General features: G+C 42.5%; 10 protein-coding genes, 1 long non-coding RNA gene and 2 other non-coding genes across 19 annotated transcripts in view; 5 read left to right on the top strand and 8 right to left on the bottom strand.

Moving 5' to 3' along the window:
* galnt18b (UDP-N-acetyl-alpha-D-galactosamine:polypeptide N-acetylgalactosaminyltransferase 18b) overlaps positions 1 to 32,973 on the top strand; it is a 94,216-nt gene extending 61,243 nt beyond the window's left edge. Inside the window, exons 6-11 of the mRNA XM_061814154.1 lie at positions 1,115 to 1,229; positions 22,593 to 22,778; positions 24,961 to 25,098; positions 30,230 to 30,325; positions 32,346 to 32,510; positions 32,657 to 32,973. Of these exons, the coding sequence (XP_061670138.1) occupies positions 1,115 to 1,229; positions 22,593 to 22,778; positions 24,961 to 25,098; positions 30,230 to 30,325; positions 32,346 to 32,510; positions 32,657 to 32,803 (847 nt within the window). The 3' untranslated portion in view covers positions 32,804 to 32,973. The remainder of the gene's footprint in view (positions 1 to 1,114; positions 1,230 to 22,592; positions 22,779 to 24,960; positions 25,099 to 30,229; positions 30,326 to 32,345; positions 32,511 to 32,656) is intronic.
* The window catches only part of LOC133497900 (uncharacterized), a 56,080-nt gene extending 16,359 nt beyond the window's left edge, over positions 1 to 39,721 (bottom strand). Inside the window, exons 1-4 of one of the 3 annotated variants that reach the window (XR_009794137.1) lie at positions 39,590 to 39,721; positions 35,875 to 35,944; positions 10,223 to 10,268; positions 9,263 to 9,515 (exon numbers count right to left, since the gene is read on the bottom strand). This is a non-coding gene — a long non-coding RNA (uncharacterized LOC133497900). Of the gene's footprint in view, positions 1 to 9,262; positions 9,516 to 10,222; positions 10,269 to 35,874; positions 35,945 to 39,052; positions 39,196 to 39,589 lie in introns of those variants that run through there. The other 2 variants (XR_009794135.1, XR_009794136.1) reach the window with 2 other exon arrangements.
* Positions 39,230 to 46,028, top strand: LOC133497899 (CD209 antigen-like protein C). 3 transcript variants are annotated; one of them, XM_061814155.1, is made up of 3 exons: positions 39,230 to 39,405; positions 39,638 to 39,685; positions 42,783 to 46,027. In XM_061814155.1, the coding sequence occupies exons 1-3, from the start codon at positions 39,362 to 39,364 to the stop codon at positions 43,780 to 43,782; spliced, it is 1,092 nt and encodes a 363-aa protein (XP_061670139.1). In that variant the 5' UTR covers positions 39,230 to 39,361; the 3' UTR covers positions 43,783 to 46,027. The 3 variants fall into 3 exon arrangements, with proteins under 3 accessions (XP_061670139.1, XP_061670140.1, XP_061670141.1); XM_061814156.1 differs by lacking the exons at positions 39,230 to 39,405; positions 39,638 to 39,685 and adding an exon at positions 39,910 to 40,000 and having other exon boundaries at positions 42,783 to 46,028; XM_061814157.1 differs by lacking the exons at positions 39,230 to 39,405; positions 39,638 to 39,685 and adding an exon at positions 40,112 to 40,289 and having other exon boundaries at positions 42,783 to 46,028.
* Positions 46,029 to 49,567: 3,539 nt separating this feature from the next.
* On the top strand, positions 49,568 to 64,203 carry LOC133497954 (eukaryotic translation initiation factor 4 gamma 2-like). 2 transcript variants are annotated; one of them, XM_061814250.1, is made up of 20 exons: positions 49,568 to 49,673; positions 49,810 to 49,866; positions 50,169 to 50,294; positions 51,750 to 51,852; positions 51,980 to 52,111; positions 52,206 to 52,272; positions 52,378 to 52,529; positions 52,661 to 52,771; positions 54,290 to 54,472; positions 54,552 to 54,705; positions 54,795 to 54,955; positions 56,134 to 56,241; positions 56,363 to 56,470; positions 56,543 to 56,647; positions 56,739 to 56,954; positions 58,735 to 58,993; positions 61,058 to 61,262; positions 61,339 to 61,547; positions 61,631 to 61,752; positions 63,386 to 64,203. In XM_061814250.1, the coding sequence occupies exons 7-20, from the start codon at positions 52,446 to 52,448 to the stop codon at positions 63,449 to 63,451; spliced, it is 2,091 nt and encodes a 696-aa protein (XP_061670234.1). In that variant the 5' UTR covers positions 49,568 to 49,673; positions 49,810 to 49,866; positions 50,169 to 50,294; positions 51,750 to 51,852; positions 51,980 to 52,111; positions 52,206 to 52,272; positions 52,378 to 52,445; the 3' UTR covers positions 63,452 to 64,203. The 2 variants fall into 2 exon arrangements, with proteins under 2 accessions (XP_061670234.1, XP_061670235.1); XM_061814251.1 differs by lacking the exon at positions 49,810 to 49,866.
* Positions 64,204 to 66,339: 2,136 nt separating this feature from the next.
* On the bottom strand, positions 66,340 to 89,122 carry ctr9 (CTR9 homolog, Paf1/RNA polymerase II complex component). Its single transcript, XM_061814539.1, has 24 exons — positions 88,991 to 89,122; positions 88,520 to 88,745; positions 87,546 to 87,644; positions 85,708 to 85,947; positions 85,510 to 85,627; positions 84,014 to 84,103; positions 83,684 to 83,940; positions 83,498 to 83,605; positions 81,358 to 81,594; positions 79,715 to 79,933; positions 78,410 to 78,593; positions 78,252 to 78,340; positions 76,610 to 76,795; positions 75,167 to 75,254; positions 74,930 to 75,078; positions 74,751 to 74,867; positions 72,681 to 72,826; positions 72,413 to 72,484; positions 70,364 to 70,499; positions 70,142 to 70,288; positions 69,001 to 69,149; positions 68,775 to 68,859; positions 67,304 to 67,413; positions 66,340 to 67,214 (listed from the first exon to the last, which is right to left on the bottom strand). Exons 2-24 carry the CDS (start codon positions 88,562 to 88,564, stop codon positions 66,812 to 66,814), a joined length of 3,474 nt encoding a protein of 1,157 aa, XP_061670523.1. The 5' UTR covers positions 88,565 to 88,745; positions 88,991 to 89,122; the 3' UTR covers positions 66,340 to 66,811.
* A 1,183-nt stretch (positions 89,123 to 90,305) lies between these two features.
* trnat-agu (transfer RNA threonine (anticodon AGU)) lies at positions 90,306 to 90,378 on the top strand. Its single transcript has one exon. It is a non-coding gene; the product is annotated as a tRNA-Thr (tRNA).
* A 443-nt stretch (positions 90,379 to 90,821) lies between these two features.
* trnat-agu (transfer RNA threonine (anticodon AGU)) lies at positions 90,822 to 90,894 on the top strand. Its single transcript has one exon. It is a non-coding gene; the product is annotated as a tRNA-Thr (tRNA).
* Positions 90,828 to 96,590, bottom strand: LOC133497767 (gastrula zinc finger protein XlCGF26.1-like). Its single transcript, XM_061813927.1, has 3 exons — positions 96,462 to 96,590; positions 96,192 to 96,309; positions 90,828 to 94,752 (listed from the first exon to the last, which is right to left on the bottom strand). The coding sequence occupies exon 3, from the start codon at positions 94,689 to 94,691 to the stop codon at positions 93,072 to 93,074; it is 1,620 nt and encodes a 539-aa protein (XP_061669911.1). The 5' UTR covers positions 94,692 to 94,752; positions 96,192 to 96,309; positions 96,462 to 96,590; the 3' UTR covers positions 90,828 to 93,071.
* A 1,839-nt stretch (positions 96,591 to 98,429) lies between these two features.
* On the bottom strand, positions 98,430 to 103,527 carry LOC133497766 (zinc finger protein 25-like). Its single transcript, XM_061813926.1, has 2 exons — positions 103,128 to 103,527; positions 98,430 to 100,908 (listed from the first exon to the last, which is right to left on the bottom strand). Exons 1-2 carry the CDS (start codon positions 103,240 to 103,242, stop codon positions 99,122 to 99,124), a joined length of 1,902 nt encoding a protein of 633 aa, XP_061669910.1. The 5' UTR covers positions 103,243 to 103,527; the 3' UTR covers positions 98,430 to 99,121.
* Positions 103,528 to 103,741: 214 nt separating this feature from the next.
* On the bottom strand, positions 103,742 to 107,730 carry LOC133497771 (gastrula zinc finger protein XlCGF57.1-like). Its single transcript, XM_061813932.1, has 2 exons — positions 107,327 to 107,730; positions 103,742 to 106,795 (listed from the first exon to the last, which is right to left on the bottom strand). The coding sequence occupies exons 1-2, from the start codon at positions 107,433 to 107,435 to the stop codon at positions 105,507 to 105,509; spliced, it is 1,398 nt and encodes a 465-aa protein (XP_061669916.1). The 5' UTR covers positions 107,436 to 107,730; the 3' UTR covers positions 103,742 to 105,506.
* A 426-nt stretch (positions 107,731 to 108,156) lies between these two features.
* LOC133497768 (adhesion G protein-coupled receptor G3-like) lies at positions 108,157 to 124,454 on the bottom strand. The gene is made up of 13 exons (XM_061813928.1): positions 123,980 to 124,454; positions 123,018 to 123,098; positions 122,875 to 122,923; positions 121,420 to 121,510; positions 117,888 to 118,016; positions 116,987 to 117,142; positions 116,862 to 116,916; positions 116,694 to 116,785; positions 114,381 to 114,499; positions 112,906 to 113,186; positions 111,676 to 111,778; positions 110,755 to 111,068; positions 108,157 to 108,875 (listed from the first exon to the last, which is right to left on the bottom strand). Exons 1-13 carry the CDS (start codon positions 124,029 to 124,031, stop codon positions 108,760 to 108,762), a joined length of 1,638 nt encoding a protein of 545 aa, XP_061669912.1. The 5' UTR covers positions 124,032 to 124,454; the 3' UTR covers positions 108,157 to 108,759.
* A 1,491-nt stretch (positions 124,455 to 125,945) lies between these two features.
* On the bottom strand, positions 125,946 to 130,797 carry LOC133497772 (oocyte zinc finger protein XlCOF6.1-like). Of its 2 annotated transcripts, XM_061813933.1 has the most exons (4): positions 130,464 to 130,797; positions 130,123 to 130,367; positions 129,646 to 129,906; positions 125,946 to 128,860 (listed from the first exon to the last, which is right to left on the bottom strand). In XM_061813933.1, exons 3-4 carry the CDS (start codon positions 129,755 to 129,757, stop codon positions 127,884 to 127,886), a joined length of 1,089 nt encoding a protein of 362 aa, XP_061669917.1. In that variant the 5' UTR covers positions 129,758 to 129,906; positions 130,123 to 130,367; positions 130,464 to 130,797; the 3' UTR covers positions 125,946 to 127,883. The 2 variants fall into 2 exon arrangements, with proteins under 2 accessions (XP_061669917.1, XP_061669918.1); XM_061813934.1 differs by lacking the exon at positions 129,646 to 129,906 and having other exon boundaries at positions 130,123 to 130,797.
* Positions 130,798 to 135,960: 5,163 nt separating this feature from the next.
* Positions 135,961 to 140,477, bottom strand: LOC133497774 (zinc finger and SCAN domain-containing protein 2-like). The gene is made up of 2 exons (XM_061813938.1): positions 140,169 to 140,477; positions 135,961 to 136,844 (listed from the first exon to the last, which is right to left on the bottom strand). The coding sequence occupies exons 1-2, from the start codon at positions 140,359 to 140,361 to the stop codon at positions 136,123 to 136,125; spliced, it is 915 nt and encodes a 304-aa protein (XP_061669922.1). The 5' UTR covers positions 140,362 to 140,477; the 3' UTR covers positions 135,961 to 136,122.
* Between the last annotated feature and the right edge of the window lie 354 nt (positions 140,478 to 140,831).

The following is a 140,831-nucleotide window of genomic DNA, read 5'->3' as shown; positions in this document are numbered from 1 at the left end:
TATGCGGTGATGCGGTTAATTTGTTCCGCAACGGGGCACTTGAGCGGAAAAGGTAAGCGTGAGACCGAATATATGTGGCGAGGATATGACTTTTACCTGTCCGGCCCTGTTAGCGCTGCACTAGCGTGTTACTCCCGTGTCTCAGTGATTTTTACCAGTATGTTTTTTTTGTTTTTTTTTAACCGGCCCTGTTGACGTGGCGCTAATGTTAGCGTTAGCACGGTGGCGCTAGCGTTAGCGCGGCGACGCTAACGTTAGCATTAGTGCAGCAATGCTAGTGTTAGAGTTAGCGTTAGTGTTAGCGTGGCGACGCTAGCGTTAGTGTTACCGCGTCGGCGCTGGCGTTAAACTCTCTGTGCACCGTCTTTGTAAATATCTCGTGTTTCAATGTCGGTTTCAATTTGGGCACTTGCGGCTTTTACACGGCTGCGGCCTACGAATGTATTTTGAGGCTTATAACCAGGTGGGCTCTGTAGGCCGAGAATTACAGTACGTCTGTGATTTTCTATATTGTCTGTCTTCGTGTATTACTGTATTCAAATATCCATCGCTTTAGGGTTATGACACTGTAACAAAGGCCATTCATCAGCCCTTGTATGACACATTGTATTGTTTGCTAAGGCAAAGCAATGAGGTTGTTTTAAATACAAATTTAATCATCTCTGTTTTATGTTTGACAGCAAAATTAATACGTAAATGGCGTTAAACGGCTTGAAACCTCTTTTTGAATTAGTGTTTACTATCTACCAAACTGCAATTTGCTGAGAAACGAGTTGCGTGTACTGCCACCTTACAGCATTTGTCATGTTTTTGCTCTCAAGTCAAAGCAAAATATCAACTGAACGTCAACTCATAACCCAGAAAAAGATAAAAACAATTTGGGTCCTTCCTATTTCAAGGCGCCGCTGTATTCCAGTAACATTGAGGAGTTGAATGAGTTACTTTGTGATTCTCGACCTGAACATGCATTATTCATGCATACATTTTCCGTCTTTATCGCCAAGGTTACATGCCTCCTCGTGTTTTTGTCTCCGTGGTTACCGCGGTTACAGTACCAAGCCAACAATAATGACCCGCAATCCCCCCCCCCACCCCCACCCCGTTCCACCTTCAGGAGCCCCGCCCTGATCGGCTGCTTTGTGGTGGACAGGCTGTACTTTGAGGAGATCGGCCTGCTGGATGAAGGCATGGAGGTGTACGGGGGAGAGAATGTGGAGTTGGGCATCCGGGTGAGTCATGTTGTCACATTGAACATTGTTCATCCGAGAAATACTTTGTGTGCAAAATTACAAAATGTTACGACAACTTTTTGGATGTTTGTGGGGCGAGGTCAAAGCGGGACTCGAGTTTTTACTTTCAGTCTCCAAAGAAATATTAATCAAGTGAGTGCTTTTTTTTTTTTTTTTTTTTTTTAGCCGTTGTCAGAAAGACTGACCCATTGTGGTTAGCTTCTGCGGTTTACAGTTCAGATTATTAGTTCATCAGGATGGCCTGATGAAGGATTTGCATCGTGCATCTTTATATGATATATCTATACATAAAGTAGTTGACTCGGTATGCGTCACATATAATCGAGTTTTCCCGTGTAGTCGCTATCGGACTCCATCAGTCATCTTTTTTTCTCAATCTTTTATTTTCACGTCAGCAAACAATTTTGGTCATGCGCCTTGCATCTGTGTCCGTTGAAAAACATACTTTTTAGCTATATACTGCATTTATTCTGTATTCTACAGTGGATATAACAAGTCTACACACCCAAGTTCAAAGGCCAAGGTTTTGGAATAGAGAAAATGAAACCTACATCAATCTTTTTTTCAAAATTGCAACCATTAATGTGATTTATAATCTGTTAATTCAAGTGGACATCTGATCATGACCCCTGCAGGCTGTGAAAATTGTGATGAAAAAGTGATTAGCGTTAATCCAATTAGCGATATAAGCAATTCATCATTTTTTTCGTTGTTTTTGTAATCCATATCAATTTCTATGTGACAGCAGCGAATGAAATGAAAATTTGGAGTTGCAGAAAGTTTTGTTCCCATAAGGTTAGAAGTATATAATCCACACTTTTCCATCCATTTTCTTTGCCGCTTATCCTCACGAGGGTCGCGGGAAGTCCTGGAGCCCATCCCAGCTGTCAACGGGCAAGGAGGGCGGGGTTCACCCTGAACTGGTCGCCAGCCAATCGCAGACAAACAGCCGCACTCACAATCACACCTAGGGGCAATTTAGAGTGTTCAATTAATGTTGCGTGTTTTTTGGGATGTGGGAGGAAACCGGAGTGGCCGGAGAAAACCCACGCAGGCACGGCGAGAAGATGCAAATTCCCGGGACCCGGGACCTCAGAACTGTGATGCCACCGTGCCGCCCAAGTATATCATTTTCCATGTAATTTTTGATGCTATAATCCAAACCCCGATTGACAGAGATGTGTTCTCAGACTCGCTGTTCTTGTTTCACATCCCCTCATTAAATTGGTGGTGCTTATTTTTCCCATTTCATCATTTTCCATACAAGCAGACGGAACCCATCAATGCCAATGCATTACCCCATTATCTGTTGAATGTGACTTCTTAAGTGTTCTGGCTCGATGATGTGTCCTCGGTTACGACCGTGCACTGCAGAACAGGTTGATGGCCGTGATAACAGTTTTCTTTTCAAAAGACTGCTGCTCTCCGCTCACCGTGCGAACCATCACAAATGCACTAAACAGCTATTGTACATGTGTGGTTAAAAAAAAAAAAACAGTTCAGGGTGATTGCACAGTTCAACTCTTTTATAACAGTGTCCAGGTTCATTGTTGTTTGGGACCCTTTGGAATGAAAACAACAATTTACAGTTAAAGTATTAGAGTATGGGATTTTTATTTTTTATTTTTTTTTTGAACACTCAATGCTGTACCTTGTTTTCGCCGTGGGTGTAAACCCTGCTCAAAAAAATTCTGTCGAAATTCTATGGAAATCTATACAGTTCTATAGAATTTGTACGAAACAACTTGTTCTATAGAACTTTGGCTGTGATTGTCTATAGAATTTGTACAGAACAATAGAATTTCTAAAAAGAAATTCTATAGGACTTGGGTCCTAACGTTCTATAGTTCTTTAGAAATGTTCAACAGAAAATTTTTAGCAGGGAAATGTGTGCCGCACCTGTGTATAAGCCGCAACTGCCCACATTGAAACACGAGATATTTACAAAGAAAGACGGTACACAGAAAGAGTTTAACGCAAGCACGGCGCTAACGCTAGTGCTAATGCTAGCGCCGAGCTAAATCGAGCACTAGCGCCGAGTTAACGCGACCACTAACGCTAACAAGGGCTGGTTAAAATAAAACTTACCGTTAAATACATGCTAGCAGAGTGCTAACACTAGCGCAGCACTAACAGGGCCGGTAAAAGTCACTTCCTCGGCACATATATGCCACCGGTCTCATTCTTACCTTTTTCCCCTCGAGTCCCCCCTTGCACAACTTAGCCGCATCACCACATAAACCGCAGGGTTGAAAGCGTGTGAAAAAATTCACGGCTTGTAGGCCAGAAATTACGGTAGTTGCAATGTCATCCGCGTAGACGAGGTCCTCGAGTTGTTCTGTCGGACGACATAGACGCTAGTCTTTTTTTGTGGGTTGTTTGTTTCATGGTCAGTGATGCCGGTAATGCGTTGAAAGTGACTCCAAAATTGCCGCCATTTTGCACAACAGGCATTGCAACGCCTTACCGTATCCGTGAAAGTAATTCGATCACTTCCTCAAAACAATATTACTGTAGTTACTTTTAAGACCGCAATATCTCTTAGCATTGTCCGTGATTTGAAGAGATGCCCATCTGTTCAAAAGCATTTTTCGACATACTCGGCTGAAAAATGTGTACGTAACCAAGTAATGCTTGTTTTGTACTGTGGACAAGTGATATTCGCGCCAATTGGCAGCTGCTGAAAATAACAGAACATGTACTTGTAATCTAATTTAGTTACTTTTAAACTCAAGTAATAGGTTAAGTCACTCAGTTACAAGGTAACTGTTGCATACGCGATCCAGTCGATGCTTCGGAGGAAGAGGACAGGGGAAAGTTGGAAGCCTTGTTTTACTCCAGTGAGTACGTGGATTTTCCTCTTGTGCAGACTCCTCATTGAGTACCTTGCAATTGCATATCCTGCTAGCGTATGAGCTCCGGATGATTTTGAAGTATTTGAGGGTGGTAATCCATTCAGATACAGGCAGTTGAAGCGAGTGTCTTCCGCAGGTTGTCTGGGCTCTGCCTTCGAGATAGGGCAAGAAGCTCGGTTATCTGGGAGGAAGCTTGTGTACTTGGGAAGAGTCTCTGAGAAAGATCCGGGACATGCTTGTAGGGACAGTTTTCTACTGGCCTGGGACCAACTCAGGATTGCCCTTGAAAATCTGGACAAAGTTGCTCCTAGCCCGACATGAACCCTGAATAAGTGGAAGAAGAATAACTCACAGTGGGTTGTAGATACACAAGAAGTAATTATGACAGCTCAGTGTATCTGTCATAGTTTGGGGCAATGTTCCCTCTAATTTTTTTCGTGTCTGAGTAAACACACTAAGGGAACATCAGACGTATGCACTGTGGTCCATCAGTGTCATACATGGCTCATTAAAAAGTTCCCATCAGAACATTTTTAACAACAATTTTGTGTTTTTGCAATCTTACACTCTAAATGTCAACAAACAAAAAAAAAAAAAATACATTACAATACAAATAGATACCAAGCCAACTATTAACTTTAAATTTTAAATGTTGCTTCTAACTTTGTTCCATTTTAGTTTTTAACCCACAATGATATCCCCGTCTGTTTTTCTTGGTGCAAAACTGAATTATTGCTTGCAGAATATCTTTCGCAGTGCATGTTGAAAACTGAACGATGCTCCCAAACGGTTTTTGGGGTAACATTATTTTGCCTCCTATATTTAAAATAGACAATTAGCTTTTTGGCCAACGTATTGTCTGTGATTTCATCCTCGATCAGGCTGCGCCAAGGTGAAATTTTAACATTATACACCATCTCATCCTGCACTTTCTACTTTGGCTTCAGACCAGACCTTTTTTTACTCGAAAAAGAGAAAATTTCGTCCAGTTTCACCACTTTTTCTTCTATTATTCACATACCCCGGTGTTTGTAAATATGATGTACCCTTTTAAAATGGGGGGGGGGGCGGTGTCAGGTAAACTAGAAAGTAGAGTGTCTGGCCCGGTGTGGTGCCGAGTCCACTGCGCTGGATCTCTTTTCCTCTGCGCTGAGAGTGTGCGACAAATGCGCAAACGCGCAGTTGCGCAGCTTAGAGGGAACATTGGTTTGGGGTATTCGCCTGCTTTTTGCATTTGAGCATCTTGATTATCGCCGAAGCACATTTGGAATACAGCGTGCATGCAATATTTTTGTGGCGCACAGAAGAGACAATTTCAACGTGACTCTCCGAATTCACGTGATGAGCTTCCTCGTTTTTGTTCGACTGTGCCGACACAGCGCCGGATTTTATGAAAGGATGCAGGATGGGGAAAGGTCACTCCTGACAAAGATGGCCAGAAGAGGTGAGGTTCACGCTGAGTGCTTTTTTTTTTTTTTTTTTTTTCCAGGAATGACATTGTCCCTCATGTTGTTTACTCGCGCAGTTTGAGACCGGCTCTCGCTCGCCTCCGGGCTGACAGTTCAGCCCTTCTTTGGAACCGCGGAGCCCGCGGAAGGCCGGCTTGCCTGCCGTGTGCCGGTCGTGCCTTCGCAGCGGCTGCTGGCGTGACTGGCAGCTGAAGGATCCTCAGGGACAAACTAGGCCGACAGCGACAGGCTTTGGCGCAGGCTTTAAAGTGGTATCCTGGGTAAAATGAAGGGAAAAATCTGCCTGCGCTGCCTGTTGTCAATCAGTCACTGCACTCTAATTAGGTTCACTGACACAAATGTTTATTTTATGTGACTTGTCTCGTGAGATAAGAATAGAAGATGCCCTAAATCATGCACATCAAGTCTATTATAGTTATCGTGAAGTTTCTTTGTATATTCTTCCCCAAAAACAGCGGAAGTAAATATTTTTACAGCCGTAAGAGAGCTTTATCGAAAATTTATAAAGATCGCCGTGGTCTAGTTTGATTAACGCCGTTGGGTATTAATTGAACAATATCTTTATCACGTACTGCGGTTGTATGGGTATTTCGCGGCGTTTTAGATCTCCAGTACGTCGAACTGAGAGCTGGTAATAATATTTGGACTCTTATTATCTACACAGCAGAGGGAAATATGATATATGGATATGACAGTATTACTAAAAGGAATTGGATTGAGGAATTATGCGAGGGACATCCTTTTTGTTCCCCCCGTTCTACACTTTAATTTAATCTAAATGTAAATGCCATCATAGTCTCTGGAAATTGTGGCTCACTTTATTGCACTTGGCTAAGTGGGACCTTTTACAGCGCTTTAGCCGTACTGCGGGGGCTCAGTCCAGTTCGCTCGGGGAGAAAGGATCTCCGGGTTTTAATCCCTCTGCAAACTGAAACGTGGAAATTGGGAGCGTTTGTAATTTTCCTTGAGCAAGGCAGGTACTGCCCCAAAAATGCTCACCTTTGCTGTTAAAGCTCTCCCCATTCGGCATGGGGAGGTCATGTGATTTTTTTTTTTTAACTACAAAGAGCTGACACACAGAATAAGTTTCCAAAACACCCCCCCCCCTCCCCAAGAATAGCAAATTTGTGCCAGTGCGGCTTGCGTGGTGGAACAAAGGACCAAAGCAGCCATCATCGCCGGTCGCCACAATTCCCTGGAAATGTGTACTAACAAATGAAGATGTTGAGCGCGCCGAAAAAAAAAAAAGTGGAAGTGCAATAAAACACCACAATTGGCGTAAAGATCGTAATCACAATGTGAAAAGTGCAGATAACGCAAACGGCAATTTCAAATCAGTTATCGCTCTCGCAGTAACACATTTCGAAATGAGTGCATAAGTTTGAACAAAAATACTTAACCTTGCGCTGCCACAAAATAGAAACGTCTCTACACCACCACAAACACTGTAATTAACATAATAAATTCGTTAATACTGCTCTAATTGAGTCAATCAAAATTGACCTTATTTACAAATATATTTATATAGATATTGGTTGATGATTCATTCTCCAAAATGAAACTTTTCTTTGTTTTTCAATACAAACCTATTCATAAATTAGGCGGCACGGTGGGTCAGCTGGAAAGCGTTGGCCTCACAGTTCTGAGGTCCCGGGTTCGATCCCGGACCCGCCTGTGTGGAGTTTGCATGTTCTCCCCGTGCCTGGGTGGGTTTTCTCTGGGCATCCCTCCCACATCCCAAAAACATGCAACATTAATTGGACACTCTAAATTGCCCCTAGGTGTGATTGTGAGTGCAACTGTTTGTCTCCATGTGCCATGCGACTGGCTGGTAACCAGTTCAGGGTGTACCCCGCCTCCTGCCCGTTGGCAGCTGCGACCCTCGTGAGGATAAGCAGCAAAGAAAATGGATGGGTGGATATCCATTTGTCCCTGCGTGGAGTTTTCTCCGGGCACTCCGGTTTCCTCCCACATTCCAAAAACGTGCAACATTAATCTGAAACTCTAAATTGCCCCTAGGTGTGACTGTGAGTGCAGCTGTTTGTCTCAATGTGGCCTGCGATTGGCTGGCAACCAGTTCAAGGTGTACCCCGCCTCCTGCCCGTTGACAGCTGGGATAGGCTCCAACACTCCCCGCGACCCTGGTGAGGATAAGCGGCAAAGAAAATGAATGGATGGATATATATACTGTATATACACATGCACACATATATATATAGAGCGAGAGAGGCGGAGAGACACCTCTCATCCAGGCAGTTTGAGTGCAGAATTGCACGTTGGTGGAAGCTACAGTGCTCTTGAACACACCTGCTGGGAGGATTGAGTACCACAGAGAGAATACCAAAGCCTAATCGCGGAATCCCCGCGGAGAAGGACGCACAGACAGAAAAGCAACGGCGTCTGCTTTGCAACGTTTCCTCTCAAGCTCCATTTTCTGTCCAGTATCTGTGACACAATCAAACAAGCTTCCTGCAGTGATCTTTTCCTCAGGCCCTGCTGGATGTCTCGCAGGGTTGTGTTTTAAATCCCAAATTAATGTTTTGACGTGGTTTTTTGTAAATAATTTCAGTATTTTTGCATTCACTTCAAACAGCGTTTCTTGTCAGCTGCCCGGGAGACAAAAATATCACCTAGAGCTTCTCATAACGGGCATAATTGTGGTAAACGTCCTCAAGGAAAGTAATACATGTGTAAAGCCCTTAAAATTCACACACCACATGTCCATCCATCCATCCATTTTCTTTGCCGCTTATCCTCACGAGGGTCAAGGGGCGTGCTGGAGCCTATCCCAGTTGTCAATGGGCAGGAGGCGGGGTACACCCTGAACTGGTTGCCAGCCAATCACAGGGCACATCGAGAAAAAGAGCCGCACTCACAATCACACATACAGGCAATTTAGAGTGTCCAATTCATGTTGCATGTTTTTGGGATGTGAGAGGAATCCATTGTGCCCGAGAAAACTTACTTAGGGTTTCCCTCAGAGGGGCATTATGACTGTGAAACATTAAAAATCTTGAAAACTGCCTCATCATTTACACATGAAATTCATGAAGTAGTTTTGGAATCAGAAATCAAGGGTAATGGATTTTCCAACTACTGTTGTTTGGTAACACAAAAATGCTTGTAATAGCTCACACGTTATCATGTATGGCATGACAATTTGAAATTTTGGTACATATCATGGAAATTGATACATATGATTTGCCTCCGCGGGCCACATAAATTCATGCGGCTGGCCGGATCTGGCCCCCGGGCCTTGAGTTTGACACCAGTGCTCCATATAAAAGTCCATCTCAATTTTGTGGCGTTTGTTCTATCTCGGCCCATCGCATTCTCACGTTTCTCACGTTCTGTCAACACTTTCCACAAATGAAACATAGACGCTGGGCGACTCTGGCGCAAGCAGTTAAATTCAGCCGCCCTGATGGGTCCGACTGCCCATTCGAAGTCAGCGAGTTTTTTTTTTTTTTTTTTTTTTTGGGGGGGGGGCAGCAAACCGTCGCTTGAAAATATCATCAGGTAAAAAATGGCCATCACAGCTGCGCTGATCTACGACCATCCCGTTTTGTTCCCGGTGGCCTGAAAAGATTTTAGCCACTGGATTGGACAACATAGATAAAAAAATAAAAATTAAAAAAAAAGTAACATCTGTATTTACTCTTGAAGGAAAGTGAATCAAAGATTTGATGAAAATAAAATACGATAAAGGAGTTTTTTTTTCTTCTTTCTATTACAGCCGATGGGAGTGAGCACTCCATAATGGAAAATGCATTTTCTGCATAAGCATAAAGAGTCCAAATATGTGTTTCTGCTTCTAAAGAGGCAGCTGGGCTCAAGTTGTCATCTCTCAACTGGAAAGTGGCAGCTTCAATTCCTGCCGCCTGTGCAGCCCTGATGAAGTATCGCTGAGGCAGATATTCGAGTCAATCCTTGAAGGTTGCCTGAATAGGCACAACGAAATATATTGTATATTAAATCCCATTTTACAAGACATTGTTACAGGTATATTGACGGCCTCTGAAGGAGAGAGCAGCGCTGATTTTATTTTTTTTTTTTCTTCCCAGTCATACGCTAGATCTGCAAATTGCGTTTGGCGGCTCTTTGGCTTGCTTTACCATAAAAGTCGAAAAATGGACACGCTCCAAATTTCATGGTGGGGTGGTTTGATTACACCGTCGTGCACAATGACCTACTTAACTTGATGTGACGTCGTACTGACACTATGTTTAGAAATCATCTGCCGTGCACCTCAAAGGCTTTTTTTTTCCGTGAGTCAAAAGCTAGTCAGAGGTCATTCGTTTCTCTTCATTTGCTCATTTTTAGCGTACGCATTAGCTAAGCGGTAAAGTAGCACCATGGTTTGGGCCCTCGTTTTTCCGCATCTCAGGTTTACTCACTTAGGATTGGTGCTGCAACTGGCTACTAGTGTAGGCTGAATAGTTGGCAGCAATGCCAACAAAGTGTTTTGAGGCTGATAGCCTTCAGCAACTTAGTAAGAAAAAGAAAATCATTTTTGTAATGGTAAACTGAACTTTGAACTAATTTGCTTAGAAAATGAAATTTGCAAAACTGGCGACACTTATCAGAAGTCAATACTGTTAGTGAGTGTTACTCTGTATGCAGCATGACCTGATGCAGTTCTGCTTACCTTTTCACTTTTCACTGATGTGACGGGCGCGTACGCACTCGCAAATCTGCAGTCGAGCACAAAAAAAATCACGCATTTAAAATTTGTTACGAGAAGAAATACATAGATATTGAAAGACGTCGCTTATTTTGTGTAGTTTTGACCAAAGTTCCCTCTAAGCTGCGCCACTGCGCAACTGCGCACTTGCCGTACAGTCTCAGCGCACAGTGAACCACAGCCTGACGTCTTTTTTTTTTAACACGGAAGCACACGTTCTATGACAACGTGCTGGTGTTCAGCCCACTGATCTAAAAAAAATAAAAGACTGGATAGCTCATGGGCCACCAAAACTGAAGTCGGCGAAAGCAGATATCCGCCATCTTGATACTCCCAAAACAACCATGCCGACCTGTGCGTTGATCGCTAGTTTCGTGGCTGTGAGAAAATGTTCCACAGGTAAGTTACAAAGATTAACTTTGACACTGTTGTTTTTTTTGTCAAGATTTTTTTAATTTTATTTTCTGATGAGCTTAACTCACTTGAACAAAGTTTTGTTTACGGTTCTTGTTGTTCACTCTTCACGCTCTGCTTCACCTTTATAGGTTGACGGTTTTTCGCGAAAAAGCGATGTGAATATTTTCCCAAACTTCATCAGTGGATAAGCAAGAAAACAAATTTTATGTGAAATTTTTCATGAATTTCAGAATACAGAACTCTCCAAATTGAATTTGATTTTCCAATGCGAGGAAACAAGTTTACATTTTCTGTCTGAAATAGGACGTTGCAGAGATAACAAATGAACAATGCGTTTAGCATGTATTTTCCCATTGCGAGTCCTTATTTACAAACGTATATCTGATTGACTTGAACTTTCATGTTTTCATGACAAAAAATGCTTACTTTTTTGCTATGTTATGATGGTAGAAAGTCACAGCGTATTTTGGGAAAAGTTAACATGTCACGGAAATCGGGCCCCAGGTAATATGCAAGGTTTCTTGGTAGTCACGGTGTTCTCTGTCTTTCCTTTGCACTTCTCCTTTTTTATCTTACCAAGTCAGATTAAAAATCCTTCATGTTACCAGAACTGAAAAAATGTCAAGCTCACACGATCAGTTTTACTTCCACATGCCAAACTTTGATGAAAAACCCCACCATAATGTAACGTGTAAGACGTGTCCCCCACACGTTTTGGGAGTACCAAGATGGCGACCAACTAGCTTCAACCAATCGACACACCGCTACATATGTATGCTATCCTGTCTCTTTTTTTTGTTTTTTTTTTTTTTTTTTAGGTCAGTGGCTCAGCCTACTTCTACTTCCTAGTTTACCTGACACCGCCCCCCGCCCCCTCTGCTCTTAAAGGTGTACACTCATAATTACAAACGACACACACCCACAACTTTATATCTGCGGGCATGACTGATGGACCACAACCCGTAACTTTATATCTGCGGGCATGACTGACCACACCCGTACATTTTTCAAATGTGAGTGACTGGGTTTTGACACGAGATCTATGAGACCTTCTCTTGGAACTGGTGGATGTTTTCCCAGACGAGCTGCCTAGTTATGAGTAGAGAAACCTGTGTCGGGTGGTTATTATGTAAATGACTTGGCACAGTTTTATTGAATAGGTTAGTTTTTTAACTGTACTTATAAACGTTTCTCTGCGTACAAGAAATACAACCAAATGGTTGCGTACACTACGAGCTACGATTTTTGGTGGCTGCTGTGGGATCACTTCCCACTCATTGTCCTCAAAGTCAGCTGAGATAGGCTGCGGCTCCTGTCGTGACGCGGCGCGGGATAAACTGTGTAGTAAAATGGATGAATGGATAAAATAAAAACACAACCCCAGTTCCATCTGGGGCGACGACACGCACGCCCGCTGTGCCAAAGCCTTTTATTCCGTTGAACAAGATGTATAAACTTTTGCGCATTCTAACCTCCTTTGAGGACGCGACAGCAGCGGCGGCAGCAGTAACTTAAATTTAACTTCCCCAGTGCTCACATTAGAGGGAAAAAAAAAAACTTTGCATATGCAGTTAAGCGTGGTTTGTAACAAGATTGGCGGGATACACTTTTGTGTGTATGTGTGCGGATGTGTGTTTGTATGAGTGTGATGCCGAGCTTGCAGCAAGCAGTTAGTATTATGGTTGATGATTAATTATCCAAAATGAAACTTTCCTTTGTTTTTCTACTACAATAACTTGGGCGGCACGGTGAATCAGCTGTTAAAGCGTTGGGCTCACAGTTCTGAGGACCCAGGTTTGATCCCGGCCCCGCTTGTGTGGAGTTTGCACATTAATTGGACACTCTAAATAGCCCCTAGGAGTGAGTGTGAGTGCGGTTGTTTGTCTCCATGTGCCCTGCAATTGGCTGGCAACCAGTTCAGGGTGTACCCTGCCCCCTGCCCGTTGAGAGCTGGGACAGGCTCCAGCACTCCCTGCGACCCTTGTGAGGATAAGCGGCAAAGAAAATGGATGGCTGGATAATATTACTGCAGCTTACTGAGTAATTTTGACCATTTCTTCATGTTTGCCTCTATGTCTGTATTGTACTGACCCCTGGCTGCCCAGGCACGCACCAGAATGAGTGGATGAGGGCGCGACCCTTGTGAGGATAAGCGGCAATGAAAGTGGACGGATGGATATTCATAAATTAAGTAACATGCAGTAGAGTAAATTCATCCACTTCAATCCTTTAGTTTGAGAGAAAGTGACATCAGATAGAAGCAGTGATGCTTTTTGGCATGTGTGTGGTGCACAGGGCGGGTTTTGATGGAGGGGGGGGGTGCCCAAGGTTTTACAGGCGACCTTGTGACACCCCAAAAATATATGCAGGGAGTCCTCGTGTGAAAACGGTCTCGACCCAAGACGTTTCGTCCCCCGTCCGCCATTTTGTCTGGATAACGTGCATAGTGTGTATACAGCTACTTAAAAAAAATAATAGTTTGGGGGGGAGGGGGGTAATCCTTTCAAAATGTAACAAAAGATCCGTGCACGTAAGTCAGGGGGGCTAAATGTGTCGATGTACCCGTTGGCGCCAAGCTTCGGCCGGGCTGGCTGGCTCATTCATACTGTTGGGAGTCTGTTGTTAGTTAGAAGTGATCCGCATATCATCTAAATGTGGTTTAAAATGATAGGGTAATATTGCCCTGGTCATTTCACTTGCTTGTGAGCTTCCGTGTTCCATAATAGGTGGCACAGCGTGTTTTCAATGGCGAATGTCCCGGTGTGACGCAATGAACAGAGGATGCAGGCAATATGGCTACCACCTGCATGTCAAATGAGACTTCCGGAACTTTGCGCACGGATGACGCACACTCCACTCACTTATTTCTTCATATGGACATTGAAGTAAATAATGTTATATGTATTTTTCATTACAATATCTATTTTAGAATGTTTATAGGCATGACACTTGGGCTTTAAATCAACCAATGATTACCAGAGGGGAAAAAAAATAGAAACACGCTTCGGGTGAAGAAATGAGAGTTTTCCATCTTTGGGTCTTGAAATATCAGTTAAAATTCTCAAAAATGGCCGTCAATATAGGGGACTTTATGCTTATCAAAACATTGCATTGTCAGCAGTGATTGGTGTGATGTCATTGAACTGCAGCGACATTTCATCACACGTTAGTGAGCATCGATGCATTGACGTCTAACACTCCGACGACTAACCTGTGCAACTCTAAAATGACGTGCTTTTTTTACGAGAGCACCGAAGGACGGTGGTACAATGTGAAAACGGAGCGGGGCGGCTGGTAAGCGTAGCGATAGCAGACGGCGGGGAGATGACGCATACGAGTGGAAAGTGGACGCCAATTATTTGCTTCGCTCTGGGCAGCAGAGGACGAGAAGCAGTTTACCTTGGACGGGCTTTGATGTGAAGAGTTATCAACGGCTTGCCGAAGAAATGCGAAATGATTGCAGCGGGAAAACATTTTTGTCATTTTTTTTTTTTTCTTCTCTCTTTTCCTATTTTTTTGGAGAGCCCGTCTTGGTGCGTTGAAGGGTGGGAAGATTGGCTGCAGTGAGATGAAAGCCGTGCGTTTCAGAGAGACATAAGTATGAAATGGAAAATTAAATTTCTAAAGAAATGTTCTCAATCGCGTGCGCGTTGCAGCGTTTGTCAAGAGGCCGTTTATACTCTCCGAGTGGCCTTCTTTCAGGGTTACGCGAAAAGTACTGGAACGTTTGCAAACGAGTGGCGAATATTGTATAGCGGATCAAAAGTCTACACACCCCTTTTCAAATATGTTTTTTGGTATTGAAAAAAAGACCAAGATAAATTATTACACCATTAATGTGGCCTGAAATCTATACAACTCAACTGAATTTCTTTATTTTTTTGTCTTTTAAAATTAAAACAAAAACAACAGATATACCGTGGTTTCACAACTGTGCACACCCTCATGTAATTGTGACGTGGTTGTGTTCAGAATTACCGTAATTTCCGGCCTACAAGTTCCTAAAATAATATATTTAACATTATTGTAAACCATTATTAATTAATTATCTTAAATATGGGAAAAGAAAAAAAGTTGGAAAATTTGACTTTGATTAACTGAAAAAGGTGTTTTGGGCGTGTTGTTTTTTTATGAAATCTTCTATAAAGTCCGTCTAGGCTGTAAACAGAGTTGGGACGAGGGCTGCTAGCTAATTAGAAAAATAGATTACCGTAATTTCTGGCCTGTCCGCGACTTTTTTTCACACGCTTTCAACCCTGCGGTTTATGCTGTGATGCGGCTAATTTGTGTATATATTCCTAACAGCCGCAAGGGGGCACTCAAGCGGAAAAGGTAAGAACAAGACCGGTGGAATATATGTGCCGAGGAACTGACTTTTAGCCCTGTGCCCTGTTAGCGCTGCGCTAGCGTTAGCGCTGTGCTAGCATGTTGCTGCCATGTTACTGGTGTGTCTCAGTGATATTTACCGGTAAGTTTTATTTTAACCGGCCCTGTTACCGTTAGCTCTAGCGCGGTGCTAGCCTTAGCGCTAGCTTTACGGCGGAGCTAGCATTAGCGCCACCGTTAAATACTTTCTGTGTACCGTCTTTGTAAATATTTCGTGTTTCAATGTAGCTTTCAGTGTGGGCACTTGCGGCTTTTACACAGCTGCTGCGTATGTATGTACCAAATGGTATTTCCTTTACAAATGTACTCGGTGAGGCTTGTAACCAGGTGCGCTCTGTAGGCCGGGAATTACGGTAACCAGCCAAATCCAAACTCATATTAAATGGGAGTCAGTACACACCTGGTACCGCTGGTATCCCTAGAAAATGTCAGTTTCTTGTATTGAGTTCTCCTGTCATTTTATTTTTCATTTTTCGAGAAAGACTGAATTTTTTTGTGTTTCTTTACCTTCTTTAGTATCCATCATAATCCCAATTCTTCCCCATTTGGCCGGCAAATACTTTAAAATGTATTTCCTCTCCATACATGACTGAAGAGGAACAGTATGGCCCAGTTGCCATTTTGACTTTACCTGAGATCGTTTGGGTGCCATATTTTGTTGTCAAACCACCAATTTGTTTTAAATTCAGAATATTTTTTCTTGGTGGGTGTCAGTGTGGGAGTGAATTCTAAGGGTGGTAAAACTTTTATATGAATTATGGAGACAATATCACAAACATTTATAATACAATTTTGAATGCCGTCATAGATTAATTGCCGACAGTCAGGTCCAAGGACTTCTGTCTTGGTGCAGACCAGTCCACCAAGTTAGCAATCACCCGCGGTGAGACTTGTGCTTGCACGACAATCACAATATGCTGGCAAACATGCGCCGTGTACAAAAATACCCGTCAGGTTTTTTTTTTCCTGTAAATAAAGGAAAATGTTTCCGAAAACACGCGCTCAGTGCTTTCACTCACTTTCTGTTCTTTGTAGAACGTGGCGTGCGCTCTAAAAAAAGAAAATGTATGATGGATGCGCTTCCATTAAATGATACGTCAGACTGACGATGTTTATCAGCAAAATGCAGCCCACTTCTTCAGCTCGGGCCCTCCGTGGATGACTCACGGCGTGACTGATGGATGAACTTGCGCTTCTCCAGATTTCAGGGTGAGCGAGGCAACGCTATAAAGCACTTGTAGGCCTGTTAAGCTCGAAAGTCGATTTCAAATGACATTTGTCTATAATGAGCTGAAACTTCCACTGTGGCAAAAGGCGTGCAGTGTGTGCAAAGACATCACTAACAATCGCTGAGCACTTTGCGAGTATTGTACTACCTACAAAAATGAGACCTATTGTAGTACTTTCACAAGTGCTGCTTTTGAATGTTCTCCCTATGCCTATGTGGGTTCTCTCCCTCACACAGTTTAAAGTTTAAATGCCACGTCCACTGACGACCGGCGTATATGGATAAGACGCATCAGCAATAGATGCATGTACCATCATGCATATCGTCGTCGCTGTCGGGCGAAAACCTTTTACCGCGTGTCCAAAATTGTCAAGTTAACATCCGACATTCTATTGTCATCACCGCTGACCCGGTTTGGGTCGTGGCCGCCTATCCCAGGTGACTCGGGGCAAAAAGCTGGCTTAACTCTCTAGAAGGGTTGCACAGTCTGGGAGGTGTCATAAAAGTCCGCCTCTTACCTCTTGCCGCGGGTGTCATGGGGACATTATTTCCCCTGGGGATTGAAAGCCTGGATGTTTTTTAGACAGTACCTAAAAATAACTTTGGTTTAGATACATAAAAATAAAATGACAGGAGAACTCAATACAAGGAACAAGTAAGCCTGTTTTGATTAAAAACGGACATCTGCAATGTTTTGGTAAAGAAGGAAGCAGTCGGCGATGAAGGTAAGAATATAGAAATTCATTTCTGCCTATTAAACTGCTTTGTCAACTCATCGTTTTGTTTACTGCTTCACCCACGGTGCTAATGCTGCATTCCAGTAAAGTAAATTAAAAAGATGGATGATCGCGATAAATTTTGTTTTACATGTACAGTAAAGCCTTGGTCTTCGAACGTCTCCGTTTTCGAACAAATCGGTTTTCAAGCGAAAATTTCGAGATCTTTTTTGCTTCTGTTTTCCAACGAAAATCGGTACTCGAACGCCCCCAACAAAACCCGGAAATACCATATTGGGCGCGGCCAGACCAGCTGAACAACGCGCTTTGTTATTGTCAATTCGAACGTCCCCCCCGAAAAAAAACGGAAATGACATAACACAACAACCAGCGAAATGTTGTTATTCTGTATAACGCAGCCTGTGTACACAGATTTGTCCCGATGGTGACTGTTGTTTTTCTTCTTATCAAGAACTACCGTATTAACCCCAAATCATGCCTCCAAAGAAGGCAAGTTGCTTGTTTAAAGTTATTCTGGACTTTTGTCAATAAAAAAAAGTTTACAAGGCTGGGGGCCGAGTTGCTACAGATACGCCAATACACTCCCAGCCTAGCGTACTCTAGTAAGCATACATTTTAAGCAAAAAATAAATATATTTCTTCAATTGTTTTATTATATAAAATATTTAAACTATACATGTATTTCTACTTTGCAGTTTATTATCAGGAAAATCTTAAAAATATCCTTTAAAAAGCTCATTTTTTTTTAGGCTTGGCACACATTATTTGTTTTTCCATTCATTGTAATGGGAAACATTGATTCGGTTTTCGAACAATTCACTTTTCGAACCGTTTTCTGGAATGGATTGTGGTTGAGAACCGAGGAATCACTGTATTTGTAAGCTACTGCATATAGGCCCATATAACAATCATCATCATTTACTTTAATCGTATGAATTTTCCGAAAAGCATTTACCGTAATTTCCAGACTATAAACTGCGACGTTTGTCACACACTTCCAACCCTGCGGTTTATGCAATGATGTGGCTAATTTATGGATTTTTTTCGAACGGCTCGAGGGGCGCTCGATCAGAAACGATAATAGTGACACAGGTGGAATATATGTGTCGAGGAAGACGCAAGTTTAATGTAACGTCACGCTTTGTGCATGAATAAAATTAACATGAACAGACCTTCATGGAAAATGCAAGAAGAAATGCACATGACGCAGCTTTCAAGTTAAAAGCAATCGAGCTGGCCGATAAAGAAGCAAACAGCGCTGCTGCACGTAAACTCGGCACAAATGAATTGATGGTGAGAGGCTGGAAATGCCAGCGGGAAGAACTGGAAAGACAAAAAAAAGCTTTCAGAGGTAATAAAAGCAGGTGGCTTGAACTGCACTGCTAATGTGTTTGACGCGTCACAGGCACTGTTTGGAAAGAAAAAACTCTTTCTGTGTACCGTCTTTCTTTGTAAATATCTCATGTTTCAATGTGGGCACGTGCGGCTTATATACAGGTGCGGCTTATGTCTGTACAAAAATGTTTTTTTCTTTGAAAATGTACTGGGTGAGCCTTAAAATCAGGTGTGGCTTATATTCCAGAAATTAGAGTAATAGATGTGGAACAAATAAATAAAGGCAAATGTACAACCTATTAAATTGATTTATGTTATGCTTGTCCCTTCATGGGGTCGCCATTGTAAGGTGACGTCAAATTTTAGCGACTCGGTATAGTTGGGGTTTTACGTGTCTATTTTTTTTCTCTGACCTAATGATTTAGATCGCCCATTTGGAGTTGTTGCGTTCTAGTGCACATTTCCTGAACGGATGTCTGAAAATTTGAACTTGACACTTTTGTGGAATATAGAAATTTTTAAAAATGACCACCGGCACCATTTTCTTTCATCCATCCATTTTCTTTGCAGCTTATCCTCACAAGGGTCGTGGGGAGTGCTAGAGCCTATCCCAGCTGTCAATGGGCAGGAGGGGGGGGGGTGCACCCTGAACTGGTTGCATTTTCTACCAATCATTTTTTATAACTTGATTGCACATGATTCTCATGTGGTATTTATTAATATTAGTGCATAAGTATATAAGATAGCAATAGAAGGTATAATGACCAATATGACGTTTGAGTGATTTTTGAGAAGCGAGGTATGTGCTCGACATCGATGATATGCAAAAACTTGTTTCGAGGCAACTATAATTCTGTTGCTAGTTGATAGGTCGCTCATCTCACCCGCCATAAAACAAGCTGAAATAATTCATTAGCAGAGCCTAAAAAGTTCACTCTTTTGAATTAACCGTCGCCGTCAGTAAAAATCTTTGTGTGAACGATCTTGATTGCGGTAAAGCATTTTATTCCCTTGGAATCAGAAGGAATTCAGTATCTGGATTGAAAGCTTTATCTCATTTTCGCGTTAAGCACATCAAATTGCAACCTGCTACGAGGTGGTACTATAAAAAAAAAAACAAAACTATAATCTAAATGAAGTGCAGTTAGCGATTGGGCTGTGAAACAGCGGCAGTCAAACCCGCAGCGCTGATTAGAAGAGAGCTCAATATGAAAGCTTGAAATGATTCCGCTACGTGCGGCGCGCACTCACTTTTAAAACCTGAAGAATGTGCCGCAGTCACCTGCAAACGAGTTTTTGGCCACTTTGATCGGCTCCACACAGGGAAGCTGCAGAACCGAACAGACTGCCTGATGTCTGTCTTTTGTTTTCATCCGTTGCATCTCATGTATAATATACTAAACCACGCTGTTACGAACCAACGGTGCGGGGGCAGACCCAAATGCAGGACTCCGAGGCAGAGGCATAATGTTCAATGTGGTTTATTCCGGAAACTGGGTCATACACGGTGTAGCATTCCAACAAGGCAGAGGCACAGCAACGCTAGGCTAGGTGGGATCCTAAAGACATACAGCAAGGTCCGATGACTCCGGGGCAAACTAACAAACTCAACAGGACAGGATAAAACTAAAGGGCACAGAATCGCTGTGGCTAGGGTTACTCTAACTTACACGTAGAAGCGGAGAGTCCCACAGGCGGTGAATGCAACTTGCTAACAAAAGCAACGAACTGGCAAATGCCAGTGACAAAAACTCCAACTTAAATGCTTGTCTAATTACAGTCCCAATGTGACACACGCAGAATGTTGCAACTGAAATTTTTTCACACAGCAGAGCACCTCTGCCAAAGCTGAACAATCATAAACGTGCCATAAATGATCAGTCCTGGATGTATCAGAGGCCATATTGGAAAATTTGTACATGTCCATAAATAATCCATAGGTGGTATAGTTCATATGTATAGTACTACTACTCAGTATTGAATATTGTTATCTCTACGTGTGTTGCTCCACTGTTTGTGTTCAGATACACTTGTTTGTGTATGTAGCTTTAAGGGGTATAACACCGATGCTATTCGTTCGCCGGTGTAGGTCATTTTGCATTGTTTGTTAGTACTAAACAGACTTTAGTAAGGCAAAGGGTTAGTCGGTTGTTTTAATTAGACAGCAAACTTCCACTGGGAGTAGCGATAAACACTTTCACGCTTCTTTTCTGAAGAATCGTTTACTCTGCGCCAAACCGCTGCAAAGTGGGAAATGAGTGGAGCCGAGTGTAGCGCCACCACACGGTGCTCGTACGTAAAATGTTTATTCAAATGACAAAGAAAATTGTTCGAACGGCAGCTCATATGTCGGAAAATTCCCCGAAGCGTGTCAGTCGCATCTCAGAGCATCAATGTGAGAGTCGACCACGCGGAATGGTGCTCCGTCTGCTGGCTCTGATTGGCTAATGGAATGTAACAGTGGCAAGTGAAACTAAATTCCTGACATGAACGATTCTGTTAATATCACCATTTGCAACATCTAGTGGGGCACTGACCCAATTACCCCACATATGAACGTGATTATTTTTTTTACACTTTAATAAACTTTGCATTAATACCACATTAACTGTAGAAAACAACATTCTTGTCTGTACTGGGCCATCACTAATGATTGAATGTCAAGAAAACAACATAGTCATCAAAGTCCCAAACCTCCCTACAATCTTCATTATGTCATAATTTAGAGTCATTAAATTGTAATAAACATGGCGTCTGTGCGCACCCTTTTTGGAAATTTATCATAGGGGGGAGCCTCCTGCTGACAAGGTGATGCCATAGAAGGCGAGAGAATTGACAAAAAAGACGTTGCTTATGAGTCGGGACGTACTGCACTATGTGAAGAGACTCTTTGGCTGCTCTCGCACTTGAAAAATGGCAACGCACCAGCATATTCAATCTTAATGAATTGGTTCCCTCGTCGGCATAGACAAAGCAGCTCTTTTCATTATAATGATAAAAACATCACAGTTGAAAATGTATTATTTGTGAGCGGCGCTTTGCGGTTATCCCATTTTTTGTCTTCTTTTAAAGGTCCACAGACACAAAAAGCATGTTTTTTTTTTTTTTTTTTAGTATGTTTTGGCAGTCGGAATGGACCCATCCGTTTTTTCACCACGCAACATGATTTTGACGTATATGTCTTTTTATAGCCATGAAAATCCTCTCGATGGATTTGTTTTGGAGAAGAAGCAGGAAGTGACGTTACCAGCTCAGTCAGGCAGCCTCGTGCGTTTACACCGGTTTTACCTGCGAGAAGGTAGCTTTTTGTTCCATCGTGTTAGCCAAAATGCCGGCTCGTTGTATTGCTGGAAATTGTTCGTACACTCGAGAGGGTGGATTTACCCTTCATATGTTTACGAAAGACCCAGTTTGTCGTGAAAAATGGATTACACAGGTGCAAAGAACGAGAGATTAGTGGGTTCCAAATGACAGGTAGGTGTGTATAGAGCTACTAAAAAATCTAATAGTTTGGGTGTGGGGGAGAGTAATCCTCTCAGAACGTACAAAGGATAGATTCGTGTACGTAAGTCAGGGGTGCTAAATGTATCGATGTGCGCGTCCCCCGATCACGACTTCGGTGCGCCGGGCCCGCCGAGCTGTCGTGGCGCCACCGGGGTGGCTCGTTGCGGGGCCGGGCCGCTTTACGGCGTTGTCGTCGCTCCCGGCTGAGTACGCTACATCCTGTCGGGGACTCTCTTGTTAGTCAGATGTGATCCGCATATCATCTAATTATGGCACGAAACAAAAGTATAATATTGCCCCTGTCACTTCACTCGATTGTGAGATGTTCTCTTCTTCGAAAAGAGCTTCCGTGTCAGAAGGGGCGTCACTTCTTCGTATCCCATAGCAGGTGGCGCTACGTCTTTTCAATGGCGAAGGTCCCAGTGCGACGCCTGCTGATGACATTGCAGGCAATATGGCTACCACTTGGATGTCGAGTGAGACTTCTGCAACTTTGCGCATGGATGACGGGCTCTCCGCTCATATTTATTTTTCCGTGTAGACATTGAAGTGAATAATGTTATTTGTATTTTTCATTACAATATCTATTTTACAATGTTTATAGTCATTTTGGCTTTAAAATTGGGCTGAAGGCCTGTCACGTCAATACTGCACACTTTCTGTGACTCCTCCAGTGTGACACTCAATTCTTCCTGTTTTTTTTTCTTTTGTGTGTGTTCAAAACCAGGTGTGGCAGTGCGGCGGCAGCGTGGAGGTCCTACCTTGCGCCCGCATCGCCCATATCGAGCGCGCTCATAAACCTTACACGGAGGACCTGACGTCTCACGTGCGACGCAATGCCCTCAGAGTTGCAGAGGTCTGGATGGATGAGTTCAAGAGCCACGTTTACATGGCCTGGAACATTCCTCACGAGGTGAGTGAGTCCCCACACACGGGTGCCTGGCACACCCTGATGCAATAATACAATAAGATCCAAGATGGGGGCAAGCCGTGTGGTCGCCCAGTCACGAGCTTGCTAGTCCTGTATTGTACTGTTTTTGTGCTTTTCGTTCATCTTTTGAGACGTTCAGCGATTTAGGACTCAGTTACAGTGTATTTCTCAAACTGTTCAAAATAGTTCGAGAACCCTCCATCGTTTGGACAGTTGTCACTGTACCAGCCAATTTTTTTGTTTTTCAAAACTTCCAATATGCAATATCCAATTGAGTGAAGTGATAAAAAAAAAAAAAAAAGTGGAACGCAACCGTAAATGTAATCTTCATTCCAGGTTCAGTACTACGCTCATTTGCCACGTTTTATTACTTATTCACATGTTACTATTCTCTTTTTTTTTTTTTTTTTTTTTTTACAAAAACATTTGAACTAAAACAGCCGGCAGGAGCATTGGGCTCATAATTCTGAGGACCGGGGTTCAAATCCCAGCCCCTTCTCTGTGGAGTTTGCATGTTCTCCCTGCGCCTGCATGAGTTTTCTCATGGCACTCCGGTTTACATCCACATGACAAAAACATGCATTAATTGGACACTCTAAATTGCCCCTAGGTGTGATTGTGAATGCGACTGTTGTTTGTCTCTAAGTTCCCTGCGATTGGGTGGAAACCGGTCCAGGGTGTACCCTGCCCTCCTCCACGATGATGTTCTCCTCGTGCTTGTGCGGGTTTCTTCCGGGCACTCCGGTTTCCTCCCACATCCCATAAACACGTAACATTAACTGGACACTTTAAATTTCCCGTAGGTGTGATTGTGAATGCGACTGTTGTTTGTCTCTAAGTTCCCTGCGATTGGGTGGAAACCGCTCCAGGGTGTACCCTGCCCTCCTCCCCGATGCTAGCTGGGATAGGCTCCAGCACTCCTGCGACCCTTGTGAGGATAAGCGGATCAGAAACTGGGATAGGATTGGAACTAAAACATTGTACCAATAAGTAAGGGTTTATGATCAGCGTCTTGGCTTGCTACAGGAAAAATGCGTTTGAGATCTAAATGTGCACATACTGCGGGGGCCTGTGTGATTTGGATCAGGAGTGGCACAGTGCCATCAAGCCTCATAGCCAACATCTTCTTCTGTTTTACTGTATGACGGCACACCACGCGTGCGCTGTGCATGGATAATGGTCACCCGTCAGGGACTTTTTAACCAGCGCAAGATTGTGCAAGGTGGGCACTGAAAAGGCTTTTGGGGCTCCCCCCCCCCCCCCCCCCCCTCTGGTCAGCTGGACCAGATGTTGCCTTTTTTTCCACTCCTCTCCGGTTCTCTCCCTTCTCGCTCAAAGCTCGTTCTGTTTATTGTTGTTCTGCTTGTTTTCCATTTCCAGGAATATAAACAGCCATAGAGGGGAGTATTTTGATTTCCCCCGGTTGCACGGGAAAAACTTGCAGCATAAAAATCCACCATTCTGCATGACGGCACAAAGAAAAAAAAATGTCTATCAGCGTCCAAAAATGCCTTTGACTTTTCACTGAACAGTCTTAGGTCTTATTAAGAAGTTTGGATTGTCTTCACACGTAACTGTTTTCTTCTTTTGAACTGTAGGTGATGAATAATTAGATCAGCACCCCACGTCTCCCGATGTTAATTCTATTATCCCTTAGGGACCTTTGTCTATTCTGTTGAATAGATGAACATCTGCAGGCAATTTATTCAGTCAATAATGAGCCGTTTAGCTCGGGCCGTACTCACTAAGCATGAAATTTTGCCGCGGCCCAAAGAATTAAGCACGCGGGGCAACTGCCACTGTTGGTTTAGCTCGCAGAGACTCAAAAACCAACAGCGTGAGTCACATCGAGATGTTTTCCGGCCACCAGAGAAGAATCTCAGTCACGCTGTGCTTTGAATGCATTTTTGAACGAGACAGAAAAGAGAAGCATCGTTGACGATGACATGACCACGAGCATAAACTGAGACGATAAAAAGCGGAAATGTGATGTGGCACGTTGAACAATTGACGCTTTTAAAGTCTAAATAGGATATGTCCAAGGTTTATGGAGGCTACTCGCAAACACAACAGATGCCTGTGAAATGATTTGCACCCCTCATCAATTGTGGCTGATCAACGTTTAGCCTTGTATGGATTTGTGTATTTTTCTGTGTGAATCCAGGACTCCGGCATTGACATCGGCGACATCTCCGAAAGGAAGGCTCTGAGGAAGAGGCTGCAGTGTAAAACCTTCAGATGGTACCTGGTCAACATCTACCCTGAGATGAGGATGTACAGCGAAACCGTCGCCTATGGAGTAGTAAGCAATTGCGCTTTTTCAAGCTCACCTCACTGACGTTCTGGCTAAAGCCGAAAGCAAATATTGGCGCCTCATGCCACAATCACTTCCCGATCCCATACTCAAATCATCTTTCCGCATAGGAATAAGTGGAAGTACCAAAAACTAAGCGGTCAGTACAATAGAGACATAGAGGCAAACATGAAGAAATGCTCAAAATTACTCAGTAAGCTGCAGTAATATTATCCATCCATCCATTTTCTTTTGCACTTATCCGCACGAGGGTCACTGGGAGTGCTGGAGCCTATCCCAGCTGTCAACGGGCAGGAGGCAGGGTACACCCTGAACTGGTCGCCAGCCAATCGCAGGGCACATAGAGACAAACAGTCGCTCTCACAATCACACCTATGGGCAATTTAGAGTGTCCAAGTAATGTTGCATATTTTTGGGATGTGGGAGGAAACCCGAGTGCCCGGAAGAAACCCGCCCGTAGAAAACCCACGCAAGCACGTGGACAACATGCAAACTCCACACAGGCGGTCTGGGATTGAACACGGGACCTCAGAACTGTGAATCCAACGGTTTTACCACCACCGTGCCACCTGCAGTAATATTGGCAAAGCAAAGCAAATTTATTTGTATAACCCATTTCATGGACAAAGTAACTCAATGTGCTTCACGTGATTAAAGCCATTTGAAAACAAAGAGATAAAACATTTAAAACAGCATAAAAGCAATAAAAATGACAGATAAAATATTTTAAAACCGCATACTGTGCAAGTAATATGATCAAAAAGTAGATATATTCTAAAAAGCATTTATTTTTATTTTTTACTGTGACTATTATTGTACCCTCCTTCTACATATGTGGCTGCACCATTTGTGGTCAAATATCCATTGCTTAAAGGGTCATAACACTGCAACATCAATGATATTCATAAGCCAGCAAACCTTCCTAAGGCAAATTCTTGTGGGTGGTCTAAATGCACAGCAGGTAATTCTCATTTTTATGTTATTGTTGTTAAGGAGTTTGCTGCCACCGTTTTGGATTTGTATCTGTAATTTTTGCTTGCAGGTCAAAGCAATGCTGCGTATTTTGAAAAACTCCTAAGTCAGGTCAACTTGATCGGTTGATTTTATCCCCACCCTTACGGTCGGAGGTGGATAGCTGGAATCACAAACTGTGATCATTTGTTGGTTTGCATTAATAAGCAATATAATACACACTATTTCCCCCCCAAAATGTTGATATGTAGTACAATGCAGATAGTTATGCAGATGGGTTTTTTTTAATTTCAATAGAACATTTTGCCTAAATGCCTCTTTAACTTTCACTCTCCATGAATCAGAAAGTAGCCTATTGTTAACTCGGACTTTTTTTACTTTCTCTAAAGGGAATTTGATTTAAAACGTTTCCATTTTGAAGTTACAGTTGAGTCTCCCCCAACACATCTTTTGTACTTGTCCTATCAGTGGTCACTGGAGCGAGTCACACAAATTATTTGTTTTCCGGTTTTTAGTTATACCAGATGTCCTTCCTGATGCCACACACCCATTATTTTTTTTTTTTTTGCTTTGGAACCGGCACTGTCTGTGCATTGGGACCGCTGGTGGTTATTGTCACGAACCAACGGTGCAGGGCTGGACCCAAATGCAGGACTCCGAGACGAGGGCATGATGTTAGGTGTAGTTTTATTCAAAGCTGCGGTCGTACACGGTGTAACCAGTCCGAGTAGGCAGAGGCACAACAACGCTCGGCTAGGCGGGATCCAAAAGACATGCAGCAAGGTCTGATGACTATGAGGCAAACTTGGAAACATGAAATAAGAGAGGACTAAACTATGGTGGCACAGAAGTGCTGTGACGAGGATAGGTCACACAAGACTTTCTCTCAGTGGTGGAGATTCCTGCTGGCAATGAACGCAACTCACTAACTCAAGACAACAAACTGGCAAATGCCAGTGACAAAAACTCCAATTTAAGTGCCGGTCTAATTACAGTCCTAATGTGAAAAAGCTCTGGGCGGTGACAGGTGTCAGGTTGGCTGCGGCCAGGTCTTGCTCATGACAGTGACGGACGGGATGTATGTCCTCAATTAACCGGGAAGAACAAAAGGACAAAGAAGGTGCTTTTGTTCGCCGTTCAAGCTTGGCGGAGGCCAGTTGAGTGCCGTTGTACTTAAAACTCTCGATAATGCTAATCCAACGTGAGGACTTTGCAGCGGAATGATATTAGTCAGGAGGACACACAGCTACCTCGGCATATGCTGCTACTGTTTTTACTGGCCCAAGACGGAATGTCTCTTTCCTCCCACATCTCATCTGAGACGCTCCCTCAAGCACAGCGACAGTTGGAGCACACTTTTACAGCCTCCTGTTGTTTTGGGTGATTTGTCCTGTACAAACTGACACACGGCAGCTGGAAACCAAGGAAGCGGGCCAGCCTCGTTACATTAGTCCATGTCCGCAGACCTCATTATTCTATATTTGTTGCATGAGTTTGATGCGCTTCTCTGCGGTCACTACGGCGGCACACATTGTCGTCCTTGTTAAGTGCGAGCAGAAATAAAAAACGCAATGCACTCTGCAGTCATGTTTACAGTATTTTTGCTTGGTCTTCGAATTTTCGGTTTTTATTTTTTATCTAAATATACAAACAAGACATCACCCCTGTCGTGGATAATCCTCACAACTCCAAAATTACTACTTTTCAGGAAACAAAACAAAAAAAGTGACTCCGTTACCGTACACCAAAACATTCAAGTTGGTATTATACCTTATCCATCCATTTTCTTAGCCACTTATCCTCACAAGGGTCGCGGGTAGTGCTGGAGCCTATCCCAGCTGTCAACAGGCAGGAAGTGGGGTACACCCTGAACTGGTTGCCAGCCAATCGCAGGGCACATCGAAACGGCTAAGTTGTGCATTTTTAGCGGAAAAGGTAAAAGTGAGACCGGTGGAATATATGTGCCGAGGAAGTGACTTTTACTAGTTTTTTTTTTTAACCGGCCCTGTTAGCGCTGTACTAGCATTAGCATTAGCGCTGTGCTAGCATGTTCTCCTCTGTTACTGCTGTCTCTCACTGATTTTTACTGGTATGTTTTTAATTAAACCAGCCCTGTTCGCGCTGTGCTAATGTGTGCTGCTCTGTTACTGCCGTGTCTCAGTGATTTTTACCAGTATGTTTTTTTTCCCCGGCCCTGTTAGTTTGCATTATTGCCGCACTAGCGTTAGCATCACGCTAGTGTGTTGCTCATGTGTCACTGCTGCGTCTCAGTGATTTAGGTCTGTTTTTTTTAACCGGCCCTGTTAGTGCTGTGCTACAGTGTTGCTACGGTGTAGCTGCCGCGGCTGTTTTTTTTTTGTTTGTTTTTTTACCGGCTTTTATTTTTTTTATTTTTATTTTTTACTAGCCCTGTTCGTGTTACTGTGTTGTTGCTATGTTAAGCTAAGCTAAGGTATTAAAACTTTGAAAACTCCGTGCACCATCTTTCATTGTAACTATCTCGTGTTTCAATGTGGGCAGTTGCGGCTTTTACACAGGTGCCGCTTATGTATGTACCAAATGGTATTTCATTTACAAACGTACCGGGTGAGCCTTATAATCAGGTGCGCTCTGTAGGCCGAAAATTACGATAAATTATCTTTGAAAAAAGTAGGGATTACTACATCAGTGTCAGAGCAAGGACCATTGATTGTGAATCTTTGCAATTGCAAATCAACAATTACGTCGAGGCGTCCCCACTATACAAGTTGTGAAATGTTCCAAGTTTATCTCTACCAGTGTCCCAAACATTGCTGTTATTATAATAATTTTTTTTTCTCACCGTGCAAAACTTGAAAGGTTTACATTTAAGGTCTCATGAAAAACTTAGCGCCGCCTGTGGCTTTACTGATTAGCAAATAAAGTAAATGTCTACAGAGCCAGTGGGGAGTGGAATCATTCCACTGCCGTTCGTGCTGCCCTCACAAAGCACCGTTGTTGGCGTTCCTTGCGGTGCACCAGTCAGGCAGACCATGCTCTAATAACTGGGTGACAAGAGCATAGGTAATGCAGCAGCATTTGCATTTTTATGAAGCATAAATGAAATTCATATTCCTACATTCCGGCTCACATTCTTCTGTCCTCTCGCACATTCCTATTGTAGATTTTTGCTAATTTTATGTTCAAGCTCTGATTAAAAAGATAATTCAAAAGGTCACCTACTGGTAGTTTTTTTCACCACGCATACTAATTTGGTGGATTACCGTCATTTCTCTAGTATAATGCGCCCTGAAGTATAATGCGCACCCCCAAAGTTGACCTAAAAAAAATCAGGAAAACCCTTCTACCAATGTACAATGCGCACCACCAATTTCCCACTACCCATATGCTCAGAATATTAGGAATGATATGTATTTATATTTTGTTAGGTTTGTACTTGTATTGTTTTTACAAAAAAACTGTACAACAATCATTAATAATATTGTGCATGTGCTGATGTAGTCGTAATATAATCTCGGGACAGGCCATAGGACACGCTTGTCCTGGTCCCTGTAATTGTCAGAACAGAATCCCTCAACCAACGAAAATAAATGCTCAATGAAGGCACGACATTTTATTAACTGTTAACACATATTTCAGTCTTAAAAATATAAACTCTTTAACATTGTTTAGCAAACACGGCATTAAATATTTGTGCATAAAACATTTGCCAAACCTTCAAAAGAAACATTATGAAAATAAAGAAATAATGAACGGATAGATAGATAGATATAGATAGATAGATAGATAGATAGATAGATAGATAGATAGATAGATAGATAGATAGATAGATAGATAGATAGATAGATAGATAGATAGATAAAATAAGCATTATACTTATGTCAAATACGAAAAAGATTCATAGTAGCTTTATTTGGTGATTGTATTTTTTATTTTTCAACTATACCTAAGTATAATGCGCTCTATTAACTTTTTGAAAATATTTTGGGAAAAATTTGGAAAAATTACGGTACATTTTAATTGAACTTGAGTCATATGATTGTAATACGCCAGTACAATTTAATCTTTGGCTTCTGCACCCACCTCTGGTGGGAACCGTCATTTTATCGACTTTCCTGACTCGTGCTCGATTCACAAATCGTCGCGCGGCTGCGTCTGTGTCTTTCAGATGAAAAACTCTCTGAAGAACGACCTGTGTCTGGATCAGGGTGCCGACAACGACAACGTTCCCATCATGTACCTCTGCCACGGCTTGACGCCGCAGGTTCGAACTCTTTTCCCATTATTTTACCGCCGCAGTTGCAATTCAAAGCGTGTCGCTCGGCTGGTGCTGCTGCTCAAAAGTTTGAATCTTAATTGGGTTGTTTGTTCTGGACAGGTCAGCCTAAATAACGGCGACTCGAAACGTCCTGAAATGTTAGCTCTCATCTGTTTGCCAGCCTCATCAAGCCGCTATTGATCATCCTTCTTTGTCTGAGCAGAATGTTTTAACCTTGCTGTGATGTTTTGTTTATTTTTTCAATGCATGTATAGGAATTAATTCAATATCCTTGGAGACCCATCTTTAGGTCCGTGTATTATTACATTCGTCATCCTCACTAGCAGCACAATTGTGACATACCAGTAGGACTACTACTTGTTCGTTGGGAAACAAAACTAGTTGACAAATGCGTACTACTAGTTCGAGTAGTGACATTGGAAAACGCTACCATTTCACTCATAGAACTATCCATCCATCCATCCATCCATCCATTTTCTTTGCCACTTATCCTCACGAGGGTCGCAGGAACTCGTAGAACTAGTGGTTCACAAATGCTTGCTCAGTTTTGCCTCACTAGTAGGATGTAATTGTCCAACTAATGTCCAGGGATGTCTTGGAATACTGGGAAAAAAATGTTACTAGTAAGACAGTACGACGCCCGGTCAGCAAATCAGGTTGACGCACACACACCAAATGCATGTATCCATCGATTTTCTGAGCCGCTTATCCTCACGAGGGTCACGGGGACTCGAAGAACTAGTGGTCCACAAATGCCTGCACAGTTTTGCCTCTCTAGTAGGATGTAAATGTCCAACTAGTGTCCAGGGATGTCATGGAATACTGGGAAAAAAAACTTTACTAGTAAGACAGTACGATGCCCGGTCCGCCAATCAGGTTGGCACACACACACAAAATGCATGTATCCAACCATTTTCTTTGCCGCTTGTCCTCACGAGGGTTGCGGGGACTCGAAGGACTAGTGGTTCACAAATGCCTCCACAGTTTTGCCTCACTAGTAGGATGTAATTGTTCAACTAGTGCCCAGGGATGTCATGGAATACTGGCAAAAAAAATGTTACTTGTAAGTAAGGTTTGCACACTCGGACAAAATGCACGTATCCATCTATTTTCTGAGCCGCCTATCCTCACAAGGGTCACGGGAGAGCTGGAGCCAATCCCAACTGTCAACAGGCAGGAGGCAGGGAACACCCTGACCTGGCACATGGAGACAGACAACAGTCGCGCTCACAATCACACCGGTGGGCAATTTAGAGTGTCCACTTAATGTACGTTTTTGCGATGCGGGAAGAAACCGGGGTGACTGGAAAATTCCCACCCAGGCACAGGTAGAACATGCAAACTCCACACAGGCAAGGCCAGGATTGAACCGTGGACCTCAGAACTGCGAGGCCAACGCTTTACGGCTGCCCCACCGTCCCGCCTAAACGCGTGTACGATTGAAAATCCATTTGTAAATCTCCAAACTCCCTCACTCCCTCACTTTAAATGCAAAGCCTCCTTCTTTTTTGAATGGAGATTATTTCTCCAGTAAATTCTCAAATGATCAGTGTCCCTCAGCTAAATATACGAAAGCCTATTCCCTTGGAAAAAAACAAACAAACAAAAAAAAACGCTGTTTGTATTGAATATTCATGCTGCCTCCGAATCCATCATGCATTTGTGTTGTCTGCTGTCTTCATTTTGCTTCACTCAGTGAATTTAAATAAAGTATTTGGGCTTCTTCCAATTACTTGTCGTCGAGATTGAATACATTAGAAATCCTTGTTTAGAATGGGCAAAAATCATATCTGTCAAATATAATTGAAAACTTCCCTGTTGCAGCGGGTGTCGGCTCTGTTCGAGGTCCTCTCCTATTTATCACTTCCAGTACATCCTCCCGCACGTTGAATTCTTCTTTCGAAAGTTCCAGATCCAAATCCGTTGCACCAAAATGAAGTTGATTAGTTTCAACGCCTTCTTTCGCAACGTCAGAGATGAAAACCGAGGTGTTGTGCTCTTCCAGAATGTGTACTACACCAGTACTCAGCAGCTCCTGCTCGGCCTCCTCAGTCCCACTGTTGACGACGACGACAACAAGTGCCTGGTGGACGTGAACGGCAGACCACGCCTCATCGAGTGCAGCTACGCCGCGGCTAAACGCATGAAACTACACTGGCTCTTCACCCAGGTGGCGACAAATCCTCAGTCGGAGATTTAGGCAACGAATTTAAGGGCCTGATTCGCTAAGATCCCAAAGAGCGGGCGCTAAATTGCATGTGCACGCTAACAGATTGTGAGCGCTGTTCTAACCGAGGTGTTTTTAATCTTTTTTAGGGAGGAGCCATTCAGAACAGGAAATCGAGGAGATGCCTGGAGCTTGTAGCGAACAGTGACAAAGAGTTTGGTTACCAACTGGCTCTGCAGAAGTGCACTGGACAGAAGTGGTCCATCACAAACGTGTTGTATAGCAATTCCCCATGAGCAGATCTGACTGACTGCATATGGAGTTCGTGTCCGTATCTGAGTGTCATTCTGTGTTTCAGGCAGCTGGGAAGAAGGAACTCTCTGGCTAGTAAATTTTGCCACCCGACCTCAAAGCGTTCCAATCAACAGTAAACAGCAAACAGCCTAAACAAATGGACGATTAGCATTAGCGCTACAACCTCCAAAACAAACAATCCATGACTCTGGTTGAATTTGAAATTGTTTTCATTTAAAATAGGGAGATTACTAGAGGACATCATGGACATGGAAATAAATGTACAGTGAAGAAAATAAGTATTTGAACACTCTGCTGTATTGCAAGTTCTACCACTTGGAAATCATGGAGGGGTCTGAAATTTTCATCGTAGGTGCAAGTCCACTGTGAGAAGGATAATCTAAAAAGAAGAATCCAGAAATCACAATGTATGATTTTTTTAACGATTTATTTGTGTGATACAGCTGCAAAAAAGTATTCGAACACCTGAGAAAACCAATGTTAATATTTGGTACAGTAGCCTTTGTTTGCAATTACAGAGGTCAAACGTTTCCTGTAGTTGTTCACCAGGTTAGCACCCACCGCAAGAGGGATTTTGGCCCGCTCCTCCACACAGATCTTCTCCAGACCAGACAAGTTTCTGGGCTGTCGCTGAGAAACACGCAGTTTCAGCTCCCTCCAAAGATTTTCTATTGGGTTTAGGTCTGGAGACTAGCTAGGCCACACCAGAACTTTGATATGCTTCTTACGGAGCCACTTCTTGGTTTTCCTGGCTGTGTGATTCGGGTTATGGTCATGTTGAAAGACCCAGCCGTGACCCATCTTCAATGCTCTGACTGAGGGAAAGCGGTTGTTCTCACAATACATGGCCGCCGTCAACCTCTCCTTAATACAGTGCAGTCGTCCTGTCCCATGTGCAGAAAAACACCCCCAAGGCATGATGCTACCACCCCCATGCTTCACAGTAGGGATGGTGTTCTTGGGATGGAACTCATCATTCGTCTTCCTCCAAACACGGTCAGTGGAATTATGACCAAAAAGTTCCATTTTGGCCTCATCTGACCCCAAAACTTTCTCCCATGACTCCTCTGTATCATCCAAATGGTCATTGGCAAACTTAAGACGGGCCTTGACATGTGCTGGTTTAAGCCGAGGAACCTTCCGCGCCATGCATAATTTCAAACCATGACATCTTGGTGTATTACCAACAGTCACTTTGGAAACGGTGGTCCAAGATCTTTTCAGGTCATTGACCAAGTCCTGTCGTGTAGTCCTGGGCTGATTTCCTTTCTAAGGATCATTGAGACCGCACGAGGTGATATCTTGCAATGGGGCTCCACTCCGATTGAGATTGACCGTCATGTTTAGCTTCTTCCATTTTCTAATGATTGTTCCAACAGTGGACCTTTTTTTCCCCACCAAGCTGCTTGGAAATTTCTCCGTAGCCCTTTCCAGCTGTGTGGAGTTCAACAATTTTGTCTCTGGTGTCTTTGGACAGCTCTTTGGTCTTGGCCTTGTTACAGTTTGAGTCTTACTGATTGTATGGGGTGGACGGGTGTCTTTATGCAGCTAACGACCTCACACGGGTGCATCTGATTCCGGATAATACATGGAGGGGAGGTGGACTTTTAAAGGCCGACTAACAGGTCTTTGAGGGTCAGAATTTTAGCTGATAGACAGGTGTTCAAATACTTATTTGCAGAAGTATCACACAAATAAATTGTTACAAAATCATACATTTTAGATTCTCTCTCTCACGTGTACATAAACCTACAATGAAAATTTCAGACCCCTCCATGATTTCCAAGTGGGAGAACTTCCAATATACCAGGGTGTTCAAATACTTTTTTCTTCACTGTAGGGTCAACCTGAGAGAGGTTTTCTTCTGTGGACTGGCCGAATTTTTCATGTATTTCAACTTTAAGCGGTGTTCCGTTGCATTTTTCTTTCAAGGTGACAAATCTCTGACTTCACAGTTTTCTGGAAAGCAGAGAAGAAAAACAGCAAATGGGAGGTGGGGAAAGGATACATTTTATACAGTAGGTGTACCATGATGTCTTTTGATGCTAAATCATATTGTGAATGTTAAAACATTGAAATATACCCACGGAGAGGTGAACCGCTGATATTTTTATGACACGTTAGAATACTTTGTATATTTTATGATAAAAAGGAGGACAGTCATATTTTCATGGACTGGAAAAAGGTATTGGGTTCGAAATTGTCTTGGCTTTTTTTTTTATGGCTACTATGTAGCAATTTTCCTACTGTAAGTAATTTATTTCAAAGTCTCAGGTTTATTTTGTGAATTAGCTGTACATCCGATGGAACAAACGAAAAATGTTGATTATTTTCTGATTGTTACGAACCTCAGTATTTGTAATATATAAATTAAATTTAAAAAAAAAAACTTTAAACCATGAGCTGCACGTGCCTTTTTAACAAAGACAAGAATCTGCTCAATTTCTTTCTACTATTTAAAATACAAAACACGCACTAAAAGCCCCGAAGGTACAGTCATTAGGGATAATAGCTTTTGCAGGACAATGACAAGAATCTAGCAGTCAAAGTCCGCTTTCAGGTATTCCGGAAGTATCGACCTTTTAGGGCTACAAAGGGAAGCCGAGTCATGAAATTCTTGATGAAAACGGCTCCTTTGTACAGTGAAATTGACGTTCGGATAATAAAGCGCTCCTTGCTTCTCGCCCCTGTGAGCATGTACTGTGCCAAATACATGAAATCGTGCGGCATCTCCAAAGTACACCATATGGAAAGCGGTGTCGGTGAGTCATGACGAATGCGGAGGATGGAAAAAAAAAAGGTCCGCACCGCTTCGTGCACCTGAGGAGGCAACTGGTGGCCCAGCCTGTTTTCAAAATGTCAGTCCTCATTAGAAACCGCGTTCGAGCAGCGCTCAACAGACCGTTGCATTAAAAATACATGGGAACCCACTTTCATCAAAAAGACCTCCTTCGCTGGCATTGCTTCATAGAACAACATGAGCCCCCCCCCCCCCCCTGCATACTCAGACCTTGCAGAAAAATAGACAGAAAATTACTCAGCACTTACTTACCCTCAGTCCTTGGGCTTCGCACTCGACGGACCCTTGATTGCGTTTGCTTGCATAATACATTAAAGTCCCTCTAAAATGAAAAGGAAAAAATGTCTTGTGAATTTGACACGACAGAGAAGTGTTTTTTTTGTTTGTTTGTTTTTTTACAACCATGCCAAATTTGAACATCGGAAATAAGTACAGTAACGCCTCGGTTCTCGAACGAAAATTTCGAGATTTTTTTTTGCTTCTGTTTTCGTACGAAAATCGGTACTCGAACGCCCCCGACAAAACCCGGAAATAGCATATTGCACGCGGCCAGACCAGCTTACCCACGACGCATTTTGTTATTGTCTATTTGAGCGCCCCCCCAAAAAACTTGGAAATAAGATCATAAAGCGTACGATGCAACCAGCACACTTTTGTTATTCTGTATAACACAATCTCTGTACACAGACATGTCCCGGTAGTGACTGTAGTTTTTCTCCTTATCGAGGACTACCGTATGAAGCCCCAATCATGGCTCCAAAGAAGGTAAATCGCTTGTTTAAAGTTATTCTGCACTTTTGTTAATAAAAAAAGTTTACAAGGCTGAGGGCTGAGCCGCTACAGATACGGCGATGCACTCCCAGCTTAGTGTACTCTACTACTAAAGCATACATTTTAAGCAAAAAAAAAAATACATTTCTTGAATTATTTAATTATATAAAGTATTTAAACTATACATGTATTTCTATAATGCAGTTTGTTATCAGGAAAAGCTAAAAAAAATATCCTTTTAAAAAGCCCAACTTTTTAGACTTTGGAACGCATTATTTCTTTTTCCATTCATTGTAATGGGAAACATTGATTTGGTTTTCGAAGAAATCACTTCTCGAACCATTTTCTTGAACGGATTGATCCCAAAAATCAACTAAAATAAATCTCAGCAATGTCTTCATGTCACTGTCGCAGCAATATTTCATATAGTGGTTATTGAGTGCACCGCATAATACCTGGCGCTGAAATTATTTTATTATATAAAGTATTTAAACTATACATGTATTTCTACTATGCTGTTTATTATCAGGAAAAAGCTTTTAAAATGCTTTAAAAACCCTAATTTTTTAGGCTTGGAACACATTATTTCTTTTTCCATTCATTCTAATGGGAAACGTCGATTCGGTTTTCGAACAAATCACTTCTCGAACCGTTTTCTTGAACGGATTGATCTAAAAATCACCCAAAATAAATCTCAGCAATGCCTTCATGTCGCTCTCGCTGCAATATTTCATATTGTGGTTATAGAGTGCACCGGATCACGCCAGGCGCCGAATATGCCGTTCGTCTAAAGTCGCCTGATGGACTGATAGGCTTCGGCTCGCCTGCGACCCTTATATTTTTCAGGTGTGAAGACCCAATTCTTGAACCCATCCATCGTTTTCTGCTAACTTTAAAACTCATATTCCATCTATGTAGATTTTCAAAATCTGAGACTAAGTGCTTAAAACCAAACTCCATGTCAGTCAAAAGGAAAAACACCATCCTCAGATCATAAAGCTGTATGAATAATCTATGTTGATCATGATAGGAATGCATTTTGCTGAACGAAACAAAAAGCCTGTTTAGCACTTATTATTTTTTAATTCTGTGCCTTTAGATATAGCGGAGCATTTATGTATTGAACACGGTTTTGTCTTGTCATCATTGCTGGTTTGGGATCATTTCCTCTGGCAGCTTGAGACTAAACATGGGTAACGGGTGACATCTACTGGTCAACTAAAAATGTACACAATAAGAGCAGAGTATCCATCCCTCGGTTATCCAATCCACTTATCCTCACAATGGGTCACGGGAGAGCTGGAGCCAATCCCAGCCAACGTCGGGTAAAAGGCGGACTACACCCTAAACTGGTCGCCAGTCAGTCAGAGCAGATATCACTGAGAGGGAATCGATCCCACACCACCCAAACCCAAGTTAGGCTTGTGCACCACTACACCATCAGTGACTTGGTAAAAAAAAAAGCACAAAAATAATCATCCATTCATTATCCAGGCTGCTTATCCTTACAAGGGTCACAGGAGAGCCGGAGCCTATTCCAGCTAGCTTTGGGGCGAAAGACGGACTACGCCTTGAAGTGGTCGCCAGTCAGTCGCAGGGCAGATATCGACACCATGCATCACTGAGCGGGAATTGATCCCACGGTGCCCACAAATAAGTCGGGCGTATTTACCGCTACACCATCAGTGACCCCAATAATAATCAGCAATTACATATTCAGAAAGTGTCCTCCTACTGTGTACATTACTAAAATGTTTCTTCTGTGTTGACACTTCTAAATATTACTGTTCTATCATGGTATGTGTGCATATTTGTGATTTCTGGGGGGAGGCTGAAAGTAAGTCGAGAACAAAGTGCACCTCGCAGAGGTCATTCAGCAATAATAATAATAATAAAAACTACGTCAGTATGCGATAGTTCTCCAAGACATTTATGTTTTTGATTTGAGCTGCACATCCAACCGAAACGCTGCCTGGAATTGGGAGATAAGTGTAGGAAACTGTAAATTTTGTTCACAGATAAGGCTTCGTGTTGCAGAGATTCATACATTTCTCAACTTGCGTTTCTTTGTATTCATCAATACACGGTGCCAATGAAAAGTCTAAACTAGACAATGAAATGCCAGGTTTCTGTGACTTAAAATGATAAATCAATTTAAAAATAAAAAATAAAACACTCTTAATGTGAACTATCACGATATGACCATAACAACGCAATACTTCACTGTATGTAAGATGTTATTTCGGTGATGAGTTGTTTAATTTATGGCAAACCTTTTGGAATGGGGGATAAAAAATGTTTAACCTTGGTTTCATTTTTCCATGTTTTCTTTTTTATCTTGTGATTGTCACGCAATCCAAAGCCTCGCTTTTACTCATACACGATAAGGAGGCAACATATTAATATCAGGGGGTTTGTTATTGTTTTTGTTGTTGTTCAGCCATGTTTGTTCGTGGGCAGTTAGCACAGTAGCTAACACAGCTAGCATCTTCGCTCGATCAATAGACGTGGGCTAATACTAAAATGTAATCAAAGTATTCAAACAAAAACGGACTTTTATTGTGTGATACGAATGATTTGTTCCGTAATATTTTTTTCAATTTTCAGGAGCGTGAGTGTCTAACCTGAGTTACCCAAATTATGTTTCCTTTGACAGTACCTTTTGGTGTTTTCGTCAAATGCTTTTTTTCCCCGTCAGATTCTCGATGCAATGGCCGTTATGTTTTTTTTTTTTTTGTTTGTTTGTTTTGTTTTTGTTTTTTTGCTTTTCTTCTTTTTTCAGTGAGTAATTGTTCCGTCACTCTATGACGAGACACCTGACGCGCCTGTGGTTTGTTTTGATTTTTCAAAGGCGTCTGAAAATAACGCCTTGCCCCGCAATACGGAAGGTGTGGCACCGCGAAGCCTTATAGACAAGTTTATTTTTTTACTTTTTCTTTATCAATACTTTGACCCAGAAGAGTTCACCATGAAACAAAAATATGCACCCATGCGTGACACCACACAGAATGGGTAATGAAATTATTTTACGATAGAAAGCTTTAAATATTGATTCAATATGCACTGTAATGATAAGGGCAAGTATATTTTAATAGAGACTCCTTGTACTACTCGCTGAGTATTACTGAATGTCACCTGACCTCACTAAGTGATGATTTGAATGCATTTCAAAGTCAAATGTAGCGTTTATACTTACATATTGGGGTGTTGTGTTCCTGAAAAATTCCCGTTTTGTGCATTTCAGTGGCGGTGACCTTATTAACAGTCACAGTGGGGATAACATGAAAATGAGGTGAGATCGTCACAATTCCACATTTGTTACAGTTGGAATACTCAGGCTGTGTTCGGAACAGTGGGAGAGGGCAGCCCTAATTTGGGTGCAATCAAATGAATCTAAAAATCGATGTGTATATTTTGGGGGGGTGTTTGTTGTTATCTCGTGATAGCACACACTTTTATATTGACAAAAAGTAAACTTCGTGAAAATCGGTTGAAAAAAGAGCAATTCATTTCATTTAATGGACCTTTCCAATATGGCCGCCAGGCAGGCACGTCGGTCAGCCTGGGTGATAATGCTTGCTGGCGTTTAGGCTTCATAATTTATCAGGTCAGACCCCTACAAAACGTTTCTGGATGTGTTAACGTTATTTACCAGGTAGTGTTTGATTGAGAACACCGACAGATTCTATGAAACGACATTTGGTCATAAGGCGATGCTTCGGTGTCCTTTCTTGACTTATATGTCGGCACAGACTTGGGAGGGGCTTACTGCGTACTGAGTAGCTGTTAGCTAATATGCTAATTAGGCACTTGGGGATGTCGCTAGTTGATTGAATTGCAATAACTTTTTGGCCTAATGAATCAAATTCGAAGAGAAATATCTCCGTGATCCCAAGGTAGAGTGTTTTTAAGGCCTGTAAAAAAAAAAAAAACTCTTCCCAAGAATATCTCATTTTGAGTCAAAACTAAACGATTTTAGACGCATCTCCGTTTATAACTTATATTGGAAATCAATATTGTAGTGACTGTGTGAATACAAAATAGAATAAAATACAACATGGTCTTTGTTTGAGTGAAAATGACCCAAGATATAGGTATATATGTTAATATTTTTCAACACACGTATATGGTGACTCACTTATGGACCTTTCTGACTGGCGATTTTAAGCTCCGCCCCCCTTAGCTACAGTTGCCATGTCCCACAAGCTTCCAAAATGGCGACCGAACAGAACAGGTTTGAAGTCGATTCTCTATCGCGTATTCCAGATAATATTGCAGTATGTTTTTTTGCCAAATGCGTCAGAGTTGTCCAAGAGAGTTCTAGAAAGAGGTTTCAACTATTTCACGCAAGGATATGTACACGGAATTCAGATTTCGGACGGAGCAGGACGTAATGTCAAGAGTTACAGCGAAATGTTGGCGATCGATGCAAAAAAGTTTGACGCCTCACATACTTCATATTGAAATCCAACAGGATAAAATAGTAGAATTGTACTGCGCGTGTAAAGCAGGGTGAGTACTTTTTACTTGGAAAGATCAAGCGTAATGTTGTAGTCTTTATAAGTGAGTTAGATTTGATTTTCGACAAACAATGGTGATTAACTCTGTCAGTACCGTAGTCACCAGATGAAAAAGATTAATTGACATTTCTCTTGCATGACATCGCACATTTACGTATCCCTAACCCGACTCTTTGGCATAAAACGTGACACACTTCGTTCAGCGGGTCAGTGATACACTAACAAAGTGAAAGTTATTCTCCTGCAAAGTATAAAGCACTGATAATAATTCAATCAAACTCAGAGAAGGTACTCCTCCCTCACTTACCTTCGAACATACAGCCTTGTGTTTGTCAATATTGTTCACATTTAGTTGTACTTGCGCTCTTCCGCGACCCTTAATCCATCGTAGACACTTCGTCAACTGTCTTTTAGGCTTTGGAAATGAATCAAGCTAGCCGGATATCTTTCATTAGAACTGCATGTTCCCCAAGCGCACGTGAGGACCATTTTCTTCGTAACGTTAACTTTTCCAAGCGCACGCTACTGACAACCACTATTGCTTGTGGGACAACATGGCGGCAGGGGCGTGTCAAGCCAACGGTTAAGACAATGCAGCTATCTGATTGGCTATTATTGTACGAGTGATTGACAGGTCAGACAGGTCCATTGCTGACCCATTCCTCATCACTTTATAGTGATTTTTAGAGTGCTAAAAATCCCTCTGAAATGACTCAATGATTGACTCATTTCCTACTAGCTTATTCCCTGGTTACTGTACAAGGATTTTTATATAGTGGACTATATTGTACTGTATATTGTTTTTCAGGCATTTCAAAGAATGTACGTCATAAGTCATTGACTGTATGTGTTTTGTTTCTAAATACTTTAAAATTGGAGATAAGTGTTGTGGCACAACCCCCTCGCTCACCGTCCCACCCCGCATCAAGGATCGCACCACGTGATCTTGGTAATACACACACAAAAAAAAAAAAACCAAGATGAAAACTAAAAGCCAAACTCTTACAACTATCTTAACGTTTACATAGTCACTAATTTGTAGCTCTGGGAGTAAAAAACAACAAATACACAATTGTGGTCACACAAATATGTAGGGATCCATTTACACAATAAACATTACTTTTGCCTCGATCAAGAGGCTTGCGAAGTGGAAAATACTGAACGTTTATTTTGGTCCGTGTCGACTTTTTACTTTTCACTCCTTTCATTGCCTTTAGGACAGTTACTGCGCACACGAAAATAGGAAGTTCTTTCAAAACAAAAGCGTCAAATGCGAAATAGGAAGTTAGAATTAACAGATTACCAAAGCCTGGACAGAGAGCATAAGACTGAAAAGTACACTATTTTCATTTATTTATTCTAGCAACTACACTTCCTCAACTGTGTTTTAGGCTTTGGAAATGGATCAAGGTAGCCGGATATCTTTCATTAGAACTGCATGTTCCCCAAGCGCACATGAGGACCATTTTCTTCGTAACGTTAACTTTTCCAAGCGCACGCTACTGACAACCACTATTGCTTGTGGGACAACATGGCGGCAGGGGCGTGTCAAGCCAGCGGTTAAGACAATGCAGCTATCTGATTGGCTGTTATTGTACAAGTGACTGACAGGTCAGAAAGGTCCATTTCCTGTGCAATTACTCCATTGTGATTAGGGACCAGAGAATGAATCCATTATTCTGAACACAGCCTCAGTGTTTTTGTCATCAAAATATGTGATAGTGCTTGTTTTTTTTTTTTTTTTTTTTTTTTTTTTAATGTGACTTTTCCAGAAAATTATGATTATGAAGGTTGTGTGATATTTTCAAGATGTTATGTTGGAAAAATCATTTGGTTAGAATTTCCCCGTTTCTTTTCTCTTTTTGTCAGCGTAATATACGACGGACAAACTCCAGTGGAGTGGCGCGAATCCAAATGCAGCATGTCGTGCTTGCCGACGAAAGGCGTTTGCTACTTCATTGGGTTCGTGATACTGCTCATTTGCACAGCGGCCAGTTTCTCTCTCAACATGTCCAAGTTCCATCACCTGTGCGCCAACGAAGAAAACATCCGGCTGCACACGAGCACGCTGCTGAACAGGTTCACCACCAGAAACGTGGGGCACATCCACGTGCAGTACCAAAGCCTCCATCTTAGACATCAGTGGCTGCAGCTTGACCAAAAGCAGCTCTTGCGTGACGCCAAATGTTTTGAAGTGCACACGCTCATAAGTATGCAAATGAATCAGTTGGAGCTCAAGTATCTGGAAATCAACCACACGATGAGCACCCTCATAAGAGCGCACAAGCGCTTGCTTCTGAGTCTGAACGCCTCCCTGCAAAAACTCGAGGAGGAACTGGAACAGCAGCAGGATCTGCTGTATAAACAAGTTTGTGAGAAAAAGGAGGAGAATCCCATAAAGTGCTGCCGGCAGGGCTGGGTGAGGCACGCCTCCAATTGCTACCTCCCGTATCGAGTTAAAAGGAAAAACTGGAGGGATGCGCAAAAGCACTGCGTGAGCATGAACAGCTTGCTCGTCAAAATCGAGACCGACGAAGAGCAAGCGTTCCTGACCGATCTCGTGGACGAATATGAATTGCTCCCCTCGGCGTGGATCGGCTTGAACGACATCGTGACGGAAGGCCAGTTCAAGTGGGTGGACGGCACCGACCTCTCGAATCTCACGTTTTGGGAGCCCAACGAGCCGAATAACAACCACGCGGTCTACGGGCAAGACTGCGTGACCATCAAGGCCCGCAGTAGAAAGGACAAGTATAACAAGCGTGACAAAAAGGATGTCAAATGGTACCACTCCTGGGACGATGTCATATGCAACGCGAGACGATATTTTCTGTGTAAAGCTTGCATTTTGTGTGATTATTTAAGCTGATGTGTTTGAGGCCAGGCGGGACGGTGACGCAACTGGTTAGAGCGTTGGCCTCACAGTTCTGAGGACCGGGGTCCAAATCCTGTCCATGTTTGCGATGTCCCCAAATGATTTTCCATTAAATTTTCATCAATTCATCCATTTTCTTAGCCGCTTATCCTCACCAGTGTCGCGGGAGTGCTGGAGCCTATCCCAGCTGTCAATGGGCAGGAGGCGGGGTACACCCGGAACTGGTTGCCAGCCAATCGCAGGGCACATCGAGATCACACCTAGGGGAAATTCAGAGTGTCCAATGAATGTTGGGTGTTTTTTGGGATGTGGGAGGAAACCGGGCGGCACGGTGGATCAGTTGGTAAAGCGTTGGCCTCACAGGTTCAATCCCGGCCCCGCCTGTGTGGAGTTTGCATGTTCTCCCCGTGCCTGCGTGGGTTTTCTCCGGGCACTCCGGTTTCCTTCTACATCCCAAAAACATGCAACATTAATTGTACACTCTAAATTGGCCATAGGTGTGATTGCGAGTGCAACTGTTTGCCTCCATGTGCCCTGCGATTGGCTGGCAACCAGTTCAGGGTGTACTCCGCTTCCTGCCCGTTGACAGCTGGGATAGGCTACGGCACTCCCCGTGACCCTCGTGAGGATAAGCGACTGAGGAAATGGATGGATAGATGACATTTTAGGTCAATCTGAAGTTATTTTCAGACAAAACTTTTTTTCCTACACTCCTTATCCTCAGTAGAACCACAGGTCAATCACATTTGACCACAACACAGTTAATCATTGTGGCTTGATTCTTAATGTTCTATTTCTGTTTTTAAAAAATATGATATGTAGACAATCACAGCTAGGGACAATTTAGAGTCTCCAATTAATAGACTGCTACTTTCCTTATTTAAAAAAAAAACAACAGAACAGAAAAAATTAATTTCAATTGGAACAGGGAAATATTTAGATACATAAATAGATAAATACTTGTGAGGATACGCAGCTAAGGAAATGGATGGATGGGAGGAAACTGGATTGCCCAGAGAAAACCCTCGCATGCATGGGAGGAGCATGCAAACTCCACACAGGGAGGGTTGGGATTGAACCCAGGTCCTCAGAACTGTGAGGCCAACCCTTTCCAGCTGATCCACCGTACTTTAATTAGATCAACTGCAAGCAGACAATGTACATGTAAACAGCAAATTATATCGGCTTGCTGACTAACTATTGTGTTCTTTTATGCATACTTTTACGTTTACTATGTTCTTTTATGCATTGTGACGACTTGAATTGTGCTTTGCGCCTTCTTGGCCAGATCACCCTTGAAAAGGAGACCTCGGTCTCGATGGGTGTTCCGTTTTCGGTCAAACATTTTGATTTATTGGCATGTTATGATTGACATGGTCACTTACCAACACGATTCTTCAGTTAGCAAGCCGACTGTCCTGTTTCACAAATATACTTTGAATTTCTGAAAGGTGTTTATGATACCTGTCCAGATGCCCAGCATTCCAGCTAAAGATAACTAAACCCAAACATGCTTCCACCGCCCCGCTTGACTGTAGGTGTGGTGCTCTTTTTGGCAATGGGTAATTTCGTATTTGTGTGTCAACCACCTTCTGAAGTTAAGGCCGAAAAGCTCAATTTGGTGTTCAGTGGAACTAAAAAAAAAATTAAATCCCAAACGTGTGTGAAATTTGCTTTATTGTGATGAAACCATCTATCTTTTTTCCTCAGGAATTATTAATGATAACATACAGTACATTAAAATGATATCCCACCCTGTTTACATCATTTAAAAATAAATTATTGATTCAAATAGATGTCATTTGTGGTAAATGATTCATTCAGTAATAAATTTACTCGTACCTGACTCTATAACATGTTGTACCAAACAGCAAAATATGGACAAACAAAATACTTTCATAAATATTGTACTGTTGTTGGATGTGTTGGACTCATCAAATCATGTAAAAGGTTTTGGTGCCTAAATTATCCTCCAATTTTGGAAATACAACTCAGATGCTTTACTTTTATACTTTTCCCCAAGTACACACATAAGTACTTCTACTTTTAGCATTCTTTTTAAACAGAGTGTGTACTTTTAAGGTGGCACGGTGGATCAGCTGATAAAGCGTTGGACTCACAGTTCTGAGGACCCGGGTTCGATCCCAGCCCCTCCTGTGTGGAGTTTGGATGTTCTCCCCCCGTGCCTGTGTGGGTTTTCTCCAGGTAGGCACTCGGCATCCTCCCACATCCCAAAAACATGCAAAATTAATTGGACACTCTAAATTGCCCCTAGGTGTGATTGTGTTGTTTGGCTGTTTGTCTTCATGTGCTCTGCGGTTCGCTGGCAACCAGTTCAGGGTGTAACCTGCCTCCTGCCCATTGACAGCTGGGATAGGCTCAAGCACTCCCTGCAACCTTAGTGAGGATAGGTGGCAAAGAAAATGGATGGATGGATGTGTACTTTTGAGTATCAAATCTGAGTTAATACCTGCAAAAGTTGTTTTGGCCAGGGGTACAACAGCTGGAAAGTTTTAGGTGTCCTAGGTGTTAAAGGTGTCGATGGTACGAGCATTTTTGTGTGTTTTTTGCATTTTTTTTTGGGGGGGGGGGGGTAATTTTTTCTGTCATTTGTCCTTTTTGAAGGAACTCGATCTTGGCAACTTTTTTTTTTTTTTTTTTTAATGGTGGGTGTCAAACGCATCCGAAAATAACATCAGCATGGCTGCCCACCCAAAGAGTTAGTCATGTCAGAACCGGCACTGCATGCTGAATAATGAATAATCTCTATTTATGATTTCTGCAGTGGGAGACCCAACAATTTCTATGAGGAGTGATTTGAAATGAGGTGTGATCTTCATAATTCCAAATCTACAGCAGGAATACTCAAGGTCACTACACTATTGTTTCCCAAGTTTTATTGAGTTAAGAAATTTAGACGAGCAGACAGTCGATCGCAAGCATCCACTTTAGAAGGAGGAAACTATTTGAAAATCTGACCTATAAAAAAAAAAAAATCAAGCAACCAATATAATTACATATTCTCCAAGTAACGTGATAGATCACTGCTCGCTCGTCATAATTTTGACCTCAAAATAACTTAGGGTGAGGTCGGATTTACGATACCCGGTAAACAGCGATAGGGTTTTTTCTTTTCCACATAAACATTTGCGGATTCCGGAAACTAAATCAGGTAACTTGCGAAACATTTGGCCAGTTTTCAGATGGCGACGTCACCGGGGCAGGCCGGTGACGCAGGAAAAGAGCCCCCATTCAAAAAGCGACTTCCTGCCTCGTGACGCACACAGCCAGTCAGCAGTCTTCTTCGCAGCAACTGCGAGCCACTACGACTAGGCCGCCCTCTCTTAGATAACGGAGACCGAAGCTTTCTGCTGATAATTCACGATATATTGTCATCCATCCCCACGCCTTCGTCGCCTCCTTTTCTCAATATTTGTCGAAAAGACAACAGTTAAGCTGACGTTCTTTCTGTAAAAGGTAAGCGCTTTGGGTATTTCACGGTTTTGGCTAGCGTTAGCTTCTTGACCTAGTTAGGGGCTTTTCGCGAATGTGGTTGTTTCATGTCGTGACATGACGTCAACACGAACAAAGAAAAACTATCGGAATAGTTTCGAAATGGAACGTAATGGCCTTGCGGTGTCGGCTTCACGGCCCATCTCGAGGAGATATCCACCATTATGTCCCTGTGTGCTAACATCCGGTTTCCCAACAAAGGCTGGAGGAAAAAAAACGGCTTCTGGGATAATTTAAAAAAAAAAAAAAAAAAACTCGCTTTCACTCTACATTTACATTCAAATCCAATCAAATACTACTCTCAAAAGAACATAACAATCCCGGTATCGGCGATTAACATTTAAACGGCTGTCCAGCCTTGGTCAACTGGAACACAAAAACCTATCATCTGTTCAAATCATTTTACAAATTATTCGCGAATGTGAATTATTTGTGTCCGCATGGATGTATATCCATGAGCTCGTCGACAAGTTGTGTGTCGGTCTGATGATCGTTGTGTTTGTCGTAGGAAATTTCCATTAATGACGTGTTTAGCGTCTGAGACGTGGACGTTTTTGCATCGTGCCAGGTTCGGGGCGCCTGTTGTGTACTAGTACTGAATGCTGCCCCGCCGGCACGTGGAGCGGTCATGTGCTCAGCTGTCCTTGTTAAAATGACTCCCAGCTTTTGAAATCTGAGTGTACTGTGCTTGTAATCTTGAAAACCCGCGTGAGAGCATATATCTCGTATCCTTCAAATCCAATTTAAGGTCTATGTAGGAGTACAGTCTTATAAAACTGTATGCCAAATACATGCTGATTATCAGATTTATTTTTATGTCCCCGTATGTACTAGTGGTTTGACCCTGGCAGATTTGCCTGTTTTGCAGCTCTTTGCATTTCTTTACATATTAAATAATTTATTAGGGGAGACAAGAAAGTAAATTGATAGTAACAATAACAGTACACATTTAAAACCTCTAAAATAAATAAGGGGTGGCCTTATTGTTCATGACTTCAGATGCATTTGCAAAAAACTTGGTGTGTTAGTTGCCCTTTGTGCATATTTTCACTGAGCACAATTGTCTGTCCAACAGACTGTTTTCGACCACGTGACCATATCTGGGTTACCTGGACATGTTGGATGGGTTCATTCTAATGCTTTTGCGTACAGACCGGAGTTACACAAATGTTCGTACGACTGTTAAAAGTGACGCATGATGGCTAAAAAGACTTTCGAAAGTTGTCGTTTCAAGAAACCGTTACGACGAGAAGTCCGCTTTGATCGACAATATCGACCCGTATGCCTCGGAGAAGCACAAATGGAGCATACAACTGTAACTTATCCAGACATTGTTCGCTATCTCGTCTTCTCGACAAGCACTTATACCGTGGACCAACTAAAGAATTACGAAGGTCCGGAGGCCTACAACCAATTCATCAATGGCTGAATTGGTCATGCGGCGGTATCCATTGTAAGCAAACTGCTAATTAGTGTACCGCATGATTATAGTCAACGTTGTGTTTAAATAATGTTGATTACACCAACGAAAGAGGTAGATTATTATTTTCGTTTTTGTTACGAGAGGGAGAGGTTCGACTGGAATGAGTCCCAAGCGGAGCCCGCATCTCTTTCTCCACTTCCACGGCTACATTTTTAACTCAACTCACGAAACCGCTAGCGGAGCGGTAACTCGTTTTTGCGAACTCATGATAACAAAACAGAAAATAGAGATTTTTGGAGACATGAATTGCATTCACACACACACACACGAGTATTGCGCTTGACTGCCAGATCGGCTCTGCGAATGCGAGAGAGCCACAGTTGTCGCCGTTTGGTCGCTAACTGCTCCGTTTTCTCGCACTGGTTCTTGAACACGGCTGGCAGTCGAAAGAAAGACTCTTTACAACACCCGTTTGAGCAACCGATAACATAGCAGTGCGCCCCCCATTCATACGCCTTTCTGAAATAATTGTTGCATTAGTCAAATGCGTTTACTCGAATTCACCAAACCAAGATGGCGCCCGGATTCTAAATCGGAAGGTGTGTGACGTCAGTTGAAAACAGTCTATTGTGCATGACTTCAGATGCATTTAAAAAAAAAAAAAAATGGGTGTGGTAGTTGGGGAAAATATATCGTCTTTAACAAATTGACAGGCTTACGTAAAGCCCTTTGTGCATATTTTCACAGAGCACAATAGTCTGTCCTATTAAACCGGCTTTTCGGTTGCTGAAATATGAATGTGCCTGCTTTGTGACTGTTTTTCTCCTCTCCTTGATCGCAGGGTGCTTCTCCCTGATTCCTTCCCAGAACACAATTCTTTTCCAAATATTTGTAGTCAAGCCGCCAAAGTGGAGAGTGTTGTTGCACCAGGGGTTCCTTCTCATTTCAGGTATTGATTACGTTATGGGCCGTCGCAGACTACTCGCACTGAGAACGCTTCCAAAACATGACACACACAACCAGGAACTAGGATACGCATACACCCTTTCTCGTTTCAACACGCTTTTTTTCTGCTTGCATCACAGAGTAGGGGGAGGAGGTGGGGGTGCACCTCAGCACTTTCCCAAGGCTGAAAGCAAAAGGTGATTTTTATTTTAATTTTTAATGTCTAATATTAGCAAATTGCATGTTATTGATTAGTTCTCAGCGAATCTCTGCTGGCCTAAAAGTAGTGTCACGATGAACACAAATGGAGGGACAGATTCTCCACTAACTTTTTTCCTCATTTGACACACTTTTTATAGCTGCCATAGAGGTGTTTCACGCACATTCAATAACTCATCCACTATCGATACACTGTATGACTAGACTATAATGTTTAAGATGACACAAGGTTGGTTTACCACACAGTTTTGATAACATCAGCTTTGCTTGTCCACGACAGCGAGTTCCTGGGGAAGGCCCCAGGTTCTGCCGCTCAGAGATGGATACCTTCTCGAAGCACTAGGCGAGAGGCCAGCGTCTCTGCTGAGAAAGGACAGCACGATGCAATCTTCAGAAAAGTGAGAGGGTGAGTTTCGACTGGCAGTACGGAGCTCGTGCACCGACGTCACCGAAGTCACGTGACTGGCCATACTGTCGGTCAAGCAAGTCGGTTGGAGACGACACGAAAATACGTCTCCCAGAGTTTTGTCCGATACCTTTTAAACATTTAGAAGGTGGTGAAAAATGAAAGACACTTGCCATAGAGGACCCCTATTTAATGCTGCAAGTCGACGTTTTCGCTGATAAGAAATTGGACTGTTAACCCGCTTCCGCCTGTCTTGGACAACTGGATCCATAAGTCGTCGAGATTTACACGGAAGAGTTTGAAAGTGTAGAAAAGTCTGGACGGATACGAATACTTCGTTGCCAGATCTGTTCTCTACGGGGAGACGGCTCGTGAATGCCGAATTGTGTTCGGCTACACGTTAACCTCTCCCGAAATCCATCGATCTTTTCAGTTAGTATTAAATACAAATACCAATATATAAATAAATGACCCCTGGTTTTACATCAACTCGCATTCATTAACTATGATTGGGGGGGAAAAAAAGACAAGCGAGTCGGCTCCTCTGTAATTTTTCCCAAGAGGTATTTATAATGCCTAGTTGGGTCTTTTGAGAACAATATGTTTAAAAAAAAAAATAAGACGGAGTCGTCTCCAACATACACTGAAGCGTGTTGCGGCCACATGTTAAACTTGGGTAAAGCTCTCCGTGACATATGTTTTTTTGTTTTTGTTTTAAATATGCATTGTTCTCAAATGAGTCTAGTGCGTCTTCAAAAAAAGAAAATAAACTGCTGTGATAGGCTTCAGCCCCCGTATACGGAAGCGTGTTGCAGCCACATGTTAACCTACGTAAACATCACTGTGACTAACCGTTTTTTTTTTTTTTTTTTGTTTTTGTTTTTTTTTTTAAAATACGCATTTGACTCATTTGAGAACAATGAATATTTAAAAAAAAAAAAAGTCTGTTGGGGAGAGGTTTACCGAAGTTTAACGTGTGGCCGCAACATGCTTTCCGTGTATGTTGGAGACGAATCCCTGTCTTTTTTTTTTTTTTTTTTTTTTTTAACGCATAGTTCTCAAATGAGCCAACTTATAAATACTTCTTGGGAATTTAAGTTTGAGAAAAATAGTTCCTACCTGAAATGAAGTGATTGCTACACAGGCGCGTGTATTTGGTTGCGCACCTTCCATCACGTTTAATTGCCGAAATTGATCGATATTTTCTGGTCTTTTCCGCTGGTATTCTCTAGAATGATCTCTTTGAATATCTGTCTCATCTGTTGTGACAACCAACAGCACAACAAGTCTCGGGCATTGTGTATAATCTGCTAAGGTTCAATGTCCCCCACATTGTCGAGCAGCTCTTTTTCACTGGCAATATGGAGCCGTGAAAATGGTGACGTCACGTGCAGGAGCTCTATTGTGTTGGGTCAAAACGTTTGATTAAACTGGTTTCTGATTTGCTTTGATTAGCATTCTTAATAAGCTGACACCTGAGAAGTTTGACAAACTGTGCCTGGAGCTCCTCAATGTGGGTGTGGATTCCAAGCTTGTACTGAAAGGAATTATCTTGTTGGTAGGTGTTCTCGAAAGTTCTTTGATCCATTTGTGTCGCCCATCAAGGCACTTGTTCATTATGTTCCTATGCTTCCCCCCCCTTTTTTTTTTTTTTTTTTTTTGTTTGTTTTTAAATGTCTTTTCAGATTGTTGATAAAGCCCTTGAAGAGCCCAAGTACAGTCAGTTATATGCTCAGCTATGTCTACGCCTGGCAGAAGACGCACCAAACTTTGAAGATCCAGCAACAGAAAATCCTGCAACAAAAAAGCAGAATACGGTAACCTAACCCTGATTAAATATTCGAAGGAGAAAGCATTTTGTTTTTCAGTGGCATTAAGGTTTTTTTTTTGTTTCCCCCTTCTCGCTTGTAGACCTTCAGAAGACTTCTCATCTCCAAGCTTCAAGATGAGTTTGAAAATCGTGCCAGAAATGTTGAAGGTTTGTAGCAGATATGTTGTATCACGTGTTTTTTTTCCACCCCCACCCCCCTATTTATTTAAAAAAAAAATAATAATAATAACTGTTATTGTTCTTCCTCGGTAGTCTTTGACAAACACGATTGCCCTCTCACCTCTGAGGAGGAGGAACAGCGTGCCATTGCAAAGATTAAAATGCTTGGCAACATCAAATTCATCGGGGAACTTGGGAAGCTCCACCTTATCCACGAGTCCATCCTCCATAAATGCATCAAAACAGTAGGTCCCATGTACACATTGCACGGTCACGAAATAAAATAAAATCTCAAGTCCAGGCGTCACTGTGTAGTCAAAACAAAATCGGCACTACGGAAATGAAATCTCCTAATGTGCGTTTTTGTTTTATTAAGCTTCTCGAAAAGAAGAAGAGAGTCCAAATTAAAGATATGGGAGAAGACCTGGAATGCCTCTGTCAGATAATGAAGACGGTGGGACCAAAACTTGATCATGAAAAGGCTCGGGTATGTAATAAATGAAATCACCATTTTTAACAACGGAATTTGAAGTTCACTTGCGTGATATTTGTATTTATTTTTGTTTGCTCACTAGGCCAATAAAGCTCATTCTAATTCTGAGAAGGGGGCAAATAATTTTTCATGGGACTGTATCTCCAAATAACAGATTTTCACACACAAGCACTGGAGCAAAACACACACACACGCAGGGATAATATATTCGAATATTCTTCCTTTATGTGGGTGGAATTTTTTTTTTTTTTTTTTTTTCATATGCAGTTTTGATGTTCATCTGCATACATTCACTACACTCTCCGCCTAAGAGGGAAGGTGCACAGAATAGAGCTTATGCACCTACATCACTGAAATCACGCAACTTTTGTTTACCTCGCCATGTTGCCGATCAAACAAAGCTTTGTTCAATGCTAAGTCGGTTGGAGATGACGCTTATAGCACGACCCCCAGAGTCATGTCCAATACTGTTAGACATTTGGAAGGTGAAAATAAACGAAAGTACGTAGAAAAATTAGATAAACTCGACATAGAGGACCCATATTTCATGCCGAAGTCGATGTTTTCGCCAGACTGTTCATTCGTTTCCGCTTGTCTAGGACAACTGGATCTACACATGGATCTGGTGAGTAAGTCATTGAGATTTACACAGAAAAGTTTGAAAGCGTATAAAATTCTGGATGCGGACAAATAGTTTGTTGTTGGATCTGTTCTCAATCAGGAATAAATCCCACTGAGTGACAGGTGAACGGCTCGTGAACATGGAAGCGTGTTCGGCCACACGTTAACCTTTGCCGGAATCCATCAATCTTTTCAGCTATTATTCGATACAAATACCAATATTTAAATAAATGACCCCTGGTTTTACACAAACTGGAATTCATGAACTATGATGATTTTGGGGGGGGGGGGCAGGACAGGGTCGTCTCCATGGACGTACACTGAAGCGATTGCGGCAACACTTTTCCTCCGTAATCCTCTGCGACAGGCAGTTTTATTTTAATACGCATTGTTCTCAAGTGAGCCAACTTGGCATTGTAAATAGTTCTTGGTATTTTGAGATTGTGAAGAATTAATTCCTATCTGAAATGAAGCGATCGTTACCAGGCATGTATGTATTTTGGTTGGGGACCATCTACCATGTTTATGTGCCAAAATCCATCGTTATTTTCAGCTGGTATTGCATAGAATGATCTCTTTTGAATATCTGTCTTGTCTGTTGTGACAACCAACACCACAACAGGTCTCGGGTATTGTAAATATTTTCCTCCGGTTCAATGTCGAGCAGCTCTGTTTGGCGCTGTGAAATTGGTGACGTCACGTGCACAAGCTCCATAGGAACACCAACCATTCTCCAATACAAGGCGCAGACCCACACAACCCAATCAATCTATAGTGAAATTCATTTCCAACAATTTTAATTATGTTATTTGCAACCCTGGTTTCTACAGCACAAAGCAGTCATTTTTAATGCTGTTGGTTTGTAACGACTTTTTTTTTTTCTCCTTCCAGTCCCTGATGAATCAGTACTTTGACCGGATGCAGGCCTTGACCAACAACAAGGATTTACCTGCAAGGATTCGTTTCCTGCTGCAGAACACAGCAGAGCTGCGAGCGAACAACTGGGTGCCTCGCAAAGCTTATTTTGACAACGGACCAAAAACCATCAGTCAAGTTCGCCAGGATGCCGTAAAGGTTAGTTTACATTTTCACACCCGGCGGTTTACTCGTCGGCTCACGTTGTGACCTGATTCCGAGCTGGTGTTCTTTGCAGGACTTGGGTGTCTTCATTCCACCTCAATCTGATGGGTCACGGTCTGACTTTTTCATGGATCATGCTTTCCTGGACAATTCTTTTCTACATACCAGGGTCAGGTTTGACAAGGAAGGGCTCGGGGGCCTGTCTGATATGTTTGGACAAATGCCCGGTACGCCACACTATCGCTCTTCTCTTGACCCACAATGCCACACACGCAACACAATTTCAATATTTGGTTTTCCTCTTTAATTTGTGCAGGAATTGGAATTGGAACAGGTCCCGGCGTTATTCAGGACCACTACTCCCCAACTTTGGGCCGCCACCGCTCCAACCCAATTTTCAATGGCCATATTGGGATTAACAGTTTGCATCAGGCCCCGTTTGACACAGGAAGCAAGCCTTTTATCAAGCCAATGCAGGTGATTGCCGTGATGGTTTCAGACGTATTTTTTTTCCCCATTTATAGGTGGAATGCAGTCTTTTTAATTTGCATCGATTAAAAATATAATACATGTGTGTGTGTGTATATATGTATGTATATATATTGTCCGTTTTTCTGTAATATTCCGACCTTAACCCGTGCCAGAATCCACACTCATTCATATTCCGGTCCGACTTTTGCAAGCGAGGTAGAAAATTAGATACCCGTCTGTTGATTGGTCGAATTTGTTCCCCCTGACCAATGAAAACGCTTGTTGTATACAAGGCAGATCATGGTGCCATTTTCAAGTCAACACGATGATGGTGCTCAAGAGGAAAGACTCCTCTCGCGTAAAAGAAATTAATAATGTCAAAAATAAATTCTGGTTGGATTAGATGGAACGAGAACTCGGCGATACAGTTGGAAAGAAGGAAGGTACCACTCTGTTAAGCGACTTCATTCATAAAATCGATCGACCTGGTAAAACATTGTGCACACGGGGTCAGGATACTGTTGACTATGGATCAAGAGGTTTCATGGTATTGGAAGTTCACGCAAAACAACAGAAACACATCAACCAACTGAAAGCAACGAAACAAACTTTTCCATAGCTGCTACATTAAAGATATCAACCCAAGGCCAACAACAAACCCCATTTGCAGACGGTGAGAGTTCAGAAGCAATTACTTGTAAAAAAAAAAAAAAAAGTCCATTTACTTGACGTTAAAATCGTTGTCAAATTCATGTTTCAATCATTTACTAAAACAAGAAATAAAAACGTTTTTGAATGGATACAATATGCACACTTGCATGCCATGATGCAAATCTGAATTCAATTTAGTAGTTTACTTAGTTGAATTTGTAATTTTTGGGGTAAAAGTATGCACCTAAATAATGAACGATCATATTGTGTACATTTTGAAAACAGAATAGCATTTATTTATAGATGTACGATATATTTCATTCATAGTATAATTTGTAAAACTTGCACATTAAAATTGGTGACCATCCTTTGATCATGTTTGCAGACCACTGAATATTTTTCAGTCTTTTTTTTTTTTCTTTTTTTTTTTTTTTTCCCCCCATTCAGTCAAACCACACGTCTGTGGATTTTCACCCACCAACCTAGCTTGCTTTCATTGTTCATTGCTAACAGTAATTTTCTATCTTACTCAGGGTCAGAGTTCACCAGTTTTCAGCCATAAACAGAATGGTTCGGTTCAGATGCAGTCTAAGGATATGGGCCCGCGCTTCAGCAAGAAAGGGAAGCTCAACGTTGATGAGGTATTGTTGATTGTGTGAAGATTATTTCCATGTTGTATTGTAATATTCATTTAATCTTGTATCAGCGGATGTCTTGTTTGATGTTTCCAGTCTTTTTATTCTGTTGTTTTCACCCTTTCAGATCAGCCTGAGGCCAGCACAGTCATTCATCTTGAATAAAAAAGTGCCAAAGCTGCAGCCACAGATGACGATGATGCCTCCAAGTGCCCAAGGTTCCTTAACGGGACAGGTAATTGTTTATAATTTGGCAGAATGTGGCTTTACTAAACTGAAATGGTTCAATGTTTTTCTCTTTTTGTAGTCCCCACAGCTCGGTCTTAAAACCAGTCCCCCACCGATTCAGGAAAAGCCCGCAAAGTCCAACAAAAAACTACCTCCCACTAAGGAAGAGCTGCAGAAAATGACAGTATGTGTTTGTCCCATCCCCACCCCCCTCCAATCCTGTTCAACGCTGTTACAGCCAGTAAAACCATTGTCTTTTTGTTTTTTTCCTTTAGAACACACTTATTGCTGACTATATGAACAACAAGAACGTCAGTGAGGCTGTAGCCGCTGTGAAGGAGATGAAGGCTCCTAAACACCTTTTATCTGAGATGTTGAACAAGATCGTGGTGTCTACGCTTAGTCGTTCAGATGATGATAAGGAACTTGCGAGCGCCCTGATCCACGAGCTCTGCACAGAGGGCCTTGTCACAAGCGAGAACCTTCTGCAGGTGAGTCAACTAAAGTTAATACTTTCGGCCAAGACAACAGCTTAGCTAGTCTCAAAACACCGAAATAAGTGCATGGGTTGTAGTTGTCACACAGGTCTGGCTGGAACCACATTTAGAAGTGAGTAATCAAGTTTGAACAACAAAATAACAAGCCAACAAATTACACATCTGAAGATATAAATCTAAAATAAGTCATGGCCTTGTGACGCCCGTGAACTGAAAATCAATTAATAGATCACAAAAGAAGTCATTTAGGAAATGGGTCAGATTATTTGTAATGCAATGTAACCTTTTATTTGTCCGGCAGTGGGGAAATTTCCATCGTTTGAGGAGCAATAGGACAAAAAAAAAAAAAAACAAATGGGCTGCAAGAGAAGAAATCTATGCAAGCACATTAAGAATAAAAACCTTCGCTATATTCAATGCATAAACTATCCAGTTCCATCTACTAGCAATGATAGCTTGAAAAAATGAGTTTTGAGTTTTTGACAATCTGATTTACTCGACTTTTTAACCTAAGTTCAAAACGGAATTAGTAAAGATGAATACTGACGATTACACGTGTAACACTAGTATACCGTAATTCCCCGCCTACAGAGCCTCACCCGGTACATTTGTAAAGGAAATACCATTTGATACATGCATAAGTCGCCAGTGCCCATATTGAAACACGGGATATTTACAAAGAAAGATAGTACACAGGGAATTTAACGCTAGCATGGCGCTGAGAGGGCCAGTTAAAAAAAAAAAAAAAAAACCTTACTGGTAAAAATCACTGACACGTCAGTAACACAGCAGCAACATGCTAGCACAGTGCTAATGCTAGCGTGGCATTAACATGGCCGTTAAAAGTTACTTCCTCAGCACATATATTCCAGTCTCACTCTTACCTTTTCCGCTCGAGTGCCCCCTTGCGGCCGTTAGGAAAAAAATGCGCAAATTAGCTGCATCATCGCATAAACCGCAGGGTTGAAAGCGTGTGGAAATGAATCGCGACTTGTAGGCCGGAAATTACGGTACTTTGATTCAGGCTGCAACGGTGTCCACTGTTTCGAGGTTTATGCAATAAATAGAAAATATTTTGAAGACATTTATTAAGAGTTACGAGTGTAGTCATGATGATTGTGCAATTAAACAGTACGCAGGATTTTTGTTATCCTATTACTTTAGATACTGCAGCAACTCTCCCGTGTGGCATAGTATGACTACATTGAAGATGTGCAAAACTAAATTCTGACATTAAAATGTTTCAAGTGTAAGTCACTGTAATTTGACGGCCGCCATCGCACTCTCAAATCTGCACAGTCGAGCACGAAAAATCCCGTGCGTAAAATTTGTTTCGATTAGAAATACATAGATGTTGCTTATTTTGTGTAGTCTTGACCAATGTTCCCTCTAAGCTTCAGCACTCATCCAGCGCAGTGAACCACAGCCTGATGTCTTTTAAAAAAAAAAAAAAAAAAAAACCATAGAAGCGCACGGCCAAGCTGCTGGTCAGCCTACTTCTACTTCCTAGTTTACCTGACACTGCCCCCCTCCGCTCTTAAAGGGGTACACTCATAATTACAAACAGAGCACACACCCACAACTTTATATCTGCGGTCATGACTAGGTGACCACACCCGTACATTTTTCAAATCTGACTGATTGAGGTGTTCTCAAGGTGAATGTTTGCAGTAATATTAAAAAAAAAAAAAAAAAAAAAGTGATCCAATGTGAGGATATAGAAGAAATAAAGCGGATTCTCGCAATGATGGCGTGCCAACCTTCTCTGAAACAGGCCATTCTGAGCGTTTTGGACCAGTGTCCCAAGATCGAGGAAGAAGTCCCTCTGGTGAAGTCGTACCTGGCTCAGTTTGCGGCCCGGGCCGCCGTCGCTGACCTCATCAGCGTGACGGATCTGGCCCACCAGCTGGAGAACGGCGCCCATTTCCCGCTCTTCCTGCTCTGTCTGCAACAGATGGCCAAACTGAAGGATCGCGATTGGCTCGCCGATCTCTTCCAGAAGAGCAAGGTTAACATGCAGAGCATGCTACCCGGTATGTCTCTTACCCCCTTCCCTCCCCCCTCACACCCCAACTTCCATCCATTTTTGCAAAATCAAGTTCGGATTAGGAATGTTGTTTGATCAGTGGAATGAATATTTGTGTTCTGCCATGAGATCTCGGTCAGTCTAACAAAGCTCTTAAACAGCAGGTCAATAACTGCCTTGTTTTGCTAGAAGTGTGTGAGGGGGGGGGCAGAAAGGAAAGGGAGCACAATTGTTTTAGACACGGGCAACTACAGCCCGAGGATTGAAGAAATCCTCAGTCTCGAGAAAAGCGATTGGAATGTATTTTAGTGACAGTAATTACCAGTACACACAATGTTAAGTATCATTTTAACAAACACGAAATTCCTAACATTACCACATGTGTGTATCTATGTCATAACTGCATCTCAAGCATCATATTTTTCAAATATTTTCACAGTACTGCACATAAAATGGAGTTTGCAGCTGTCGAAAGCAAAAAAATGCAGTCACTCTTCTGAAGCTGCCAAACAAATGCTTTCGTGTTAAGCGCGCCAACCTTGGCACACTTCCTTTTTTGAACTTTTCCACAACAGCAAGTTCGCACCAGATATGCTGAAGAGCTTTATTTAGACAAATATAGTGCTTTGCCGGTATCATAAATGTTTTTTTTTTTTTTTTTCCTACTCCTGATTTATGAACGGCGGCACAATCAAATTGTATATGACTTTCTAAAAATCGAGGTACCCATTCGTGGACAGCGTCCCATTTTTTTGGGACATCATGATTTTCACGCATTATATCATTCAGTATACTATAATATTTAAGTGTTTTAATCTGAAGCCATAATTTGGTATCAGGAGAGCACTCTTCATTTCTTTTCCACACGAAGTAGACTTCATATTTGATATTCTTCTGATATCTCCAACTTACTGATAATCGTATTGAAACCCGTTTCTGTTTAGATAAAGCTTCTCTGCCGGCGGTTACCTCGGTCGGAGTGACATAGGACACAAAGTTTGGAACGTTGAAAAGCAGAGTTTTTTATTTATTTTTCAAATACAGTACATAACTAATAAAATAGTTGTATTACAGCCGTAGCATTTTTTTTTCCCCTTAAAATATATCCTTTAATGAGCAAGGTCCTATTTTTGCGACGTTCTACTAAGAAAACGCAAGTTCCCTCTTGCGGACAGCGTCCCGTTTTTGGGACGAGATTATATATTAGTAAAGTTATCATATGACTTAACCATAAATGAAAAAGAAGTTATTTCCTTGATTGTGGCTTGACAGGAGACTTATCTCAATAAGGCAAAAAATTGCCAGCCTGCCCATGAATGGGTTAAAGTTACTGTATATTCTGAGCAATGTTCCCGCTTAGCTGTGCAACTGCGCATTTGCGCACTCTAAGCGCAAATGAAAAGATCCAGCGCAGTGAACAACAGCCGGACGTACATTTTTATTTTTTTTTTAATCACGGCAGCACTCTGCCTCTCACAACAAGCTGCTGACAGGCCACACGCTCTACTTCCTAGTTTGCCAGACTCCGCCCTCCTCCACTCTTAAAGGGATAATTACAATTGGTGTGTCATGTTAAAATTCCACCTTGGCACAGCCTGATCGAGGATGAAAGCAAATTATGTATTTTAAGTATAGGAGGCAACACAACATTAACCCTAAAACTGTTTGGGAGCATCATTCAGCTTTCAACATGCATTGCGAAAGATATTCTGCAAGCAATAATTCAGTTTTACGCCAAGAAAAACAGACGGGGGATATCATTGTGGGTTAAAAATAAATAAATGAAACTAAATTGGAAGCGCCATTTCAAGTTTATGGTTCAGAGTTGGTTTGGTTTGCAATGTATTTTTTTTTTGTTTGACATTTTCAGTGTAAGAATTGTTCTTTAAAATGTTCAGAACCTTTTAATGAGCCATGTAACTTAATGGTTGACACTGATTGACCACAGTGCATAGGTCTGATGTTGCTCATAGTGGTCAAAGGGGGCGCTCATGGGCTACATCAAAAATTAGAGGGAATATTCATTGTTAGTGACTGGTTCTTTGATGTTTGACTCTCCTCACGTCTCCAGAAATGGACCAGAACAAGGACCGAATGCTGGAGATTCTGGAGGGCAAAGGGCTGAGCTTTCTATTCCCACTGATGAAGCTGGAGAAGGAGCTTCTGAAGCAGATCAAAGTGGACCCGTCTCCACAGTCCATCTACAAGTGGATTAAAGACAACATATCTCCCAAACTCCACACCGACAAAGGCTTTGTCAATATCCTGACAACCAGGTTCGACCATTTTTGTCACATTACAACTCCACTAAGTCCCCGTACTTGGCTTCATTCCCGTTTTTGTTGCGATTAGTTTCTTGCAGTACATCGCCTACGAGATAAACCCCGACGACGACGAAGAGCAGCTGGCGGCGCCCAGCAAGGAGCAGCTGGACGAGGAGAAGCAGCTGCTGCTCTCGTTCAAGCCCGTCATGCAGAAGTTCTTGCACGACCACGTCGAGCTCCAAGTCAGCGCGCTCTACGCTCTGCAGGTCCACTGCAATGCGAAACAGTTCCCGAAAGGTGACCACCGCGCACGCACACTTCCTCAATCACGCACACAAACGGCACTCGTCATAAACGCAAACCGCGCTCTCTGCGTCCAGGCATGCTGCTGCGCTTCTTTGCCTACTTTTACGACATGGAAATCATCGAAGAAGAAGCCTTCCTGACATGGAAAGAAGACGTCACCCAAGAGTATCCCGGCAAAGGGAAAGCGTTGTTTCACGTACGTTCCAACAATTTCAGACAACCAAATGGCACAGCAACACACACAAACGGCATACAACAAAAGGGAATCAAAGATAGTAGATTTAGGACCAAAATGTTCAACAAAACCGCTTATCGTCTACAGTCACTCACATTTGACGCATGTTTGCGCCTGCACGCCACCGCACTCGGACATCTGTAGTCGAGCACTAAAAATCACTTGCGTGAAATTAGTTAATAGTGGAATAAATCGATATTGAAAGACGTTGCTTGTTTTGTGTAGTCTTGACAATTTATTTCATAAAAGTTGGTAACAGAACAAGCCTGCTCCTAAACAGTATTCACCCGGAGACAGGAAATGCAAGTTAACCGTACTGGGCATGTGATGCCAAAAGAACATGTTCCCAGCGTCGTCACGTACTGCGAGCGCATTTATGTCGAGAGTCAACAAAGCGAGCCACGTCAAAGGAAATTCAGTGACACCATGGGTGCTCAATGCGTCGATTGCGAGGCAGTTTTGGTTGATCGTGTAATGGCGTGCCCCAAAAGGACTATCATCCACCTCATCGCTTGATTCAGGTGTGGCCAATAGAGCTCGTGCACGTGACGTCACCATTTTCACGACAGAGCTCGACATTTTGGTAGACATCGAACCGGAGGAGAATATTTGCAATACCCGAGACTTGTTGTGCTGTCGGTTGTCACAACAGACGAGACAAATATTCCAAGAAGTATTTATAATGCAAAGTTGGCTCATTTGAGAACAATGTGTATTAAAAAACAAGTCTGTCGCGTAGGTTAATGTGTGGCCGCAATACGCTTCCGTGTATGTGGAGACGACGCCATAGTTTTTTTTTTTTTTTTTTCCCTCCCCCTCAATCATAGTTAACGAATGCGAGTTTGTGTAAAACCAGGGTTCATTTATTTAAATATTTGTATCGAATACTACCTGAAAAGATTGCTGGATTCCGGCAAAGGTTAACATGTCGCCGAACATGCTTCTGCGTTCCCGAGCAGTCAAAACCGTCACTGTGTGAGATTTTATTCTTGATGAGAACAGCTCCAACAACGAGGTATTCATATGCGTCCAGACTCTTCGACACTTTCAAACTTTTCCGTGTGAATCTCGACGACTTACTCGCCAGATCCACGTGTCGATCCAGTTGTCCGAGACAAGCGGAAGCGAATGAACAGTCCAATTTCTTATCGGCGAAAACATCGACTTCGGCATAAAATACGGGTCGTCCGTGCCGAGTTTATCTAATTTTTCCGCCCACCATTTCTTTTCACCTTCTAAATGTCTGACTGTATCAGACGAGACTCTGGGCGTCGTGCTACAAGACATAGTTCCGTGTCGTCTCCAACCGGCATAGCATTGAGCAATGCTTAGCTTGACCGGCAATATGTTGGGGTGAACAAAAGTCACGTGATTCTATTTCGTACGAGCACTATCCGTCGAGTGCACGCACATGAAGGCACATTCCAGCAATCCGGCCCCTTATTTATGGCAGTCGCGGCGATGCGCCTGTGCAAACACCCCACACCCCTCCCACCCCCAATCAAAGAGGAAAAAAAAAAAGTTGAGATTTCATCCCTGATCACACATCTGCGGGCGTGACTGATCTCTGATTTTGTTTGTTTTTGCCATGCAGGTAAACCAGTGGCTCACCTGGCTGGAGACTGCCGAAGACGAGGAGTCGGAGGATGAAGATTACTAAGACCCCCACCCCGCCCCTATGTTGGAATCTTGATTCCTTTTATTATTAATATTACTTTGTCCTATTTCGCCTCCGTCGACAACAACGCCGCTGTTACTAATCTTGACTTAAACCAGCGTCAACGCGTCATCATGTTGAAAGATGTAATTCGTCAAGTCTCGTTTGGAATTGATTTAGCGTTTAGTGTTAGCGGGTTTTTTTTTTGTTTTGTCCCCCCCCCCCCCCCCACGAACATAGACACACGGTTTCATAATCAGGTCGCGGTCATCACGCGCTGCTCGTTTACACGCATTGTAAAGAGACTGATTTTTATCCGTTTTTAGATGCACTTTGCTGCACATCATGAGTCGTTGCAATAGTACACCTTACATACACCTTCATGTTTATCATGAGCTGAGTTGCAGATTATTTTTGGGGGGGGGTGGTGGTGTCATAATTGTGCTCGACAGCTCTACGGAAGCTCCCCCGGTTTCCTTTTTGGATTTGACACCAGGCGGCCATTTTAATGTCCACACATTAAAATGTGCTTGTGGCCACAAGAGGGGAGCGTCAGACGGTTGCCATTTTTAATTTTTTTCTAAACGATGCATTTTGTTTTTGCTTTTAGAGGGTGTTTATCTATTTGATGCTTGTAAAATTACTTTTGATGACAGGTATTATTTTTTTTTTTTTTCGTTTGTTTTTACATCAAGCATTTGGAGTGTGGATGTTTTTGTGCTGTAATAATAAATCTGTTGCCTTTTTTTAATTTATCACTTTTTATGAATATACCTCTGTATCTGACTATACTTGAAAGTGTTTTATCATATTGACAGCCAAAGTTTAGTTTCCAGTATGCCATATCATCGGGGTTTTGAAGTGGTCTTTTTAATCTCCTTTGCATGTTGACCACCTGCGCTTTCTTTCGGGTGTCGCTGTAACGTAAAGCAACAGTTTTGAGTGGACATCTGATGCTCAACCGTGAATAAAGTACATTTCATGGCCGCTCACTTGTCTGCTGCTTGCACAGTACAGTGGAGGCCTTGGAAATAAAAACAAAAGTTTTCTTCTGGGACTTGCTGCATGCTGCACTTGTACCTACGGAGGCCCTAAAGAGACATTGGAAAGAAGAAGAGAAAAAAAAAAAAAAAACTGGTTTATCATTGTAATGAGAAACTTTCTCATTGTAATGAGTAACTTGTCCATTGCATGTGTGCATGTATAAAAGACCTTTTATTCCTTATTCAAGAAGCTACCGCTAGCAGGTAAGTAAGCTACAACTACCTGAACGCAGGAAGCCACCGCTATCAGGTAACTAAGCTACGACCCATAGGTAGCTGTTTTTCAACACTCATTGTAATGAGTAAGTTACTCATGAGTTACAACAAGTAACTTGAGTAAATTACTCATTATAACGAGTAAATTATTCATTTAAATGAGTAAGTCAGTGACTCATGACTAAGTTACTTATTGTAATGAGTTAACTTTTTCATTGTAATTTCAATGAGTAACTACTCATTACAATGTGTAACTTATTACAATGATTATTTTGACGTGCGTAATGTAATGAGTAACTTTCTCATTGTGTGAATCATTGTAATTAACTTATGAGTTAATGAGTAACTTACTCAGTGTAACGGGTAACGTATTCATGAGTATGTTACTCATTACGATGAGTAACTTACTCATACTCTTACAATGATTATTGCATCAATCATTGTAATGAGTAACACATGAGTTACAATGACTAACTTACTCATGAGTAAGTTACTCATTGTAATGAGTAACTTACTCATTACTTATTCATTGTAATGAGTAACTTTGTCATTGTATCAATCATTGTAATTAGTGACTTAGTCATAAGTTACTGATTGTAATGAGTAAGTTACTCATTGTAATGGGTGACTTGTTCATTGTAATGAGTGTTACTTATTGTAATGAGTAACTTACTCTTACTACAATGAGTAACTTACTCATTACAATGGTCATTGTATCAATCATTGTAAAGAGTAACTTACTCATGCGTTACAATGAGTAACTTACTCATGAGGAAGTTACTTATTGTAATGAGTAAGTTACTCATTACAATGAGAAACCAGTTTTGATTTTTTCAATGTCCCTTTAGGGGCTCTGTATGTATCTAAATCTTTCCCTGTTGAAATTGAAATTCAATTTTATCTGTTTCACCCTGCTCAGGGTTTTTGCGTTTTTGTTTTTTTAAATAAGGAAAGTAGCAGTCTATTAATTGGAGACTCTAAATTGTCCCTAGCTGTGATTGTCCATATGCCAAAATATTTAAAAATCAGAAATAGAACATTAAGAATCAGGCCACAATGATTAACTGTTCTGGTCAAATGTGATTGACCTGTGGTTCTAGTGAGGATAAGGAGTGTAGGGTAGAAAGTTTTGTCTGAAAATAATTTTGGATTGACCTAAAATGTCATCCATCCATTCATTTTCTATGCCGCTTATCCTCACGAGGGTTGCTGGAGCCTATCCCAGCTGTCAACGGGCAGGAGGCGGGGGACACCCTGAACTGGTCGCCAGCCAATCGCAGGGCACATGGAGACAGTCACACTCACAATCACACATTGGGGCAATTTAGTGTCCAATTAATTTTGCATGTTTTTGGGATGTGGGAGGAAACCGGGGTGCCCGGAGGAAACCCACGCAGGCACGGGGAGAACATGCAAACTCCACACAGGCGGGTCCGGGATTGAACCCGGGTCCTCAGAACTGTGAGGCCAACGCTTTACCAGCTGAGCCATTGTGTCACCCTAAATGTCATTGTCGAGACATTTGTACCTAGTCATCTCATATTAGTACTTCAGTACTTAATTATTTTCAATCTTTGCACATTTTTAACACTTTCAATGTATTTAGAAAACAAAACACAGAAATGACTTTGGTGCAACTTTAAAGTCTTTAATAAGCCAAAGATGCACGTTTTTGGAATGTAAAAATACCGAGAAAAAAATCATGCAGACACGGTGAGAGCATCATCTTTAAATCTTGACTCAAGACTTTTACATTTTCCGAACTTTATTCTAACTTCATTTTTTTTTATACTATGAGGTGTGGGGGGGGGGGGTAGGAGTGGCAGTAAAACAGGCCGACATTCAGTTGCCCCGGTCCTGAGGCGGGGCAAGAGACGAGTTGCGGAGGGAAGCGTGAACAAGCAGCAACTGGATTTTGGACCTGCTTTACGACTGCTTCCCTCATTGTATTAAAAATATGAGTTATAGAAAGTATGGAAAAGTGAGAAGCTTTCTTCTCTTTGTCATTTGACATAATAGAATCAGACATAATGCTGTACAAAAAAATGAGCTCATTTTGATTGTGGGCAAAACTTGGAGCCGTAACCGGCGACCGTCAGTCCGGTTAATCGCTGTCATCGTCATTGTCGGACCCCTCCGGTTCCGACCCGTTGTCAGAGCGGGGAGGAGAGCCCTCGTTGTCCGATCCCGGTTCCGACGCCGCGACCGGCGAACCGGGCCGGGACTCGTCGTCCGACGCCGACCTCTTGCTCTCGTTGTCCGAGCGGTCCGAGTCGGACTGCCGCTGCGCGCTCCTCTTCTTCCCCGGACGGTCGCTGCCGGAGTCGTCGTCGTCGTCGTCCTCGGATCCCGCCGAGCGTCGCGGGCTCCCCGGGGAGCGCCGGGGGCTGCCCGCCTCGTTGCCGGAGCGGTCCCTCCCGGCGTCGGAGTCGCTTTCGGACACAATCCGCTTCCTGTGGTCACCGTCGTCGTCCTCGTCGGATCCGGACCCGCTGTCTCTATTATTCCTGAAAAGAAAGAAAGCGGACTCGTGAGACTTTTCTTTTTTTTGTGCCCCCCCCCCCACCCCCAACAGTTCTTGCCACTCTCCTTTTACCTGTCCTCCGCTATCTTCAGCCCATCCTCATCTGAAGACTCAGAGGATGAGATGATCGCCTTTGACTTAATCTTTCCTTTGAGAGAAGGCGGAGGACGCTCGTGCTGAGGCTGAAAAACACCAAAGCGTTAGTTACTGTTTTGGGCGCGTTTGTTTGCCGCAAAATCTTCTTTAAAGTCGGTCTAGGCTGTAAACAGGGTTGGGACGAGAGCTGCTAGCTAATTAGAAAAATAGATTATCGTAATTTCCGGCCTATGAGCCGCGACTTTTTTTCCACGAGCTTTCAACCCTGCGGTTTATGCGGTGATGTGGCTGGTTTGAGCATTTTTTCTAACGGCCGCAAGGGGGGCACTCGAGCGGAAAAGGGAAGAGTGAGACCGGTGGAATATATGTGCCGAGGAAGTGACTTTTACCGGCCCTGTTAGCCCTGCACTAGCGTTAGCACTGTGCTAGTGTGTTATTGGTGTCCCCGAGTGATATTTAGGGTAAGTTTTATTTTAACCGGCCCTGTTAGCCTATCACTAGCTAACGTTAACACTAGCGCCCTGTCTCAGTGATTTGTACCAGTATGTTTTTTTTTTACCCGGTGTGACTAGAGCCTCGCTAATGCTAACAATGGCGCTGCGCTAATGCTAGCTCCGCGCTAACGCTAACACTAGCGCCGCGCCAACAGTGCCGGTGTGACGGTCTGAGCGCTCCCCTGTGCTGAAAAGTCTCCTTGTGGTGAAGGCCCATGCGTTACTAACGGGGGAACTCTGGGTACGTAGTGGACGGTTACTGGGAAATCTCCCGGTCTCATAGTTCCCCTTCTTCGACATCGAGCAGGGCTCAGCAACCTTTTTGAGGCTGAGGGCTACTTCGTGATCACCATTTCATTATTCACAAAGAGACTTTTCAGCACCGGGAGCGCTCAGACCGTCACACGCTAGTCCTGTTAGCGCGGCGCTGGTGTTAGCAGTAGCGCGGTGCTAGCGTTAGCTCGGCGCTAGTGTTAGCGTTAGCAAGGCGCTAGCGTGGCACTAGTTTTAGGATTAGCGAAGCGCTAGCGTTACCGTGGCGCTATTGTTAGCATTAGCACGGTGGAACTAGTGTTAAACTCTCTGTGTACCATCTTTGTAAATATCTCGTGTTTCAATGTGGGCACTTGCGGCTTTTACACAGCTGCGACGTATGTACGTACCAAATGGTATTTCCTTTACAAATGTTCTGGGTGAGGTTTACGACCAGGTGCGCTCTGTACGCCGGGAATGACGGCAATAAAAAAAATGTAATCTTTGCATATGACTGATAATGAGTGACATGAAAGCAACGGAAAAATTAAGCAGGCAAATCTTTGTGGTTAGTGTTTTCCCGGACTCGTGCATCAAAAGCAAACCATAAAAAAAAAGTAATCAACACGGTGTAAATTCTCCTGATTTAGGGAAGTCGCCGGTCCAAAAAGCACTCGCTGAGCAAGGGTTCGAAGGGGTACCTTTTCGATCCTCTTGCGCTCTTTGGTTTTGCGCTGCTTCTTGATTTGAGTTCCTCCTTCCTCGTCGTCGCTGATGTCGGCAGCTCTGAGGCGACCGAAATCAAAAGTCAGCGCCACTTGTCTAATTCTACCGAAAATAATGTTTCAAAACAAACACATCTAAAAAAAATAAGCGATAAGCAACTGCGTCATTATCCACATTTGATTCAGCGTTCGGCGCACTCACTTCTTCCTCTTGCGGCGGGCCTTCTTCTCTCCGTCCTCCCCCTCGTCATGCTCGCTCCCGCTGGCCGCCCTTTTCTTCTTCTTCTTCACGGGCAGCTCTTCGTCCGAGTCGTCGTTGACGAACTCGTCCATGTCGCCGCCCTTCTTGCGCTGGAGGCAAAACGGGAGAGAGGTGACGTTATTCGCGTTGCAGGCGCGCCGTCGTTTCGTCGTCTTAATCTTTTTAGGGTCCAGGGAGCCCGAAATGAGACGTTTTTCAAAGCGCTTCCTCATCATCCCAACGCTAATTAAACAAATGTGCAGTTTGCGCATCATGACGATGGGCATTGTGCGTGGTGGCCACCAGGGGGCATGATGAAACATACAGACACACTACACATACATTTGATGATTTAAAAAAGAAAAAAAAAAACATTATTGCAACTAAGCCGGCGTTACAGTCGGGGGGTTTCACTGAGGATAAAGAATATATGCTTGAGTAATATGGTTATTATTCTCTACATGTGCTGCTTAACCTTGTTTAGTGGGTCATAATTACCGCCTTCCTTTATTTAAATTGGTCACAATCCCAATTAAAAAAAGAAATGGATAGATAGACACTGTACATACATATATATCTAAATATACACTCATACATACAAATATATATATATATATATATGTACACACACACACACACACACACACACACATCCACACTCTCTCTCCCTCTATATATACACACACAGATATATGTGTGTAAATATACACATATATCAACACACTATCTCTATCTCTCTATATACATATATGTGTGTGTGTGTATATATACACACACACACACCACACACACACACATATATCCTCTCTCTCTCTCTCTCTCTCTCTGTGTGTGTGTGTGTGTGTGTGGATAAGCGGCTCAGAAAATGGATGGACGGACATACAAACACACATCGACCAATGTTGTTCTTTTGTCTTTTGGCCTGTGTAGCTTCTCAGTCATCAAAGTGATGGAAAAAGTTGAATCGAGGCAAGTGAACTCTTCCTTGCTTGTTGAATTTGTTCTTTTGTTTTACGCAAAAGTTCAAAAATAACATCGGGCAATTATGTGATTATGTAAGAGTGTACTTTTGCGTGCGTGTGTGTGTGTGTGTGTGACTCACGCGTCCTCCACTCCCCCCCCCTGCCTTCTTCTTCTCCTTTGAGGCCCCCTCGGCGAAGGTGAGCAGGTTTCTGGTTTTCTCCACATACAGCGCTCGCTGCTCCAGCAGTTTCTTCTGCTCCTCGGCCTCGCGGCTCTTCTTCTCCTCCTGAACACATTTTTACGAGCGCAACGTCAACGCGGCGCAAGCGTGGCCCTCAAATCATCGCCGCCATTCACGCACCTGCTCCTTCATCAACTGTTGCCGCAAGAGGTCGCGCTCTTGTTCTTGTTTGGCCCGCAGTTCCTTCTCCTCCTCGTCCTGCTTTCTGGCTCGTGCCACGTGGTACTGAGCCTGGCTCAGCAGGTCCGAGCACTGCCTGCAGTCCCGCGACGGACACGGAAGGGTTATGGAATCCAATCCGACACGATTCTGACATTGTAACGGATATACAAGCAGTAATGCGGACAAAAAGGGGATTTACCGTAATTCCCGGCCTACAGCGCGCACCTGGTTACAAGCCTCACCGAGTACATTTGTCAAGGAAATACCATTTGGTACATACATAAGCCGCAGCTGTGTAAAAGCCAAGCAAGAGATATTTACAAAGAAGGACGGTATACAGAAAGAGTTTAACACTGCGCAGCGCTATCGCTAGTGCTAATGCTAGCACCGCGCTAAAGCTAACGCTAACACCGCGCTAGCGCTAACATTAACAGGGCTGGTTGAAATAAAACTTACTGGTAAATATCACTGAGACACCCCAATAACACAGCAGCAACACGCTAGCATAGCGCTAACGCTAGCCCAGCGCAAAACAGGGCTGGTAAAAGTCACTTCCTCGGCACATATATTCCACCGGTCTCACTCTTACCTTTTCCGCTCAAGTGCCCCCTTGCGGCAGTTAGATAAAAATGCACAAATCAGCCGCATCACCACATAAAAGCGGTTGAAAGCATGTGGAAATTTTTCGGTAGATTCTTTACTTTCCAAGTGCCATTCAATACATTTCCTTTTATTGTTTCACAACTGTTTGTTCCTAAATATCTTGAAAAAAAAAACATTTATGTGCAATATCATTTAATGTAATTTTTATATAAATACATTTTTTCCCATATGTAAAGCATGGTTTTAATGTTCCAGCTGTGTGTAAGGTTAGCTGATTAGCATGTGATAACTTTCAACTTCAATGACATGACTTTCAATTAAAAAAAAAAAAAAAGTCATTTTCTAAAATATGGACTGCTTGCATTACTAGTCCAAGTTTTGTAACATGGAAATGTTTTAATTTTTTTTTTTTAAACTGAAGTTGTTGAAGGTGGCTGGAAAACGGCCTCAAAATTCTGAGGTTCGTTCCCAGATCCGCCTGTGTGGAGTTTGCATGTTCTCCCGGTGCCTAACCTGAGTTTAATGATAGCGCTAACACGAGCACAGTGCTAATGCTAGAGCCGCACTAAGGCTAGTGCTAACGCTCAAGTTAGCACCTCGCTAGTGATACGCTAGCAGGACCGGTTAAAAAATAATAACAACAAAAAAACTTACCGGTACTTATCACTGAGACATGCCAGAAACACAGCAGCAACACGCTAGCACAGCGCTAACGCAAGCGCAGCCCTAACAGGCCAGGTAAAAGTCCCTTCCTTGGCACATATATTCCACCGGTCTCACTCTCACCTTTTCCGCTCGAGTGCCCCCTTGCGGCCGTTTGAAAAACTGCGCAAACTAGCCGCATCGCCGCATAAACGGCACGGTTGAAAGCGTGTGAAAAAAAGTTGCGGTATGGAGGCGGGAAATTACGGTACTTGAGGAGGATTTCTAAAGGACAATATGGGAACAAAACACCACAAGTGTGTGTATGGAGCAATAAACCCAAATACTGTGGTGCCTCGCTGTATGAGTTGAATCTGTCACATTAGCATGCTTGTAAGTGAAAATTTATTTGAAAGTTTCTGCAGTTCTATGGGATTTTTGCACTTTTTCTTAATGTTAATCTAAGCAAACTCTTCTAAGGCAAAATCTATGTCAGTGTTTTAAATGCAAAACATGTAAAAATCCTTGTTTGACACCAAGTTTGAGTGTAAACGTCGACTGGAAGCGCCAAACAGTTGTTCCCCTTCTGCCAAACTGTTGCTTGTTGCAAAATTGGGTGCCTCCAAAGCTTTTATGTTAAATTCTTCTCTCAAGTCAAAACAGGAAAATTGCTTCCCGAAAAGGGGCGGGCCGCTCGATTTCAAGGCACCACAAAGCTTTGAACATAATTTAAGCGGGGGGTGGGGGGCCTTCCAAACGTACCTGGCTTCAGACGCTGCGTGTGCAAGGTCAAATCTCATCTTGTCTCCGGCTTTGCTCAGGTAACTGAAATACCTGTGAAGGGACAAGAAAGTGAGGCCGCTGCAGTCCGCAACGACTGGAACGATCATTTTCAAAGCCCTTTCATGCATTTTTCGCCACATCTACGGCTTTGCTTTGTCCATTGTCCAAAACAAAAATCAAAAGGTGGGCCCCATCGCCCACCCCTGCGCTGTAGGAACCACAAGGCCGATTGTGAGAGCGCTGCTACCTGTGAGCGAGTTCCAACTCTTTGACGGAGCTCAGCACAGCCTTCAGGTTGCTCTTCTCATCCTTGAGCACCAGAGTGGCGAGCCGCTGAAGCACCAGCGCCACGTTGAACATCAGCACCGTGTCGTTGGGCGCCACGTGGCGGGCCTGATTGCAACACAACCAACAGTTACAATAGTTTATATTTATTTTTATGAGTGTTTTTAATGTTTTTTTTTTTTAAGCATAAATAGGTCATTTTATCCCCTTATTCCGACTGTTGCTAACTAGAGTTCTCCGTTTGAATAACATTACTTGATTGAAGCCATTTGGAACATTCTATATTAGAAAATAAGTAATAGTATATGATTAATGACGATATCAGATCAATATCTGAGATGTATGGGGTGATACTCAAGGCTGCAATATCGCTACCGCGTCAAAACTGAAAAAGGTGCAAGGGGACTGTCCGCCTGAAATATGCGCCGCTACCAGGAAATGAATTTGAATCATTTCCATTTGTTGCATTTAAAAAGTGAATCAGAATAAAATCGTTTGAAAGTCAATGTTCGGAACTGATGGCGAAAAAAACTTAAAAGGGAATGTAAGATTATTTTATTCGCAATAAAATTCAACGTCAAATGTCAGGGGTGTTAAACTCATTTTTGTCGCGGGCTACGTTGCAGTTACGGTTTCCCTCAGAGGGCTGTGAAACTATGAAAATCCTCTGCCTCATTATATTTACACGTGAAATTTATGAGCTAGATTTGGGATTAGAAATCAAGGTTAATGTGTTTTTAAACTATTGATGATGCTTGGGTACACAACAATGCTTGCAACATCTCAACATTATCACTTTATGATATGACAATTTGATATTTTGGTACAGATTCGAACATAAATCATGGAGGTTCATAGTCATAATTTGCCTTCCCGGGCCACAGAAAATCATGCAGCGGGCCAGATCTGGCGCCCGGGGCCTAAAGTTTGACACCTGTGATTTATGTATTGTCAATACAAATATCAATATAAATGATTCAAAGTCAGTTTCTGCTGGCTATTTCAGCCCATATGGATCCCTACCAGGCACGAATAGCCGGTAACACGGGATGTCATATATATATAAAAGAGCTTTTAACTAGCATAAAACTAAGCGAGAGATCATCTATTTATCATGTTTGTTTTGTCGGCTGCCGGTCTCCATATGTAATTATGCAGCTTATTAACCGCTTATAACCGTATTTTCCGGACGACAACCCGCTAAGTTTTTTCAGGCGCTGTCAATATTTAACGATGCAGATAAAATGTTTTTTTTTGTGTGTCGCTAGTGTCTAAGAGTTTATAAGTACAACAAAAAGTTGTTTGGATGAAATGGTTAAAAGGTGACCGACGACTTTAGTGGTTTCAGTGAACCGGTGGAGGATGAATAAAAATAACTTCTCTAATATGTTTAAGCCGTTTTAGTACTGTGTTGCAGTCACTGTTTGGAAATAAAGTATGTAAATAAACATCCATCCATCCATCCATCCATTTTCTTAGCCGCTTATCCTCACAAGGGTCGCGGGGAGTGCTGGAGCCTATCCTAGGGCAGGAGGCAGGGTACACCCTGAACTGGTTGGCAGCCAATTGCAGCGCACATGAAGACAAACAAAATCGCACTCGCAATCACACCCAGGCGCAATTTCGAGTGTCCAATTAATGTTGCATGTTTTTGGGATGTCGGAGGAAACCCACACAGGAATGGGGAGAACATGCAAACAACATACAGGCCAGGCGGGGATCGAACCCGGGTCCTCAGAACTGTGAGGCCAACGCTTTCCAGCTGTTTTACCGTGCCGCCTAAATAAACATTTACAAAGTCTTTTTGTGTGAATATCTAATTTCACAACGCACCAGTACGTAAATTTTTACATCCGCGGCATATGCTCTGTCACGACTCGTGTATGGGGAAAATAAAACAAAACTGTACACGGTGGGCGCACCTTATTATCCAGTGCGCACGGTCATCCGGAAAACACCGGATTGCAATTTTGTGGACACCCAAGCTATACTTTGGAAACCCCTACGCTACAGTCCCATCTCAGATTTGTACCTTTAGCAGCATCTGCTTGCACTCCTGAAGCTTCCCACATTTGAAGAGCGCTCGCGCCAAGTAGAGCAACACCTCCGTGTTCTGGTGCTTGTAAAACTTCTTCAGGCAGTTCTCGTACTGCACGGCGGAAATTCACAATTCAATTCAGTGGTCCCCCATCGCGATAAATTCCTCTTTACCATCTGCACAGCGCTGATGTACTGCTTCTGCTCCACGTAGATGTGAGCCAGATTCAACCACACGTCGCTGATGTCGGCCGTGGCCTCCCTCACCTGGGCGAACACGTCCCGGGCCTCTCTGAAGTAACCCTTATGGGCCAGGACGGCACCTGGACACACAGCATTCCTCTGGAGATCAACATCCGGGACCGGTGATTTTATTTTATTTTTTAAAGTCAGACAGGAAGCTCCACACACCGATTCCATTGGCTGCGTAGAGGTTCTTGGCGTCATTTCGCAGGACCTGCTTGTAAATGGCCAAAGCGCGATCCTGATGTCTCTTTTCCTGGACACATTCACAAGAAAAAGCTCAGTAGATGATAAATGCCTTTTCTCCCTATATTAACAAAAATATAGTCCCATCCCAAGCTACCCCAAAAGGTTTTCTGCACAACTCTGGGATGAGAATGACCAATTAGGAAAAACAACACATGCATGGGGGTTGGGGGTGAGGGTTCAAAGGGGGGTTGCGCCCCCACCTTTGGGCACAATTTTTTGTTTTATAAAACACACTGTTCAATGGTGACCTCTGGTTACTTCTAACAGTGTAACTACATGCCAATCATAATATTTTGAAAACTTAAAATATCATTCCAAACAACCAAATAATTTTGCCAAATGTCAGATATAAAAATGTAGACTGAGTGAAATTGATATCAACTAGGCTACTGCACTTACAAGTTATACTTCAGAAATAAGTACAGAATTTGTTTTACATACAGTGTGTGTGTGTATATGTATATATATATATATATATGAGATGATGAACTATAAAAGTGAGCGATAAATTGCGTGATTGACAGGGCCAGTGCTACAGACAGGCCTAATCGTATTAACAGTTGTCAATTATATACTATATACTATATATATATTTATATACTATTTTTTGAAATTAACTAACTTACCTGTGTGTTTCCTGGTTTGGATATTTTTTGCTCCTCGGCTTCCATAATTGATCATATCGTATCATATCACAGCACTTTGCCGGGAACGTCCACTTTCTGTATGAGTTCGGTTAGACGTGTTGATAGCGTTTTCATTCCCATCTGCACGGTTGCAATTTTTTCAAGCCATGCCCGTCTGAAACAGTTTTTTTTACCTCGTGGTTTTCATCAATTTCCCCGGCACCATCTTCATCTTTTCGCTCCGAGACTTTCGCCATACTGGCAAACGTACATACCACTCGATAACATTTGTGCGCGTATGTCTATAAGTTATAACTATGCCGTAGTAAACAGAATGCTTCTCTGTGAAATGTTAACATCAGGGTGAAAATACCGACGAAATACCGCCAAAATACTGCCGGAAATCGGAACGTAGTCGTTATTATAAACACGAAATTGAATGCAAACAGGTAGCTATGCCGTAAACGGATAACAATGCCGTTTTCCGCTATCACAGCTGTGACTAATTTCACGACGCGCGTTGCCGATAGATGCTGGCGGCCGGTCTTGATCAAAGCCTCGCCCAGCGTTAACCCGTAGTACCCCCTGTCCCCCTCAATTTTCTCAACGGATTTACACATTTCACAAAAATGACATTTTCAGCTGAAAACACTCGGAATTCCGCGAAGCCGCAGAAAATTCTCATCCCGATAACTTCCTTGACAAATGAGAGAAGCCACGATTTTTGCGACTGCACCTTCTCCCTGTCCCTGGTGGGCTGGTGGAGGGTCTGCAGCCACACGTTGCCCAGAGCCAGCATGGAGTAGGTGTCGTTCTGCGTGGACGACTGCTTGAGAATGCGCTCAAACTTCTTCTGACCCGGCCCCCACTCCTGCTTGGCCAAGTGAAGGTTCCCAATGAGGGACCAGGCATCCGGGTGATCCTGCAACAAACCGGAGCACAGAACGCTGACGAGGGTCCCAAGTCACATCGGCAAGTTGCCCACTGTCATAAAAAACAGGGATGTGACCGATGTGATACCGCGGCAATGTAACGAGATAAAGAACTTCATTATTCATCCATGTCAATTAATGTATTTAACAGAGTGAACTATTGTTGCAGTATAAAACTTGCTTAGCTCGAAGCTTCACATTCACAAATAAATAAAAATGGAAATGTAACTTCAGGGTAGAGCGGAACAACCAGTCTACAATTGAAATGAACCGAAGTCACAGATCCCTGGAAGATTTTTAGATCTCAATTCAATTTATTCAAACATGTAAGTCTGTTTTGCTTTGTCAACCTTAAATTTTATTTTATTTGGTCAGTCGCTCTTTTTTTTTTTATCTGAGTGATCCGCTTTAAATGACGTGGTTGGCTTTGCTTTCTGATCACGTGAACTCAATTAACATTGTAAAAATCTGGAAATTTTCACAATTGGAAACTTTAAACGAGTGAAAATATACTTCAGCATAATCCTGACTAAAACAAGTAGATGCGTCGGTTTTCTCCAGCCACTCCGGTTTCCTCCCACATCCCCAAAATATGCATTCAATAGAGACTCTAAATTGCGACTGTTGGGCCATCCATAAAAATATTTAGGTTTCCGGTAACCCGACCGACCATAAATATTCAAAAGCAAATAAAATTGCCGAAGTCGGCATTTTTTTCCTAATTTATTGCTAAAACGTAAGCTACATCAACACACTGACTATATTTATAGGTAGTATGTGGCCCAAAATATTTGCAGAATATGATGGAATGGAGCCTTGCAAAAATAAATAAATACATAAAAATTTGGAACAAATTCTAAACTCCTACCTACACAGATTTTTTTTCCCCACTCTTGTTACCGGAAACCAAAATATTTTTATGGATGGCCTCGTCTGTTTCCATGTGCCCTGCAATTGGCTGGCAACCAGTTTAGGGTGTACCCCGCCTCATGCCAATTGACACCTGGGATAGTCTCCAGCACTCCCCGCGACCCTTGTGAGGATAAGCGGCTAAGAAAATGGATGGATGTTTTTTTTTGTTTTGTTTTTAAAGTTACGAGGTATCACTTGATCGATTTTTTTGAGAAAATTTTAGGTACAAGCAAAACTTCAGATATGCTGCGGCTCGAGTGAAGTGGAAATTAAAAAAAAAAAAAAAAAAAAAAAAAATGGAAAGAATATAGGTACTGTAATGCCCTTCACGTGTGTGCCTGGAAAGCTGAGAGCCTGTTTATGACAAAACAAAATATTTATATTTATGTGTGAATGTGATACTGGTGCACTTCCACTGTTTTACACTAAACTGTCAGTTAATTCCCACAATTAAATACATTTGTAGTTTGCGATTTGGAATATGGCTTCTCGTGGAAATTAACTGGAACTTTTCCACGCTAGTAACAAACGTACCTGATTAATCTGAAGGGCCTCTTTGAACCAATCGGAAGCTTCGTAGAAATTGCCTTTGTCACGTGCCATCGCACCGAGTCGCAAATAACCTGGAAGTCACATTTGTTACGCAACGAATGTTTTTCGTACTTCAGTGGTCGTATATTTGGCGTGCTTACAGTCGACGTAGTTGGGATGCTCTCTCAGGATGTTCTTGTAGAGCTTCTCCGCCTCGTGGAACTCGCACATAGCCTCGTACAGACGTGCCAGATTGTAGGAGGTGGTGACGGAAATGGCGTTGTAGTAGTGCTCGTCGTGCTCCCCCTCGGCTTTGGCCCGATCCAGAGACGCTAGGAAGTATTTCTAGAAAAGAAAGCACCTTTGATGTCTAAAATCACCTTGATGAAGCAATACAGCGGTACTCTGACGTACAAACGTGCGCGAGTGAAGTAAAAATACAAATTCTGATCTTTACTGCACAGGACAAACAGTGAAACACTGCAGTGATATTCTATGTTCTAATATCAAGTTTACATTTCTGTTCTTCTCAAGTAAAGAAAGAAACGCCACTATGAACTTTTGGGGTCGGTCCCCCTTAAAAAAATTGGGAAAAAAAAAAAAAAAAACAGGAAAAAAAAACAAAAGTAGGAGAAATATTATGACAGGTGTCAAACTCAAGGTCCGGGGGGCCAGATCCTGTCCACCACATGATTTTATGAGGCCCGTGAAGGCAAATCATGTGCGTCAACTTCCATGATTTTTTGTTCAAATCTTTAGCAAAGTTAATATTTTAATAACATAAATGATAATGTTGAGATACTGCAAGCATTTTTGTGTTCACAAACAATAATAGTTGAAAGGGTCTCTCCCCTTGATTTCTTATTCCAAAACTAGTTCAGAAATTTCACTTGTGAATATGATGAGGCGATGAAAGATTATAAAGATCATAACGGCGGCAGCACGGTGGATGAGCTGGTAAAGCTCACAGTTCTGAGGACCCAGATTGGATCCCGGCCCCGCCTGAGCGGAGTTTTCATGTTCTCCCCGTGCCTGCACAGGTTTTGTCCGGGTACTCCGGTTCCCTCCCACATCCCAAAAAAAAAAAAAAAAAAAAAACATGCAACATTAATTGGACACTCTAAATTGCCCCTAGGTGTGATTCTGAGTGTGAGTGTTAGTCTTTATGTGGAGTGCGATTGGCTGGCAACCAGTTCAGGGTGTACGCCGCCTCGTGCCCGTTGACAGCTGGGATAGGCTCCAGCACTCCCCGTGACCCTTGTGAGGATAAGCGGCTGAAAAAATGGATGGATGGACAGTCATAATGGCCATGTGAGGGAACCCATAACTAGAATGTGCGCCACGACAAAAATGCGTTTGACACCCTTGCATTATGAAAACAGCCATTTCTAATTTATTTTATCTTCAGGTGTTATGAATGTCAGAAGCATTTTCAAAATGTGATCAAATAATAGCGGAGTCTGTACCTTGGCTTCTTCTAGATTGCCCAGCCGGAAGTGGAGCGCCCCCAGGTTGTTGAGGATCTCTGGGGGCACGTCGGCCTGCACCTTCTCCTGCAGGATGCGGGTGGCCGTGCCGTACGCCGACAGAGCCCCTTGGATGTCGGTCTGCTCCAGGATCTGAGCTAGCTCGATCCAGGCCTCCACGTCGTCGGGGTACTGCTCTGTGACTTTCTTTAGATGACCCTAAGAAGCAAACGTGAACATTTCATGTACCTGCTTCTGCTACTACTAATAATAACAACAACATCTACAATACAGCATTTTATTTGTTGAGAAAATCTTAAAAATGCTAAATTTGGTTGCGCCATCTAATCTATGACAACAGAAATTAATGATGGTTATGATGGGAGTCAACCAATTGAGTTTTTCAAGATGCTGCTGCTGCTTATCGGACTTTTTTTTTTTTTTGCTCTCTCGTATGAGCTTTAACTTTATATGATGCATTGTATGGTGATGATACAATAAGTAAATATTCTTCAAAACAGAGCCTTCGAACTGTTTACTGGTGTTATTTGTTGGAGAAAAAAAAATAAACATAATACACAGAATTAGAAGTTGTGCATTTCAAGGAACAAGCCTCCACTACCTCAACGATCACATAAAATGTGAAAAAAAAAAAGACACATGGGGGAACAATTAGCATCTCTGTGGCGGTGCTGTTACCCTTTAAGCCATAGGTGTCAAACCCAAGGCCCGGGGGCCGCATCTGGCCCACCACACGATTTTATGTGGCCCGCGAAGCCACATCTAGAGTGTCAACTTCCATGATTCTTTTAAAAATCTGTACCAAAATTTCAAATTGCCATATATCATAAATGACAAAGTTGAGACATTACAAGAATTTGTGTTACCAAACGTGAATAGTTGAAAAACCCATTACCCTTGATTTCTGATTCCAAAACTACTTCATAAATTGATTATGTCAATATGATGAGATGATTAAATGTGTTTGTTCCACAGTCATAAAGGCCCTCTGAGGCAAAGCGGAACAACAATGTGGCCCGCGAGAAAAATGACTTTTGACACCTTTGCTTTAGGAAATGGTTATCCGAACACAACCATTGCTAAAACACGTAGAGAAATACTTGGGGCCTATATTGTTAATTAGTTGCGGGTATTTGAGACTCTCAGTGAACAGTATGTCCCTCTTGCTGTCTTATACCACCTCGAGGTGGTCAAGACGTGTGCATAAGAATAACCAGCACAATTGAAGGCGAAAGTGTAAATACTTACTAATACTAATTATGTAATTACTAGATGTTTCTATGTGGCATAATATTACAGTGTGTTATTTTTCCTGTATGGGAAGGTTGGAACGGATTAATGACATTTCCATTCATTCTAATGGTAAACGATGCTTTGAGAAACAAATTGTTTGACTTTCAAGCATGGTCAGGGACAAATTCAAAAAGCATCTAAAAGCAACACTCTGCTTGGATTAAAACGTTGCTCGTCCTCATAAGGGCGGAGTGAGCTGGATTGGGCGAGAGGCAAGGTAGGCCTAAACGCAATAATGGTCGTCAGCCAATTATATGGCACATATTGACAAACTAAAAGAGAAGTGCAGGCGAGGTAAGACGGGTCCAATAAATGCATGGGACACACACCTTGGCAATGTCTCGCTTTTCCTGGTCGTCAGATGTTGCGTATAGGGAGCCCAGAATTTTGATGGTCTCGTAGTTGTTCGGGTAGGCCTTCAAAACTTTTTCAAAGCACTGGGCTGCATTCTCTTTGTCTCTCCGGTAAACGTACATCTGCCCCAGGCCGAAGAAGGGCAAGACGAAGGTGGACGACGCAAACTGCGTGGCCTGGTAGTAATACTGAAAGGCTTGGTCGTAATCCTCCTAAGAGAAATGAAACAACACGAATGGCTAAAAAGATTCTCAGTGAAAATGGTCACAGTTATTTGCAATGGTTGAATCTAAAATCTGCATTTTTAAGAGTCAATTTATAAGTATGAAGAACATACTCATGTATTTCAAAACCACAAGCACCCTCAGACAAAAGCTGCTTCACCCCAAGGACAAAATCCCTGAAAGCAGACCTCAACAGTGTTGTTTATTTATTATTGGGTGCAGTGTAGTGAGGAGAGACTCAGGACAGCCTCTACACCAGGGGTGCCCAGATTTTTTTTTTTTTTACCCCAAGATCTGCTTTTCAAGCAGCCAGCCTCTTGTGATATACCGATGATGGGGGATGATGATGATGATGCTCCCAAAATGTTTTAAGGTTAATGTTATGTTGCCTCATATATTTAAAATACAGAATTAGCTTTTTGTGTGTACTGTATTGTCTGTGCTTTCATCCTGGATCAGGCTGTACCAAGGTGGAATTTTAAAATGACACACCATCTCATCCTGCACTTTCTACTTTGGCTTCAGACCAGACCTTTCCCACTCGGAAAAGAGAAAATCTCGTCCAGTTTAACCACTTTTTCTTCGATTATTCACATACTCCGACAGTCATTGCATACTAAAACAACAGCATTTCTTTTTTAACTTTCTCCATTAATATCAAAAGTAAACATAAGCAGCATGTCTAGCTCGTCTTTGCTCTACGTTGCCCAGACTGTGGACGCTAACTAAAGCAGCAGTGGTGGACGCTGTCATTATAAAACGCACTGATGACCTGCGTAAGTACTGTAACATTTGTAATCATGAGTGTATGTCTTTAAGAGCGAGGGGTGTAAGGTAGACTAGGAAAAGAGATTGTGGGGGAGCAGCAGTCGTTGTCAGAGAAAGTTCCGTGTGCTGCCTAAGAGAAACCAGTGGCTTCTTTTCATTTTTTACAGTACGTATGTGAATTGTGCCATTGGACGGAACAACCAGTCATCCCTCACTCATTGACTCACATTGCAAAATGCCACAAAGCGAATAGCTGTATGTTATACTTTCGATTTGCATTGAATTATTATTTTTTTGCACACAACACAGAATATCTGCGAAGAGACAGCATCAGCGGTGCAAAATTGCGCACGCGCGCAGTTTAGAGGGAACATTGGCCGACGTCATTATTATTATTATTATTATTTTTTGCACGCCGTCCCGGGGTCGACCAACACTGCCTCACGATCGGCTCGACGCGTTGAGCACCACTGATCTACACAAACACATGGCGCACCATAGGAGAGCAGTTTGTTTTGGGTCCGGAATCAGGAGTTCATTTGAAACTCAAAAACTAGGGCCCAGTGCGTTGAGGACAACAATGTCCAAATTCTGGACGGGTAGAAAAATCGATTCTGAAATTATTCGACGGCAGCTGTAGGCCTCGTTGCCTGGCATGGTTGGTGAATAACGGTCCTTCATAACAACCGGTCATTTACCGTCACACTGCCTCGCGATCGACGGAATGAGCACCCCTGCTGCAACTGAATTTCCTTTGACACGGCTCATGATGTTGATGACTTTCGACATAAATGCGCTCGCAGTACGTGAAGAAGCTCTGCACATGCGCTTTTGGCATCACTTCCAAACATGCTCAGTACGGTTAACTTGCATTTCCTGTTTCCGGGTGACTACTGATTGTTTAGGAGCAGGCTCGTTTTGTTAACAACGTTTATGATATAAACACGTAAATTAATGTCAAGACCACAAAAAATAAGCGACGTCATTCCATATAAATTTTGTCTAACCTGTCACAAATTTTTCATGCTCGACTGTGCAGATCTGCGAGCACGTCTAATGTGACTGACTGAATAACGTGTAGTAAATAAGAGGGTGGCTACACCAGAGTGACAGCGGACAGTACCTGCACATGGAAAGATCGAGCCAACTGGTAGCAGCTCTCCGCCTGCATGGCCTCCACTTCCGTGTTGTGGAAAGCATGCAGGGCCAAATGCTGCACTTTGCTGTAGTCCTGAAAGCAGATAACGCCAAACACTGTTAAAAACAAACAAACAAAAAAAAAGGGCGAGAGTCCGACGCTGGTGCCTACCTTCTTGAAGAAAAAGTGGTTGGCGAGGTGGTTGAGCACCATGGGGTTGCTGGGGTCGATGGTGTAGGCGCGCGACAGGAGCTGCACGCCGTTCTTGATGGAGTCAGCCTCCTTGTTGTTCAGCTCCAGCACGGCCAAGCCCACCAGGGCCCCCACGCATTTGGGGTTGAGTTCCAGGGCGCGGCCGAACGCCAAGCGAGCTTTCTCCAATTTGTTGAGCTTGACGAAGCAGTGGCCCATACCCAGCCGCACCTCGGCTGGCCACGCACACAAAATATAAGATGCGGCGTATCGTCCGCGCGTGATTGTATAATAAGCGAAAACCTTTACCTGGACAGCCCGGGTTTGTACGCAGAGCCTTCTTGTAGTACGCCAGCGCTCCTCTGTAATCCTTTTTATTGAAGGAGATGCACGCCTTGCCTGTCCAACAGCGGAAGGCGGCGTTAATTCAATGAAATGGAGCTCATTAATTGATCAAATGTATTGATGAAGCTGCCTCATCATCATCATTTATCATCATCTCCAAGGATTCCCTATCATGTACCGAGCTCCTGTCCAATTCTTATGACACAATATACACAGAAGTATAGGACACCCCAATTTTTCCAGTTTGTGATTTTTTTAATTCATATGGAATTAAATTTCAAATTTTACTATCAATCTAGAAACTCAAAAATATTCTAAAACTTTGATTCAGTAAAGTGGCCATCTTGGGCACATAAAACAGCTGAACACACGTGTGGCATCGTCGCTAAAATGAAAATCAAATATTCTTCCGAAATCTGTTGTGGAACGTCTCGTAACTGTTTGGCTATTCGTTGGACTTCAACAACTTCAATTTTTAAAAAATTTTAAACATTTGCATGTTAGAAAACATGGACTGGTAGTGTAAGTAGTCCAAATTTTAGAACACGATATTTTTTTAAACGTGAAAGTCGAATGTTATCACATGCTAATCAACTAACCTTACACACAGCTGAAACATTAAAGACACACTTTTTTATATAGGGGAAAAAAATATTTGCATAACAATTACATTAAAATATACTGCACGTAAATGTTACTTTTTTCAAGATATTTAAGAACAAACAGTTGTGAAACATTAAGAGGAAATGTACTGAATGGCACTTGGAAAGCAAAGAATCTACCGTACTTTCCAGCCTACAGGCCGCGACTTTTTTTTCACCCGCTTTCAACCCTGCGATTTATGCGGTGATGCAGCTAATTTGTGCATCTTTTCTAATGGCAGCAAGGGGGCACTCGAGCAGAAAAGGTAAGAGTGAGACCGGTGGAATATATGCCCTATTAGCGCTGCGCTAGTGTGCTTCCGCCGTGTCTCGGTGACTTTTCCCGGTATGTTTTTTTTTTTTTTTTAAAAAACTGGCCGTGTTAACATGGTGCTAGCGTCAGCGCGGCGGCGCTCGCGTTAACCTCTCTGTGTACCGTCTTTGTAAATATCTCGTGTTTCGATGTGGGCACTTGCGGCTTTTACACAGCTCCGGCATATGTATGTACCAAATGGTATTTCCTTTACAAATGTACTAGGTGAGGCTTATAACCAGGTGCGCTCAGTAGGCCGGGGATTATGGTACATACTATATTGGATTAAAAATAAGTTAAAACAGATCGCTGCAAGTGTTTATGCTTTAAATGTTGTAAATTTTACCTTTATCGATTCTATCTATTTTGGATACCACGAGAGAGAGAGAGCCCTTCACCACACTTTGAGAATCACAACCATAACGATAATGTTCTAACTCTTCTCCATCACCAAAGTGCAGAAACTCCCCCTCATTACGATCCAAATTGTACAGCGTTCAACTTGCCAAGCAAAGCGGGGATGTTGTTGGTGGACTGGTTGAGGACAAACTGGAACTGAGCGTCGGCCTGGTCCATCTTGTCCCCTTCCAGCAGGCAAAAACAAGCTCTTCCCAGCAAATGGTTCTGAATGAGAAAAGACGAGTGAAGATTTATTTGATATAAAACTTCTCTTTTTGTCACCCGCCCCGAGCTCTTGTACTTACTTGATCGTACATGATGATCTTGTCTGCCATCGTGTACAGCAGCGTGGCCTGCGTGATGAGTTCTTTCTTGGCATCTTTGTTCTTTTCTTTCCGCGCCTGCTGCACGTAGTAGGCTGCCAGAGTGTCCAGACAGGTCATCTGATCCTTCTCGTGGTCTCTGTAGTCCAGGTTCCCGTCGATACGCGCCGCCTCGAGGAGTTTGACAAAGTCCTCGGTTTTGCCCTGCTTGTAATACTCCAACTGAGAAAGGAAAAAAGTCAATTTTGGTTATTTGACACTGGAGAGCAAAAAAAAAATAAAAACGCAATTTGACAGATGAAAATTGTAATTAAAAAAAAAATGTTCTCTTACATTAGTGGCATTATGATAACCATACAAATATTCAACATTTTCTGTAAAGCCCTACGACTCAAAGCACCCGATTTGAGGAGCTTCAATAGAGCTCGTGCACGTGACGTCACCATTTTCACGGCGCCATGTTGCCGGTCAAAAAGAGCTGCTCGGCATTGTGGGAGACACTGAACCGGATCAGAATATACGTAATGCCCGAGACTTGTTGTGCTGTTGGTTGTTACAACAGATGACATAGATATTCAAAGAGGTTATTTTATGGAATACCACCTGAAAAGATCGATGGATTTCGGCAATTAAACGTGCTTGGATGGTGCCCAACCAAATACACATGGCTGTGTAGCGATTACTTCATTTCAGGTAGGAAGTCAGAAGCATAGAGTCTGTCTCAGTTCAGAATGTATTGTAATGTATTTGCCATTTTTACTGTTTGTCTTACGTGAGCGCACGTGGCGTGACGTCACTTCAGGAGGCGTGGTTAAGTGCCCTGTACGGAGGGGTCAATTATTCTTCTCGATCTCAAATTGCCAAAAAGTATTTATAATGCCAAGTTGGCTCATTTGAGAAGAATGCATTACAAAAAAAGAAAGGGAGTCATCTCCTACGTACACGGAAGCGTGTTGTGGCCACTTGTTAAACTTTGGTAAACCTCTCCCCGACAGAATTTTTTTTTAATATCCATTGTTCTCATATGAGTTCAAAACGTAGTTAACAAAAGAAAATAAACCGTCAGTCACGTTGAGGTTTACGTAGGTTAACGTGTGGCCGCAACACGCTTCTGTGTACGGGGGCTGAAGCCTATCCCAGTGGTTTATTTTATTTTTTTTTTAAATACATATCGGACTCATTTGAGAACAACGCATAATTATTTAAAAAAAAAAAAGGAGTCCGTTGTGCAGAGGTTTACCTAAGTTTAACGTGTGGTCTCAACACCCTTCCGTGTACAGAGGAGCTGTCTTTTTTTGTTTTTCCAATCATAGTTAATGAATGGGAGTTTGTGTAAAACCAGGGGTCATTTATTTAAATATTGGCATTTGTATTGAAAAGAATCTGAGTGGCTCTATCACTATGTGGGATTTATTCTTGATTGAGAACAGATCCAGCAGCGAAGTAATTGTATGCATCCAGACTTATCTACGCTTTCAAACTCTTCCATGTATATCTCGACGACTTACTCACCAGATCCATGTGTAGATCCAGTTGTCCAAGACAAGCAGAAGCTTTTAACGGTCCACTTTCTTATCGGCGAAAACATCGACTTGGGCATTAAATAAGGGTCCTCTATGCCGAGTGTCTCTCATTTTTCCACGTACCTTCGTTTATTATCACCTTCTAAATGTTTAACTCTGGGAGACGTATTTTCGTGTCATCTCCAACCGACTTAGCATTGAACAATGCTTTGCTTGACCGGCAATATGTGCAGTCACATGATTTTGGTGACGTAGGTGCACGAGCTCTATATCGCAGCGGGCGCAGTATATGCTTACGGCCAAGGCGATCCATATGTGCAGCTGTGTGTGCTCCTGCTTCAGGATACTGATGACCTCGTCGCCTTCCGGAAGCTGGTCGAAGTCAAGCTCAATCACCTAGAGGAGGAAAAGTATTACATGTAAAGAAATATTATAAAGCGATTTCTCCCAATGCCATCGCCACCATACTGCATGCACATAGTGACGTAATATTGGAGCATTCTGAAAAGTGATATATGACTGTAGACTTACAGTATCAGACCAATAAGCTATTATTTGTGTAGTAATCCAATTCTGAATCATTCAGTTGTTGATTGGAAAATGTTCAGATGTCAAAATGTCCGTATAAGTGACGAGTACTGTATTTGCATATTTGGTGATAGTATAAGGCTCATAGACCATTGATAATTTGCAAATAACAGAAGCCTTGTTATGGAAGCCAAAAAGATGTGCGTTATTAGCTAATTTGAGATTCATATTTAGACATTATTTTTGCTCCAAATATAAAAGACTTCTTTGGGTTGTCTTAAAAGATTTTGGAATCATTCGGATCTAATCTGTATGTACACGACACGATCATTCATAATTGACCGACACATGTATATAATTTAATGATACTCAACACAAGAACTGTAATGAAATAAATTCTGCCTTAACAAACAATGTTCATTTTTTTCTGTGTGGACATTTAAATATATTGTTTGGAATCTTTGGGTTTTTTTACGTGGGTGGATAGGGGGGCTGATCATAAACATTCGGCCGGTAGTTGTATCAAAAAACAGAAATGATTATTTGGACGGATAATGTGTTGGCTCTAGCACTCCAGCGACCTTTGTGAGAATAAGTGACTTGGGAAATGGGAAAAAGTGGTTAATTCAGATTTTTGACGAATTTGGCGAGATCCGCGGAGCACTAATTAGCCGTAAATAGCACACCAAGCTAGCAAAACAAAGCAGCGGTTGGAGCCTCCATAAAAAAACAAATTGTCTTACCTCATCTGTGTCCCGGAGTGGGATTTCGATGGAACCCCTGGACATCTTGGAGGAGGGAAAGCCTGACTGCAGTTAAAATATCGGAATTGATCAACTATGAGTCGCGATATATTTAATCTTGCGCGGATGCGGCCGGAAGAATTCACGCGTCTTGTCCAACCAAAAATAGGGTCCGATTGTGAGTTTTTAAAAAAAGTTCCTGTTCTTCCTCCTTCTCGCTGAATCCCTAAAGAACAGAAATAAGTTTGAATATAGCTTATTGAAATATATATATATATATATATATATATACATACAGATAGATAGATAGATAGATAGATAGATAGATAGATAGATAGATAGATAGATAGATAGATAGATAGATAGATAGATAGATAGATAGATAGATAGATAGATAGATAGATAGATAGATAGATAGATAGATAGATAGATAGATATTCACAAAAACACGAAAAAAACCGTCAAACTCACAACAAGGCCAATGAGATTCTTCAATCAAAGCATGGTTTCGGGTTGTGGGACGGAAACCGGTATGCACGGACCAAAAGCAACGATGCACAAATAACAGAGCATTGAAGTTCAGTGGTTAGCGCTCTGGTCTAGTAAACCAGAAGTCGTGAGTTCAATTCCCACCGTGGCCAAGTAGAGTTTCTATGGGTGCGTTCTTAAACACCATGAATCTGTCTGAGCAACGACACTAAACATTAATTTGTTGATGTTAAAGGAAAATTCCGGTGGTTTGGAGTAACAATGTATCCAACAGGTCATGTAATACTTAATCTATCTTGATAATGTGATGTTAAATCCTTTCTCATTTAATAGTGTTTTGCGATATTTGACATTTCCGAATTTTCAGGTGCGGAGCCATTTTTGCGAGTCACATGACCTACGTGCGCGGATGTGATGTGTTGCGTGCCGTTCCAACCGCTCAAATACATGGGACATCGTTTATGCCCAGCGCTGATTTCTCGGATGTATCCTCATCTGATGAAGAAATAGCAGTATCGGTTGATCAGGAAGACAGACGAATACCTCCATACAGATTTCAACCTGTGGCTGTAATTAATGTTCAATATTCAGATGGTTCTTCGGGCGGAATGACGCGGAGTCTGACGAGCGAGCTCCACTGGCGCTTGGCATAATGGTGTCCCATGTAATCGAGCGTTTGGAACGGCACGTAACACGTCACATCCGTGCAATTAGGTCACGTGATTCGCCAAAATGGCGCCGCCCCTGAAAATTTGTAATTGTCGATGAAAATCTTCTCAAAGCAGCATTAAATGTGAGAGGATTTAACATCACATTGTCAAGATAGAGCACATGTTACGTGACCTATTGGATACATTGTTACTCCAAACCACCGCAATTTCCCTTTAACAAACCTATGTGTAGCGCAGCTACATGGTCTAAGAAAACCACATCCAGTCTTCTATTTAGTTCCAGAATAAGTTGTCGTCCTTGCACACATTTCACACGATAATCACTAGACTTGTTCTCTGCAAAATAATCTCTTTCCATCAAGAACACACAATCTATTTAAGACACTATTCCGCCTTCTAACCAATGTTTGTCCGTTACATAATCGCGTACAGTTTTCGAAAATGACTGTTCAGCATGTTTATCATTTCATTGGACGTGGTGAAAATGCAAAGCGTGCAGAGTCTGCAGCTAGAATAAATGCGTGCAGTTAAGTAAAGGAGAAAACCATTGCCAAGTCTCTCTGTTACCTGCTGAATCATCTTAACAAAACAAAAACAAAAAAGGCTACTTTTGCTCAGAAAAGCAAGGCCTTGTAGCTCAGTGGTGACAGCACTGGTCTAGTAAACCAGGGGTCGTGAGTTCAATTCTCTCTGAGGCCTCTAGTACACTTTTATAATTGCTGACCATGAGGCTCTCAATGGAGTTTATTTGTTTCTTGTCTTCTTTCTGTTGGTTTGGAGGGAGCTGAAACTCCGTGTTTCTCAGCGACAGCCCAGAAACCACTCTGATCTAGGGAAGATCTGTGTGGAGGAGTGGGCCAAAATCCCTCCTGCAGTGTGTGCAAACCTGGTGAAGAACTACAGGAAACATTTGACCTCTGTAATTGCAAACAAAGGGTATTGTACCAAAGATAAACAGTGGTTTTCTCAGGAGTTCAAATACTTATTGGCAGCTGTATCACACAAATAAATCTTGAAAAAAAAATTATACATTGTGATTTCTGGATTTTTCTTATTAGATTCTCTCTCTCAAAGCGGACATACGCCTGCGATGAAAATTTTAAACCCGTCGTCCCCTACTTATTTTCTTCACTGTATTACAAGGCCTTGTAGCTCAGTGGTTAGAGCACTGGTCTAGTAAACCAGGAGTCGTGAGTTCAATTCTCACTGAGGCCTGAAATACAGATTCATAGTTGCAGACTGTGAGGCTGACTGTATCTCTTGAAGTGGTCAGAAATGCCTCTTGGAATACATATTTACTATTTAGTTTCAGGACGGGCTGTCGTCCTTGTACACATTTCACATATCAATGGGCTCAAAGCAAAGGTCTTGTACATTAAGTGCAAACAAAAAAGTACAAGTCAGACAACAGTGTTACCTGTTGAACCAAAGAAAAGGTTGATGGACCTGTTAGATGGAAAAAAATGACACGCTGTGGCGACCCCTAACGGGACAAGCCGAAAGGAAAAGAAGAAAAGATATGACTTGCGGCTAAATTATCAATCAATCAATCAATCAATAGCCTTTAATGTCATTATATGACTGTGTATACAACAAAATGACGAGTGCTTCCCCACAAGGTGCATGCGCGAATATAAATATAATGAAAAAATATAAAAGAATCAAAATAGAACATCTTGGGTAAAAATAACAGATCAAATACTTACAACAAGGCACAGTTGTTGCTAGAATAAATAAATGAAAATAGTGTACTTTTCAGTCTTATGCTCTCTGTCCAGGCTTTGGTAATCTGTTAATTCTAACTTCCTATTTCGCATTTGACGCTTTTGTTTTGAAAGGAGTGAAAAGTAAAAAGTCGACACGGACCAAAATAAACGTTCAGTATTTTCCACTTCACAAGCCTCTTGATCGAGGCAAAAGTAATGTTTATTGTGTAAATGGATCCCTACATATTTGTGTGACCACAATTGTGTATTTGTTGTTTTTTACTCCCAGAGCTACAAATTAGTGACTATGTAAACGTTAAGATAGTTGTAAGAGTTTGGCTTTTAGTTTTCATCTTGTTTTTTTTTTTTTTTTTGTGTGTGTGTATTACCAAGATCACGTGGTGCGATCCTTGATGCGGGGTGGGACGGTGAGCGAGGGGGTTGTGCCACAACACTTATCTCCAATTTTAAAGTATTTAGAAACAAAACACATACAGTCAATGACTTATGACGTACATTCTTTGAAATGCCTGAAAAATAATATACAGTACAATATAGTCCACTATATAAAAATCCTTGTACAGTAACCAGGGAATAAGCTAGTAGGAAATGAGTCAATCATTGAGTCATTTCAGAGGGATTTTTAGCACTCTAAAAATCACTATAAAGTGATGAGGAATGGGTCAGCAATGGACCTGTCTGACCTGTCAATCACTCGTACAATAATAGCCAATCAGATAGCTGCATTGTCTTAACCGTTGGCTTGACACGCCCCTGCCGCCATGTTGTCCCACAAGCAATAGTGGTTGTCAGTAGCGTGCGCTTGGAAAAGTTAACGTTACGAAGAAAATGGTCCTCACGTGCGCTTGGGGAACATGCAGTTCTAATGAAAGATATCCGGCTAGCTTGATTCATTTCCAAAGCCTAAAAGACAGTTGAGGAAGAGTCTACGATGGATTAAGGGTCGCGGAAGAGCGCAAGTACAACTAAATGTGAACAATATTGACAAACACAAGGCTGTATGTTCGAAGGTAAGTGAGGGAGGAGTACCTTCTCTGAGTTTGACTGAATTATTATCAGTGCTTTATACTTTGCAGGAGAATAACTTTCACTTTGTTAGTGTATCACTGACCCGCTGAACGAAGTGTGTCACGTTTTATGCCAAAGAGTCGGGTTAGGAATACGTAAATGTGTAATGTCATGCAAGAGAAATGTCTGTTTGCCTATTTGGATCACATCGGACCTTTAAGATAGAGCACTGGGTTCGATTACGAGCTAAGTCAAACTTTTTTATCGGGTAATTACTGTACTGACTGAGTTCATCACCATTGTTTAAATGCAGAAAATCGAACCTAACTCACTTCTAAAGACTACAATGATATTACTCGTGATCTTTCCAAGTAAAAAGTACTCAGCCTGCTTTACATGCGCAGTACGATTCCACCATTTTATCCTGTTGGATTTCATTATGAAGTTTGTGAGGCGTCAAACTTTTTTTGCGCCGATCGCCAACGTTTCGCTGTAACTCTGACATTGCGTCCTGCTCCGTCCAAAATCTTAATTCCGTGTTCGTATCCTTGCGTTAGAGAATCGGCTTCAAACCTGTTCTGTTCAGTCGCCATTTTGGAAGCTTAAGATCACCAGTCGGAAAGGTCCATTCCCAACACAGCTTTTGTTTCTTCACTTTCATCTGCGCCTTGATTGACCGCTGCTCCTCTCGCCAGCACACGTGTGTTTCTTAAGATGATGCTTTTCGTGAAATCTCTCATCACACACATCGCAGCTAAAAGGTCTCTCACCACCGTGTGTTCTTGTGTGCGTCGTTAAACTCGCCTTTTTGCAAAATCTTTTACCGCAAACCGAGCACGCAAAAGGTTTTTCCCCGGTGTGTGTTCTTGCATGTACGTTCAATTTTTCCTTACGTGTGAACGTTTTGCCACAAATTGAGCAGGCAAAAGGTTTTTCCCCGGTGTGCGTTCTTGTGTGTATGTTCAGTTTTTCCTTTCGCGTGAATGTTTTACCACAAATTGAGCAGACAAAAGGTTTCTCACTGCTGTGACTTCTGGTGTGTGTTGTTAAGCTTATCGTTTTTGAAAATCTTTCCCCGCAAACTGAACAGGCCAAAGGGTTTTCTTCAGTGTGAGTTTGTGCGTGCGTGTTCAAAGTCTCCTTCCGCATGAATCCTTTCCCGCAAAATGAGCAAACAAAACTTTTCTCCCCGGCGTGCGTTCTCGTGTGCTGGACCAACGTTGAGCGCACGCGGAATGTTACGCCGCAAACTGAGCAGGGAAAAGGTTTTTCTCCAGTGTGCGTCCTTGCGTGCGTTCGTAAATGTGTCCTTCGGGAGAATCTTTTGCCGCAAATTGAGCACACAAAAGGTTTCTCTCCAGTGTGTGTTCGCGTGTGTGCTGTTAAATTTGTCTTTGAGGAGAATCTTTTATCACAAACTGAGCACGGAAAAGGTTTCTCTACAGCATGCGATCTTGCGTGTGCGGTTAAATTCGTCTTTGTGTAGAATGTTTTTCCACAAACTAAGCACGCAAAAGGTTTCTCTCCAGCATGTGATTTTGTGTGTGTCGTTAAATTTGTCTTTTGGGCGAACCGAAGACCGCATGTTGAGCAGGCAAAAGGTTTCTCACCAGTGTGCGTCCTTTTGTGTGCCTTTAAATTTGTGTTTTTAGTGAAGCCTTTGCCGCAAACCGAACAGACAAAAGGTTTCTCCCCCGTGTGCGTTCTTTTGTGTGTCCTTAAATCTCCATTTCTGGAGAATCTTTTCCCACAAACCGAGCAGATAAAAGGTTTGTCCCCGGTGTGTATTTTTGTGTGCGCCACCAACTGCCCCTTCTGGGTGAATCTTTTATCGCAAACAGAGCAGCCAAAGGGTTTTTCTCCACTGTGCGTCCTTGCGTGCGTTTTCAACGACGACTTGTTGACAAAGGTTTTGCCACACTGAGCACATTTCACTCGTTTGTTGCCGGGGTGAAATGTCCCATCACCTTGAGAGCGCTGTTCGTCATTATCATCACCATCATTATTATCATCATCATCATCAGAAGACAGTGACGTTATGTTGTCAATATCCGAGACTGGAGCTAAAAGGCTGCCGATTTGGGATTCTCCACAGTGGTCATCATTACCTTCTTCACGCTTGATAATGACACCAGTCACTGAAAACTTGGCGGTACCCTCGTCCTGCTTTTCTTCTTTAACGTGTGCTGATTTTGCTTTCACCTCCTCTTTAATTTGGAGGCGCTCCGGCTCCTCTTCCTCTTTAATGTCAGGTGGCTCCAGCTCCTGCTGCTCCATGCCGGAGCTCCACTCCTGCTCCTCAAGACTGCAATCTTTTTTTTTTTTTTTTTTTTTTTGTCTACAGGGAAAACACATGGGTTGGTGAAGTTGACATAAACATATCGGGGAAATGTACAATGAAGAAAATAAATATTTGAACACCCTGCTATATTGCAAGTTCTCCCATTTTGAAATCATGGAGGGCTCTCAAATTTTTATCATAGGTGCATGTCCACCGTGAGAGACACTATCTAAAAAGAAAATTCCAGAAATCACAATGTATGATTTTTTTAACGATTTATTTGTGTGATACAGCTGCATATGAGTATTTGAACACCTGAAAAAACCAATGTTAATATTTGGTACAGTAGCCTTTGTTTGCAATTACAGAGGTCAAACGTTTCCTGTAGTTGTTCACCAGGTTAGCACCCACCGCAAGAGGGATTTTGGCCCGCTCCTCCACACAGATCTTCTCCGACCAGACAGGTTTCTGGGCTGTCGCTGAGAAACACGCAGTTTCAGCTCCCTCCAAAGATTTTCTATTGGGTTTAGGTCTGGAGACTGGCTAGGCCACACCAGAACCTTGATATGCTTCTTACGGAGCCACTTCTTGGTTTTCCTGGCTGTGTGATTCGGGTTATGGTCATGTTGAAAGACCCAGCCGTGACCCATCTTCAATGCTCTGACTGAGGGAAAGCGGTTGTTCTCACAATACATGGCCGCCGTCATCCTCTCCTCAATACAGTGCAGTCGTCCTGTCCCATGTGCAGAAAAACACCCCCAAGGCATGATGCTACCACCCCCATGCTTCACAGTAGGGATGGTGTTCTTGGGATGGAACTCATCATTCGTCTTCCTCCAAACACGGTCAATGGAATTATGACCAAAAAGCTCCATTTTGGTCTCATCTGACCACAAAACTTTCTCCCATGACTCCTCTGTATCGAGGATTGATCGTCATGTTTAGCTTCTTCCATTTTCTAATGATTGCTCCAACAGTGGACCTTTTTTCACCAAGCTGCTTGGCGATTTCTCCGTAGCCTTTTCCAGCTGTGTGGAGTTGTACAATTTTGTCTCTGGTGTCTTTGGACAGCTCTTCGGTCTTGGCCATGTTACAGGTTTGAGTCTTTCTGATTGTGTGGGGTGGACAGGCATCTTTATGCAGCTAAAGACCTCACACGGGTGCATCTGATTCCGGATAATGCATGGAGTGGAGGTGGACTTTTAAAGGTGGACTAACAGGTCTTTGAGGGTCAGAATTCTAGCTGATAGAGAGGTGTTCAAATACTTATTTGCAGCTGTATCACACCAATAAATCGTTAAAAAAAATCATACATTTTAGATTATGATGAAAATTTCAGACCCCTCCATGATTTCTAAGTGGGACAACTTGCAATATAGCAGGGTGTTCAAATACTTATTTCCTTCACTGTAAATCAAATGCAACGTCCTAAAGCAATGAGGATTTCATTAAAAACATAAAGACGGAAATATTTGGAGAGTAAGAAGTGTACAAACCTGGCAGGTGTAACAAAATTTCGAGGGTTCTTCTAAGCGGCGTCAATGAGTTGACATTGTCGCTCCTTCTCCACTTGAATTCGGCAAAAACTTCCTCCTCGGGACTCTTCTTGCACACCTTTTGCAAACATTTGACCCGATAATCACAACGCTTTAAACTCAGACTCGATCTGCAGAGCGATGTGTTGACAGCGTCTCTTGGTTAGCTAAACTAAGCTAAGCTAAGATCAAATGAGAAGCTTCAACCGACGTACAACGAGACGAGTTTACCCGAACAAGAAGATTTAGTCGTGATGGACGCACTGCTTCGGGGCTTCCGTAGATTCAGTACTACTTCGGGAACAGCAATATTTAGTGGAATGTGTGCGGTGAGAGGAAAATAACACGTTGGGGAACGAGTAATACTACGGCATCAGAAATTGGACAAATCTCGTGTGTCGCCGACGCTGTGTGAGGACAGAACTTGTATTATTTATTATGGAACATGTTTAAGCGCATGTGAGTCACGTGCTATCATATTGAAGTTTATCAATACATACTTTTTACACACACTGTCAGGGAGATAAGTTTGCGACACATAAACGGTGATTTTTTTCATTATCATTTAATTCATAAAAGTAACAGTTGCTAATTTTGTCCGCTAGATGTCGCACCGAGGCTACGTTTGACTTCTGTGAACATGAATAACCTCCTGTAGAAAAGTTTTCAAACGCCAAATATGGTTTAAAAAATGTCGTAGGCTTCAGTTCAAGTTGATTTGGTGGAACCCTTCAATATAATGTATTTTTTAATCGTACTGCCACAATTTGTATTTTTAAGTGTACATTTTCAAGGCTGGGAGCTTCTTTCTCTCAATAGTTGGCATTTATGTTTGTATGATGTGATGACGAGGAAGTTGAGCCTGTCAAAATTTCCAGGATGTGGAAATGTGTTTGCATTTAAAATAATCTCTAGATCCCAAGTGTTTTATTGCTTTTATTGGCAACAATAACCCATAAAGGGTTTTCGGACTGCGTATGTAATTATCAATCCATCCATCCATCCATCCATTTTGTGAGCCGCTTATCCTCACAAGGGTCGCAGAGAGTGCTGGAGCCTATCCCAGCTGTCAACGGGAGGAAGGCAGGGTATACCCTGAACTGGTCACCAGCCAATCGCAGGGCACATAGAGACAAACAGCTGCACTCACAATCACACCGAGGGGCAATTTAGAGTGTCCAATTAATATTGAATGTTTTTTGGGATGTGAGAGGAAACCAGAATGTCCGGAGAAAAGCCACGCAGGTACGGTCAGAATATGCAAAATCCACACAGGCGGGGCCGGGATCGAACCCGGGTCCTCACAACTGTGAGGCCAACGCTTTACCAGCTGAGTCTTTTTTTTTTTTTCCTGGCCTCTAAACATCAAAGTACAGAATTATAGCTTCAAACTTTTTGGGTGGGCTAAAAACAAGCAGTACAATTCACAATTATTGGAAACACAAGCAAATGCTTTAAACTGTTTGAAAAGTTAAAAAAATGTACCCAAACCTTCCTTATTGATGCATGAAAGAGCTGATTTTGAGATCCAAATTGGAAGTCTATTAATTTAAGGTTCTAAAGTATATGCACATATCTATATAGTCTGACAAACCAAAGCGTTCCTCATCTGGCCATCACACACTACTACAGTGATTCCCAAACAGTGTGCCGGGGTACATTAGTGTGCCCTGAGCGCTCTTCAGGTGTCCTGCGGGAAGTTATCCAATTTTATGTAATGGCTAAAAAAACAACAACATTTATTTCCAAGAAATAATGTATTTTTATACATCTATTTATGCCAGTGAGGCACAATGACAGACAGAACAAAAAAAAAAAAAAAATCCTCTTCTATTAGGTGGCAGGAAGAACATACAGTAATTAATCGATTCATTTTTGGTGACATTTACTTTTGTTGCTGTGCCGTGGGATTTTTCATTTGTAAAATATGTGCCCAGGCTCTATAAAGGTCGGAAATCGCTGCACTAGTAGGAGATCCTCAGCCGACTGCAAGACATCGAATGATCTTAGTGCTGTCAAGAGAAATTCTACTCTGCCCCGCCCTGAAGAAGACGTCTTCATTTTGGGAGTCAAGCCAGCCAAGTCAGTTCAGACATACACTCAAGATGTTTCAGACAAGTACAGTTGCTTAGGATGCGGAACTTCCAATCCTGAGCGAAAGTTACAGACAGGACAAGGACAAAGGAAGCAAGTCACTTTTATTTATATAGCACTGATTACAGAGAGCGCTCACAAAGTTCTTTTTATGTCTAAAATACAGTCAAACGTACACAGTAAAAAATACAGAATCGCCACATTTCACAGCTACGCAGTACAAGTTAAAGTAAGAAAAACAAACAAATCATAATGAACAAAATACTAAATGAATAACTCTTACTAGGATGCCTTTCAAAGCAAACGTGTTTTAAATCGTGGTTCTGGAGCGCCAACTAAAGTATTCCGTAAAACGAGTCAAAGCAATTTCTTCCGGTTCAGGCGACTGGCGGAGTCCACTGGCAAGAAACCGGGACGAAGCAACCGGGGAAATTTCAAACTTCTACAACTGTCTTTTGTTTTACACTGGATGTCTTCAAGAGGTAGGGTTAGGGTTTGTTTACATACGGTACATCATATTCATTTAAACCAATCACATACAGGCGTTCAGTTTTATCCGAGCACACGAGCTATGAAGAAAACAAAATTTTAGCAAGTTGGGGGTTCGGACTGCTGGGGTGTGATCTGTGGAGTGACTCAATAAAGCATCTAAATTGTTTTGTTCCTTCGAAAAGCCCTACAAAAGGCGAATCTGTGATTGTTATTTTTTTAATAAACCTTCATGTAATCGCAGCATACGCAGCAAGTCCACTAACCTGTTTTCCGGGTTTTGTCGCGTGAAATTCCGATAAAGCGGACTAAACTGGTTTCTGTCCACTGTGCGTTTTTGTGTGTATGTTTAAATGCGCCTTACGAGCAAACGTTTTACCGCAAACCGTGCAGGAAAAAGGTTTCTCTCCGGTGTGCGTTTTCATGTGATTTGTTAATGTGCTCTTTTGAGCTACTTTAAGATTACAGATCGAACAGGAAAAAGGTTTCTCACCAGTGTGCGTTCTTATGTGGGCCTTCAAATGTCCCCTTTCGCAGAAACTTTTACCGCAAGTCGAGCAGAAAAAGGGTTTCTCTCCCGTGTGTGTTCTCATGTGTTCGTTCAGGTGTCCCTTTTGGGCAAATGTTTTTCTGCATACAGAGCAAGTGAAAGGTTTCTCTCCCGTGTGCGTTCGCATGTGCGCGTTCATTTGTCCCTTCCGCGAGAATCTTTTGCCGCAGAGCAAGCAACTGAAAGGTTTCTCTCCGGTGTGGATCATCATGTGCTTTTTCAAAAGAGACATGTAGAGAAAACGTTTGTCACACTCGGAACATTGCCAGCGTTTGTTGTCAGTATCGCAGGTCATAGCTTCACAGACGTCATCGTCATCATCATCATCATCAGTGTCAAAACTGTGTGGCGTTAAGTCGTCATTATCTTCTAGTGAAACTATAAGACTCTCTCCTTGTGATTCTCCAAAGAAGTCTCCGTAAGGTTCTGTTGTCGTGTGCTGACTCGAGCTGCTGCTCGGAAACTCAGCCTCTCTGTTCTCCTCGCTTTGATGATGTTCTTCCTCATCCTCACTTTTTACGATGATATCCGTCAATGGCAGGTGGGTGATATCATCCGCCAAGTCTTCCTCTTTAATTTGGGGAAGCTCCGGCTCCTCTTGCTCCAACCCAGTGCTCCACTCTAGCTCCTCAGGGTGAGGATCTTTCAGTGCCGGACTCAAGTTGCAGACTGAGCCAGTAAAAAGTTCTTCAACGGTGTGTGTTTTTGTGTGCGCTCTTAAGTTTCCCTTCCGAGCGAATCTTTGGCCGCAAATAGAGCAGACATAAGGTTTCTCTCCCGTGTGGGTTCTCGAGTGTTTAATTAAGTTCCCCTTTTCAGAGAACCTTTGATCGCAAACTGAACAGGCAAAAGGTTTCTCTCCCGTATGGGTTCTTGTGTGTTTTCTTAAGTTTCCCTTTTCTGAGAATCTTTTATCGCAAAATAAGCAGGCAAAAGGTTTCTCCCCGGTGTGCGTTCTGATGTGAGTGTTTAAATGTCCCTTACAACTGAATCTTTGATCACATACTGAGCAGGCAAAGGTTTTTTCCTCAGTATGTGTTCTCGTGTGCCTTAAAAAACTTCTCTTCACAGAGAAGCTTTTGCCACAAAACGAGCAGACGAAAGGGTTCCCTCCTCCGCGGGGCATCGCGAGTCTTTTCCGATTGGTCTTATTTCCAAAGGTTCTGTCACAGTGAGAATATTCCGATTGTTTGTCGTCAGCGTGACAAGCCATCTCACCTTCGGAGCGTTCCTCCCCATCGGATTCGGACGATGTGGCGTCGTCACTATCTGACAGCGGTGTGATGAGGAAGTCTCGAGGCGATCCGCCACCGTGGTCCCCGTAACCTTCGCTTGTCGTGTGTTGACTTGAGCCGCTGCTCGGAGGCTCAGCCCCGCCGTTCTCCTCGCTCGGACTTTCACCTTCATCTTCACTCTTCAAAGGGACAACCGTCAACTGCAACCTGGCGACATCGTCCACCTCTTCTTCCTCCTCCTCCTCCTCCTCCTCCTCTTCATATTTAATGTGAGAGGGGTCGGGCACCAGAACGTATTCGTCATTGACATCTGGAAGACACAAGAGCAATTTTTTTTCTCACCTGCGGACGTTCAACCTCGCCTAAATCGTTGAGGTACATGATTTTAAAATGAAAGCAGATTTTAAACTTAATACTGCATTCAGGTGGGGGGTCATCTCAAAATGGAGCCGCAGAGATTTTGACTCTGATACTGTAGAAAATATTTTACGCACCTACTATGGGTTGTTTTCACGTGACGTCACCCGTTGTGCTGCCTCGAACGGCGGCCATTTTCGATCCCTGAGCTTTGTTACTCATACGTACGCAAGGTGGACGACATTATGTTTATAAATGCATTAATTGAAGACCCGGCCGACAGCACATCAAGCCCAGACTGACTACAAGGCTACCTGGCATACACACATTATGGGACTTTTATTCTATGAGACAGGAATCACGAAGGAGGAGCAGTGGGATCGGACACTTGTCTGCTCAAGACACTTCGTAAATCGTCTTATTTTTTAGAGTTAGGTTGTCGTAGCTAATGAAAATTGCTGCAGTGTGTGCTGAGCTCTGTAACATCCGTGCACCATTTCTTGTTGATATAAAAGCATATTCCACCGCCTTTTGTTTTCCGTGTTAGCATAGAGGTAAGTGCCCATATTAAAAAATACATATGGGCACCTACCTGTATGCTAACGGAAAACAAAAGGCGGTGGAATATTATTTTTTTTTTATATCGAGGTAAACTCCATTTATTCCATTTTTTTTTTTCAAAAATTAAAACCTGTATATTAGTTCACCACAAGCAAAGCAAAATGTTTATTATTTGTTTAAAATTTGATGACAATGTCAGAAAGACAAAAGAATAAACAAATCCAGTATTTCACAAAATTCTTGAATCTTTCAAGTGAATAACAAAAAAGGATCTTAAATGTAATGTTGGCCTTCTGAAAAGAGTATCGATTAAACTTGTTAGCTTAGCTCGGTGACACGACGATCGAGGTTGAAGCCGGGGAGCGTGATAGCGGCGTCGGGCAATCGTCCACAAAGCCAAGTCTCCGTGAAGCGCAGAGCCGCAGAACGTCCAAAGTCTTTTTGTCGGAAGCGTTAGACGATGTCCCCGCTTACGCAGCCGGACTTGTGTACCGGATCGCGAGGCTTTGAAGAGCGCGCCGACTAGCAACTCTGGAAAAAGCTTCAGCGAATTGGCGAGAGTTGTCGAGAAAAAAAGTCATAAGGCGGCTCTCTGATGGTTAGCAACTCTTCTGTCGTGTACTTGAGTCCCGAGACGCCCGTGAAACACAAACAATAACGGAGACCATTCCGGAATCTACAGCACTGTTAGGCGTTAGGTAGCGCGCAGTGGTGTGTGAGTAATTCAGCAAAAAATCAGTGAAAACAACCCATTGTTTGCATTATGGAGAAAGTTGCAATTAAACCGAGACGTAAGATTGACATCTTTGAAACTGGTCAGAATGTCTTACCTGTATTTGAACTATAAGGCTCGATTTTGTACAAAAAAAAAATAAATACAACACCAACTGGGAGCATTATCCAAAAATCTCAACACAAAGAGGAGAACTAATATTGTCATATCGTGGATCGTATACAAATATTCAAGGACTTGATCCATTACTGCCCAATGGATCCTCCCCAGCACGCAACTGTGCCACATACGTCGTAAGGGGCTGTTCATACAGACGACTGACCTGACATAATCAAGTGGGCTGATGTTCCCGTATACATAAAGCAGGCTGTGCAAATATGAATTAGAAATCTTACTGGTTAAGGAAACAGTTGAACTGCTGAGATGGTTGCAGATACATGATACTGATTCCGAAGCCGCTCGGCAGATGAAAGTTGACACGGCAATGCACAGAGAATGAAATATGATTGGATTACAAATAGATAAATCTGACGTCCGCTTACACGAAGTGGAAACAGCAGAGCCAAAAGGGGGGAAAAATGCTACAAAATGAAAAGAATCCACTTTTGCTGATTAACACTTTTATCTGTCACAATTTTGCTCGCCAATGCAGGTCAGTCAGTGCTTTTGATAGTGTTTACTTTAGGCCATCAGGGGAGGCCTTCCTGGCCCTGATTCTGCACCAATGGGTTTTAGTACATGTTGGGCGTTCATTCAATTAAACTCATTTTACTAACCACTCAAGACAAATGCAATAAAAATAACCCCGGTTGCACGTGAATATCAATCACATGAAAGAAAGTTGTTCCAAACGAATTAAGAGGAAGCGGCCAACAAACCTGCTCCGTGTCGCTCATCTTCATCTTGAGGCTGCACGAAAGCAGCGTCTCGTAGTTGTCGCTCGTTTGTTCCAAGTTCCTCCTCGAAGTCTTCTTTCACACGTTTTGCACACATTTCCACCCGATAATCACAACTGAGCTCTACTCGGCGATGCGTCGCTATCAGACGGCGTTAGCAAATAGCGAGCTAAGCTAACTGGAGACGCCTTAGCTTGCGCCGAGACGAGATTATCCCAAAAAAAAAGGGAAGATTTGTGTGTGAGTTTTTAACTCTCGTAAAGTGGCGATGTGATGTAATGTATCAATACTTCGGAAAATTCAATAAGAAGAAGAAGAGAGAAGCGAGGCGCGTTTGCATTGCCGATGTGCACTCGCAAGTATCGCTGTAGTGGAAATTATACGGCAGAGCCACGAGGACAAACTAGATAAAAAAAAAAAAAATAAATAATAAAACAAAACACGAAACGGAATCATCTTTTTACACATTTCAGCCGTGAGAGCCAACTGGCCTCTCTTGGACTTTGTAACTTTTTCGATCACATCAAAGAGAAACTGCTTAATAGACAGGACAAATTATTAATAGAATGATATTTATAAGGTAGCTATGATATTGACCATGTGCACTGTTTTACAAAAGGTACAAAACATTTAGCATCCTTTGTGTCGCGATTATTAATACAGTTCATGTCCGATATTAAAACGACAACTGCAGTAAGATTATGCAGACTAATTCATTTACATATAACAAGATATGATTTGCTTCAAAACGGTACATTTATAATCGGTTGCTACACACGGATGTTGGAAGAATATGTAGCTCTAAATTATAGTTGGTTGTTTCCATTTTCAAACATGCTATAGGTGAACACATTACTGTAAATAGAAAACGGGGAATTGCAGCTCCACGTGGCTGCGTGGGTTTTCTCCGGGCACTGTGGTTTCCTCGCACCCCCCCCCCCCCCAAACTTGCATTCATTGGACACTCCAAATTGCCCATAGGTGTGAATGTGAGCGTAACTGTTGTCTGTCTCGGTGTGGCCTGCGATTGCCTGGCAACCAGTTTAGGGTGTACCCTGCTTCCTGCCCGTTGACAGCTGGGATAGGCTCCAGCACTCCTGCGACCCTTGTGAGTATAAGCGGCTGAGAAAATGCATGGATACACACACACTCACTCACACACATATATTATTTACATACATACACACACATATATATATATATATATATATGCACACACACGATATATATATATATACTTTAATGCAAAATTCTTAAGTACCAACAAAACAAAAGTGGAACAAATGCTGAAATGACTCTTTTGTCAGTTAATTATTGTTATTATGTCTATGTCTTATTATACGTTTAATGACTTACCTTAGTGTAAAATTTAAAAAACCTGCAGAAACAGCAACAAGTAGGTCGACGGTTTGCTGTACCTTTTGCCACATAATTGACTCCTCCGTGGATATTGCGCAATCCGCGTCACTGACCAATCAGAGGCCAGAGATCTGCATAAACCAAAGCCCGTTTTTTGCTCCCGCCATTTTCTCAGACAACATTGCATGGTCCAGTATAGGTTTAGTTTGCGTTTTATCGCGTATTTGGGTTATTTAACAAAAAATATGGTTAAGAGGTGTAGTCACGGACTTTCTAATAGTGACGACATGTATGCTGAAAGGCGAGTTGGTGGAGTTCCATTCGTACCCTTTCCAAAACCGAAGACCCAGTCCGAAAAATGCCTTCGATGGATCAAACTTTGTGGAAGACCGCATCATCAACTAAATCCATCTAATATAAACCGGAACACATATGTTTGCACGAAGGTATGCCCTATATTTGATTTTTAATACACGTCTCGTATAAATGAATGAGACGTTCTCCGCTAGCACAACACCGCTACGTGTGAACGATTGACACACTTATTCTTTGTTGAGCGATATTTAGCGATGATCGGACTGCACAAACGTATTGATTTCTTGCCGGCTCGCTGCCGAAGCTTAACCAGACTGTGTTTGCACGAAGATATGCCCTAAATTTGATTTTTAATCCACGTCTCGTATAAATGAATGAGACGTTCTCCGCAAGCATAACATTGCTACGTGTGAATGATTGAATGTAATCAGAAGCATGGCGTCTCTCTCAGTTCAGAATGTATTGTATTGTATTTGCCATTTTTACTGTTTGTCTTACGTGAGCGCACGTGGCGTGACGTCACTTCAGGAGGCGTGGTTAAGTGCCCTGTACGGAGGGGTCAATTGATTCAGGAGAACATTTGTGTTATTCTCGCACAGTTTGATGAACATAGATGCATTTTCCCATTCATTTTTACCCTATGTGGATGAGAGGAAAATCTTAAATTCTCACCAGCACACTTCTGTCTCATCGTTTCTCACCCCCGTGTGCTCTCGTGTGTGTCGTCAAAGTGCGTCTTTGAGAGAAGCTTTTCCCGCAAACTGAACATGCAAACGGTTTCTCCCCAGTGTGCGTTCGCATGTGTTGAACTAGTCCCGTCGCATCGATGAAAGTTAAGTTGCAGACTGAACAGGAAAAAGGCTTCTCTCCAGTGTGTGTTCTTGCGTGTGCTTCTAAATTTCCCTTCTGGGAGAAACTTTTACCACAAACTAAGCAGGAAAACGGTCTTTCACCGGTGTGTGTTCTTGTGTGCGCTCTTAAATGTGCCTTCAGTGAGAATCTTTTACCACACACCGAACAGGCAAAGGGTTTCTCTCCAGTGTGTGTTCTTGCGTGCCTTATTAAACTTCTTTTTATAGTGAAGCTTTTATCGCAATCTGAGCAAGAAAAAGGTTTCTCCCCTGTGTGGATTCTTGCATGGGTTCCCAAATGTACTTTCTGAGTGAATCTTTTACCACAAACCGAACAAGCAAAAGGTTTTTCTACAATATGAGTTCTTCTATGTCTTCTTAAGTTGCCCTTTTCAGAGAACCTTTGACCACAAACTGAGCAGGGAAAGGGTTTTTCTCCGCTGTGTGTTCTTATGTGTGTTTGTAGGTTCCCCTTTCCGGAGAATCTTTTATCGCAAATTGGGCAGGCGAAAGGTTTCTCTACACTGTGTGTTCTCATGTGTATTCTCAAGTTTTCCTTTCCAGCAAATCTTTTACCACAAACTGTGCAAAAAAAAGGCTTCTCACCAGTGTGTGTCCTCATGTGATTGATCAAAAGAATCTTTCGAGCATATATAACGCCGCACACTGAGCAGGAAAAGGGTTTTTCGCCAGTGTGCGTTCTTGCGTGCGTTCCCAAATGTCCCTTCTGAGTGAACGTTTTACCGCAAACTAAGCAGGCAAAAGGTTTCTCCCCAGTGTGTATTCTTACGTGTTCCTTTAAACCTGAGTTTGAAGAAAATGTTTTCCCACATTGGGAACATTTCCAGCGTTTGTTGTCATTGTGACACCTCACACGAGCTTCGGCGTGTTTATCAGCGTCAGCGCCAGAAGAGCGTGGTGCTTTGTTGTCCGACAGTGGAGGTACGAGGCCATCTGCTCGTGATCCTCCACAGTGGTCTCCATCACCCTCTTCTTCGTCATCTTCTTCACTCTTCACAATGACATTCAATGGAAACGCAGTGACAGCAGGCTCCTCGTGCTCCTCTTTAACGTGAGGCGCATCTCGCACCTGCAGCTCAGGACCAACACATTTTTGGCTGATGTCTGAAATGACCAACACACATCGCGGGGTGAAGTCAAGTCTGATGTTCTGTCTCTGATGTTGTGTATTATTGCTTAGAAATGTCTTTGTGTCTAAAGTGGTTCAAGATATCTTCAAAATGGAGACGTTAACTTTCACCTTGAGTCAAGAAGAAGACACGTTTGAGAGACATTGGGAAAACTGGACAAAATATGCCATCGATGTTACTACATAATGTGAAATCAAGTTGATCTTAATTCTGTTCATTGGTTCCCACCACTTATTCCTTTTGTCGTTGTCATTATTATTATTATAATGTGTTGTGCAGTGTATTTTTTTCTAACACACAAGTATTGCATCTTGTCTTGTTGTCAGAACAGGTATCACCCAAGATACTAAGAAAATTTGAAATCAAAAAATTTTTTTACTTGAAGCGAATATGTAAATCATTGTACATGGTTTTTGGAATATTTGCATATGGGTACGTGATATGTTTTGGCAATATAGTGTAGAAAGTAGGTACTAAAGAAGTCAGCGTTAAGATATGACCAAACCTGCTGCGCGTGATCCAGCAGCCTCCAAAATGTGACGTTGGGGCTCGTCTTCCTTTTCAGTGTCACAACGTGTCTCCTCGTCCTCTTCTTTCACACATTTCGCACACATTTTACACGATAACCACAACTCTTTACACCCAATCTAGATCTCTATTTTGATTTTTTTTTTCCTTCTTCTTGAAGGAGTGTCTTTGTTCACAAAAATACAACTAACAAAAAATGTTTTCTTTGTTAGCTAGCTAAATGGACAAGGTTTGACTTTCCCCGAGGTGAATTCATCTGGAGGAGGATAAGTTAACCATTGTGTTTTTACGCCGATAAAGTACTGATGGTAGGTACGATGTCGAGGCTTCAGTCCGAGTATAAATCGGGAAGAATTATTCATCAAGCGCGTTTGTTGAGCACAGGACGTACACGGAAGTAAAGCAATGGTGGAACTTGTACGGCAAGCCCACTTGGCCAAACTACGAGCCATAATGCAAGTGTTTCCGGAAAGAGATATGTACGTCGCAATAACATTAAAAGTCAATATATTGGTGTGCTCTATCAAACATTTTCTAGTCATTAAACGTACCTGCCTACTTTATAAATTCAATAATTGCAGTGTTTGTTCGTGACATCGTAGTGTATATGTATTGTGAAGTGTTTTTTTTTTGTTTGCTTTAAGCCCTCATAATGAAAAAAAATTATGTACAATATTACATTTCTAACCAAATCCTGACACATCAAACTATGAGGATTTGTGTCGTGCATTCTACAAGTTTCCCTTTTTTTGAATGGAATGACCGAATTAAGGTTTTGACACTATTCTAATTTACTGAGATGTCCCTTTATATACAAGTATAACACGTTAAGGTCCTTTTACCAGTTATTCTTGACAACCACCAACTTTCATAATAAACAGCACGATTAAAACAATTCACGGTAATTAATCTAAACGTACAATCTAGGCGTCAGGATTCGTGCTATAGCTTCTCTGGTCAATTCTTGATGACAACTACCACCGTTCACATTCTAATTTAGGAGAATAACTAGAACTTTTTAAAGAATAATTAAGATAAATGTCCATAACACACATTGCTGTCCTCAAAGAAATCAACGTGCCTCTCGCCAATTCGTCACATTGGAGACTATAGACAAACAGCAACACTAGAAATAATCAAGAAACGTAGTCAGGTTTATCAAAACAACAGTAATACACAATTGTACAATGAAATTAAATCCCCAGACTCAAGATAAGGACATGGTGGAGGACTACAATTTTCCATCTGTATGCAGATGTTTCTTTTCTTTTTTTTTTTTTTTTTTTGTCAGCACCAAAATAAACATTGTGGATCAAATTCAACCGAAAGGGTGAATTGAGTGACTTCATTAGAGATCATCACGCACACACACACAACCTAATATAGGCAAGAGAGGACGTTTGTTGCGTGTCAACTGTTGAAGCTGGTGGTCATGATTCTCTGAGTGGAAGTGTCTTTCGAGGTCGAGGCGGTGTCGGACCGAGACTTGCACGTGAGAGCCAAAGACCACAGGAACACGAACACACCTGAGAGAGAAAGCGAGAGAGAGACAGAAAGCCGAGAGAGACCAAACAATATTCTGATGAATATCATTTGCAGATATTAAAGCAGTCTCAAACTCAGATCCCCCGGACCCATGGGATCCAATTCCAGAAAATAATTTGCAATGAATTTTTACGTTGCATATTTTTAACCTATATGTGGGTGACCAGTGCGTTAATAAATTCAAACACGCTCGCTGACACGACCACAAAGTCATCATCGAACTTATACGTATGGACAGCCTTATGCTTGAATATGGTTTATCCTTATGGACAATTCAAAGTCCCAACACACAACACCACTTTGGGGGGGTGGGGGGGGGGTTATCCCTTCCAATCACACCGTTGCAAGTTTCACCTTCATTGCCCACGTGAGAATTGAAGTATCCCGGCAAAACGATGGCGTCCCCAGCCGGAGTGCTCTCTTGCACCCCCTCCGAGGACTCCAAAAAGGGTGGGTACTCTGAACTGGTGGTTGGTCTACAGCAGGGGTATCAAACTTGTTTTTATTGTGGGCCACATTGTAGCTCCGGTTTCTGAAACCTTGAAAATCTTTAATTGACCCATCATATTTACACATGAAATTCATCAACTAGTTTCGGAATCAGAAATCAAGGGTAATGGGTTTTTTCAACTACTGTTGATGTTTGGTAACACTAAAAATGCTTGCAATATCATCATTCATGATATGACAATTTGAATTTTTGGTACAGATTTGAACAAAAATCATGGAAGTTGATACACATGATTTGAACTTGGCGGGCCACATAAAACCATGCGGTGGGCCGCATCTGGCCCCCGGGCCTTGAGTTTGACACCTGCGGTCTATCGCCACAGTGAGGACCGTCCCCCTGACCCGAAAGCGAGGGAGACCACCCTCTCGCCTACCGGGGTGAATCCCAACGCAAGAACTATACATACAACTTCTCAGCGCTTCTCACCAGAGTGGAAAAAAGAGTCCAACCCCTCTCAAGAGGACTGGTACCAGACCAGAGCCCAAGGCGCGTGTGGAGGAGAGTCCGACTATGTATATCTAGTCGGAACTTCTCAACCTCACACACCAGCTCGGGCTTCTTCCCTGCCAGAGAGGTGACATTCCACGCACTTAGAACCAGTTTTTGTGGCTGGGGACCAGATTGCTAAGGTCCCTGCCTTCAGCCACCACCCAACTGCACCTGACCCCTATATGGCTCCTCCCACGTGCAGGCCCAGCCACCAGGCGCTCGATTGCGAGCCCCCTGTAGACCTGGCTCCAGAGCGTCCGGGCAAGAGAAACCTAAATCCATTTCAATTACTCATCATAGGGGTTTGTTGAGCCGTGTTTGGTCTGGAACTGTTTGCCATGGGTGACCTTACCAGGGGTTCTGAAGTCCCAGATATCTTAGCACCGAGGATCATCGGGACACACAAACCCCTACACCGCGATAATGTGACAGCTCAAGGAGGCGATGAATAGTTTTAGGTCCTTAAAAGAACAAACTTTGACAATATACTGTCGTCCTTTTTTGGGGGTTGATAGACGTGGCTTTAGCAGAAAAAAAAATAGTAATATAAGAATAAAGCGTATTTATGAAATACTGTAATATGATTCCCTCAGTAAACTATAACCATCATAAATCCTTATTATGACTAACCTGTAAAAATTACAACTTTATGCTCATTTTTTTTTTTTTTTTACCATAACAAAATATATTTTAGTTCTTTAGTTCCATCCGCATACTTTATTCTCACAACATTGTAACTTTTTTTTTTCCTCTTAAAAAAAAATGTAAATTCATCATAACACTATGAATGCTTTTCTAAAAAATTCCTGCGGCCAAAACTTTGTCAAGCTCCCCGCGGTCCGTTTGTCTTCTTGACTGACCTTGCAGCGAGGTGAGCGTGGTGAAGACGTAGACGCCGACCAGGTCGACGTAGGTGACGGTCAACAGGCCGAAAGGCAAACCCAGCACGCAGCTGAGGCCCAGCACGGTCACGCAGTCCTTCCCCAACCTGCTCGCCTTCTCCCAGCTGCCCTTTGCGCCGCCGCCTTTAGCCCCGCCTCCTCGCAACCGCCACAGCTTGACGATCACCAGGCCCAACATGCAGGCGTTGCACAGGACCGCCAAGAAGGGGAAGGCCACCGTGGTGACATAGGTGACCGCTCGTTTGTGACGGAACTTGCTGCTGATCCAGCACCTGTTTTTTTTTTTTTTTTTTTTTTTGGGGGGGGGGGAGGAGCCAGGGGGTGTATTTTAAATTTTTTAAAATAAGAATGAAGTGAGGACAATATTACTTCATTTAAGAAAAATGATCTGACCAGAGAACTGGAAAACTCGATGTGGAAAAAAAATCTTAAAGCAACACAGCTACCTTTAAAACTAGTCTATGCTACCAATACCCATGAAATCCAGCCATCTTCTTTTGCCGCTTATCCTCACGAGGGTCGCGGGGAGCGCTGGAGCCTATCCCAGCTGTCAACGGGCAGGAAGCGGGGCGCACCCTGAACTGGTTGCCAGCCAGTCGCGGTGCACATCGAGATCACACCTAGGGGCAATTTAGAGTGTCCTATTAATGTTGCATGTTTTTGGGATGTGGGAGGAAACCGGAGTACCCGGAGAAAACCCACGCAGGCACGGAGAGAACATGCAAACTCCGCACAAGCGGGGCCGAGACCGGGTCCTCAGAACTGTGAAGCCAACGCTTTCCCAGCTGATCCACTGTGCCGCCACCCATGAAATTATGAATGGAATTTTTTGGGACATTTTTTCCCACATCTGAAACCCCATCAGTGCAATTTACTTACAGCTGCATTGTTGTATTGCGGTTTCCGTAGTCCCGAAACTCCAGCGTGTACTTGCCGTAAACGCCAGACACCCCGCAGACCAGAGCAATCAATGTGGGCACACCTGAACGCAAAGAATGCAGGTTAAAAACCAAATAGTCAACAAAATCCAAACATGTCAACGTATCAAGGAAAAGCTTTGGGCCATTGTTTTGGCTATGGCTAACCAGTCCAATTCACAACACTTGCTAATACTGTACTACTTTAATGTATATACTATACATGTTTTGGGTTTAAATGTGTTTTAAGCATGTGTGAGGGATAGCATCCATTCATCCACTTTCTTTGCTGCTTATCCTCACGAGGGCCGCGGGGAGTGCTGGAGCCTATCCCAGCTGTCAACGGGCAGGAGGCGGGCGGGGTACACCCTGAACTGGTCGCCAGCCAATCGCAGGGCACATCGAGACAAACAGCCGCACTCAAAATCACACCTACGGGCAATTTAGAGTCTCCAATTAATGTTGCATGTTTTTGGCATGTGGGAGGAAACCGGAGTGCCCGGAGAAAACCTGTGCAGGCACGGGGAGAACATGCAAACTCCGCACAGGCGGGGCCGGGATCGAACCCGGGTCCTCAGAACTGTGAGGCCAATGCTTTACCAGCTGACCCACCGTGCTGCTGTGAGGGATACCATTGTTAAAAAAAATAAAAGTCAGCCTCGATTGTTTGATTTTCAGCAATTTCGGGTTGGACGAGATTAAAATGTATCCATCTATCTATTCAAATGGGCAAAAGAAATGTATTCTGCCGCTTATCCTCACAAGTGCTGGAGGCTATCCCAGCTCTCGACGGGCAGAAGGCGGGGTACACCCTGAACTGGTTGTCAACCAATTGCAGGGCACATAGAGACAAACAGCCGCACTCACAATCACGCCTACGGGCAAGTTAGAGTCTCCAATCGATGTTGAATGTCTTTGGGATGTGGGAGGTAAACCGGACTGGCCAGAGAAAAGCCACGCAGGCATGGGGAGAACATGCAAACTCCACACAGGCGGGTCCGGGATTGAACCCGGGACCTCAGAACTGCGAGGCCTACACTTTCCAGCTGCTCCGCCGTGCCACCCCATTAAAATGTATATACTCAGCAAAAACAAAAAAAAATCTGATTTCACTATCGGTCCGGAAAGCCTGCAAGTGTACCGAACCCCGCAGACCGTGAGAGGCAACTTCTTGCGGCGCGCGTGCTCTCACCCCAGCCCACCACGCTGAGCTTGAGGAGGTATCTCCTGATGTAGATGTTGAAGACGCGCACCAGCAGGAGGTAGAGGTGGAAGCCCTCCAGGGCCGACCAGCAGACGGTGGCCAGCAAAGACCAGTGCAGAAGGAGGCCCAGAGCCCGGCACACCCAGTCGGTCGGACCCTCGCTGAGCCTCCAGGCCCACGCGCAGGAGAGCAGGAAGCAGAGGTGCAGGCACAGCAGCGCCGCCGTCAGGTGCATGTGCAGGCCGATGCCTCTTTCGGGTTGCCGTTTGCTGGGGGAGAACCGCATCGACGGAACGATCAGTTTTCACATCTCGGTGGGGGGATTTGGGTCAACTCTTGTTTGCGGAATTGTTCAAACGGAGCAGCGCTGGAGGGATTTCCAACATGAACGCCAAGTTCGGACCTCGAGTAGGCCATGCCAAAACCTTTGTTTTTCTACCTTTCTTTCTTTCTGGTGTGTTTAGGGTCCCATTCCTTGTCTTATCGTCGTCTCCTATTATTTATTTTTTTTATTTGACCATTGTAAATATTAAAGTGGGGAAACTATGCACAGACAAAAAAAAAAAAACACACACACACATTTGAGGAAGGGGGAAAAACTTTTCACAGCGTTTTTTCAAGATGAGTTTGAAATCATATTAAACTGTTTTAGAATCAGAGTTTCTGGCCCATTTAGTTGAGAAATGCAGGCAATTAAAAAAGAAAAAAGTTAAGTATGCCCATATGTGGTAGAAATTGAACCCTAACCCTGTAAACAGTGTTTGATTTCTCAAAAAATGTCGCATAAAAAGCACGATACAAAAACAAAAATGTTGTATGTGAAATTACCTTCTTCCCTAATTAAATTTAACTCTAATAATAATACAATATACTAATATAATTAATAATATACTCTAATATAACTCTTTCAATAATACTTTAATACTTTTAATAATAATACGATTTTTGATTTATATCCAAACAAACTATATCTTTCTTCTAGTAAAGATTACAATCTCTTTTTCTTTAGAAAATCGACATTTTTTTCATAGAAGAAAGGGAATTTGATGAGTACGATTCTCTTTTCTCAAAAATAATTATCATCCTAATTATTTTGGGATGAAGCGGTTGCACATGGTTGTTATGTTTAAATATGGTTCGGGGTCCTTGTAAAAATTTTATAAGGAGCCCATCCTCCATCCATCCATCCATCCATCCATTTTCTCAGGCGCTTATCCTCACAAGGGTCGCGGGAGTGCTGGAGCCTATCCCAGCTGTCAACGGGCAGGAGGCGGGGCACACCCTGCACTGGTTGCCAGCCAATCACAGCAAAAGGAGTCCTTCGAACTAAAATTTTCATAATCTCTGTCATATATTACTTGAAAAACCAACTTTCTATCAGAGTCCTTCTTCTTCAGTGTGAAATAAAACAAAGAAAGGGAAAAGTTGAAAAAAAAAACACAAAGAAAAGCTGAAGAACTGACTTGAGACACGAGTAGACGATCAAGCTGATGATGGTGAAGACGACCGAAAGCGCCGAGCCGACGTACGTGATCAAACTCAGGTTGATCGCGTCCTCTTCACTCAGCACGAGGTCAGGGTTCTGTTCAAGGGGGAAAGTTCAGGCTGGGTCACATTGTCAGAACCGGAATTATCTATATATTTTTTTTGCCAAGTATGGCAAAAAAAACACGAGGAATTTGCCTCCGGTCGTTGAAGCCGCTCTAGGACAACATACATGTCGAGTAACGGCAACAGACAGACGGACATTCAAGTGACGGAGAATACTTTTGAGTCGTGAAGATATTGCAGGAACAGTCATGGGGCAATAAAGGTTGCTAGTAATCTGGCAATGACTTTTTTTTTTTTTTTTTAAACAATTCTGCAAAAGGATGCAGAGTACTTTAGCATTTAGCGCAGTAAGATTCAAGGAATGTACGCAGTTTAAAGGAATTAGACGTAAAAATTGTGCCAAACATATATGTGCGTTCATCTGAGATGACACGCTGTGGCGACCCCGAAAGGGACAAGCCGAAAGAAAATAGTGTAATAGTACAATGTCGATTGAGCAGATGCTACTCGGGCACGAGAGGCTAGTAGTGGTCGACAAGAGCTGTGCAGATGTTGCAACGTGATGAGATTAGTGCAGTGAGTGCACGAGTAATGTATAATATAAAATCAAAATGGGCCCGGCAGAACGTGGCAACAAACAAAAGACAAGAAAAAAAATTGCCAGCATGTTGCAGTTGAATTGTAAATTAGCCGTAAAAGAAGTCGTCTTTCGCGTTTACATAAACAAACATGTAAGTGCGTGACCTACGTTTCATCCGTGCATCATCTTGTATGTTTATAAAAACACGCACTGTATGTTCGGTTGTCTTAAACGTTTACAAACAACTACATTTGGTTGTCATCGTACGGAAGTAAATAAGTGCCACCGGGATTTCAATTGAAATGTAAAATGATCACATGTTCAATAGTTGGAGTTCAGTGTAACTTTTCAATGTTAACAAATCAACCGGCGACAATTCGCCGTCCGTGCCACCGGGCGGGGTTACTTCAGGTCAGAACCGAACAGCCGGCCAATCCAGTTACGCTTTCTTCGTCACGTGACGCCGCCTACTCAGAAAGCGTAACTGGCGAATTGTAGCCAATTGATTCATTTTCAAATTCAAATCCTGGTGGCACTTATTTACTTCCATATCATTTTGGCATATCACGAAGGACTGTCATCTTCTGGGACGTTTACAAAAGATTCATGACTACTTTCACGCCCAAAAAAACCTTAAAAAATGGGTTAAGACCCATTTTGATGATTATCAACAACACCAAAACTTTTCTACCATCCATCCATTTCCTTTGCAGCTTATCCCCACAACGGTCGGGTGGCATGCTGGAGTCTATCCCAGCTGTCGAGGGGCAGCAATTTAGAGTGTCCGATTAATGCTGCATGTTTTTTGGGGTGTGCAAGGAAACCGGAAGTGCCCGGAGGAATCTCACGCAGACACAGGGAGAACATGCAATCTCCACACAGGCGGGTCCGGGATCGAACCCGGGACCTCAGGACTGTCGGAACGAGGTACCTGGCGACTAAATTAATCAACGAAACTAAAATCAAGTGCATTCACTTGCCTTTGATGTTTAGAAAACATGCACATTAGGTCGATTGAAAATCATTGTTTTGGGTAGGTAATCCTTAATCTCGACAAAAAAAAAAAAAAATACACCCAGATCAGAGTCAATGAATATTCCAGAAATAATAAAAACATTTTGATGTCTACAAAAGCAAATATAGCCAAAGCAGAAATCAGAATTTTATTTCCTTTACCTGTTGGAATGATAACAAGGACCAAGTACTTTGTAGCAGTTTCTAGGTCACATATTTGCTTTATATCCCATCCCTCCGTTTTCTTATCCGCTTATCCTCACGAGGGTCGCGGGGAGTGCTGGAGCCTATCCCAGCTGTCAACGGGCAGGAGGCGGGGTACACCCTGAACTGGTCGCCAGCCAATCGCAGGGCACGGTGAGACAAAGAGCCGCACTCACAATCACACCTATGGGCAATTTAGAGCGTCCAATTAATGTCGCGTGTTTTTGGGATGTGGGAGGAAACCGGAGTGCCTGGAGAAAACCATGCAAACTCCACATGGGCAGGGCTAGGATTTGAACCCCGGACCTCAGAACTGTGAGGCCAACACTTTACCATCTGATCCATCATGCTGCTTGCTTTATATTTTCAAAGAAAATTGAAGTAAATCTGAAAAATTGCAAATCTATTTTGTTGTTGTTGTTCTTACCACAAGTACAGCAAAGAAGCTCAAGTGGTTGCAACGACAAACAAATTCCCTTCCTGTGTTGCGGGTGTTGCAGCCGAATTTGCTCCAGTTACCTGAAAACCACAGCAAAGGGTGTCGGTGCTGGCGCTTCCAAATGAACAATGAAAACAATTGGACCGCGTCACCCACCGGTTCCATCTCGCGGATTTAGCTCCTCCCAGAAAACGCAAACCCCGCTGGCGACCTGAAATGTTCACAAAGTCAGAGGACGGCGACGCAGTTGCCGTACCACAAGATTTGTTTTTTTGTTTTACCCTTTTGTTGTATTTGAAGGTTAAAGTGATGGGTTCTGTGAGGTTCTGGAGTGGGCGTCCAACCGCCTGCACCATGAGGACGGTGCCCCCTAACACTGTGCCTGTCGGCTTAGGTGGTCCTGGAACCAATCTTCTCCCGTGTTTTCTACTTGGGTGCTGTGGAATATAAAAAAAAAAAAAAAAAAAAAACTCCCAAGTCTTCTTTTAGAAATGATGCACTTGTGAGTTTGCTGGAAAAAAAACTTACAGTAAAGCGTACTGTAGCTTGAATTGTAGCATTAGTCCCAGGACCCTCGTGAGGATAAGTGTCTCAGAAAATGGATGGATATTTCCAAATTAATCTTGATCTGAGCCTGATGTGACTGGTTGGGTCCTCACTCTAACCTAACATTAATTTTAAAACATAGTTTTCTGGAGGATTCTGCTTTATCTTTGACATTTTTTTTTTTTGCATTGCGCGAATCCACAGGTGTCAAACTCAAGGCCCGGGGGCCAGGTCTGGCCCCACCGCATGGTTTTATGTGGCCCGCGGAGGCAAATCATGTGTATCAACTTCCATGATTTTTTTTTTTTTGTTCAAAACTGTACCCAAATTTCAAATTGTCCTATCACAAATGATAACGTTGAGATATTACCAAGCAACAATAGCTGGAAGAAAACCCATTAGCCTTGATTTCTGATTCCAAAACAAGTTCATAAATTTCATGTATAATATAAATATGATGGTTTCACAGCTATAACGGCCCTCCGCAAGTACAATGTGGCCCGCCTACAAAAATGAGTCTGACGCCCCAGCTCTGATCCAAGAGGAAGTTACTTTAACACTCCTCCATGTTAAAAGAGGATCCGAAAATCCCCCCCCCCCCCCCCCCACCCACTGAAACAGCCGCGCACTACCGACCTTGAAATGTGTACTGTTGAGCACGGTGACCACCATCAACACCTCGGCCCCAGATTCAGGCGCTCCGGATCTCCGGAGGGCTGACGACGGGACGTGAACGTCGTGTTCCGGAGTCGGACTCTCCTCCCACTGGCGGCACATTTTTGAGGGAAAAGTGTTTTATTGACGTAGAATGAAAACTAGATAGATATAATTTTCACGTGACGTCATGAGTCACACGACCTTTGTTTGCGACGCCCACTGGACGTCAGAACTACAATACAACGCATGTTTTTTAGTGATCTTTTCGTGAATATTGGCTTGCTTATAAACGTCTTACGACCTTGTCATCATGGCATTTCATTGTGTGGGTTATGGTTGTAAGAACAGACAGAAAAAGGGGTCTGACACTTCAGGAATTGTTTAATTTTTGCTTCGGGCATTCAGCTAATTTACTGTGGTATCCTGCACACTTGCTACATATCTTCACGGAGGTCTTTGGGGTGTCATTATGCCTTCTCGTACCCGCAGTGAAACTTTGCCTTCCAGGTTTGCGGCGGATAACGCAAACCTTGTGGCTGTCGCTAGCCATAGCCTTTAGCTGCACTTTTGCTAACTCGCCGATCGCTTTTTTTTCCAGCGTGAGCGCCGGCCCGTGGGTGAGTAACTTTTCGCGCACCCTCGGTGAGTTGGTAGCGAAAACTATGCGGTCTCGGACCATGTCATCGCTTTTTGTGTAGTTACAGTCTTTAACCAACAGCTTGAGTTCTGTCACAAAGTGCTCAAGTGACCTTCTCGCGAAACTTATATCTCGAGGTGATCAGAGAATTTATCGTGATAAGTTTTTAGCAAATTATCTCTAGTGAGTGTCCACATATTGCCGACATCCCGTCCTTTATCGACGATCCACGGCAGGAGAAAACTGCACTTTTCTTCTTCTTCAGCTCTGTTTTTAAGTGGTCCCGAGAACGTGAGCTCGGCGTGTTGTTTGAATCTCCGCCACGCATCTGGTACATTGGATGAGTCGGAACACCGAACGCCTCCTCGTCGTCTTCGTTAGTTTTTTTAGTTATGCTACCGTCACTCTGACACCATGTTATGATCTTGCTGTCGTGTTATTGAATAACCTAGACGTGAGTCCAACTGTGCTTTTTAACGTGGGTGATATTTAATTTGCTCCCCCCCCCCACCCCCGCCAACCTCTCTAGCTCACTTCCTTATCGTCCTCTCGTCGCGCCCCGCTGACGTCGACACAATCACAATCACACCACACTTGCTAAATACGAGAAGTACTATAGCTCGATCTAATAATAACGAGACGATACCTGCTCTCGAGTTTCACATGTGGCTTCTTTCTTTATTCCTCACTCCAGCACAAGTGCCTCAATCGCCTGTTTACAGAGTTCGTTAGTCAAAGGCCTTTTCAAGATAAAAGATCAAACAATAACCGTAGCCAAAATATTACAGTATACACTTATCGCTTTCTAGCCATGATATGTAGCCATGATCTTGCCCTCCAAAATGGCGTTGTAAACAAAAAAACATGTGGTCGGCGTGGCGTCAATGAAAAGTATCTATTCGGCTTCAACTTCCGGTCAGGGCAAAACATTGCTTGGGGTACTATTTCACGTGAAAGTTGACATCCTTTGCTATCCTTACAATTGAACATTGTGAAACATAATATCGGAATATGTTAGGTTTTTTTATGTCAATATGGTTCATTCTTGTTGCGATGTTAGCTGTCAAAACCGTGCGGCGGTCGCAAAGAAGTAACTTTTCACCATTAAGTGTGTTTCAGTTTAACCTTTGTAATGTAATGTGGAAAATATAATGTGACAATATTATGAAGGTCTGTACCTCTTATTGCATATGTATGCGTCAAAGCATCTTTTGAACCCTCCTGGGCATGCTGCAAATGTTTAGATTACATTCATGCCTCTAGGGATCCAAAACATCCCAAGTATATTGATTTATCGCATCGTTTTCCATAACAATGTGTGTATTGTTTACCATGCTTTTTGCCCTGACAGGAAGTCAGAACCTGTTGACCATGGCGGAACCAATGTTAGATGCAGAGTGCACAGTCTAGTTTGTATTCTACGTCATTGAGTCACAATTTTACCTCCGTGCCTGATTTAAATCCATCCATCCATTTTCTTTGCCGCTTATCCTCACGAGGGTCGCGGGGAGTGCTGGAGTCTATCCCAGCTGTCAACGGGCAGGAGTCGGGGTACACCCTGAACTGGTTACCAGCCAATTCCAGGGCACATACAAACAGCCGCACTCCCAATCACACCTAGGGGCAATTTAGTGTCCAATTAATGTTGCATGTTTTTGGGATGTGGGAGGAAACCAGAGTGCCCGGAGGAAACGCATGCAGGCACGGGGGAGAACATGCAAACGCCACACAGGCGGGTCCAGGTTTGAACCTGAGACCTCAGAACTGTGAGGCCAACGCTTTACCAGCTGCTCCACCGTGCCGCCCTCATTTAAATCGACTGCAAAATTCCTGCACAACCCGGATCGATTGTGAACATCCGTTCCCGATTTGAGTGGATTGAGGCATTCGTGTCAGAGTTGAGTAAATTGGACAATACATGGGCGGCACGTTGGATCAGCTGGTAAAGCATTGGCCTCACAGTTCTGAATACCCGGGTTCGATCCCGGACGCACTTGTGAGGAGTTTGCGTGTTCTCCCCGTGCCTGCGTAGGTTTTCTCTGGGCACACCGGTTTCCTCCCACACCCCAAAAACATTAATTGGACACTCTAAATTGCCCCTAGGTGTGATTGTGGGTGCGGCTGTTTGTCTCCATGTGCCCTGCGATTGCCTGGCAACCAGTTCAGTGTGTACCCCGACTCCTGTCCGTTGACAGCCGGGATAGACTCCAGCACTCTCCGCGACCCTAGTGAGGATAAGCAGCAAAGAAAATGGATGGGTGGATGGACAATCCATGCCTGATCTGTGCTCACTCTAGCGTCACTTCCTGGTTCGAGTCCGCCCTAAAATTCATGCCTGATCTCGCTTGATTGTAACATTTGCGCTCAATCGATGACGTCTGTCGCCTGAGTGCCTGAAATAATATCCACGCCTCATCCAACTAACATTGCGCTTGATCTGAATCAACAGTTACTTCCACGCACAATCCGAGTCAACGGTCACATTTCTTTAAAAACTGCAAACTCCTCCTCCTGATTTGAGTCGAGTCGTGGCAGACGTGAGGCGACTGCGACATTTGTGCCAGATCCAAATCTTCTGACTGTGCCACGGCGTCACTTCCTGATTTCAGTCAACTGGAGCATTTGTGGCTGATTTTTTTTTTTTTTTTTTTTTCTCTTCTGACTGACTTGATTGTGACATCCGTGGCAGTTCTTCAACGTTCCGGCCTAATCGCGCCAACTGTAGCAACACGCCGGACAAAACACTCCACCCAGTGATCACTTCTAAGTTTTAACCAACCATTAATTTTTTTTTTTTTTTTTTTAAATCTCCATTCAGTGAGTGATAAGACTGCAGTCAAAATTAAGTAAAAGGACAGTAAAAAATGATCTCACGTCTTTGGAAGGGTCAGCAAAGTTCCTTAAAATGGAGCCGCCCCCCATTCGTCCTTTTTGTCTGCAGTTTGCAATCCTCTGCTCATAACAACTAAAAACAACAACACCAACAGTTCATTACTTTACATTACAAAGCATTGTTTTTACAGAAACATTTCATCTAAAAATTAATGGATTCATCAACTACGCCATTGTGGCTAATGCATCTAAAGCAAAGCAAATGTATTTCATACACAAGGTATGAATAAAAGCATGTGGATACAAAGTAATACATCTAGACAATACAAAAAATATCAAATTAAACAAATGAAAACAAAAGTACAATTAATACAGAATACGGTGCGGGAAATTTCTTTTAAAAATGGTAATACTCCAAAAAGCATGCGGAAAAAGAAGAGTTTTCAACCTGGATTTAAAAATATTCAAACTCGGGGTGGACGTCACCTCTGCTGGCGACTTCTTGCATTTGTGTGCATCATAATAGCGAAATGCTACTTCGCCACGTTTGCTTTGGAGTCTGAGTCTGTCGATCTCAGATCCCTGCTGGGTTTGCGTTCCGAAAGCATTTCTTTCATGTATTCAGGACCTAAATCTTTTTGTGGTTTATAGACCAGTAGCACAACTTTAAAATCTATTCTAAAGCTGACTGGAAGCCAGTGCAAGTACTTTAGGATTGGAGTTATATGCTCTGACCGCTTTGTTCTGGCCAGAATCCGAGCTGCAGGTGTTTAAAGCTCTTTTTGGAGAGAAGACCATTACAATAGTCAAGTCTACTTGAGATAAAAAGCACGGATGAGCTTTTTTCCTGGTCCGTTTGACGCATACAAGCCTTCACTCTCGATGTCTTGTGCAGTCCTTAACACGTTAGCAAGCTATAAATGTGTTAACACAATATGCCGTCACAAATGGAGGGGATGTACAGTTCTATTTTATTTTTAACCATACTGTCATGAACTTATTTTCTTACACATGTATGACAGGCCTAAATGTAAAAGTCCCAGATGAGATGTTTGTCGTGACACTTCCCCATTTTGCAACGCCTACACTGCACGTCCAAAGGTGAGTCACTGCTTCAGTTCACTTTTATTTCATCTTATTGTATTTTTTTTTATTTCACTTTGGATCCAGATTCTTCTCAATCGCACCAAATACCCATTTTAATGAAAAATTAATGATTTTTATTTTTTTTATTCATTCCCGTCTTCCCACGCACGCAGCCAAATTATTTTGGGGGGAATCCGCTCTCGCTAAAATGCTAACACAAATGTTTTCCAGTCGTTTGAAAAGAAAATATAGCAACCTTGTTGAATTTCCCCTCGGCATGTTAATTTTCGGGATTATGTGTGTTTATTCATCTATCGACGTGTCCATCCATCAAGTGGGAACCCAACTTTTTTAGGGACACCCTATACATTGGTACAATTGAATGAACTGAATGAAGTTTGAGAAGTTTACCTGGTCCAGGAATTTTCAGCTTGGCAGACAGAGAAGACATCTTCACAATCTGTCACAGAGGAAGGTGGTGAGGATGGGGGGGCAAAGGTCAGAACCCGAGAGGTTTTGGGGACGGATGCTCAACTCAACTCAACTCAACTCACAATTTCTCCAGGTAGAGTTGCACTTCCCATAGTTGCCGGGCCGCTGGTGGCTGTTGCTGACAAAGTTGGACTCTTGGCAGTCTTAAAAGCAAGAAAGGCAAAAACGGTTACAACACGGACTGCGCATTTAAATGTCGACGTTCACATTTGAAATCGTACTCGTTTATCAACAACAGCTGCTTCATTGAACCGAGGTAAACGATCATCTAAACTAAACAGATGGTAGTTAGATATTAGTACTAAGGTAAGTTTTGTTGTCATTTATTGTAAAAATAGATTTTTTTTAATTTTCTTTTTTAAAAACGTGACCTATTTTATTAAAGTTTATCCGTCACAATGAAAAATATTAACGGATTATACAGTATATATTTATTTTCTTTTTCATGAAATCACATTTTAATTAATCACATTTTTATTAATAACAATTAACATATAAATACAGTTAGAAATGGGATCTAAAAACAACAAAAATTATATTAAAAATACGTTTTAATATAAATGTAAATACAACCAGTTACATTAAACTATTGTAAATCTGAAAATATGGAGTCAAAAAAATGCATATACAAAATCTCTTATTCTATTAATTATTATTTGCCATAATAACTAATAATTTTTTTACCACTAAGGTCATTTTTGCTGTCATTTACAGTATTGTAAAAATAGTGAACTAAATACATATACAGTATAGAGATATATTATTATTAAATAATTGGTTAAAATAATTAAGAATCTGTTTTTTAAATTATGAATCATTGCATACTAATAAAATAAACTGAAAAAGAAACAAAAGTAGTTTACAAACAAATATTGAATAAAAATAACATAATTAAAATATATTGACTTCATTGAATGTCATGGGGCCCATCTATCTATTAAAAAAAAAAAAAAAAAAAAATTATACAACTGTGAAAGTGTGAAGAAATGGCTGAAGATTCAGGTGGATCCAGACAAAAACTCACCCCCAGCGGCGCGAGAGCACACGAACCAGAAGAGAAGGATGACCACTTGCATCACGGAACCCCAATTCGATGCCAACACGTCCTGCCTGATGCGGCGCCCGCCAGCACTGTCGCGTCACATCACGACAAGACAAACTGCTGACGAGTGCTGGTGGAAAAGGAAGTGATGCAGCGCGGTTCTTTTTTTTTTATTTTATTTTTAATCAAGTCTTCAGGAAATGTCATGCGTAGGCGCTTGATTACGACATGACTCCTCGTATGGTGTGAAAAAAAAAAAGAGAAACAGGAAGTTTACAAAGATGGTGTGTTGGTCCTTTTAGCGAGAAAGTTGCTTACATTTTCCTGAGTAAGCGAATTATCGGATCACAACGTCACAACGCCGACGTCGCTGCGGTTCCAAATTTCGACTGAAGCACCTCAAGTAGACATACAGTGCACGTCATTCAGATTGAGACATTCAAAATGTTTGTTAAACAAACAAAAAAAAGATCTCACGTAAAACACAAATGATGAGTTTGTTTTTCTTTCTGTGAGGGTTTTTGTTGACATTTTTTTTTATTATGTATGAGTTTCTAGAGTCCAAGATTTTTGGAAATTTTTTTGTTGTTGTTGTTCCTCTGTGAGTTTATGCTGAGCTTACGTGTATTTTATATTCTTTTGGTGGGTGTGTTTGAATGAGTTTGACATGAATGAGGGATTTTTTTTTGTTTGAGTTTTTTGTGTGAAAGGTTTTCAAGTGTTTTTTTGTATGTGTGTGGTCGTGTAAATTTAGAGTCTGACAGCATTTTTTTATGTGTGTGAGCGATGTATGTTTGGTGAGTGTGAATGTTTTGGAATGGTGAGTTTTTCTTGATTTTTGGAGGTATTGAGATTTTTTGCGTGTGAGATGATTTTTGTGTCTTCGGGTTTTTACGTTTTTTTAGTGCACATGGGATTTTGTGCTTGTGTTTTTTTTTTTTTTTGGGTGGTATGACTTTTTTATGTGTGAATTTTTGTGTGTGTTTTTAGGTGTGAATGGAGTTTTTTTGGGTGTGCATTTATTTTTGGGGGGGTTATTTTTGTCTACAACATTTTTTGGGGGCATGTTGGAGGATTTTTTTTTTTTTTCAACCAAGAGATGACAAACGTTAAGCTAGTAAAGCTATTGCATAAATTCTTCCTTTAAGGTGCACATCGACAACATTCTGTATACTTCGCATTTTAACTATCCCAGAGCAGTAATATTAAGTATGAGAATAAGATACCTAAGTTGTGCTTGATTACAAGTCTGGCAAGTCTTTTTTTTTTTTTAAATAAAAATGTAACCATAGCTCTTCTATTGCCATTAAAATATATTACAAGTACAAGGCGCAGAAATGACATGGAGCAAAAAAAAAAAAAAAAAAAAAAAAAAAAAGTTTAAATTTCAGCCAGAAAATAGATAGCATCGAAACAGTGTCGTTACATATTGCAATATGTAGTGAGGGTGCGCTCCATTTCCTGAGCTTGACGTCCAAGTTGTCCATGTGAATGATATTAAACCCATTTTAGTCTTTTGTGAGCACATATCTATGTTGAAGACACTACTTCATCGGTTATGTATGGGGCTACGTACACAAGCCAAAAACTGAACCACGACAAATACAGTTACTAAACCTCAAATCGTGGACTCACTTTTAAGGAGCACTAGAAGGCTGTTAAATGCCAGGTTTGCCGAATCCCCAAATAGGCAAATGTTATTCCCAGTGGTGCCATGAGTTGGATTTAATTATCCTCAAAATGACATTCGATAACCAGAATAATACATATTTACCTTAACACACAACTAGGCCAGTGTGTGCAGTGGAACAAAAAAACTTTTTAGTCAGCCACCAATTGTGCAAGTTTTCCCTTTGAAAAAGCCGAGCGGTCTGTCATTTTCACAACCTAACCCAAACATCACATATGACAGAAATTTTAAAAAGAAAAAGAAGAAAACCACATTGCCTGATTTTAAAAGAATTTATTAGCAAGTGATGGAGGAAGATGAGTGTTTGATCTATAGAGCTCGTGCAACTACATCATAAAATCACGTGACTTTTGTTTACCTCGCCATAGTGCCGGTCAAGCTAACCATTGCTCAATGCTAAGTCGGTTGGAGACGACACGGAAATATGTATTATAACACGATGCCCAGCGTCTTGTGCGATATCGTCAGACATTTAGAAGGTGAAACTAAACAACAGTACATGGAAAAATTTGATAAATTCGGCATAGAGGACCCGTATTCAATGCCGAAATCGATGTTTTCGCCGGTAAGAAATTGGCCTGTTAATTCGCTTCTGCTTGTCTTGGACAACTGGATCTACACATGGATCCAGTGAGTGAGTCGTCGAGATTTACACGGAAAAGTTTGAAAGCGTATAAAAGTCTGGACGCATACGAATACTTTGTTGCTAGATCTGTTCTCATCAGGAATAAATCCCACATAGTGACGGTTTTGACGGCTCGCGAACGCGGAAGTGTGTTCGTCGACACGTTAACCTTTGCTAGAATCCATCGACCTTTTCAGCTAGTATTGAATAGAAATACCAATATTTAAATAAATGACCGCTGGTTTTACACCAACTCGCATTCAGTAACTATGATTGGAAAAAAAAAAAGGCGGAATCGTCTCCACGGAATGTACACGGAAGCGTATTGCGGCCACACGTTAACCTCCGTAAAACTCTGAGACAGAGATATTTTTTTTAACACGCATTGTTCTCAAATGAGCCAACTTGGCGTTATAAATACTTCTTGGTAATTTGAGATTGAGAATAATAATTCCTACCTTAAATGAAGCGATCGCTACACAGGCGTGTGTGTATTTTGGTTGGGCACCATCCATCATGTTTAATTGCCAAAATCCATCGATCTTTTCCCATATTTTCAGCTGGTATTCCATAGAATGACCTCTTTGAATATCTATCTCGTCTGTTGTGACAACCAACAGCACAAAAGGTTTCGGGTATGGTAAAAATTCTCCTCCGGTTCGACGTCACCCACAATGTCGAGCAGCTCGGTTTCACCGCCAATATGGCGCCGCGAAAATCGTCACGTGCACGAGCTCTATAACAAAAGGACATCTCAATACTTTGTTAGATACGCTGTGTTGGCAATGACAGAAGTCACATGTTTTCTGTAAGTCTTCATGAGGTTTTCACTCCCTATTGCTGGTATTTTGGCCCATTGCTTCTAGAGCAGCGACGTTTTGGAGCTGTCGCTGGACAGCAGAGACTACCAACTCCATCCAAAGATTCTAAAAGTTCTATTTTGGTTTCATCTGACAATATGACCTTTTCTCAATCCTGTTCTGGATCATCAAAATGCTCTCTGGCAGACTTAAGACGGGCCAAGACATGCACTGTCTTAAGCAAGGGGACACGTCTGGGACTGCAAGATTTGAGTCCCTGGCGGGGTAGTTTGTCACAGATAGTAGCCTTTGTTTGGTTCTGGGATTTTTGCTCACCATTCTCGTGATCATTTTGACTCCACGGGGTGAGATCTAGTGTGGATCCCAAGATCGAGGCAGATTATCAGTGGTCTTGCATGTCTTCCATTTTCTAATATTTGCACCCACAGTTGATTTCTTCACTTCAAGCTCCTGACATATTGCAGATTTAGCCTCCCCAACTTGGTGTGCGTCTACATTTAGCTTCTCGTGTCCTTTGACAGCTCTTTGGTCTGGGCCATAGTGGAGTTTGGAATGGAACCGAGGTTTTGGACCACTATCTTATATACTGATAAGTTTAAACAGGTGCAATGAATACAGATAATGTGGGAAGGACAGAGGAGCCTCTTAAAGAAGAAGTTACAGGTCTGCGAGAGCCAGAAATCTTGCTTGTTTGTTGCACACTGCAACTCAACGCTGCCTCGCCAGATGTGTGTTGACAGTCATAAAATTTCAATTTAGCTTTTCCGCATTGGCAGGCAAATGTGTTTGTCCGGAGTGTCTTCTCGTGTGCCGGACAAAAGTCGAGCGGTCGCTGAAACTGGTGTGGCAAACTGAGCAGACATAAGGTTTTTCTCCGGTGTGTCTTCTCGTGTGTGTCGTCATGTGTCCTTTCTGGGTGAACCGTTGGCCACACACTGAGCAGCTGAAAGGTTTCTCTCCCGTGTGCGTTCTCATGTGTTTATTCCGCGATGAACGGTCGCTGAACATAATGCTGCACACCGAGCAAGCAAAAGGTTTCTCCCCGGTGTGCGTCCTAGTGTGCGTCGTCAAATTGGACTTCCGGGTGAATCTTTCGCCACACACCGAGCAGCGAAAAGGTTTCTCGCCAGTGTGCCTCCTCATGTGCTTCACCAACGTCGAACTGTCGCTGAAACTCGTCCCGCAGTAGGGACAGGTGAAGGGTTTCTCTCCAGTGTGCGTTCTCGTGTGTTTGATCAAATTACCCCTCTGAGCGAACGTTTTACTGCAAACTGAGCAGACGAAAGGTTTCTCTCCCGTGTGCGTCCTCATGTGGACTTTCAACGTTTTCTTGTCATACAGGCTTCTCCCACAAACGGTACACGTCAAGTGTTTATTGTCGGTTTGACATGTCCTATAGACTTTAGAGTGTTCATCCTCATCAGTGACAGGAGAGTGTGACTGTATGTCCTCACTCTCTAATAGTGGAGCTATGAGGCGGTCCGCTTGTGTTCTTTCCTCACAGTCACCGCGACGGACCTGGGAGGAGTGAGGCTCGTCTTCGTCGTCTTCACTCTTCACAATGACGCGGATCACCGGGAAGTCCAGCCGGTCATGCTGCTCTTCCTCCTCATCGATGCTGTGTTCATCCTCCTCCTCTTTAATGTGGGGGGGCTCAGGCCCCGGCTGGTCCACCCCGGAGCGCCGCTCCTGCTGTCGCTGAGGAGAAATTACTTCGTCGCTGATACCTGTAGGGCAAAATATCAAAGACTCACGACATGGTGAAGATAGAAACACTAGAAATGTATTCATAACAGCTGCATGGACATCTGGAATGTATTCCGGGCGCTTTTTTGGTACTGATAATTAATTCATACATTAATCAATTTCCGGCAGCACGGTGAAACAGCTGGTAAAGCGTCGGCCGCACAGTTCTGAGGACCCGGGTTCGATTCCGGCCTTGCCTGTGTGGAGTTTGCATGTTCTCCCAGTGCTTGCGTGGGTTTTCTCCAGGCACTCTGGTGTCCTCCCACATCCCATCAGATTAAGTGTCGCAAGATTTTTCCAAGGTTACTAAAAACCATAAAGCTTGGGAAACATTTCTGGAAAATAGATGCTTGCATTCCCAATGGCTAGCAGATGTGGCTGAATCAAGTTACATGACTTGACTCGAGTCAGACTTAAAGATAAAAGCTTGCCAGATACAAATAAAATAATAATAAAAAAAAAACAAAAGTAAAATGATAAATACAAACAAATTAGAGGCATTTGACGGGGCTCAAGAGGGGTAATTTTTCAATTATTTTTCCCATTTTCATAACAGTCTATTTTCAGTTCATATAAACAGTTATATATACATATATATAAAGTTTTGTTCATTTGTTTTACTGTAAATTGTGCCTTTAAGTTGGCAATTTCATACTTTGTCATTGTTATTTTTGTTGTACTTGTCAAAGTGTGTATTGACAATGGACAATGGACATGAATGGTAGAGATTATTTTTTAGATGGTATAATAAAAAAAAAACATTTACCACATAAATCCACAAAGATACCCGGCCCCGCCTGTGTGAAGTTTGCATGTTCTCTGCGTGGCTTTTCTCCAGGCATTCCGGTTTCCTCCCACATGCCAAAAACATGCAACATTAATTGGACACTCTAATTTGCCCCTAGATGTGATTATGAATGCGGCTGCTTGTCTCGATGTGCCCTGCGATTGGCTGGCAACCAGTTCAGGGTGCACCCCACCTCCTGCCCGTTGACAGCTGGGATAGGCTCCAGCACTCCCTGCGACCCTCGTGAGGATAAGCAGCAAAGAAAATGGATGGATGTAAAGATGATAGTGCATTTTAGCTTCATCCTAGAATTTCTACTGAAACCCGATATATCGAGCTATTTTTTAAGTGATTGACCACAGTTGTATGATTTAAGACTTGAGACGTACTTATGATTAGCACACGTGACTCTTCGATATCAGAATAAATAAAATAAGTGGTTCTGGACATACAAACCTGCTGTGTGCAACACCCATCGGTCCCGTCGCTCGTTCTCCTCTCTGGCTCGGATAAGGTCCTCCTCGTACTCGGCTATCATTCTCCACGTACTTCCTCACCAGTCGCAGTTTATTGACGTTCTCCAAACGCTCTCAGCATTCTCTTCTTCTTTCTCTTGTTGTTAGCATGCACTGCTAACAAACACGTCTTTGTTCGCAGCTAGCAAGCTAATAAAGCAGCCTTGGGCGAGAAGCTTCCGAGCACTGCGAGGAGTTATTTGTTATGTCATGAGACAGAACAATGTAGCGACCAAAGAAGAGCAAAAAAACAGGAAACTAATTAAGACAAAAAACACTAACATGCATTTAGCAGTCACACTAACTTGTTTGAAGGACGCCGACGTGTACAGTGCACAAATAACTACGGAAAGTCCAACTGGACAAACGACAAGGCGAAACTAATGCGAAAATGGACATGCCCATAAAATACTACAATAGTGTACAGTAACAGTATTCAAAAGGTGATTGATAACAAACATTATTAAATGATTACAGGTAAAAAAAAAAAAATAGGCAATAGTTACACAAATCTCAACAGTACTTGACGTATAGTGATGTGGTGGTTTACATAATTCACCTACGAGACCTCGAGTTAGATTACGAGGTTCCGCACGGACGTTATTATTTGTTACACTTCCGGTGTTCGTCTGTTGATGTCTGCTGTCAAAACAAGTTTTTGCTCCTGTGCTCGACACTCCGCCTCCGACTCCTTTTCTTCGGCGCTACAGTGGATTCAATTATTGTGCACTTCAATGAGGGATCCTGTTTTACTCGTACTGTACAGTTTTGCCAGTTACCTTGAAAAAGTGTAACTTTTTAGTGACTCTCGGCTGCTCACAAGTGGCATAAACATGAATTATCCACGCAACAAAGCAACCATTAATTTCACTGTACCCATTATTTAGTTTTTTTTTATGCCACATAAATTGTAGGAGGAGGTTAAAACACTACAGGACATGTATGATGGCAGTAAAACAATGGTGAGGTGTGCCTTAGGTGTGACAGAGGAATTTAAGGTGGAGGTGGGACTGCATCAGGGATCAGCTCTGAGCCCCTTCCTGTTTGCAGTGGTAATGGATAGGCTGACAGATGAGGTTAGACTGGAATCCCCTTGGACCATGATGTTCGCAGATGATATTGTCATATGCAGTGAAAGCAGGGAAAATGCAGAGGAACAATTAGAAAGATGGAGACATGCACTGGAAAGGAGAGGAATAAAGATTAGCCGAAGTAAAACAAAATATATGTGCGTGAATGAGAGGGGTGGAGGGGGAAGTGTGAAGCTCCAGGGAGAAGAGATAGTGAGGGTGAAAGACTTCAAATATTTAGGGGTCAACAATACAGAGCAATGGTGAGTGTGGTCAGGAAGTGAAGAAACGCGTCCGAGCAGGTTGGAACAGCTGGCGGAAGGTGTCTGGTGTCTTATGTGACAGAAGAGTCTCTGCTAGGATGAAGGGCAAAGTTTATAAAACAGTGGTGAGGCCGGCCATGATGTACGGATAAGAGACGGTGGCACTGAAGAAACAACAGGAAGCAGAACTGGAGGTGGCAGAAATGAAGATGTTGAGGTTCTCGCTCGGAGTGAGCAGGTTGGATAGGATTAGAAATGAGCTCATTAGAGGGACAGCCAAAGTTGGATGTTTTGCTGACAAGGTGAGAGAGAGCAGACTTCGATGGTTTTGGACATGTTCAGAGGCGAGAGAGTGAGTATATTGGTAGAAGGGTGCTGAGGATGGAGCTCCCAGGCAAAAGAGCGAGAGGAAGACCAAAGAGAAGGTTGATGGATGTGGTGAGGGAAGACATGAGGGCAGTTGGGGTTAGAGAGGAAGATGCAGGAGATGGGCTAAGATGGCAAAAGATGACACGCTGTGGCGACCCCTAACGGGACAAGCCGAAAGGAAAAGAAGAAGAAGAAATTGTAGGAGGATGTCATCAACACGAACTAATAACTTTAATGTGGTTCAAACCACATTAAGTCAATAACTTAGTGCAGAGGTGAAATGGCAACATGATAAGCAAAGCATTCCCAGTACATTGTCCATTGTGGTCCATGAAGGCAACCTCGTGTGTTTACGTAAGCGTCAATGTGCGTTTTACACACGCACAAAGCACTCATGCAAATGCACATGCGCGCGCGCACACACACACTATTGTTCCGACCACAGTCATTTTGATGCCAAGAGCGACAAAACATTTTTTTCTTACTGCGTGACGTCATCTGTGCTGAAGGTTCAACCAGCTCACAGTCCAGACTCCAGACAGTTCACTTTTTATTGTAAATATTATTCACGATAAGTAATGCTTCTGTGAGTTACCCTCCGAGACCGATTGCTAGTATTCTTAATGTGTAAATAAAAAGTAACAACAATCAAATACACTTCTCACTCGGGAAAGTAAAAATTATCATGGTTTTTGCACTGCTGTACTGCTCCTTGTTCGAATCCCCTGCTACAGTTAGTATCGATTGACAGACGTCAAGCGGAACGATGGGGCAACTGGTTACACCATAGGTGTCAAACTCTGGCCCGGGGGCCAAATTTGGCCCACGGTGTAATTATATTTGGCCCGCGAGGCAATTTCAAATTAATATTACGGCTGGCCCGCCGGTATTACAAGTATTACACACTTGTTTGGTTCCATATAAAAAGGTTCATTTGCTCAACCTTGGCCCGCGTCTTTGTTCAATTTAAGATTTTGGCCCACTGTGAATTTGAGTGTGACACCGCAGGGTTAGACCATCGGCCTCACAGTTCTGAGGACCGGGGTTCAACAACCCCCGCCTGTGAGGAGTTGGCATGTTCTCCCCGTGCCTGCGCAGGTTTTCTCCGGGCACTCCGATTTCCTCCCACATCCCCAAAAACATTCACTAATTGGACGCTCTAAATTGCCCAGAGGTGTGACTGTGAGTCCGACTGTTGTCTGTCGCCTTGCGATTGGCTGGCAACCAGTTCAGGGTGTACTCCGCTCACAATCCTAGGGGCAATTTTAGAGTGTCCAAATAATGTTGCACGTTTTTGGGATGTAGGAGGAAACCGGAGTTCCCGGAGAAAACCCACACAGCCACGGGGAAAACATGCAAACGCCACGCAGGCGGGTCCGGGATTGAACCTGGGATCTCAGAACTGTGAAGCCAACGCTTTACCAGCTGCTCCACCGTGCCACCATATTTTGTTTTTATCCAAGCTATTTTGAAAGTCCCGACGTGCTCTTGTTTTCTTTTTTTTTTTTTACAAATTATTGCCAAATCTACAGTGTTGAAAGCGACTTGCTCTCTCCGATGACCCAATTAAATGTTATTTCTCTCCCTTTGTTTCCTCTTTTTGAAGATTAGAGGACTCCACCCAACACCAGCGATACGAAATTGCCCATGAGGATAAACCGTTGGGAAAATGGATGCATATTTGCAATAAATCAACCTACAAATTAATCAAGGTGGATGAAAACCAGTGATTAAAAATGAGTATTTTTTTAAGTAACGCATTTTAGAGGGAAAAGCCTCCATTAAAGCAGACTTATAGATCTGTAAATGTCAATGTTCAAATGCTTATTAATAGAGGAGGGCTCTTCCTCCTGCACCTCTTTTTTTATTTTGGGGAGCTGTGGCTCATCTCAAGTTCCTCCTCCTTCACGCGCTGCCCCACCAAAAAGCCCCACTCCTGCTCCTCGTGATAACAATCTTCTTCATTGATGTCTGCAGAATACAAGAAAACAAAAACCCACTGAGTCTACCTCGGGAATTAAGGTCTGTGTTTGTAGCGTTAAGCTAAATTTAGCCTGGTTTATTACCAGAGGACTCTTTTGCATGTGTTTGTTTCTCTGAATGGTTATTTAAAATCATTACAGTAAGAGCTGTAGGAAAAAAAAATCACGTTTGTGCTCCATTTCAATAAATTTAATACATCAGAATACTACTTGGCCGAGATTTGATAGTTGTTGTATTTCTTTCGGCTCGTCTGCCGCCCTTTCGCTAAACACCACGGCACTGGTTCACCCAAACTTGGTAAACTACCAAATCCAGATCACCGACAACCTTTCTCTTTCAATTTCGCTGTCTTGGATTTCCCAAACTGGGAGTTACCAGAGGAACACCAAAATTGCAGTTCTCTTTCGTGTTCCGTATTGCACAAATTCATAATTGGTCAACTGGCTGATGAAATAGTTGGGAAATCCCTTTGCTGCCATGATTTGTAATGTTTCAATTCAGACAAGATTTTCGACAATTCTGTCAAATACAAAAATGTTCCTTAACATCAATATCAGAAGGAGATTTATGGAATTTCAACACAACTGAAATATATACCAATGAGATGAATTACTGTTATGGTTGTCAATCTTGGTGCAAAGAGGTGGCTCGGGTGGATGCCGCTTTTGGAAAAAAAAAAAAAAAAAACATCAGGAAAAAAAGGCCTGTTTACATGACATTTTCAACAAATAAGATTAATCTACAGTTATTTTTCTACCGGAACAACAATGATCTGGTCAGAAATTTCCCATTGATTTCCACTGATTTCTGAACAGTTCAATTTACGACAAAAAAAAAAAAAACTGGCATACAATTCTTAATCCTGATCTGATTCTTATAAGCTTTGAATTTGTTTCATTCGTGTTTCAGATCTCTTTCCAATGATATTCACTGTTTACATGTGGTTTGAAATTTTAGCAACACACCTACATTCATGATAAAATGAGCTCAGCAACGACCGCTTATCCTCACAAGGGTCGCAGGAGTGCTGGAGACCTATCCCAGCTGTCAACAGTCAGGAGGCGGGGTACACCCTGAACTGGTTGCCAGCCAATCGCAGGCCACATCGAGACAAACAGCCACACCCACAATCACACCTTGGGGCAATTCAGAGCGTCCAATTAACGTTGCATGTTTTTGTAATGAAATATTTTGTTGATGGAATAGTAGTCACTAAACAAGAGAAAATAAGAATGTACCAACTTGTTCTTTCCGACACAACTTGAGCGTTCTTGTAAACAGCCTCCAAAAGTTGACATTGACGACTAAATCCATCCTCGCACTCTGCTATCGTCCTTTCCAAAACGCCAAATATGTCTTCGACGGTCGCACCCAGTCGCTGATTCAGCAAGGCCCGCAGCATGTCTACTTTACACATTTTCAATTGATATCAATAACACTTTACTCTTCAATCTTGTGTTGCTAAGGGGGGGAAACACGTCTTGGTAGCAGCTAGCAAGCTAAATCCAACTTGAAAACATTACAAGTGCATTGAGGCCACTTTATACATGCAGATACATCAAAAATACTCATGTTTGTATTTAAAAAAAAAAGAAAAAAAATGATGTACAGGATAACAACTGAACTGTATTGCTATTAAAAAATTAACACTGATTTTGCATTGAGCTACACTTTAGCTTTCGGGCATTTACTTCCGGAAATTTTTTAGCTCTTATTGCATTACTGCCACCATCGGGTGCGGACGTGTAACTACAACACGGACCTCATGACAAAGTTTTGTTGTTTGGGGTTGTGTACTGGTTTTCTTTTAAATTTCTAACAATAATTAATGAGGCAGGAGGCGTGGTACACCCTGAACAGGTTGCCAGCCACTGATTTAATGTATAAAGTACATCCATTTTGACGTGATGAGAAAGTAAATCCACTTATCGAACAGGCATACTTTAAATAAATACACAGAATCTGGATTTGTTTTCTATTCGCATTTGAATTTAAATGAGACATCTGCAGTTTTGTCATCCATGACGGTCCAACACAGTATTGTACTTGTGTGGGATGGAGATTATTAGTTATTATTAAACAAGAAGAAAGCCATTTCATTCACATCTGTATTTCTTTATTCCAGATTAATTGCGGTGATGGTTAAATGCAAAATAATACAAAATGTGTAGTTATGTGTGTTCCAGGTAGCGCAAAAATATTTGTCCACCTTACCAAAACCACTTCAACATTGTCAGAAAGTCATTTGTCCACATTTCATGTAAAATTGGTCCTCTCACCAGCACACTTGTGTTTTTTAATCTTATACTTATAAGAAAACCTTTGATCGCACACATTGCAACGGAACGGCTTCTCGCCCGTGTGCGTTCTGGTGTGCGTTATCAAACATTCACTCCGGGCAAACCTTTTCCCACAAAACGAACACGCAAAAGGTTTTTCTCCGGTGTGTATCCTGAAGTGCGACGTCAAGTGCGCCTTCTGGGTGAATCGTTTGCCGCAAACCGAGCAGGCGAACGGTTTCTCTCCCGTGTGGATGACCATGTGTCTTTTCAGATTTATTCTGACGCCAAACGTTTTGTCGCATTGAGAACATTTCCAGTGTTTGTTGCCGGAGCGATACGCCGTATCGCCTTTCGACTGTTCGTCGTCGTCGGTCTCGGGCGAGTGCGGCGTTACGTCGTCATAATCTGACAGTGGGGCGAAGAGGTTTTCTGTTCGTGATCCTCCACAATGGTCTCCATCGCCTTCTGTTGTCAGGTGTTGACTTGAGGTGCCGCACGGAGGTTCAGCCCATCTGGCCGCCTCACTCTGGCTTTTGTCTACGTCGCCTTCGCTCTTCACGGGGATGCCCGTCAACGGCAAATTGGTGACGTCACCCTCTTGCTCTTCCTGCTTGATGTAGGGGGGCTCTGGCTCCTGCAGCTCCACCTTGGAGCTCCACTGTTGCGGCTCAGGATGAAGTTTTTCTTCAATTACGTCTGAAGGACAAAAAAATATATATCGGTAAAGTCAAACTTTGCTAAGTCTGCCGCTGTTGTGACATTGAAGTTGTGCATTACAGATGACTGTGCTCCGGTCTCATGAGGTCCTTAGTCACCCTATAGCGCTTGTGCACATGACATCACCAATTTCATGGCGCCATATTGCCGGTCAAAAAGAGCTGCTCGACAATGTGGGAGACATTGAACCGGAGCAGAATATTCACAATGTCCGAGACTTGTTGTGCTATTGCTTGTAACAACAGATGAGACAGATATTCAAAGAGGTCATTCTGTGGAATACCAGCTGAAAATATGGGAAAAAAAAAAATCGATGGATTTTGGCAAGACCAGAAAATATCAAAGGATTTCGGCCATTAAACATGATGGATGGTCCCCAACAAAAATACACACAAGCCTGTGTAATGATCGCTTCATTTCAGGTAGGAATTATTTTTCTCAATCTCAAATGATCAAGAAGTATTTATAATGCCAAGTTGGCTCATTTGCAAACAATGCATATAATCGTAAAAAAAAAATAAACATCTGTCGCAGAGGTTTACGGAGGTTAACGTGTGGCCGCAATACGCTTCCGTGTACGTTCCGTGGAGATGACTCTGTCCTCTTGTTTTTTTTCAATCATAGTTACTGAATGCAAGTTGGTCTAAAACCACGGGTCATTTATTTAAATATTGGTATTTAGATTGAATACTATCTGAAAAGATCGATGGATTCCGGCAAAGGTTAACGTGTGGTCGAACATGCTTCCGCGTCCACAAGTTGTCAACCATCATCTTTTTTTTAATGACAGTTGATGAATGCAAGAGTGTGTAAAACCAGGTTTCATTTGTTTTAATATTATTATTTGTATTGAGTAGGTGGCACGGTGGAGCAGCTGGAAAGCGTTGGCCTCATAGTTCTGAGGTCCGGGGTTCAATTCTGGCCCAAACTGTGTGGAGTTTGCACGTTCTCCTCGTGCCTGCGTGGGTTTTCTCCGGGCACTCCGGTTTCCGCCCACTTCCCAAAAACATGCAACATTAATTGAACACTCTAAATTGCCTATAGGTGTATTGTGAGTGTGACCGTTTGCCTCAATGCGCCCTGTGATTGGCTGGCAACCAGCTCAGGGTGTACCCCGCCTCCTGCCCGTTGACAGCTGGGATAGGCTCCAGCACTCCCCGCGACCCTTGTGAGAATAAGCGGCTAAGAAATGGATGGATGTATTGAATACTAGCCGAAAAAAATCAGTGGATTACGGCAAAGGTTAACGTATCGCCTAACGCATCCGCGTTCACAAACCGCCAAAAGCGTCACTATGTGGGATTTATTCCTGATTGAGAACAGATCCAGCAACAAAATATTCATATGCGTCCAGACTTTTATAGGCTTTCACACTCTTCTGTGTAAATCTCGACAACTCACTCACTGGATCCATGTGTAGATCCAGTTGTCCAAGACAAGCGGAAGCGAAATAACAGCCCAATTTCTTCCCGGCGAAAACATCGATTTCGGCATTAAATATGGGTCCTCTATGCCGGGTTTATCTCATTTTTCCACGCACCTTCGTTTATTTTCACCTTTTAAATGTCTGACGATATCGCACAAGACGCTGGGCGTCCTGCTGTAAGACATATTTCTGTGTCGTCTTCAACCGACTTAGCATTGAACAATGCTTTGCTAGACCGGCAATTGACCCCTCCGTACAGGGCACTTAACCACGCCTCCTGAAGTGACGTCACGCCACGTGCGCTGACGTAAGACAAACGGTAAAAATGGCAAATACAAAACAATACATTCTGAACTGAGACAGACTCCATGCTTCTGATTTCATTCAAATCAACGGTATATTATAGATTCTAAATACAATACATTCTTAACTGAGAGAGACGCCATGCTTCTGATTTCATTCAATCATTCACACGTAGCAATGTTATGCTAGCGCAGAACGTCTCATTCATTTATACGAGACGTGGATTAAAAATCAAATTTAGGGCATATCTTCGTGCAAACACAGTCTGGTTAAGCTTCGGCCGCGAGCCGGCAAGAAAGCGACACGTTTGTGCAGTCCGATCATCGCTAAATATCGCTCAACAAAGAATAAGTGTGGCAATTGTTCGCACGTAGCAGTGTTATGCCAGCGGAGAACGTCTCATTCATTTATACGAGACGTGTATTAAAAATCAAATTTAGGGCATATCTTCGTGCAAACACCGTCTGGTTAAGCTTCTGGCCGCGAGCCAGCAAGAAAGCGACACGTTTGTGCAGTTCGATCATCGCTAAATATCGCTCAACAAAGAATAAGTGTGTCAATCGTTCACACGTAGCGGTGTTATGCTAGCGAAGAACTTCGAATTCATTTATACGAGACATGTATTGAAAATTAAATATAGGGCATACCTTCGTGCAAACATGTGTTCCGGTTGATATTAGATGGATTTAGTTGATGATGCGGTCTTCCACAAAGTTTGATCCATCGAAGGCATTTTTCGGACTGGGTCTTCGGTTTTGGAAAGGGTACGAATCGAACTCCACCAACTAGCCTTTTCAGGATACCTGTCGTCACTATTACAAAGTCCGTGACTACACCTCTTAACCATATTTTTGTTAAATAACCCAAATACGCGATAAAAACGCTAACTAAACCTATACTGGACGATTCAAGGTTGTCAGAGAAAATGGCGGGAGCAAAAACGGGCTTTGGTTTATGCAGATCTCTGGCCTCTGATTGGTCAGTGACGCGGATTGCGCAATATCCACGGAGGGGTCAATTTGGCAAGGTAAACAAAAGTCACGTGATTTTATGACGTAGGTGCACAAGCTCGAGTGTGGCCCTTTTTTTACACCACTACACTTGGGGTTAAATGCTGGTGTCGTTGCATGCAGTCTCCTCTTGGTGCAGACGGCTCCCTGAGGAGGTGTCCCCTCAGCTGGAGTCTCTGTGCCCAACCATTAAATTATTATTATTATTATCTTTACCTGCGTGTGTTCGTGTCTTCAGATGTGCGAGTCTGTGTGGGTGTATTTGATTTAATTATTTTTTTGTTTTTAGTCATGTCATGAGATCAAAATGGATTGGTGAATAGTATTTATTTGTAATGTATCATGATTGTTATAATTGCGACATCGCAGTGGCTGCATCGAGGAGTGTATTAAGTTCGGTTGGATCCCCACTGAAGGCCCGGCGAGGTCGCAAATGCACGGCCCGCCACTAAGTTGAACAATTTGTCCTCTCTTCCCATTTCTGAAATGATGCCTACCACCACCGATTTTATTATTATTATTATTAAGATAGTTACCAAAGAAGTGAGACGAGGGTGAACAAACCTGTTCGCTGCACGGCAACTTGAGGCATAAAAAAGGCGTCCAGCAGTTGACGTTGTCTCTCGTTTTCCTCTTTCGTCCGGCAAAGTTCCTCCTCGTACTCTGCTATCGTTCTTTGAAACACTACAACTATTTCGTCGACGGCCGCACTCAGCCGCTGGTTCAGGAACGCTCTCAGCATGTCTACCTTGCACATTTTCACACGACTATCAAAATACCCAACTCACACTTGACAAGCGCTTGGCGTCGCGTCGCTAGCAAACGCTTCGCTTTGTGAAAACGGCCGTCTTGTCGCTTCTTTATTACGTCATCGTCAGAGTAATACGTAAAGCACTTCTGAACCAACATGTCGCTTCCGACTTTATTTTTTTTTTCAACCCACAACCACATCCTCGTCTGTTTTTCTTGGTGTAAAACATTGTCACTGACATTGAATGGATCATTCGAAATAAAAGGACGAAGTCTGCACGATAAATAGTAAATAATAAAAAATAATAAATAATCCGGATGAACTCTGAAATGGGAAATTGTAATTTTATTTTAGGAGAGAATTCCAGAAGCTAGAATCAATAAAATGAGATTTTAAGAGTACTTTTGAGGAAAAAAAAAAGTTCAAGTGCTTTTGCTAAATTAAGGTTCGAGTACTTTTGTTTGAGTGGTATCAAG

Source organism: Syngnathoides biaculeatus, chromosome 3, assembly GCF_019802595.1.
Source record: "Syngnathoides biaculeatus isolate LvHL_M chromosome 3, ASM1980259v1, whole genome shotgun sequence".
NCBI classification, from domain to species: domain Eukaryota; kingdom Metazoa; phylum Chordata; class Actinopteri; order Syngnathiformes; family Syngnathidae; genus Syngnathoides; species Syngnathoides biaculeatus.
Note: the sequence above shows the minus strand (reverse complement) of the source record. Positions and strands in the feature narration are given on the sequence as shown.

Coding starts and splice junctions, on each gene's coding strand:
- LOC133497774 (XM_061813938.1), bottom strand. CDS start 140,361: ATGTGCAAGGTAGACATGCTGAGAGCGTTCCTGAACCAGCGGCTGAGT. Junction 136,845..140,168: donor AGTTGCCGTGCAGCGAACAG/GTTTGTTCACCC, acceptor TTTGTCCTTCAG/ACGTAATTGAAGAAAAACTT.
- LOC133497771 (XM_061813932.1), bottom strand. CDS start 107,435: ATGTGTGCGAAATGTGTGAAAGAAGAGGACGAGGAGACACGTTGTGAC. Junction 106,796..107,326: donor TGCTGGATCACGCGCAGCAG/GTTTGGTCATAT, acceptor TGGTCATTTCAG/ACATCAGCCAAAAATGTGTT.
- LOC133497768 (XM_061813928.1), bottom strand. CDS start 124,031: ATGCAAGTGGTCATCCTTCTCTTCTGGTTCGTGTGCTCTCGCGCCGCT. Junction 122,924..123,017: donor CAACTCTACCTGGAGAAATT/GTGAGTTGAGTT, acceptor CCTCTGTGACAG/ATTGTGAAGATGTCTTCTCT. Junction 108,876..110,754: donor CACGCTCACCTCGCTGCAAG/GTCAGTCAAGAA, acceptor TTTCTCTCTCAG/GTGTGTTCGTGTTCCTGTGG.
- LOC133497767 (XM_061813927.1), bottom strand. CDS start 94,691: ATGGAGCAGCAGGAGCTGGAGCCACCTGACATTAAAGAGGAAGAGGAG.
- LOC133497766 (XM_061813926.1), bottom strand. CDS start 103,242: ATGTGTGCAAAACGTGTGAAAGAAGACTTCGAGGAGGAACTTGGAACA. Junction 100,909..103,127: donor AGATGAGCGACACGGAGCAG/GTTTGTTGGCCG, acceptor TGTGTCTTCCAG/ATGTCAATGACGAATACGTT.
- LOC133497899 (XM_061814155.1), top strand. CDS start 39,362: ATGAAACAAAAATATGCACCCATGCGTGACACCACACAGAATGG. Junction 39,406..39,637: donor CGTGACACCACACAGAATGG/GTAATGAAATTA, acceptor TGTGCATTTCAG/TGGCGGTGACCTTATTAACA. Junction 39,686..42,782: donor GGGGATAACATGAAAATGAG/GTGAGATCGTCA, acceptor TCTTTTTGTCAG/CGTAATATACGACGGACAAA.
- ctr9 (XM_061814539.1), bottom strand. CDS start 88,564: ATGTCCAGGGGTTCCATCGAAATCCCACTCCGGGACACAGATGAG. Junction 85,948..87,545: donor ACATATGGATCGCCTTGGCC/GTAAGCATATAC, acceptor TTCCTTTCTCAG/TTGGAGTATTACAAGCAGGG. Junction 78,594..79,714: donor GCAATCTAGAAGAAGCCAAG/GTACAGACTCCG, acceptor TTTCTTTTCTAG/AAATACTTCCTAGCGTCTCT.
- LOC133497772 (XM_061813933.1), bottom strand. CDS start 129,757: ATGTTGCATGTTTTTGGCATGTGGGAGGAAACCGGAATGCCTGGAGAA. Junction 128,861..129,645: donor TATCTTTGTGGATTTATGTG/GTAAATGTTTTT, acceptor TTTGCCCTACAG/GTATCAGCGACGAAGTAATT.
- LOC133497954 (XM_061814251.1), top strand. CDS start 52,446: ATGCTTGGCAACATCAAATTCATCGGGGAACTTGGGAAGCTCCACCTT. Junction 56,471..56,542: donor AAGGTTCCTTAACGGGACAG/GTAATTGTTTAT, acceptor CTCTTTTTGTAG/TCCCCACAGCTCGGTCTTAA. Junction 61,263..61,338: donor GTCAATATCCTGACAACCAG/GTTCGACCATTT, acceptor TGTTGCGATTAG/TTTCTTGCAGTACATCGCCT.